Source organism: Columba livia, chromosome 1 (genome assembly GCF_036013475.1).
Source record: "Columba livia isolate bColLiv1 breed racing homer chromosome 1, bColLiv1.pat.W.v2, whole genome shotgun sequence".
Taxonomy (NCBI): domain Eukaryota; kingdom Metazoa; phylum Chordata; class Aves; order Columbiformes; family Columbidae; genus Columba; species Columba livia.
This window is the reverse complement of record NC_088602.1, coordinates 7,579,039-7,723,217: the sequence shown is the minus strand read 5'-3', so window position 1 is coordinate 7,723,217 and position 144,179 is coordinate 7,579,039. Positions and strand designations below refer to the sequence as shown.

The 144,179-nt window shown below is 42.8% G+C and overlaps 3 protein-coding genes and 1 long non-coding RNA gene across 18 annotated transcripts in view; 1 reads left to right on the top strand and 3 right to left on the bottom strand.

The window, feature by feature from the left end:
- PICALM (phosphatidylinositol binding clathrin assembly protein) overlaps positions 1–32,378 on the bottom strand; it is a 72,843-nt gene extending 40,465 nt beyond the window's left edge. For 4 of the 12 annotated variants that reach the window (XM_065049791.1, XM_065049792.1, XM_065049795.1 and 1 more), the window contains exons 1-2: positions 32,040–32,377; positions 1,294–1,436 (exon numbers count right to left, since the gene is read on the bottom strand). In XM_065049791.1, the coding sequence (XP_064905863.1) occupies positions 1,294–1,436; positions 32,040–32,169 (273 nt within the window). In that variant the 5' untranslated portion in view covers positions 32,170–32,377. Of the gene's footprint in view, positions 1–1,293; positions 1,437–32,039 lie in introns of all 12 variants that reach the window. The other 8 variants (XM_065049799.1, XM_065049793.1, XM_065049794.1 and 5 more) reach the window with 4 other exon arrangements.
- Positions 32,379–58,055: 25,677 nt separating this feature from the next.
- LOC135575510 (uncharacterized) lies at positions 58,056–85,362 on the bottom strand. 2 transcript variants are annotated; one of them, XR_010466382.1, is made up of 4 exons: positions 85,046–85,362; positions 79,229–79,351; positions 69,745–69,797; positions 58,056–59,233 (listed from the first exon to the last, which is right to left on the bottom strand). It is a non-coding gene; the product is annotated as an uncharacterized LOC135575510 (long non-coding RNA). The 2 variants fall into 2 exon arrangements; XR_010466387.1 differs by lacking the exon at positions 58,056–59,233 and adding an exon at positions 62,234–62,432.
- EED (embryonic ectoderm development) lies at positions 85,308–103,587 on the top strand. Its single transcript, XM_065031174.1, has 12 exons — positions 85,308–85,576; positions 89,436–89,588; positions 95,651–95,743; positions 96,590–96,655; positions 97,411–97,536; positions 97,656–97,737; positions 99,311–99,402; positions 100,341–100,474; positions 101,598–101,703; positions 101,914–102,072; positions 102,490–102,563; positions 103,258–103,587. Exons 1-12 carry the CDS (start codon positions 85,448–85,450, stop codon positions 103,382–103,384), a joined length of 1,341 nt encoding a protein of 446 aa, XP_064887246.1. The 5' UTR covers positions 85,308–85,447; the 3' UTR covers positions 103,385–103,587.
- Positions 103,588–109,441: 5,854 nt separating this feature from the next.
- On the bottom strand, positions 109,442–122,306 carry HIKESHI (heat shock protein nuclear import factor hikeshi). Of its 3 annotated transcripts, none has more exons than XM_021298793.2 (6): positions 122,148–122,296; positions 121,650–121,760; positions 121,156–121,336; positions 113,771–113,922; positions 111,148–111,266; positions 109,442–109,671 (listed from the first exon to the last, which is right to left on the bottom strand). In XM_021298793.2, the coding sequence occupies exons 1-6, from the start codon at positions 122,175–122,177 to the stop codon at positions 109,617–109,619; spliced, it is 648 nt and encodes a 215-aa protein (XP_021154468.1). In that variant the 5' UTR covers positions 122,178–122,296; the 3' UTR covers positions 109,442–109,616. The 3 variants fall into 3 exon arrangements, with proteins under 3 accessions (XP_021154468.1, XP_005510813.1, XP_005510812.1); XM_005510756.4 differs by having other exon boundaries at positions 121,156–121,393; positions 121,652–121,760; positions 122,148–122,166; XM_005510755.3 differs by lacking the exon at positions 121,650–121,760 and having other exon boundaries at positions 121,156–121,393; positions 122,148–122,306.
- Between the last annotated feature and the right edge of the window lie 21,873 nt (positions 122,307–144,179).

Sequence of the window (144,179 nt, the reverse complement as noted above, 5' to 3'; positions counted from 1 at the left end):
GAAAAGCTGGAGGACCAAATGCTTTTTGGTTTTCTTACAAAGGGATTCACAGATTCTCTGTAAAATTCTACACATTTTAATAATGACTCAATCTCCATGTTCGTTGCTCAAGTACTATTTCTAGCTGCAAAAACTTTCAAGCAGCGATCTTACCCTCAGTATTTCTGTAACACATTTGGTAAGCCAAATTTGGGTTTTTTCCTTAAAATGTAAAGCTTTTCAGACAGTGGTCTCATTAAATACCTGTAATTACTACAATGGGTGTTGGTATCAGTTTAAAACTTATATGACTCGAAGGACAAGCACAGCAAAACTGTATAGACTCTATTTTGGAAAGTGTCAATTACACCAGGGATAATGCTTTAAGTCAACATGAGAAGTTTGCCCTCTTGTGGCTTACTTAGCTTCAAAGTACAGATTTTCACCAAAACCAGGTGACTTCCGAGTGAAACCTCTATATATACATGTGTATATATATATTTTTTTAATTTAAAAACCTTTACAACACAGCCAGTCAGAGGAAGCAGCAACATGACCTGTAAGATCTCTGAATGCAAACTCAAAAGTTTTAGTCCTCTACACAAGATCATCCTTATAATTTTCAAACGCTATCCCTCTTAATTCCAGAATCATATAGCTTACATTATACTGACTGTTTGCAATAAAAAGGAATGTTTACAAACACTTCGAAGTATATTTTCATGGGGTTTTTAAATGCAGAAAATTCAAGCTGCTGCTATGCTTGGCATCTCAAAAAATAAGGCCCCATAGGAATCCAAGTTGTGGAACAAAACAAGCTTATTGCTTTTTGTTTAAATTGGGGGTTTAACTGTTCTACAGTATTTGGTGTTATTCAGATGCTCATACTCAAAGCCAGCTCATTGGCTTCACTGCAGAAGGTGGAAATGTGTTCAGAATCAAGTTATCTGGGAGAAAAAAACATCTGGATTAGCTAGAGCATCAACCTAAAATGCTTCCATTTGCAGCTTTCAGAATGCCATTCGAGATAACTTCTGTTGGTTTTGTTTGCTTGGTTTTCTATTATGAGAAAAACATCACAGAAAAAGGTACCTCCAGCATTCAGGGCTCTTACTTTTGATTCTAGAATTATAAACTTTAAATTCGAAACAAACCAAGTAGACAAACGTAAAATGAGACATGTTCATGCAGAGTTAAGACACAGAAAGGCAAAAATAAAGATCTTCTTCAAGATAATTAGTGGAAACATTAAGCTGACATTTATAGGAATGAAGTGCGGGAACTGTTCTCACACATGTGGGTTTTTTGTATTACCTCATTTCCATACACCATTAGATGATGGGTTGTGATGAGAGATTTGAAGACCACTACCCAGCTACTGTTGGTAGTTCTTTCAAATAAACTGTCTGCCAGCTGTGGGATGTTCACATTCATCTCATTTGTGCACTGGATTAAATCTGCAATACAGAAATCATTATGAGTTCTGTGAAGGAAGATCAATAACATATGAAAAAAAAACAGTACACACATTTTATATAGTAATATTTTCTATGAAAACTGAGGGGCTTTCCAGTAAAATTAATTTATTGAAAAGCACCATGACACTGGTTCACCATAAGTTCATAACACAAACCCCACTCTGCTCACTGCCAAGATTTCTGGTCCTCAACTGCTTTTGCAGTCGCTTTAGAAGGTCCCGGAACAGAAGTACCGTAATGACATACACCATCTCTGACTAACAGTTCCCAGCTTTCAAACATCTAAAGCACTAACAGCAAAACAATTCTCACATGCTACCATTTAATCAAGTTTTACTGGAAGATGATGACTAGAATTAATTATAAACCTCAGATTTCTGGCCTCTTAATGGACCAGTAAACCCTTCTAGACATTGGTTAAGTGTGAGTAATAAATGATTCAAACACTGCTTAGTCTTGATACAATGCAATCAACACCTTTGGAGGGGCAGAGGAAATGTTAAGTAAAAAAAATGACCCTCTAGCTGCAATGCCTGAAGCTGACAGATTAATTTAGTTACAACAAAGCGGGTTGTTAACTGAAAAGATGGTGAGGAGCACAGCGAAACCCGAGGCTGGCTCACTAAAACAAAGCTACCCAATTTGTGCTCAACATGGACCTCCAGCAGATAAGATCTAGTGATTCATCAAACAGTTATTAAAAAAGAGTTACCCTAACAGAAGCAACTATATTAACAACCAAATGTGATACAGCATAGCTTGCTAGCATTTAGTATGAAGCTTAAGCTTAATGCAACATAGTTCTGATGAAATTTTACTACTATCACCAACCTTTAAAATAAAAAAGTAACTTTCACTCAACCTACCAGCCCTGCCAAAGGTCAAAGCTCAGTAAGACCAGAGTAAGCCCTGTGCTGTCTGTGGGCTACTAGGACTAACTGGAAACATCTGCTTAATCTGAAGGGAAACATTTGACCTTTGAGGACAGTTTATACCCTGCTATGAACAATCCTTCATCAGGGAGGGACTCCTGAAAGACAGGACTCTCCTTCAGCCAGAGGCACATCAGCGTGGCTGCCACAAACTCAGAACTAGGAGGGTCAGAACTGAAAAAGCTGCGATTTCCAAGTTTAAGTATTAAAGGAAGCAAGCAGGAAATGATTTCCACATTCAAAACGTCATGAGATGGAGAGATAAGCCATTCCCTTATCTACAAGTAAAACTGCGATGACTACAGGCATTCATGACCTCATCTTTAAGTCACAGTTACCTATTATTGGATAATGATTTGGGGCTGTTAAGACAATGCTAGGATATTACTCAGCAAGAGACGTGCTCTGAACTAGATCATTAAAACCAAGCCCTGCAGCTTCTTGATCTTCAGGTCTTCCCACCTAAGTAATAACACAAGCTATCTGGCAGGAATGCACATTAAATACAGAGGTATATGCACCACAGGATGTCAAGGCACACATTTTGGCATAAGAGGTGCAAATGCCCATTAGAAAGTGAGAACTTCTATTCTTAAATGCAACATTTGCCATCTAGTCAAGAGTAACAAAGACAGAGACGCCGCTTGAAAATCCACCATCTGAAATCACTGAAAAGATTACGTCCACTCTAGATGTTTTGTGCGTGAAGAAATTTTTTTCTAACATGCCGTTGGACTTTCAAATCATGTTTTGGTATCTGTTGCAGTGTGTAAAAGAAAACAGGCTCTGTAACCCAGCAGAAAACCATCCCCTCATAGAACTGATGAGTGTTTATGTGAAAAGCATATAAATGCACTTGGTGGGGGGAGAGAGGGCTGGCACATTAGGAAGGAGAACTAGTAGCTGACTGGGAGAGAGCATACTATTCCAAACTATTCCAAACTATTCCAAACTATTCCAAACTATTCCAAACTATTCCAAACTATTCCAAACTATTCCAAACTATTCCAGATAACATCTTGTTTGGAAAAGAAAATAAAAAGGAAAACAGATACAAGTAAAGGCATAGCAAGAGGGTGAGAAAGCTAAGAACTCAATCTTAGGGGAACAACAAAAACAAAAAGGTAGTGATGGCAATGTTAGACATTTCTGGCTATTTACTTTTCCAAGCTACAACAGACAATAAGGTTCTGTCCTACCTGTGGCCATTAAGACTATCACCTCCAGAATGATGATCCCAAGGAGGCTCACGATTCAGGGTTAATTTACCATTTGCCCATGTTTTGTAAGCATGCTCTTAGTGAACATGAAGTAAAATCTGGCAGCTAAAAAAAATAATGTCAATGAAGAGACACACTCTATGATCACAGAATCATAAGCAATAACAGAGGTACACGAGCAAGTCCAGCGTTGAATGGAAAGAACTAAATTTCCACATGTGAACAAGGAAGTCACTGTGATACCAATTACTACAAACTAGTTTAGCAAAACATGAAGTTTCTTTCTGTACAAAATGCTGGTTGAACAAGAAAGATGCTTAATAATCTGGTATGTCCTGACACCCCCAAGTGCCTACAACAAATACATTTCAGGCAAGTTAGATCTACTTCAAAGCTCCTTTGAATGTATTCGCATGAGCAATGTTAATTAGGAAAAGAAATATTTGTGCAGTTAAATCCAAATTAGATCAGCAACTTTTGTGCTAACCATAGCAGAATGAGCACAGCACAGAAGACAGTTCCTGCATCCCCCACCGCTGCACTGCCTGCTTGGGAACACTGTCACATGCAGTGTTCTGGCTTATTTATCCTATTCCCACAGACACCGTTCATTAAGGGAGAGGAACAAATATATAATTACTTTAACATCCTACACTTTACACAATTCATCTCACACCCACCTATGAAAATACTCGCGATGGAATCTAAAACCTAAGTGCCCAAAGCAACATATGTCAAGACTGCTGGTTACTGGGTATGGTACAAACGGTGCGACAGGCAAGTATGTAACCAAAGGCAAAGGCGCTAAGGGGAACAGCTTTAAACAAAACCAAAAAGTAACAAACAAAACATCAAGCAAACAAAAAAGGATACTCCTTGGTGAAAGTGTGATGCCTGTTTCATCTTTGAACTTCTTGGCACAGCAGAGAAGGGGGAGGATTGAATAACTACCCCCATCAATACTACAGAAAGGAAAGTCTCTGTTGTTGGTGAAAGGTTTGGAGGGGAAGCTGTATGAGGAGCGGCTAAAGTCACTTGGTTTGTTCAGCCTGGAGAAGAGGAGACTGAGGGGAGAGCTCATGGTGGCTACAGCTTCTTCACAAGGGGAGGAGGAGGAGCAGGGCTGAACTCTTCTCTCTGGTGACCAGTGACAGAACCCGAGGGAATGGCAGGAAGACGTGCCAGGGGAGGTTCAGGTTGCACATGAGGAAAAGGTTCTTCCCCCAGAGGGTGCTGGACACTGAACAGGCTCCCCAGGGAGGTGTCACAGCCCCAAGCCTGACAGTGTTCAAGAAGAGACTGGACAACGTCCTCAGACACACGGTGTGAACTGTGGGGTTGTCCTGTGCAGGGACAGGAGTTGGACTCAATGATCCTTGTGGGTCCCTTCCAACTCAGGACCTTTCATGATTCTATGACATGGTTCTATTGACTTTCTGCATTAATGCCCACAACACTTCAAGCTGAAAAAGAAACTCTCCTGGGAAGTACAAACCACCTTCCAACTCTAAAAGCTGCTACAACTTCCACAGCATAAGGCATACAGGGGAAATATAAACACTATCTTCACAGGCAGATGTTTCTCAGAAGTTCACAGCCAAAGGATGAGAGGCAGCAGAAATGCTCCAACAAGGGAAATTCTGATCTTACGAAGAAATTACGAATCTCATTATGAAAGTGGTCAAGTACTAGAGCCTGTAAGCAACCAGATGTTTTAAAACAACCAGATGTTTTAAGTAGGGGGTTGATTAGAGGACCTTCTGAGGTCCATTCCAACCCAAAGAAATCTACAATTTTATGTAATGTCTGTGGAAAGAGACTGAGAAACAACTAAGTTAGTCCAAAAGAGTAGTCCATCAGCAGTATATTTCTAAAGATCTCAAAACCAGAGACCTATTTGAGTGATTCACAGGACTTATGTTTTGTAGAACTCCATTTACCTACCAACACTAAATCATCCACCAAATTTCAGAGATTAGATTTTCCTAAAAAAAAAAGCAATTCTAATTTGTTGTCTAAATAGAATAAACTGAACCATGTTTTTGTTATATCAGTTAAAACTTCTGCTAAATGACTTTTACATCACTCAGTTCTCTTTGGTTTTATGGCTTTTTTTTTCCTACAAAGCAAAGATTTTGCAATGAATTACGACAAAGGTCTAGTCTACAGACTTTTTAGTAACATTGAAGATATGCAGTTGCACCTGTACCAATCCACTACATTGCCTAACCCTGCTGAAGTTAACTAGAACAAAACGTTCAGTAAAATACTGTAGAATACTCTGGATCAGAAGAATAATTCATTTGTACGTCAGATAAGACATCTACAGTCTTTGCAATTGTTCAGGCTTCATTACAGAAAAGAACTAAATGATCTGTTGCTTTACAGAACAGATATCTATTAGGTCAGAGAAGTAGAAAGGTGAAAAGTACAGTAAAATTACAGTAAGACTGCAGATTCGTACTCAAGAAACAAGAAGCAATCATGTACACAAAGCAGCTACTACAAGGCTAAGACACTGGAGTACAGCATCTCCTCCACACTAGGCACATAGATGTGGATTAACCAACCCATGGTAAGCGGTCATATGATTCCTGACCCACGGCAAACACGAGGCAGTCAGGCTGGAGAGCAACACAGCAAAGGCATCTCCCACAAACTAGCCTAGAAAACAAACATGTGCTTGCAGCATGTGCCTGTGACCTCACTCCTCGTGCAGGACCCCGTTCTGCACTAAGAAGCCTCCTCTGACAAAGCTCTGAAAAATTAGTTCATTTACTTCCAAACAAACAGAATCATCGGGTAAGACGAACATGTTTAGTTTTGTTTGTTTGTTTTTCTTTCCAAAATCTTACCCATATTAATTGCAGTAAGATTATAGAAACTTGGCTTGAAAATAGACTTAGCTAACTCAGACTCTATCATTTACAATAACTTGAATAGCAAACCACACATAAGTCAGAATTACGTTCTCCGTGTATCGATTATTTCCAATACTTCAGCTATACCTCTCATTTTAAACATTCCTATTCATAAGCATCAACCTGAAAATATTTACAATAAACAGCTCATCCAGGGCAGAAACTGTGCCCAAAACCTCCAGTTACTCCAAAATAGGTCAAGCAAGTGTGACAGATTCCTATCTTGGTAACTATGGCTTTTTCATCTTCTATACCAAAGATGCCATCTGGAGTGGTTATATGCTCCAAGATGCTGACAGATCTTGTTTGTTTGTTTTTTTAATAGAGTGAGAGCAGGTAACTGAAATATTGATCAGCATGCACACACATTGCCAACAGTTCAATTACATTCTTCAGTTAAGAAAAAAAAAGTAACAAAAAAAACAAAAACACAACAAAAGCCACACCAACCCCACAAAACCATTAAGGGAGAACAAGGTAAATGACATCCCACTTAGTTCATTTTATATCTATCTATCTATCTACATATATATATATATATATATATCTCCTCAGATACAAATAAAATGCTTTCAACCCCTCACATTTTAAGTTTTGGCCGAAGAACAAAAAGTTTGAAAATGCTAAACTGCTTAGTCTAGTAGTCACCTGTCCATTTCCTGCATCTCATTGAACCTGAACTCAGGTTTGCTAACAAGCCTAAGAACATTGTATGAGGTTCAGTGAGTCCAAGTGCCAGGTCCTGCAACCCCAGGCAGCACTACAGGCTCGGGGAAGAGTGGCTAGAAAGCTGTCTGGGGAAAAGGACCTGAGGGTGTTGGTTGACAGTGGCTGAATATGAGCCAGCAGTGTGCCCAAGTGGCCAAAAAAGCCAACAGCATCCCGGTTTGTTTCAGGAAGAGTGTGGCCAGCAGGACCAGGGCAGTGACCATCCCCTGCACTGGGCACTGCTGAGGCCAAACCTGGAATCCTGGGGTCAGTTTTAGGCCCCTCACTACAGGAAAGACCTTGAGGTGCTGGAGCGAGTTCAGAGAAGGGAACGGAGCTGGTGAGGGGTCTGGAGCACAAGTGTGATGGGAGCGGCTGAGGGACCTGGGGCTGTTCAGCCTGGAGAAAAAGAGGCTGAGGGGAGACCTTATCACTGTCTACAACTACCTGAAAGGAGGTTGTAGCATGGAGGGTATTGGTCTCTTCGCCCAAGTAGCAAGTGATAGGACGAGACACAAAGATGAAGGGAGTGGAGCATCTTCCTTGTAAGGAAAGGCTGAGGGAGCTGGGTCTCTTTAGCTTGGAAAAGAGGAGACTGAGGGGCAACCTCATTAATGTTTATAAATATATAACGGTGTCACAAGGACAGAACCAGGCTCTTCTCAGTGACAACCAATTATGAGACAAAGGGCAAAGGGTATAAACTGGAACACAGGACCTTTCATTTAAATTTGAGAAGAAAACTTCTTCACTGTGAGGGTGATGGAGCACTGGAACAGGTTGCCCATGGGGGTTGTGGAGTCTCCTACTCTGGAGACATTCAAAACCCACCTGGACACCTTCCTGTGTAACCTCATCCGGGTGTTCCTGCTCCGGCAGGGGGATTGGACTGGATGAGCTTTCGAGGTCCCTTCCAATCCCTGACATTCTGTGACTCTGTGAAAATGGCCTCAAGTTGCACCAGGGGAGGTTTAGATTGGATATTTGGAAAAAATTCTTCATGGAAAGGGCTGTCAGGCATTGGAAGGGGCTGCCCAGGGAAGTGGTGGAGTCACCATCCCTGGAGGGATTTAGAAGATGCAGAGATGTGGTGCTTCAGGATATGGTTTAGTGGTGGATTTGACAGTGCCAGGTGAATGGTTGGACCTGATGATTTTAAAGGTCTTTTCCAACCTAAACAATTATACGGTTGTATAAGTCTACAATCTAGGCTGCCTTTATTCCAGCAAATGCATAAGATGATAGATGAGGTTCCAAAATACCTTTGTGGGGGCCCAAGGTACCTTGGTTTAGTGGTCAACTCAGCAGTGCCAGGTTTACTGTTTGACTCAATCCTAAAGGTCTTTTCCAGCCTAAATGACTATGATTCTTTAAGATGAGTCTGGTGCAAGACTCAACAGTTGAGCTTTTTCAGCACAAACTGCTGCAAAATAATGGGGTTTTTTAAACACTTAAGTGGAAATTACTTAGGAATAGAAATTATTAAAGACTACATGCTGCCTTCAGAAGTTGGGAAGCTACAGTAGAATGAGTGATCTACAGGAATAGTAACTCCAAGGAACAGTTGCAATGAAGGAGCTTATTACATTAGTATGGATGAAAAAAAAATAATGTGAAAATACAGTAGTAATACAGCTAATTTTGGTCTAGAACAGGACCAAAAAAATCTTCAGAATAAGAGCACTTTGCTCCTCATTCACATATGTATGTGGATACTGCAGTTCTATGAAGCTGACTGGAATATGATTAGGAAACAAGTACTACCATCCTGTGAATTGGGACATACAATATCCAGCCTAACTACAACTAGAAAAGAAACTAAGTCACAGATCCTGCCAGAAACTCAAGAAGTTTGTATTGTAAGAACTAGCCCAATTTATTTACTTTTAAAAATATATTAAAGAAAAAAAATAACAGCTCAAAAAGAACTGCTCCACAAGACAAGCACATCAGTTTACTACTGCTCCTGTTTAAATGACCCAATTTTCACACTGTGGCTTATCCAGTAGGTGTGGGGCTTTGCTCGGCATATTTTCTTTTGGTCTCTGCTAAAGATACCACAGTTCTAAAAATCTCAGTGTCCCCCAAACCAGTTTCTTACAGGAGTGCAGCCCATGGTTGCCATCCACCCACACTCACAGAAACTGGTGTCACAAATGCAGCATTGCAACTTAGTACAAGATTCAATAGGAAATGGCCATCTGAATGATAAGAACAACAAAACTGGCCTTAATGCATATTTTAACTTCAGAAACCAACACACACTAGTGTATAAGGCATGATTAAAGAGACACATGTATGGCTGCACCACATAAATACTTGAGTTCTCCCAAGCCAACATAAAATCAACATACAAAAGACGCTATGGATTATTAATATATAAACCACATGTTAACAGCCTGAGCTTATATATTCAGAATACGCACATGCTCAGCTTCAGGTCCAATAGGAGTCTCCAATTTATTCTGTGATCATTTACAAATACACCTTTACACAGCTCCGTCCAATAACAAGTCCTACATATGAACAGTTATTGATTTTTAAAATATTAAGTATCACCCGATTAAATTAAGCAAATAGTTAATTTCTTTGTATCATTACCTGTGGGCAGACGTGCATGTTACAAATCTCTGCCCTAACACAAGGTATTGTCAAAGCTTAAAGGTCACTCTGAATAGACTACACACTTTTCGGATAGCATATGCTGCTTTATTTCAGACAAACTCAAAACCCAGACAAGGAAAACACTATGAAAAAGGGATAAATATATAATAACACACAAAGTTTTCACAAGAAATTCTTAATACCTTACTCTTCTAGAATAGAATCAAAATACTCTAAAATCCAGAACACGCGAAGTTCCACATGCCAGGGCCAACAGTGACGTTGCCCAACAAATTCTATGAAGTTGTTGGGAAATCTTCATTTGCTGTAACACTTCATCTCTTCTTAACAGGATGAAAGCCAAAAATTACTATTAGAATTTTAAATATGTACTGATGGATTCAAAGTGTAAGCCAAGAATCCATCAGATCAGATTCACCTAACTGATAAATTTATAACTGAAGCTACAACACATATACCTGGTAAATTCATAACTGAAGCTAAAACACATATTGAAGTAATTTCTTTTTAAAATATAAAAGGAAATTAAAAAATTTCTTGAATGACTTGAGTAATTACTCTTGGGAAATTATGTCCACATAGAGTTCAATAGAACACAGTCTATTTAGCATATAGATTAGTTTTCAAACTGACAAGATAACATGCTAGTGACTGACATTCCACTTGCACAAGGAACACTTGTGGCTAATCATTAATGGTGGAATACGGGACCATGTCTATACTTAAAATAATCCTACCAGGACCGAGTATTTGCTGATGACCAATCTTTTCCCCTCTTACCTAAGGCCATACAAAAGGATTGTATTAAAAAGCTATTGACGTAGGATTTTTTTTTCCTGCCCTATAGGGGAAAAGCTTTTCCACAAGACAGAACATTTGAAACACTTTCATTTTATTCACTATTGAAAATCATGTACAGTGTTCCCTCATTTGGTAAGAAATCTGAACTGAGATGCAAATGCTGAATACAAATACCTGTTCCAGTTCCATGGCTCAGGCATTACTGAGGGTTGGATGAGAACATCAGCACAGACACAACGGTTTCCCACGTAATGACACAGTGAAGCCGAGGCTGATGCTGCCAACTCTCTTTAGAAATTTGCTGAAAAAATTCAAAAATCAGATGCCAAATTTGCACCAAATTGGTTAATAATCGAGAGTGACGGGGTTTATGCCAATAGGAAGTTTGCCGCTAGACAAAAACTTCCCTCCTTTGATTCTGTGTTAGGAATACAGTTACAGCAAGCACTAGTGGTGGTATGAAGCTTAATTTACTGTTTCTGAAGAAATTTTATGGGTTTGGGATTAATTTATCTCCATCCCCCATAGAGCTAACACGATCTATGTATACAGGTTCTGGCAGGTTTCCAGCAGGTCACAGAAAACTGTTATGCTATAGGGAAAATAGGTGTTATTGAGCAAAGAACAAACAGACACTCCCATTAACTGAATGGAACATTTGACAGCAAGTCTCAAGTGAAGCAGAAACTGAATTGAGGCACATGTTGCAGCAGCTGCAAAGTTATCCATGGTCAGTTTTCATCCTGTCATTTGCTGCACTAAAAAAATCCTTTTTAGCCTGGGTGGTTTGTGTGAAGTTTAACATGAAATATAAGAATTACCTAATATCTCTATACTAGATTTTTTTTCTAGTTGCATTGTTTTCTTTGAACTTCTATAACAGATCATCCTCCTGCCTCGAACCGAAGGCAAGTCAAGACAGCCCCTTGTTTTCACATGTCTAATATCAAGTATCGAGAAGAGTTTTTCAACTAGCTGCTGATAAGTATTTTGGATTGTGGTGCTTATTTTTCCATTCACCTTGAAAAGCTGCTTATGAAGGCTACGATATTTATTCTAATTTTATCCATTTTCAAAAAATTATTTTTCAAAATATCCCAAACTTGAAATCACAAATACACACCAATTTTATTTTGATTTTTATTTTATTAAGTTTATGAACTCTAGCAAAACCCCCTGAAAACATTTACAGAACATTCAACATGTATTCTTCCTCAATATTTAAACACTAGAGGACTTAGCTGTGACATGAACGCACTTTGGACACTTCTTAAAAACATAAACCAGAAGTACTAACATAAGAAAATACAAAGGTTGGCTGTAAAATCTATTATTAAAATGTACTACAACAGATTAACAGTTCTATGACTGTGAACCCTGACACATTCAAATCTGATTCAACACATTCCAACAGACATTTTAAACCCAGAGAAATTAATGTGTGCATATGGTGAATTTCTAAGTAATTTCCCACCTCTTCAATAGGTAACGTCCTTACTTAAATACGGAAAATAACATTAGAAAGCTCCTGGACATAAGTATGTAGTTTTCATTAGAGAACCAAACCATATGCTTAAAACAATAATCAAATTAGTTTTGTACATGAGTTCAAGCATGTAAAATCGATAATTTTTTAAAACTGATTTCTTCCTCAAAAGAAATACATTGGGGAGCTGCAAATGAAGCCTGTGCTAAAACAAAGCAAGCCCAAATGGCATACTAAAGTGATCAAGCTAGAAAGGGAGTGATGTTAAATTTCAGTCTGAGCCAGTAAATGACATTTAATCTGATGGAAGAACATTATATAACCAGCATGTATTTGAAAACTGAGTGAAAGTTAAATGTTTTCACAATCACCAGAAAATATCTGCATTTGCAGTTTAAAACAAAATATGCCATGAATAATATGGTTTCATTTCTCTTCTAAATAAACCCATTTGTAGCAAACCGCTTTAGTAGAAAGAGTTGCCTCCAGCAAACTTCTCAGTGGCTTCACCCCAGTCACCTCAAGAAGGGGACAAAGAAGTCTGGACCACACATTTCTTACAATTAACAATAAAAATGCCCAACTGAAGATTCTTCCTCTGCATAAAACATTATTCTAAGAGCTACATACACTGACTCAGGAAATCAATTATGGAAGAATTAAAGAAAACTGAGAAGACCCACTCTCTTCTGGACTTTCCATGTTTAAAAAGGAATGTGATTTAATCTTATTTACGTTAGATAAGCAGGATAAAAAAAGGCAGAAGGAAGGTTTAATATAATGCAGACTAACTTGTTCTACAGCCAACATCTTATATTTTCATTTCATCAAGTTGCATCTTGTCTTTTTCCTCCAATTCAAATAAGTCTATCATGTTCCCTCTCCTACCTAAAACTGCAATTTCTAATTGCAGTTCTTAGAAGCTACTTTAAATCTCTATCAGTAACCCTGTGAACTCGGCATCATTGCCTCAGGTATCTCTGTCTAGATTTACAACAACTCTTTGACTAACCTTTACTTCTTGTGCTTGAGCACTGGAAAAAAAAAAATGATTAAGGTACTTTCTGTTAAAAACAAGAGTAAAAACTGGTGCAGCTGGATAACTGCTTCAAAGATTTATCTGAGTAACACCATGATTGTCTACCAAAACTCATCAGCAAATAAAGCATCGATAAATGAAACAGTACGAGAAATTAAAAATAAGGAAAGCACAACTCAAAACCAAATAGGTAAGTTGCACTGACAAACTTTTTTTTCCTTTAATTTTTTCATCTTATTCTCACATACATGTAGGTGCCAAATTACCATTTGGATAATCATTATGAATGATGTATCAAAATCTATTCTTCAAGACATATCAGAACTTTGCTTCCTAAATAATACCTTACATTTAAACTGAGTGCCCTCATCATACATTAAAGGCTAACATGAAAATACTACTGCTAAATTTTGTCTCAACAGCTCCAGCCACATATTGTAAATACAATACTCTAATTTCAACTGCATTTGTATCATTAATCCAGAAACAGTTACAGGCACAATTACGCAAGCATAAGCATACCATGATAAACAAGTCAGAGCAGTTTAGAAATTGAATATACCAACACCATGATCCTTATCTGCTCATCTAATCAGACACATTTCTCCTTGGAAAAAATGACCATTTCAAGGTGTTCCATTCACCCTGCAAGCGTCACCATGTTACGCTTTCAGGCAAGAGAAGTTGCTGGTATTCTGTCAAGCTCAATTTAAGAAAGTAACCTGAATTTCCAGATCACCACAGCAGAACAAAGTTATACAGACTTAGGATCACTGAGTTATAAAATAATTCATGTTGGGCAGCACCTCCAGAGGTCATCTACTCCAATCTGACATCTGAAATGCGTCTATTTAGACCAACTTGGTTTGCTAAGCTCCACTCAGCTACTGCAGAGTCTTGACTAAACTTATGGGTTGTTGGAGCCTGGATCCCTCAGAGGAACAAGTTCTCAAAACATCCAGTTGTGGAACCAACATCAGTGACCACTAGTTTTGGTCAGTTTTATCACTCTTCCTCTCTATTAAGCTCACAACTGAACAGACTTGGAGCTAATGGCTCTGGCTTATGTGGCTAGTGCTACAAGCCAACTCAATCCTTCATTCCCCCCAATGTTTCTACTCTTCAATACAAACCACAGCTTAATTCACCTAGATCTTGATGCAAGTTTAACGCATCACATAAATTCATTTTTTAGACCAACACAAATTCATACAAACAGGTCAGGACAGTTATACAAACAGTCCAGGAGAAGCATCAATGGGGAAGAAAGAGTGAGCCTTAAATTACACTTTCCTTCAGACTCTCTCAACCAACTACCCTTTATATTATTTCAAACCCTAACTTTGGTGTTGGGTGGGATGACGGGGACAACACATGGTGGGGACACAGCCCCACATTGTCTTTCCACTGTCATACAAGATAATGGTTCACAGAAGACCAAAACTGGCAAAAGCCACTACAGAACAGGAGATGATGACACAGAGAAGTAAGAATAATAAAAGGAAAAAGGGAAGTGGACAAGTCCTCCCACTTTCAGCAATAAGCTGTTATAAAACTCGGCTATTGTACAATAGTCACCTGCTGTTCTCCAAAGATGTCTGCCTTGGCTTTCAGTGGTTACTCCACATCTCCACAATTCCAAGTTTCCTTGGACCTATCCTATACCCCAAAAGCCCAATGTTCTGGTGCAGATTAAAAAAAGAACTTCCTCTTGTCAGTGGAGACAAAAATAACCCACCCTGTGCACGTAAAAGGCATCAACACAATAGAAAAACACTAATCTCTTATATTTCTTACTATTTTTCTTTCAGTGTTTCCTAACTTTGCAGTCTTAATTCAGCTGATCTCTAGATTTTCTAAAGTTTCAGTAATTTTTTTTTTTAAATATAGTGCCCCAAGCTGGGTACTGAAGCTCCCCAGTTCCGAATATAATGGAAAATAACTGTCTCGTAATACCTTTTTCTATAGACACACAGAAGGATGCCCATCTTTCCTGCAGCCTTCCATTGGTGGATTATGAAAATGAAATGAGCCAAAGCCTCTTGTAGTGCTCCAGCACTTTCAGATAATCCTTTTCTACTCAACTTTGACACCTTCTTTACCCATTCAGGAAGTACTACTCCAAATTATCAGCGTAACTTTGTCTTCTAATCTTGGTCTGAAGAGCAGCTGCAAACATTCCCTGCACTATGCTGTTCTGTTAACACATGATGTATTCCAACACACTGGTTATTAATGAAAAGCATCATTAGAACCAGATATGGACATCATCTCCACTTTAAATATCCTCCAGTTCATGTGATATAAGCAGCCCGTATTGAAGCAGTTCTCCCATGCACTACTTGGAATCATGCAGAAAGAAAACACATCAAAAAAATGCTTGTTACCTGCACCCATCAAGATCAATTGCTGTAACAGGAGACGACTATCTTTGTTAAAATCTTGAAGTATTAATCACTACAACAGTATCTAAAATATATTAGCTATCTTCCTAAAGATTAATTTTCCCGGTCATCTCCCTTCAATTCCTTTTTGTCTGCTGTTCTTCAATATTCACATTTTCATAGAGACAACAGTCAAAACGCAAGAGATTATTTAAGCTAGAATCACAAATTTCATTTCAGAACATGTTTGCCAGGTCCTGCCAATCTGAGTTCAACTAATGCAAACAAATAATCCTTAGTGAAGTTTCTTGAAAAAAAAACAAAAAGTGCATTTCTTTCCCCTTGTAAAGAATAACTGTATTAAATATCTGGCCACAATTATCTTTTTTATAAAGCTTAAAGAAAAAAAGGCTTGTTAATGTTTCAGACAGTATCATTTACTCCCTTTTTAGACAGGCATGCTTTTAAGTTCATTATTATGAAAGTAAAGGTTATAGATCTCTGGAGTGAATGTAACATACTGGCAAAATATTCTTTAGATGAATAACCATCAGTGATTCCACATCTTTCCACAAAAGAAAGGTTTTGACACAATGAACTACACCTCCACTAGGAATTTCTGCTGGTACTGTATGTGTGTTTATTTTTTGCTTTTGTTTTTTGTTTGCTTGTGGGGTTTTTTTTTGTGGGTTTTGTTTTGTTTTCACCTCAATCACAGCTTTCTTAGTAGGCCATTTTAAACAGTGAGTTATAAGCTCGTTTCTGGCTAAAAATACCCATTTTAATCACAAATCCAACACGCAGAGACAGTTTTTAAGCACACACACACACACACACTGATGTTGTTTATTGATAGTGAAGTCATATGCAATGAATACAAGTTAAATAGTGCAAAGAAGAGGAGTCCAGAGCTCTACTGGGCACATAATGTGAACGATTCCCAGCGAACGTTCATACCAGTGGAGGTTTCTGTCAGCTCAGCCTACACCAAGCAACCCATGACTCCCTAGAGCTGTCTTGGCCGAGGACACAAAGGCCTGACTTTGAATCCTCTCATCTCCTCCATACAAAAGTAGCAGTTTGAAAGACATCTCAAAAATTAGAGTCTCCCACATGCAACACTTTAATATATATTCCAAGTTTAACAGATTTAAACTAGGAGGTGACCCATCAGCATGAATTATTGAAGTCTGCGGCCTTCTAACTGCCTGTATTTCATATAAAGAAGAGATGGATGCATAAGATTAGCTGCACAGGTAAAATTTTCTCTCCCTCTAATATATGTAACACTTAAGAGAGCTTTTCAGATATCCAAGTGTTTTTCTCCTGCTGCTAAAGCATTATCCTGGCAAAGTTCCAAATTTTATCAATATTGCATTACTCTTAAGAAAAGACCTTAAGTTCTTCCTCTAAACAAGACGGCAAATCAACTACTGCCTCAGCACCCTAAGGCTGAGAAGTATGCAAGACAGGCTAAAACTACTGAACACTTTTGCTCTACATTCAGTTCCATTATTTTATCATGAAATCTAGCCCAAAGTATTAGCTCCCACACATGCACTAGCATATTGTTCCCACCAAAAAGTATCTGTAAACTTAAAGCCTTGATCCTATCTTAACAAACATGCTTAACAATGAGCCTATGAATCATATGCTAAAGGTGATTCTTGATTACGAGATGAAAAATGCCTGTATTGGCCAACTAACATGACAATTCTTGCATAAGTGGTAGGCTCAGAGTATTTAACTCATTGGCCTATTTAAACCAGGGAGAAACAAATATTCTTTTGCACTGATCACGTGCTGGTTTCAGTGCATTCAAGAATAAAACTATGAACAGTTATTTGTTCAACATTAAGTCAGTGTTTTCAGAGCACATAGCTGTGAACACTTGATGATGCGGCCACTTCTTTAGTTTCTGACGAGCTAGAAAGGAGGTACATGGGTTCTGTATGAGCAGCACTGGTTGAGAATCCATTAAGACAGGTGGCTGGCCAGGCTTTGATTTTGAATGGCAGCCATCTGGTTCAATATTGAAATAAGTATTTAAGTTTCATATATTAGAGTATAATATTAAATCGCTATATTAAATATTATAATAAATATTTAACTCTCCAATATAACATTTATAGTGTGGATAGTCACACACAGTGGATGGATGGAAGCACAATGAATTGCATTAGGTGGAACACCTCTATTTTGATGAAGACTAATTACTTTGAAAATTATTTAGCTTTAACACCACCTTTATCTCCTACTTCAAACATGAAGCTATCTCAAGCAAACAGTCTGCATACACATGAGTTTATCCTATGATTTTACATTAAGGCACAAAAAGGCACATAACACGGTTTATAGAGAGCTGAGAGTGATCAGTACGTGATGCCAAAGATATTAATCTTTGGGTCTCTCCATCATCATTGTACACATTGAATATGTTATCATGCTGTTCTCTTTCTCTCTGACAAAAATACTGTCCACACCACCTGCCTTTGCAGAATGTAAAATTTTGGTTATAGCATGCACTTATCGCCCTTCCCTTCTGCTCCAAAGGGTCTCATTCTGTAAATATTTCATAGCTTCATACCCCCACACAATAGAAATAAGCTGTGACAATGGATGTGTGTTAAAAACATGACTTGGGAAACACATGTACAAGCCACTGTTGTACAGTAGCATGCTACCAATCCAGTGTTTCGGAACACCTCCTAGACTCACGTGAAGTACTAACAAATGCCCTTACCTGCTGCTTGCTAGCAGTAGTACAGTAACATTATTGTAGCTCAGCCTACTGGAACAGACTATTTATCAACAGCAGACACTGCAGAACAAAAAGAAAAATCCTCAATGGGCCCAATTCTACAGTTGTTTAGCAGCAAGATGACTTATTTTTTCAAGAAGGTGGACCTTTAACATAATATAACTTCAGTATCTAACACTCCTCAATGCTGCAAAGAACTCCCCATCTCAACTTGTGAGAGTAGGTCCCCATAGCTGTTGATGCCACCATCTGATAAAGCTAAATGGCGAATGTTCAAAGCTTCCAGTCCCAGAGCTGGTCCATATGGGATTCAGATCAAACCTGTTAATACGTATACGCAGAGGCAGCCAAAGTACCCGTGTCACCTTCCAGCATCTGTGACTTCTGTAATCCTGCATTACAGTAAAACAGAGAAAACAAGCCAGACTTCACGCGCAGAACATTTCATCAGTGAACACCTGTAGCACAGTTTCTAAATCTAAATATGCACGTATCCTCTAAATATACAAAGTATTCACACAGGTGCCATTTAGGTGTGTCCTGGATGTTTAACTCCCACATCACTTCACTCTAAAGCCCTCACTCTACAGCATGGTGAAACTGAAACCACCGTGGAGCATTAACAAAGTCCTGACCTCCCATCCCCACATCTCACTGAACAGATCACAGAATTATACAATGTCCTGAGTTGGAAGGGACCCACAGGGATCATTGAGTCCAACTCCGATTTTCCAGCCAAAAAATTATCTTTATTTTTGTTATTTTAGAAATGATCACGCACATGTAATTCACATTTTCCCTTTGAACAGCAGTGCTGCATCTTCAATTTAATACACAAAACTAAAGATAAGAAATAACCAAAGCCATCTGATCTGTGGCATTTCTACTTCAACACTTGTCTCATTTCACTAGCTCCAAAGTCTCACTCTAGCAAAGTTGTTTGTAATATCTGTTATTCTCTTCCATTTTAAAAATAAGGCTTTGGAAATTAGATTTCCTTCCAAATAGAATCTAATTCAGAGCAAGAATAGCACATTTTTCCTGAAAACCTTTGGGAGCTGTCAGGAAACATGTATTTGAGTTAAAGGAGTTACGCCTCTGTCTGTGCTTACCTCCAGTGCTGCAACTGCAGATGAAGATCTGTATATCCACCTCCGTACAGCAAAGTTTGCTGGTCAGACCATGACCTTCTCTAACATCCAAGGTTTTCCAGTTTCTGGAAAGCACTCATACCAAAACACATCATCTACTATGAAGCCTCTCAGACTGTGTAATGCCTGTGGCACACTAAGTGTACCGGTGTCCTCAGAAAACCAGAATGCATACAGGATGATAAATTCAATGCAACTGTAAATATCTTTAAATGCATGCTAGGATATATTTCTCGGTAGATACCATCCCCTGTAGCTTCACCTACAGTAAAGGGCTGTCTGGTTAACTACTGGCAAAAAAAATACTCAGACATATCATTTTGTGGAAATAGGCCTTCTTTTGTCATGAGCTCATGCTAGTTTGTTGTACAAAGTAAGCTGCTCTGTCAAGAGATTCTAATGGTGCAACAGCTCCTATTATAAATCCTTGTGCCCCTGCAGCATATTGGCTAAAAACCAACACTCAATATTTAACTGCTTTTTGTATACTTACAGAGCAGCAGAATTGGGATTTTAACCTGATAAAGTGAAAATCTGGGAAACTTTTGCACCTAACACCAAACAAGTTTAAGCCGTATTCCAAAATAATACGATTATTAAATCATGCTCTTCCAACATCAAAGATGCAAAAATGATTAATGAATTTGGGTTCATTTTAATACAGGAAGTACCAAAAGCCCAGAATATAAACTACTGAACGTGGTGCATTTTCTGGCGTATAAGAAACTGAAGCAAAACCAAACTATTTAGAATTTAATTAGTACTATTTATTGCATGACAGTGCTACATTCTTTTCCTTATAAATAGCACGATGCCCACCTGTTGGAGCAAAACTCCTCAGATCGTAGCCTTTAGCACAGATTCTCACTATGAAGCAGCTTTACACCCATCATGCTACAATCCAGACATGCAATGTTTCCTATTTTGTGTGGAAAATCTGTATATCTTTCTTCTCTTTTCATCTCCCAGAGCCTTGTCAGATGATCACTTGCTTTGAGCTGACTAAACAGAGCTTAACCAGTCTTAATGAAAACTAGCTCTGGTTTAAGAGCTTATAAACCACGACATAAGTAGCAGCCTAAAAGTGCACAATGGGCAAAAGTGGGGAAAATAAGACAAAGTCAAGAAAAACCACGCTGCTAATAAGCAACAACACAAAACTAAACACACACTTAATGAAGGAGTTTTGCAGATAAATCTTTTATTTTATTTCTCTGTAGTTTCCATAAAAGAAGCTGGTCAACCCTAAACTAGTAACCCTCAAGATTTTACCAAAAAAAGAAGAGTTCTTTCTCCACTGAGAATGCAGGGGCAACAAAACCACTTGTTCAAATCTTGCTGCAAAGCTTTTCTTCGAAAATCTCAGTTAATGGATCAAAGAGGAAAGTAATTAAAGTTATTTGCCTATTATACCATGCAATGAGTTTTGTTAAAGAAAAAACAAATCCTGACAAATTATCTGTATGTGCAAAGCAGCAAGTCCTCAAACTTCAAATATAATTTGATGAAAATCAAGCACCAGCCTTCTACAAAGTGACTGGAAGAAACTTACACAAGACAGCACAGGTTTACACAGTTGGGTACTTAGTCTGGTGTCTCAGAGATCAAACAGGGTAAGTCTTGTACTCCTGGATATTATACAAAGCAGTCTGAATACCTAGTTTTGCACAATGTGTCCAAGATTTATCTTTATACCAAAAAACTGAAAGTAAAATAATCAGCTTCGTAACAAAGCATGAGGACTGAGATGACAGCATAAAGTGCAAAATGAATTCTAGACATGAAATTGTCTTGAAATTGTGTTGCTTTCCTTCTATTCCTTGCTCTTTCCTCTAAATCTCAACAGTGATTTCATTGTGTGAAATGCCATCAACATACCAGCCATCTCTAGATGACTTTTGTCTACTGCTAAATGAGACTGAACAATTTTCCCAGCAGGAACAGGAGAAAGCAGCATAACAAAACCCATGAAGCTATTCCTTCCATGATAACATATTTGATGACATGCAAAATTCTAGTAATTTTGGTTACAAAAGTGTCACTACTAAATTATCTAATATTTTTAAACTACTAAAATTCAAGATACCTGGGTCTAGAGTACTTCTTGCAGCCATTGTAATGCAAGCTCCCCCAATTCCATACCATATATTTCACATTTTGCACTTAAACTAGGTGAACTCATTGAAGGAGATGTAGCACTGACAGCCACTTTCATACCTTTTCTTTTGGCCAATACAGGATCAGATTTTGAGATGAACTGTTAGAATCAGAGCTCAAAGGAACAAAAAAAAGTCACCTCTCTCCCCCATCAAAACACAAGTATCTTCAAAAAAATGTTTCAACTGACCCTCATGTACTGTACATGTGCAGCTCTCCTGTGAAGGGAGGCAGTCAAGTAAAGGAACAGCTAAAATCCACCATGCTATTAATAGAAATGTTGGAAATGCCTGCCTCATTTAGCTTGTACTTCTTCAATTTAGACTAACATCTCCCATGAGATATTCAAAGCTCCCTGAGCAAACAAAACTCATCCTGGCTCATCCCAAGTATAACTTCAATGCACATTTGAACAGCACCCTGTGACACGGGCACAAGTGCTAAAGGATCAAAAACATCCTTCACAGCATATGTCAAAGCTGCTCAGAGTAAAAGTTTTAAAATATACCGTGATACAGGTTATGGTGGAGCAGGAATGGCCTTCACTGAATACGGGGAGTGAAAAATCAAGTCGTATTTTCCAGCACCTATACACAAAGCTTTACTGATTCTTGGTAGAACATCATTTTGGTCAGAAGAGACCCTCAGGATCATCGAGTCCAACCATAACCTAACTCTGGCACTAAACCACGTCCCTAAAAACCTCGTCTAAACACATTTTAAACCCCTCCAGGGATAGTGACTCCTCCACAGCCCTGGGCAGCCTGTTCCAGTGTCTGACAACACTTTCCGTGAAGAATTTTTTCCTAATATCCAAGATAAAGCAAAGAACATTACAAAGCAGAACCGAACCTCTCCCAACAATGCTGTTTTGAGTTTCATAAATCCAGATCAGCTCTTCCCCTTATCCCCCAATTTTAGAGATAGTGAGCATTTTGTTAGTGACTATCTGCTTATCAAGTTTCACAAATTTCTAGAGCAAATATGGAGCTTCAAACCCTTAAGTTTGAAACTGGACCAGTACAAGAGGTTGTACACAGGAAGAACTCCTCCATAACCCACAGCTTTCAGACGGGAATTTCTCTATTTACCGTGCACAAGGTCATGTCCCAATCACAAACAGCCTCTAAGATAAACTAAAGCCAAGAGCAGAAGTAAATAACATCTGCCTTTTAGTCCTCAGTAAAAGGAAAGATGACTTCAGCCAGATTCTAGCTTTAAAATATTTGTTTTCTTAAAGGAAAGCTCTAACAATGCAAAATATCGTTATTCCATTCACTTCAAAGTAACATTTGTTGACTAGTTAAAACCTCAGAGAGCTAAAGAGAATATGGAGCTATAGTAAAACTAGGTGTTCTAACTTCTTGTGTCAGCCCTGCTACATACCAAGAGGCTGAGCACATTCCTGTCTACAAAGGCTCCTCGTTAACAGTTTAAAACAGGGACAAAAGTATTTCCTCTAATGCACTTTACTTACTTACAGATTATTAAATCTGAAGAAATTATCTTCACAAAGTAGCTGTGTGTAAACAAAATAAAGAAAAAATTCCACAAAACAGAAAATCAACCTCTGAAAACGTAACAGTTTCAAATTCATAACAATGCAACTCCAAACATCAGAGGTTGAACTGTGCTTTATTTGAGAAACAACACGAAAAAGTCTCTGGTTTTCCAGCCACTTACAGGCCAAATTCAGCACTGAAACAAACTTCACATATTCCATATTTTTAACGCAAAGTAGTTTGCCAGGAAATTTACCTGATTTATGTTTTAGAATTACTTTTGATAGGCATAATGATGCTAGTGTTGTGGCAAAGTGTTCTAACTGAACCAATCTAGAAGACAGTTTGAGCCAGCTCTCTGTTAAATCCAGACCGCCGTTTCCCCCCTCCAAAGCACAACATAGTGTGCTAGTCCCTGTGTTTCAAAGAGTTCACAGCTAGGAGTTGTGCATCTTGAGCTTCTCCATCAGACAGCTAATCAAATGTAGCAATTTCTTATGCATTTCATATCCTTATTATAAATCGCTACAGCCCAGGAATGCAAAGGTGCTCATGTCTGGTTTTGACTTTTCTTTCATTCCTACAATTAAAATCCATTTCATTTATATTTTTGATACTCTTAATTTTATGCTGCAGTGCTATACTGTGACACTCATGACTGAAATGCAAGTGCTCTGAGGAGAAACAACTGAGTTTAAGACAGGTTATTAATATATTACAGAAAAAAATATGAAAAGGGTAGTAAGTCCAAATTCAGTAATTTGAACAAAAACCAGCTAATTACAGCATGTCTATATCAATGAAAGCAAAGTGACATTGACTGTCACCGTGAGAATTAATTCAAGATTAAAAGCTACCTACGGATTACAATGTATTTCTAAACAGTAAACAAAGTTGGTTTGTCAAGAAGAAAAAAGAACACGAGGATATTGTTCAGAAAGGCGTTTTTTCTTGCTTAACTGCAGCTTTGATTTAATAGCTGTAGCTCATGGTGAATAAAAAGTGATTGCAAATAACACACCTGAATTCCCTCCCTAAAACTTACAGACTGATATAATCACTTATGTAAATACGAAACTTAAGAATATGGACCTGTAGTAAGACTGATTTCTGGTAGATAGAAAAAGGGAGAGACAATTAAATCAAGTTACACCACCGTTCTCAGTATGGTGCCTTAACCATCACAACAGTTAACATTTCACATTAAAAAATTATGTCAGAACACGAATACACAGTGTTGTGGATCAGAAAAAAACCCAAGAAGTTTGAAATAGATTGCAAGGATGGCTGCAACTATTATGGCAATAGGGGGCAGGGGGAGAGGGAGGAGATAAATGAAATTCAAATGTGACCCAATTTTCAATTAAATATCAACCCATTCGTCAGCAAGAGTGGAGATATCAGCCAAATAAACCAAGTGCAACTGCAAACAAATGTAGGTATAATGCTGTGACTTCTAAAGATATGTGGAGAACAGGAGAAAAGAGGGACAGAACACTACACAACAAAATTAACCCACAACAAAAAGCAGCATCTGAAAAGCAAGAGCTGTACAGGAGCGTTGCCATATCACATTACAGCTCATTATCCACCCCAGAAGAATCCAAACATTGCCAACAGCAAAGCAAGTTACAAGCAGCCCTTAAGAATGCCAAAGAACATGAAGACACCTACTTCTACCTTTTATTAGCCAAGACACTCAACCTCTTGATTTGGCAGATAAAGCAACAAATCACAGACAGAACTGCTCCAAGCGGATTTACTGCCAGATTAAAGGCATTGAAAAAAATCTAACAAATGCATTTAAAATACATTTACTTCTGGTTTTAGCTTGAGTTTAGTTTAAAACCTGGTGTACTATCCATTCTGGGTGTTTAAATCCAGTTCACTACTGTAACTCTAGGAACTTATGCTATGCAGTAGAATACCAGTGGGATGGTTTTGTTAGGGCTTTCTGGGGGTGTGGGGGAGAGAAGGTGTGTTTTGTGGAGGAATGATATGAATTTCATCGTCACCTTCTTCAACAGGATTTATAAAAAGATTTTTCAAGCTATTAATGTGGAAAAAAACTTTAACTATTTGACTACAAAACCATTATTAAGGATCCCTAATTTAAATAGTATTAAATTAACTATTAAAAATTGGCGAATGTTACAAACAATAGAGACACTTAATTGATGTCATAGCACAGGGTTGGCAACAGCAAGAGCTGAGCTACATGCTACTGCAAGTACCATATTTAGAGTAAATACGTGAAATACCAGAACGTAGTTCCAACCCGTGCAAACTTACCGCTTCCTACATAAGCTAAAGAATCGCTGCTGCTAGAAAGGCAGCATGGCTGGCGTGTATGGATGTTGTGGCTTAAGGAGCGCTTGCTTGGGAGGAAGCCATAAAGAATATTAAGTGAAGATTTCAAAAGTGTCTTTTCAAGGGAACACATGGAAACAAGGAAAAGGAGGTGTTGACACAGTAAGCTGGTCCTCAGTCAATGAACATGGGCCTGAAGGAAATTATACAGAAGAGCACAAAATGAGTATAAAATCCACTTTTTCTATTTTTTATTTTAAAGACTACGTATATGTCATGGCATGAATTAAAATAAAACCACAGGATTTCCCCTTTATGCCACCTGCATTCACTCCAGTAAATTTTCTTATGTTTCATGCTAGGAATTGAGACTCCCAAGTTAAATTTTGGTCTACATCTTGCTATTTTACACCTTCGGTTTTGAGGCAAAACTTACAAAAGCCTAATTTCCTTATGTTTGCTATTGCAAATGATCCAGATAAACATTACTTTAACAAAGCTCCTTTAGTCACAATCGGAAAATCCAGCCTACTTGTTAAGTCTATGAAACGCTTAACTTCATTAGGTTATTTTGCCGCAGTTAGGTACAGCTTAGCTCCCTAATTTCTCAAATCTCAACAGCCGATTTGTCACATATTACTCATAACTTGGATTTGCTATGAGTAGATTTGAAAGCAAAACAAGTTAGCACTGAACTAACATAATTTTGAGGTTTAGAAACTACCAGCTAATTGATAAAGCTCTGATGTATATCTAGGCATGAAATGAAGTGCATCAGCATTTCTGTTTTATTAACGATGTATCCTTTCAAATTCATAGAAAAGTTCATACCCTGCTTGTTCACAATCACATTTGACAAAGGAGAAGACTGCTAAAAGAAAAATATCAAACCAAGTGATTTTATATCTGTTTCTTTCCTTTCCACTTCTTGGCAGATTTTTGGTCAGTTATTTCTTGCTTACTTCTAATCTGGTGCAGATGTAATCAGTAATAAAATCTCTCTCCTCTACCTAAGACTTTGCAAGATAGCATTCAGCTCCAAATTACAACTACTTTAGCATTAAGACTTCAACTGGTAGGAAACCTAAATGTTTAAACTCACACACTGATGATAAAAAGAACCAAACACAAAACCCACAAACACAACAGTTCTTCCACACAAGGCAAAGTTTTTATTGCTGCAGCAGTACAGACTGCAAAAATAAACAGAAGAACACATACACGAGATTATTGCTTTAAACTTGTATTATGAATTATTTGGAAATGTTTAATAACTGTTCCACTACGGGACTTTGAAGATTTTTATGAACTAATCATTTACAATACTTAACTGATTTCTTCTAACATGCTTGCAGAACAGCTTCTGCACGTTTTCCAGAAAATGAGAGTGTGCATATACCTGACCAGTATTAGACCAGTGGGCTCTTTTTGAAGAGAAAACTTAGGTTTGACAATTAATGAGTGCAAAGATTTTAAAGATACTGAGAAACTTAAATTTAAGAAGGCTGTTAAAAAAAATGAAGCTTTCAAATACAAAATGCTTCTCTGCTTCAGAAAATATGTTGCATTTTCCAGAGAGCAAGGTATCAGTAACATCTGACAAGTGAACTTCCCAGCATTCTACCAGCATCACTTGCTACTGCAGTGTACTGACCATGTACTTTAAATAAAGCAACATACTCATTGCAAAATAAGAGAAGCTTTGAATTCCATGTTCAATAAGTCATCTCTTTTGTGTTATTACACAAGCAAGCGTTACTTTGTGAGCCAAGTCACTAGGAACAACTTAAAACTTTCACATCTACAGATCAAAAACTGATCTTAAGATTAGGAACCAAAGCCTGAAATAGATCATTAGGTCACAGGCTGAACAGCAAAAGAATGCCTCTTCCAAGCATCACTTTTAGAAGATATAAGAGATGACTGCACCATTAAAAAAAAGAAAAAAAAATCTTAAAAATCACAATTAGAGCCACAGCCCAAAGTTCCATGACACCTGAAAAGCCACAGCTGATGGTAAACAGTGTCAGTGTGAAGATTCACATTAAGCTGATTGCAGGTGTCCTACAGCTTCTCCTCCTTAGTTCCTCCCTCTTACTTCATTCAAAGTAGAATATTGCTTCAGGCTAAGTAAAATAAAACAACAGCTGCAGAACTAAATGGCTATTCTCTCTGCAAATGAGCAGCTGTGGTAGAAAATTGGCCCTCTGGCAGTCTACAGGAGTATGATAGTCCTTGTACTCTACTAAAAGGCACCAACAAATATTCCAAAGGAATTCTAGTAAAAGATTAGGAAAAGTTGGCTAAGGAAGAAATGATAAAGGAATCATGGAAGAACTCAGAGAGAAAAACAAATACTTCAAAAGAAAGTTGTAATAATACAATTATCTGTATTTGAAATAATTACAGTTACATAGAACAGTTCTAAGCAAGAAAAAACAATGGATTGCATCCAGAATTTTAACTCAACTATAAAATAGGAAGTAAAGCCATAACAAACTCCAGGTAATCTTGCCAAAACCAGGAAGAAAATATTAATTTGGTGAAGTACTACAATACCATAAGAGGAACGTGGATAATCTGTTTCTACCAGAGAACACAGTAGTATCCACAGCCACTGGGAGTTAACTTGCCACATCACTGAAATAAGCCAGTTATGCTTCAGCATGTGAAGGCAGACAAGCACTTAAAACACTGTTTTTTCCCTGCTTTACTACATATCTCTTGTGAGATACAGGGAAAAGCAATGATCCTTGTCCCTCAGTTCTACAAGATACCCTCTGCAAACCACCTCATTTGGAAACGGAAGGTGTCCCCAGCACAGACACAAAGTAAATCTTTAGCTGGACTTTTATTTGTACCAGTAGTAGCCTCCAGACAAAACCAAATGAGCTGACACTAGAGACCTGGGAAATAAGCTCCAAACCAAGCTCAATTAAGTTTACTTTCACTTCAATAGACTCTCTCACAAACATCTACACAACACAGAGCAGGGTGCTGGTTTAGCATCTTCTTTAAAAATACAGATTTTTCTTCACAATAAGAAGTCAAGGAAGTTACACTCTGGCATAACTATAGAGAGATTTCCTGTTGAGAGTGGATAATTACAGCATTGCAACTTCCTTCCAAGCCATCCATCCACATTCTCCTCTAAAGAGAACTGCCCCATTAGCTAACAGAGAGGGTTACTATGCCATGCTCATTCAAGAACCCAACCCTAAATGTGTTTCACATCAAAGCTGGTTTAGCTACAACTCCACAACACATCCACAAAGTTTTACATGGTCGAGATATCACTCCTACCACAGTTTCAATGAACTGACCTAGTGAAACTTTCTACTTAGCATTAACTATGTATCTTTTGGTTCTCTTAATATGAATTATCTACCACATCTTCCTTCCATCAGAATCACGTAAAAAAAGAGTGAAACCTGGCAATAAGATTTCCAGCACCATTTACATTCAAACAACCTAAAGCACTTGATCTTAGCATCACTACACAGCACTGAACACAGCAACCAAAAGCTGAGGGAAAAAGAAAGTGCTGCATAACTCACAATGTACTAGTTAAAGCCACAAACCAATTTTGAGCTACCACTGCTCAGGTGTGAAAACTAGGACAAAGTCCCAGTGAAAGTAGGTTTTTTGTAAGAGAAATTTCATGAACTATGCTTGGAGGGTTTCAAGACTATTAAACCTCTCTGATTACTGTAGAACAAGTAATCCATCATTACAAAAGTAGCACCTAGATAACAAAATGGAGAATACTTACCCCAGCTATAAAACTGTACCTCCAAAACAGGAGAAAAAGCATATTCTGAGTTCAAGTATATTACCATAAGATGACTATTGCTACCTACCATCGGCCAAATCCACGTGTAAGTTAGAATTCTAATTCTTTCTCCCTCAAACTAAGCAAGTAACTAAGCTTTGTAATGGGAGCAAAAGAAAGTTATTTGGGGTAGATTATATTTTTATCATTATGGGCTAAGAATGTCTTGGATTATTAAGATAGCAGTCACTGAGGGAAATACAGAAGCGATATGCAAACTTAGGACAGGGAACACTTCAGTTTTGGAACTCCATAGACAGTCAAGAGCATGACAAATAAGGACAGGAATAAAGTGCACAGGTACCTATGTTGGACTCATTTGTATAAGTTTATGTGAGGCAGAGCTACTTAAATGTGTCCAAGCTTAATAAAGACAGGATGTCGGAAAAAGGACAGCCAGAGATTGAGATCTGTACAAGCAATAAAAACATCCCATTAACAAGAATATACGTCATGGTCACAGAAAAATGCTACAAAACTAAATCTTCATTCCAGGACAGTATTAGAAAACTCAGCTTATCAACTCATCCAGGACACAACCTTTATTAAAGTCAGTTTTAACTGTCATTATCACAATAAACACTAATTAGAAAAATATTTAAGAAGCATGCTACCTATGAAGACTGGTATATTAATTGTCATTCACGGTAAGGTGCCAGTTGATAGGAGTTACCTAGTAGTTAAAATGTTTGTTGTAAAAGGAAGATACGTGCAAATAATGCAGAAGTGGGGCTTGAGTCACGGCTTGTGCAAAAAGCACTCATTTTTAAACACACAGCCATAAATAGTATGAACAAAGAAAATTTTCAAAATACAAAACCGTGTGTCATTTCCTGATGTCAGGAACAGAGACTCCCAAAAAACTTATTAAAGACAGTATACAAAACTTATCTAGCAATGCTCTCATTTAATCACTTAAAAAGTGACTAGGAGTACAACTAATAAACAAACAACTTTTCTTCGCTATGATAAAAGAATTCTCTAAGAGGCAGGAACTGGGACCTTTGACAGTCTAGAGTAGACAAGGGAAATACAGAAACTGGCTTCTCATCCAGCAAATACCAGATAGCTTTATAATAAAGTTCAAGCACACTTCTACAGCAACATCTCAGTTCAGATGACCCTAGCAACGGCATTCAGAATACCACCCTTGTACACACACCCTCGTGTACACATCAGTCTGAAGAGCGGTTCTCTGGTCAGCTTGATGTTTTTCATATTGCTTTTATCAGGAAATAATTCAGCTGCTAAATGACATATTACCGAAACTGTACTTTTAGTGCTATTCCAGGCTAAACCTGACAAAGTTTTTCCTTCTGTTCTGTGAAATCCAGTGACACCACAACTTCATACCTAAGCTATATGACAAGGTGCTTTCCCTATATGAGACTAAGTTACTTAAAGCCCAAAGATTTCCTCAGCCTCCTGACACGCTGGGCTGACAAAAATGACAAAGCCATTCAGTTGCTATTCAGTGTTCAGAGGCAAGAGACGAAATGGAAGAGGAAATACCAGAAAGAAACTGAGGCAGCTGTTGGGGGGCTACCCTAAAAAAAAATGGATCACATCCATCCTAGGTACTCACAGAACAAGAATTTCTTAAAGCTTTAAGTCAGACATATTTTGGTGGAAAAAAGGAATAGCTACAGTACAATTAATCCTAGTACTATCATCTGGTCTTCTCATTTAAATACAGAGCGACTCAGAAGGCACAAATTCAAGACACATGAAGGCCCAACCTTCTCCTCACAGATGTGGGTGGGAGGAAAGGAGAAAGCACGCATACAGAAGGCATGGCCACAGATCCCTCTCCAGTGTCTTCTGTTCCATAGCAAGGGAAGCGAAGGGGAAGCAGAGGGGAGAGACAGGTCATCAAAAGGCCCAGAATAAATAGATGCAACATAATCAGGTATTCAAGCCAAGAACATCTTCAGTCCGGTGACCTTACAGCTTAGTGGAAGACACACTAATATGAACTTTAGTGCTCATCATTCTCTTCAGAGTCACCTGGATGGAACAGAGTTGATAGAAAACCTTTTAAGCCTTCCCACCTGGGATCTATGCTGAAAAACTGACAGTTGCTGTATGGTATGTTAAGTTCAAGCACTGAAGGTCTAAAAAAGTCCTCTTAGACCCATCTTCCCAAGTGAAGGAGACAGACTAGAAAGGATAAGACTAAGAACAACACCCTCACTAAGAGAGATTAGCCCCTCAATCACTTATTTCATATTCTTCTACACGAAAGAGTAACAAGAACGACAGAAAAGCTTTTTCTTTTTTTTTTTTTTTTTGGTAGACTATGTGGGAAAGAATTAAACCATCAGCTTGAAATTCCTGCACCTCCTGTACAGAATGGGGGAGCACGGCCCTAGCAAAACACAAATGCAATCAATTCGTAAGGAAATTACAGCCCATTCCTCTGCTTGGCCCCTGTGGTTCCCGGTCTCCAAGGAAAGGGGCTTCAGCAGCTCCCATTCCCCAGGGCCCTGTGCATCAGGAAGGACTAATGAGGCCCCTTCTGAAGAGCAGATCGCAGAATGTTAGGGATTGGAAGGGACCTCAAAAGATCCACCCAACAGCCTCTCCCAAGCTCCCATCGCCACGTCCCCGATCCTACCAACCCCCCAGCGCTCCCCCGCCTGACCCGGCTCCGCGTCCCCGGCCGGCCAAGGCGGCAGCCCCGCAGCGGGAACTCGGCTCACCAGGACCCAGGCAGAGCCGGGAGAAGCGCGGGGAGAGCCCTCGGTACTCACAGTCCAGGTGCTTCTTCTTGGGCCCCATGACCTCGTGGGTCGTGGCCTTGCAGACGGTTTTGGAGACCGCCGAGCCGGTCATGCTGTGCTGCGCCGCCGTGATGCGGTCGGTGAGGCTTTGGCCGGACATGGCGGGGGCTGCTGGCGGCGCTGGGACGGTGAGCGGCTCCGCTCCCTCCTCAGGGGGCCGGGACGGGAGGACTAAGCCGGGGGATGGTGCCGCACAGACTCCTCACCCCGCCGTGCCGCAGGCGGCCCCCGCTCCGCCCTCAGGGACGGACCTGTCACCCGAGCAGGGACCCCTCCTCCTCCTCCCACCCCCCTCCCCCAGCCGCCGTCCCCTCCCCCTGCGCGCCTTCCGCTGGGCCGGGGACAGGGGGACACACACTGGGCGCCGCAGGAAAATGGCGCCGGCGGAGCTCCTCCTCGGACCTTGCCGGGCCGCCGCGTCACGTGACGCCCGCGGCGCCACGCCCACGTGACACGCACCGCCCCTCAGTGCAACAAAGGGGGCGGTGGGGGGGGGAGTCACGTGGGGCGGGTGTGGCGGTTGCGCGGCGACCGTTGGGGCGGGGGGTGGTGACGGGTCCGTCCCCTCAGCGCCCCAGGGCGGGGGGGACAGGGGCAGCCCCCCAAAGCTGGGCCGTGCCTGAGGGGTGCGTCCCCTCCCCTCGGACAGGAGCGTTGGTGGCCCCCGGTTTGGTGCGGCAGGGCGGGGTTAAAGTTCTGTGTGAAAATCTCGTGGGGGTGTCCCCGCCCTTTTAGGTATTTCTGAGCTTGGAAAGTTTTTTGTGGAAATTCCTTCAAGTGTCACCTCACTAAAAGTGTAAAGGGAAAAATCTGTTCACGGGCGATGAGGAGTTTGGAGCTGTGTGGCTGCCGCGATCGTGCTTCTCCTCGGAGTTATTTTTGTTAGAAATCTTGCCAAAAATGTCTCGAACGTACGTTGCGGCGAGCATAAAATATCGGTGGTTTTCAGGTCTTTCATGATCAGCCCCCCCCCGTTTTCCTACCCAGCTAACTCTGCTTCTCAGGGCTCTCGGACTTAGTGGCTTTGCCCTTGGCTTTTTGGGATTTTGTACAAAGTTACTTCATATTTCTGTTTGTAGAAGTTCCCTTCTGCAAACCTGATACCTGTATGACCCAGGCGCAGTGGAACAATGAGAAACAGCTATTGGAGTGGCCACCCCTCACTGTGCGTTGCCAAAGTGCAGCCGCAGCCTCCCAGCTCTGAAACTTTCATCACTTGTTCCAACGGGGCTCTTCTCCTCCTTCCCAAACACACAGCAGCGAATAATACAGCGAAACCGCAGGATTCCGGCAGACAAACGTTCTTCCTCTCCCAGAAGTGCCTCCTGACGAGTTGTCTTGGAACTGTCCCTCACCCGTGAAGCCACTGAAATATTTATTAGGCAACTTAAACAGAAGCAGTATACAAATGATACTCAGCTCTGTCTGCTTGACAGGATGTATAAGTAGGATTATCTGTTTATAATGCGTAAGGAAAATCGGTGTCAGAAGAAGGACATCTGGTGAAAGCTGAACCCAAATAATGCAATTGCTGCGTGTGTGGATGGAGCGCTCGCACATGTAGAACTTGCTCCCTTCACGATGCCGGGCGCTTTGAAGATGCTGTCGTGTTTGTATTTCTTGGCTCTTTCAGAACTGCTTCTGGAGTCCCAGGTATCCATGCTGGAGAAATAAATCATTGATGTGTACAGCGGCAGATTCTGAGATAAGACAGCTTTAGCATAAAGCTTCGCACATGAAAACACTGAGACTGCTATAGGCTATTGATACAGCAATGCATATCACTGCGCATACATCATCTTTTTGTATTGTTTCCAAATTATACTGTAAATCAGAGATATAAATAATTTTGACACTGCTGGTTATTTTTTGTGCTAACTTCAGCTAGGACCAGGATTTCAACACCCCATTTCACGTTGCTATTTGGAGAACTTCCATGGAACTGGCCTAAGTAATTTAGGCTCCATTAGTTCCTCTCTGATTATGCCTGTTGATTTCTCCAGGAACAGTGAAGCTATCCAAACAGAGGAAGCTTGTGACTCTAGGAGTTTCTGAGGCCACATTTGGACAAAATATCTCATTCCTTAGGGGACAAAAAGTGACCTCGGTCTTAGAGGTCCAAAACCAAAAATAAATTTAGCCTTTTTACAGCTCTTCACACGCACAGAAACCTCACAGTTTTACCCTACTCAGTTAAAAATTCTGCTTGTTATTTTTGTTCAGAAGCAGAAATGGGAAAGAGGAGTGATGCAAAAATGTATTTTTGTAATTGTTTGTTGGTTTTTAATTGCTTGGGAGCCAGTTGATACCATTACAGTGAGGAGCTTGAAGCACTGTGACAGATAATATCTAAGCACCTCCCAAAGATTTGGAAATTGAAATCAAAATGTTATCTCATTTCCTTTCTGACCTGAAGAAAACAAGCTTGATTAGTTTATTCCTCATTTGTTTTTTGTTTGTGTGCCTGGGTGTGCTTGAGAATGAAAGGAGAAAGGAGTACGTATCTGAAGAGAAACTAATGTGAAGATAGTAGTCCTATATTTAGTGAAGTGGCAAACCTAAACAACATTCTTTTCTCTTGTGAAAAGTCCTTCCAGAGTCAGGATCCAGCTCCTGTGAAAACGTTCTGTCTTGCATTCACAAGCTCCCCAAATTGTCAGTCTTTCCCTGGCATCCAGCTACCCTGGAAGGACAGATGAGCTAACAGCGCTGTTTCTCCCCCTGTGTATTGTATGGTGGTGAAAACTTTGCCTCAGCATGACCTCCGTAATTTATTATGTGTATCACTTTCTTGCAACAGTGTCATTTCCCACTGGGTGATTTGGTGTTTGAGGTGCTGCTGGGATCCCTGCCTTCTTCCACTCCCCATGCTATTGCAAACAGTTAAGGAAGCTGGGAGTTGGGGACCACTACTACTCGGACGTATCTTCAAATTTAAAACAGGTGTTTTGGCTGGATTTCAGGTCTATTAGAAATCAGCCCTTCTGGAGCACAAAACCAGCAAGGCACAAAGCTGAGCTCAGGCTAATAAACTGTAGCAGGCTCATTACCAAGGATTTGAGGGCATATCTGGAAACTGCAACAAAAACCCCAGCAACCATGAGCTGGGAAGTGAAGGGAGCTGATGAAGAAAAGTTGCAGACAAGCAAAAAAATTGAATTAGGGCTGGGTCAATGGAACAGAGATGGAACTGCTGAAGGGAATGGTAAGAAGGACAGCGATGGGCAAGGAGGCAAAGGGAAGGAAAGACAGAGGTGGTGAAGCCACCTGAGTACAGTTGGGAAACACTCTTTCAGTGTTGTATAAATGATTTAGAAACATGCTACAAACCAGATGTTTTCCATGACCCATTTAAAGGATCCCCATAGTTTCATTTGCTGTTAAGGCTTGTAGCATTTTCCCCAACCTTAACTTTTCTTAAAGGTGAATTTGATGTCAGCCCCAGGAATTTAGCATCTGTTTGAGTTAGAGACATAAGATACAGAAAATAATACACTGCAGGAAACAGGAAACGTTGGCTTCCCAATGCCAAACATGTGCCCATGTCCATGAAATCTTAGGACTACGTGGTTCATTTCACCTGCACCTCTGGCAATGTAGAACTCCAACTGCACAGCTACAATCACTCACTGACTGTATACAGCAATCTAAGGTTGTTGATGCACTTCTGAGTAGCCTCATTTTGCCCAGCCTAGTAGAACTCTGCCCATTTGACTACAGCATAATAATTTGAAAACCACTTTGAAAGAGCTTGGCAAAGATTTACTCAATGTTGCTTGTCTATGAAAGATATTTAGAGTCACATTCCAGCTTTACAATAACAAGAATTCAATGTAATTTATGTCACCAGAACAATTTCATGAAATAATTTTATGGACAATAATTCATTTGTTCCTGTAGTACCTCTAAGAAGATAAACAGAAAGAAACTGGGACAGGAAGTGACACTTGTTAGTGGCACAGTGAGATGAAGTGGCCCAGGCACACGGTTCTCGTTGCCCACTTGTGCTGCCAACATAGCCAGGCAGCCAGCAGAGGTGCAAAGGGCCAGAGTACGCGTAGGGGGAGGAGGAGGCACGACCATGTGGAATACGGCAAAATAGCCACAGCACACAATGGAGCTCTGCAATTTTGTTAATTGATGTCCCATTCTACTACCCCAGATGTGCTCGTTCACACCTCCAGCATTCCCCTTGCCCACACGTAATATGGTGATCCACCAGCTTTTGGTTTTGCTTGTCTTGTATCCAGTTCATATTAAACTGTGTTTCCGAGCCCTCAAACTTTTAGTGCTTGGCTCCTTCATTTCCTAATGATCATTATTCCCTGTTCAGTTCATTCCTGCTTCAAATACATCACCCTCTTCCCTCTAAATACCCACCTTGAGCCTACCTGGAAGGTTCCTGCTGAAATCACCTATCGCTCCACAGCCCTCTTACAGCACCTGCTTTTCTTCTAGCTTGGGGGTATCAGACTCATTTTCACTGGGGGCCACATCAGCCTCACCGCTGCCTTCAAAGGGCCGAATGTAATTTGAGGACTGTATAAATGTAACTACTCCTACAGTTATACAGTCCTCAAATTACGTTCGGCCCTTTGAAGGCAGCGGTGAGGCTGATGTGGCCCCGGTGAAAATGAATTGGACACCCCTGCTCTAGCCCCTTACTGTCATCACACCCAGCCCAAACCTTGCAGACAAAGCCAAATTCCTCAAGTCCATTTTGAATCAGATATCTCTTCTTTAATACTCTTCCCACTTTCTGGAAATGGTGACAGCTTTAATGTTTCTTTTGTTCCTCTCACATTTCCTCTTTTCTGCTTTCTCTGTGTAAGACCAATATGCACCATTCTTCCTCATACGTAGTATTGTGAGCTCTGCAACTTGTGTCACCTTCTCATGCAGCTCCAGTTGACTAGTAGTCGATGTCCCTTGCTGTTCTGTTCCCCAAAACGAAGCTGATTTTGTTAAGGAAGAAAGTAGCTGTCTAAGAGCTAACATAATTGTTACATGAGAAAAACTGGTAGGAAGGGAGATCACTGAGTCAGTACCATTTCATAGGAGGGGAGCAATCAGAACTAATTTTACTGCAGTAACTTAGTAGCAGGATATCTGGTTAGGAGCTTCCATGACACATGAGAAGATCTAAGTGGAGGTGGAAAACAAACACGATGTTTCTGAGTTCTGTTGTGGATTATAACACCTTCCTCTCCTTGCCCTGACATGAAACTTGCACATTGCAAAATTGATCGTGTCATTAATGCTATAAGCAAATGCCTTCAAAACAGGATTGCTACCTGGCAGACAAATGCGTGTAACAAATGCCTTTTCAAGTGTGAGATAGAAAGGAAACAAGCTCCCCTACATTTTGTTCACACTTTCCAGTGGATGTGTCAAACACTGACACCTCTGAAGATCGAGGGGTTTGCTGTCCCCTGTGCCTGCCGTGCATTGCCCAGCACTCCTAACATGCTCCTGCTGCTGTTTCCCAAGGACTGCGTTTCTTTTCACACATCCTTTCTCAGCAATGGGCACTCACAGCAACTCTGTCAGATGCTCCAAGGAGAAAAAACTTGTAACACAGCCTTACCAGCATGAGAAGTGCACCGCAACGTTTCTGGAGACCACCTTTCAGACAGAAAAAAAAACAAGTGGCCCTGTCCCAGCTAGTGACACTGTCTCCATCCCTTCCCCCTAGTTTCATCTGGAAATCCAAGGGCCTTGCTGCCAAATACATCTCCCCATCATTCCAAGCTGGCAGTGTTCATGAGACTTGGCAGGAGACAGCATTTGATAAGAATCCTTCTCTGAGCACTTCAGAGAGGGCACTGTCATTCATTTCCACTCCCCTGCCAGTTCACAAGCACCGAGCCAGCGGGGTGAGCGCAGGAGGAACTGCGCTCCTTTCGGGCTCCTATAACTCAGAGGCAGCTCCTATCATTTTCTTCTGTCACCTTTGAGCCACAAGGAAGCACAACACACTTCAGCCCCAAAGGAATATTTTTAAAGAAAGTTAAAAGAAGTTAAAATGCAGGGTATGAATGGAAGAGCCACTTCAGCCTGCTGCCAAGCTATAATTGGTACTTACGCTCACACTCTTGCACACACATACGTGCAGCAGAGCTTAATAGATTCCCTCATTAATGTTGAGGCTCATGTGCTCATGCCCGACGTCTGGGAAAGCTTTACACCCACATGAATTTTGATGTGGAGCTGAAACAAAAATGTTGATGCTGGCAATGCCAACTTAGACAGTAAATAGCTGCGTCCAGTCCTGCCAATACTGACTTGAATGGGGCTTCTCACCCAGAAGAAAACCAATGTGTGAAAAGTATTCTCACAATCAGGTCTGTGCAGCAAAAGTAAATCCTGGTTCCCTTCCTCAAATGAATAAATCCATTAATGCCAATGAGTTGGTTTCAAGCCTCGTCTAGGTAGGTCCCACTCCCTGGTCTTTATGTGAGATCTGAATGTTGCCTGCTGGAGCGAGTCAGGCTATCGGAGCTGGGCTCAGTGCTTCAGGGGTCACTGACTGCATTTACACGCAGGCAGACTTCATGCTGATTGTATCAAACTGCTGCACTGCAAAGGACATTAACTAAATGCCTCTCAACATTCTGATGGTATATAAGCTATTCCGAATCTTGAAATCAATAGAGGATTTATCCTAATTCATTCCAGTACACACAAGTACATAAATGAAAGTGCTTTCCATCCAGTGAAATGGAGGAAATGCATAAAAAAAGAATTGAGCTGGATATTTAAAATTGCTTTGTTTTTCAGGATCTGAGAAGCAAAGAATCACAGGTAATATTGGAGTGACTACTCTCACCTTCTCTGTCATCTTGTGTTTCCTAGTTGTATATCTTAGAACTCAAAAAGCAATATTTTCTGAGTAGCAGTGGTTCAGGCTCGTCTTGATAATGTGCTTCAGCCATGACCCCTGTCTAGAAGTGATCAGATTATATGTTGTGCTTGTTTCCTCCACTGAGGCCAGGACAGATGCAGGCCAGATGTGAATGGCAGGGACACAGCGCTTCCTTCACAACCATGTGTCAGGCACCTGCCTTTCCACCAGCCCTTCAGCCTGGGGAGGTCCCACAGTGGAGGGCCATATATAGGAGAATACGTCTTCACAGTTCTGCCTCAGGTCGTGCCTTGTCTCTGGCTCGCCACTGCTTGCAGATGGAGTTGAGGTACCAGAGAGAGGATGAGGTGATACACTGGGAACAAGGGAATTGCCAGCACTACAGCAGAAGAGTGGGAGAGAAGCTGCAATAAGGCTAAAATTCCCTTGGTAGCCTCCTGGTAAATCCATATGGGTTTAAAGCTGCAAGTGAATCTGGCAACAACTTTCTGTGACTTCAGATCAGAAGGTGCCTACTGTGTTGGAAGTTGTGCCATGTGGACCTTTCCACTGGCAACTGGCTGCACACCAACAAATTCACTTTCCATGGGTCACAAAATCACTGGAATTTTTACTCGTCGTTTTGATCCGAATGCAGGAACAAAGGTTGGCAGAAGATCTGTATCTCATTTCTAATGTGTGCACCTATCCAGTTCTTCTCTTTGGACCACTTCTTCTGTGTGCTTTCACTAATCAGCTAAGCCCTCCCTTGCCTTTTCATACAGCGTCCCTTTCATTGGAAAGCCAGACATGTTGGCAGTGCTTGCTACCGGAGGAATAAAGAAGGAATAATGATCCAAAGGAAAGGATTATAGTCTCTCAAATTGCACTGGGATATTCTCAAGTCAAACACTAACACCGCATGTGTTGGTATTCACTTTTAACGTTCTCTAAGAGCCTGTTCATTGCTAAAGACTTTGTGCATTGCAACAGCAGCTGAAACTTAGGAAGAACTGCAAAAGCAAGATGCTGATGAACATTCTCTGCACCTGTGTTTTTTAGCCCTCACAACCCAAAAAACAGTGAACGATAAAGAGCAAAAATGAATATCATATGCATTGAACTGAGTCGGATTACATAACCCAGTTGGAGGAAATAGGAGACGATAAGTAGTTTGTGCAACAGCTTGTTGACCTGAAAGATCAGATGCCTGAAAGAACATTTAACTAGGAACAGCTGTAAAGAAAACAGTAGGGTAGGCAGGTAAAACCACAGATCAAATACTTTGCAAGTCCATATTTCATCACACGCAGTATGCTTTCAGATGCCAAATTCTGTTCCTATTGAATCCATGGCAAAATGCCCACCGACTTCAAACAGAATAGGGTTTGCCCCTGTAAGCTAAGAGTACGGCCAGCAATACCAATGGAGTATAGAAATAAACTGTGTAGGTGAAGAAGAGGGAGCTGGTACTGCAAATTTAGTGCCTGCCTGATCTTAATGCATTTATTTTCAAGTTAACAAAACCCTTTTACACTTGGGACATTATATCAATCGCTTTTTTAGATCCACAATATTTTTAAGTGTGTTGGCTGGGGTGTGTAATGCTAATAAACATTATGTAGTAAATATTTTTAAATGGTTAAACAAAGTTTTCAGAAACATTAGAATAATTCTCTCCAAAACAGAACTTCTTGATATCATGGCAAGCTTTGATCAGTAACAGTCTTTAAACCTTGGTATTGCTATTCTCTTTCTTTTACATTCTCTTCTGTTCCACGGCTTCCTGTTTACTGAAGTTTACCCAAATCTATGTTCTTAAGCCTTGTCCCAAAAACTGGCATCTCTTAGAATTATGGTATGTCTGTGCATGGGTCTGTGCATGGATGCGAAAATGAATAGCAGAAAACAAACTACTGAATTTTTGTGCAATTAACTAATTTTGCATCAAAATAAGTAAAGATGCCAGCAGTGTATCTGTAGTATTTCCAAATCAGATAAAAATAGGATTGCTGTATTCTTTAATTAGCATAGCTGAAAGTTAGCCAAATCAGCTTCGGACACTGCAGGAGACGTACAGTTTGTCCTGATTTTCTGGGGAATGAAAAAATGTAAGACTTGGCACATGAACAAACTATGCTAACTGAAAATGTTATTAAAACATATTCAACTAAATCAAATATGGTGGTTTACCAGAGGTTAGTCCACATATTTGAAGAGAACAGAAAAGCTCAGTTTTAAAGTTGTGGCCTAGTGAAAGGAACAAAATCTAGAGGAAGTGATTATCAGTGACAGGGAAATTTTGAGGAAAACTACTTACATGTTGAAATCCGTAAGCTCCTTTTGCCAAACCCTGCCATTCTTATTGACACGGAGGAATATCATCCCCTACCAATAGCTTTGTTGATTTGGAAATCCAGCCTTTTATCACCAATGAAATTACGAGGTGTTTCAACTTGAGTGAACATTTTCAAATGTTAAGATGCTAAAAGCCACCACTTTTTAATTTCTATGTGCCTGGTTGCATAAGATGGGCTTCTATGAGGTTAGAGGTATAATACTAATATGGTATAAATTGTTTATTAAACAGGAACAAACATCAACTGAGTAAACATCTTACTGGTGCTTAAAACATCGAGCCTATATACAATCCCTGCCTATGCCTGGTGGAACTGCAGTGGCTTACTAAGCAGATACTTTCTTGTGCAAATTGAAGGGCAGAATTCTGTCTTTCTCAAACACACACCCTTACGCAAAGATGCTCAAGACTCATGGAAAACTTGTGAAAAGCCCAATATGAAAGCCACTGATGAAATCCAATGCAGGCTTCAAATCAGTCCTGTTACAAAAAGGTAAAAGTGATTCTTTGTGAAGCAGTGAGGACTGAATCCTGAGAAAATCCTTGAGGAGGAGCATCCATACCCTCCCTGCAAAGTGTTACTGCTTTAAATTGCAATTGGAATTCCTGCCAGTAAGGTTATGAAGAATAGTCAATAAATTAGTGCATGTGGCAGCTGCTCTCATCGTTCACTTCTCCGTAGACAGCCCAACTCATTTGGGGAGCAACACTGTCTCCTATACTAAAGGGCTATGTGCAGACAACTAACAAATGTACATTAACTGGCATTTTCTGTCTCTAGAAATGCTTATTTATTTTTTTTTTCAGTAACTTATTTATGAAGATCGCCTGATTTCCAGATGTAACATTTCACAGCTTTAGAAGACAGAGTTACCTGAAGAACTTTTAAAAATCACAGCGTAGAACATACCCTTTGGTGTTTCTCTAATCCACATCGTTATGTTTCCTAGAAGGGATGGCTCATTGTTTCATAGGTCTGACTTTCCTCTGCACGGATGGTTTGCCTGTTAAAACACTATCCTTCAGAAACCACAGTAGAACATGAGCACTCTCAGGCAATAGTTCCCAAATTTGGGTTTCTGACCTTTCATGAGGTTGTAGCAGTCCTGAGGGAGTTTGCCAAAATTAAACAATTTCGATAGCTCTGGGGCTCTGAGCCAGACTGAAGGGGAACTTGCAGTCAGAAGAATTACTCAAAAGCCAACTGGACCACATCTTACTCTTGTACAATCTTCCATCTTTTGAGACTGTGATGATTACACACTTCAGACTATCATATGTATCTGATAGTCACAATGGGTGAAGATTATTATAGCCCATTCATTTTAAAGAGAATAAACACCAAGACAGGAGGCACAAAGACAAGAAAGGCCTCAAAGACTAGAGGGTGAGGAAAAATCTTGTCTTCCCTCAAGTCAGAGCCACTGGTTCACTTTGCAGCACACGCCACAGAGCTGTGACCTCTTCAGGTGAGACACATTTGTTGAGCATCCTTCCCCAAAGATCCTCAGATCTCTTTTCTATCCCAACCCCACATCCCATCAGTGTGGGGGAAACAGGATGGCTCCGTCACCCCATAGGCTACCCATTGCCTCTCCCCGATACGTGGTCTCAAGGAGAGCAGGATGCATCCAGGTTCATTGGTAAACAAAGGGATGTGTGGGAGCATTTGTCCCCTCAGAGACTTGCTAAACATCTCATGCGTAGATGGAGCGTAGCTGAAAACAAAGACCTAATTCCAGTGCTCTTGCACAAAGTTCTGGCCAGCACTGTCTCCTAGAAAAACAGACTGCAGGAATGTAAACATGTGTTTGGCCAGTAAAGGACTTGTTATATAAATGTTAATTATGAAGAGGATTTCCCATGAGTAGAGAGCTTTTGACATGACTTTGATCCCATACAGGACACACATCTCAGGAGTCACATGCTTTGCCTTAGAACTGTGCTGACACTGCTCCCAGCCCTAAGAAGCTGCAAGGACATTTGCTGTAGCACAGGAACAGAAGCAGCTTTGATGATCGAAACTGAAGCTTGCACAGCATCGTGCTGAAGCAACCCTCTGTTTAATTAAAACATTCTATTGGTCAGAACATGTGAGTGTCTAGCTATGATCCCTGGGTGGCCCATGCACGACAGGAAAAAGATTTTCTAATGAGCCTCCCAAACTCTCTCTTGTTCCCCATAACCTGAAACCAGCCATAAAATCCACGTATCTCATTTGCTCAGCCAGCTCTTCTCTTCCCCCCAGGTTTAAATGGCTTTAGTCTGCCCTCACCTCCTACATCTTCCCAGAGCTCTATATTTTTCTTTGCAAGGCCAATACAATTCAGGCTACACCTACAGAGTGCACTGTGGCAGCCTACTGAGCAGGTAGGTGTAGTAATGAGATGGATTGCTGAGCTAGAATACCTACAGTGTGCACTGCACCCCGGCTAGTTCGTTCATTGTATGGAGTAAAAGTACCCTTAGGTCTTCTCTGTCTCCTTCTGGACAGTTCTTCCATCTTGTCCTTGCTTCCTATACCCTCCTCTTCCTTCCCTCTCCCCACTTACCTTCCTCCCAAAACTGATTTTTGCCCCTTGGTCTTCTTCTGCCCCTAATCCTGATCTATGCTCTGCTGCTCACATCTTTGGATGCACTTTTTAAAAGCAGGATGCATTGAAAGCTGCTTTTCCCTTAATGAACAGCAAACAAAATAACTAATAAAAGACATACATGTGGTGTAGCACGGGCTATGGAGTTGTTACACTTTTGCTGCTATGGGTATGAGATTCTTCTCATCACTTTCAGGTTTTTGAGCTGTTAGGATCTGACTTTCATGCCTTTTCCCTCCACAGCTAGGAAGGATCCAAGCCAAACTGACCTTTCTGAGATTCTCGCAAGGGTAACATGACTCCAAGCCCCCACAAAAATCACAAGAACTGGGGACAACCTTAGGCTTTCTTTGCCGTGAATGGTGCCATTTAGTGAAGGGAATGACTGATCATGTCCAAAGTGAAGCCGATCCTCAGACTGTGGGGGTGAAGCCACCAGAGAACTAGTTACATTATCAGCCTGTTGGCATTGCTGGTGGCTGAAGAAGACAGTGTGACACTCCTCTCCTCCTCCTTCCTCTTGGGCTGCCCTTGTGCATGAAGCATTTGTGCTGCTGGGCGACAAATCCGACAGGGGAACTTAATCTGACCAAAAAATAATGCTGGCCCTTTTTTGCTGGGTTGGTTTTTCAATCGGATCAGAGTTCCCTGATCCAATTTCTGATGTGGCTCCAAAACGCGTCAGCACAGAGTAAAGGTGACGAGAGGTGGGAACGTGCAGGCAAGAGTGGGAGTTTAGGGATATGAAAATTGTGTAAGCGGTCTTGGCAGTCCAGTCAGTGAATATCGAAATATGCTTTGGGACCAAAACCTTCCCTCTACCTTGCCTGTTAAACTCTTATTGCATGTGATGCCCTATAAATAATGTCTTTTGAAGCGATTGTGAGGCTATTTTAAAACAGAAATAGAGTTACTGAATTTCCACTGTGATTTGTCTTCCAGCCCTTGTCCCTTCCCACTCCCCTGCGGCTGATCATCTCATTTATGTATTTAACAAATGTGAAACACAATACTCCACTGCTTTTCTTCCCTTTTTTTTAAAAAAAGAGTGAAAATTCAGCCTTTCAGAATGGCTCAGCCAGGCAACAGGACTTCTGCCCAGGAAGAAAGACAGAGATCTTCAGTTGAGGCCTTAGAGGTTTTCAGATAGCAAGAAAGATTTGAAGCATTTAAAAACCAGAATTCTTAAATGACCTTTTAATTGAAGGAGCGTTTTATATATCAGGATTTCTGCCTGTATTCAAGAGGCTGTAAAGGAGTTCTGTATTGGCATCAGAGAGAGTTTGTAGTCCTTAGGTAAATGTACACTTTGACTTAGTTAAGATATTAATGTCAAAACCAGCATTTTTATCCCAAACAATAAAATGTGAGTTACGGTTCCGAAGATGACAGAATTTGCAGCATATTTATTTGCAGTTGAAATCTATCCCCAAAGGAGGAAATAATGGTTTGTTGAGAATATCGATCCTGAAATAAAGGAGCTCAGCAGTGTCAGTGGGCCAGCTTTTTCACAAAGACCATTCAGTGAGTGCCAGCGGTACCCACAGAGCAGGTGAGCAGTTATGCATCCTTGATCTATGGCTTCTAGCCACGTTAGCTGTTCCTCTAGTGATGTAACAACAAGCTCCAAAAAGGAATCAAAGCCTCAGCTGTATTTAACATCGACTCACAAGGTTTTGTCACAGGCGAGCATGATTTCCTGATGTCTTTGACACCCAGGAAACAAGAATCACTGAGAGACCTATGAATCTCAAAGTCCTGTTTTAGAAAGAACAGAGGGAAGGAGAGAAAATTATGACAACGTAGCATTTACATGGTCAAAGTACTACAGTTGTAATAACAGCCCCATTACCCTTGTAAAGCTAAGGAGTAAACACTATTATCTTCATCCAGAAGCTTGCCAAAGGTGATATGCCCTGGAATTTATTTTAAGTAAGACTGAACTCTTCAGTTCCTCTCTAGAAATTAATACAGAATTGCAAAGCAAGCCTGTAGCAGTAGTAAGAATAGATTCTGGGACTTGCTGGGTTTCAAGCCACCTCACAACCATCAACATTTCCTGTACAGAGGTAGTTGGAAGCTATATCAGAAGCGAGATTTATTGTGTTTTTGCTGAAGAGTGGACCAATTGTCTGGAATTTGCCTCCTGTCCTTCATTTGGCCTGTCCCTGAAAAGAAGCAATCCATGTTTCCCCTTCTGATGATAAACCACAAGTTAAAACAGGCAGGTTTTTTTCTTGAATGCCAACCAGCTATTATTAAACAATTTGTTATCAGATCAAAGCAAACATGACCTTAGCCCTCAGATGGTGCATCATAGTACCATACCTTTCACGTGGAAAGGTGGAGGAAGGGGGAGGAGAACACATATCCTGGTTTGCTCTCCAGATGTGACTGCAGGTATTTTAAAACATAGATATGGAGCTGGCTGTGCTTTTTGGCTTTCAGACTGATCGGGTGTCTCACCTCCTCAGCGTCTCTCTGGGTGCTTTACAGCTGTTCTTGTAGCAGGAAGCAATGAAGCCACAGCCTTGCTGACTAATCGCTCAAAAATGTGAGGACAGAGGGAAGCCATACCTATTTCTGAAGTCACTTGCTCAGCAAATCAGTACAAATCTACGCGGCCTTTATACCTTAGCAATAGTCCTTGCTGTGCAGAAGTGATTTCACACATGAGGGATCATGTTGTGATAAGTGTCCTTCCCTCAACTTGCCCTTTTCTGTGTGTTCAAGAAGCCCATCAGAGCCCAAACTTGCCACCTGTAGGAAGCCTTTTCAAGAACAGAGAATATTTCACCAAGCTGTTAGCTTTGCTGCCGACATTTACAATTCTTTGCATCTTACATTAAAGCTCAGCTTCTGGAATTGAGTGGTTATGTGAGAACTTTTGTCTGTTTCTTTGGAACCTTCTAGTGTTTGGGTTTGCAAAGAAAGGATTTATTAATTCAGGGCTCAGAAGTTAGAAGAAAGGGGAACCCTACTCCACAGCTGGCACCTATAGGAAATGCAGAGATTTTTAAGCAAATTTCATGGTAATGAAATCTGAGTCATGACATTCTAAGATCTGGGCTGCTGATAGCACCTCTTTTAATGTCCTTTGCATAGTCCCAAAGACTCGTTCACATCTGCTCACAGATCAAGTGCACAGTTTGTGCTGTGTAATAGCAGCACAACAGGTTTCCTGATACCTGCTTAGGCCTCAGAAGTCATTTCAGGAAGGTGCTGCTTGCACCTACACAACTAGTTATTTTCCTTCTGAGCCAAGGAAGAGCTTTAGGCCAATGTGGATGGCAATTCCCACAGGTGGTGGCTTTTCCCCACTTTCCTCAATATGATGTTTTCATCTGCATTAGGAGTGAGCTCAGTATACACTGCTGTTCTTAAACTGGCTTTTTGTTTAAGGCTTCAGCTCAGCATCACTCAGGCTCTGACGGTGATCCCTTTTTCACATGCTGCTCACGCTTTTCATTACAACATTTTGAGCAATTACAGAACGCTTTACAGGCATTAACTAACTTATCCTTCACAACACCCCTCAGAGGTGAACAAATGTGTTTTATTATCCTTCTTTTACTGGTGGGGAAAGCAAGACATGGAGATTAAAGGTGATATTATCTCCTTTGTTTCCATTCTTGGAAAATTTATTAGTTTATTAAATTCTGGCTGAATTAGGGGAAGGAAAGTCAGGATGTGGGGCAGCTCTAGGGCAAACTTCTACCATTCCTTGGAGCCTGTTAAAAGCAGCTCTCACAGCCTTTGGAGGTCAGGGGTCTGTGACATCATGGAGGTGACAAAAAGAGGTAAGAAGGAGTTTTGTGGTGATATACATTTTCCATCAGTCTCAGTTGACAGTCACAGTTTGTCACTGCAGAGACGAGAGGCAGCCATTAAGTCACACAGAGTTTATAAGGAGCCTGTATTTTCAGTGAGGTGACCGTAAGAAGTGATGGGGTATCTTGCAGAATTCATTGAATTGAAATGGACCTTAAGAGGTGGAGCTGCTGGTAAAGGAGCGGGGAACAAACACAGTGAGCAGCAGGATGGTGGAAGATTTGCTGTGACACCGGTGAGCCCTCCCTGCTCTCACTGCAGCTGAAGCATTCCTGGCTCAGAGAGGGAAAGGCCAATCCATTAGGAGAGAGAAAATCACGTTGATTAAATCAAGCAGAATTTGGAATGCATTTGCAAAGGCTGTAACTCCCAGTAAACAAGATACGTAATGTGAGTACGGGGCGGCCAAATCAGGGCCTCCAACTTAATAGGAAGACTGGGTCCTAGCGGGTGAATGTCATAGTAATAGATAGGTATCTTCCCCTGACCCCTAGGACAAGGCATTCCTCATGGAAGCTGGAGAGAATTCCCTGAGAGAATTATCCAAATGAGGCTCTGAAATAGCTAGGACCAGGCAAAAAATCTGTATTCTTGCACTAAAATTTATGCCACAAACAGGTCTTCCTCCATCCAGCTGTCTATCTCAGTAGTGACTCCAGTTTCCAGAAAGGGAAGGAGATGCCTCTATCCATCATCTGTTTAAGATTCAGTTCACCTACAACTGTCATTCCAGAGGAGCAGAGAGAAATATGTGGCTCCTCTGAACTCCAGGACATTCTGTAATTTCCTTTGGAGTTTAGAAAACAAGGTGATAGATGTCTTCTAAATGTAATTGATAAGACAGATAGCTGTTCCTTCCTTAACCCACCATTTTCTTTTAAAGTCTCCCTGTCTGTTTACTGTCTCTTCTTGTTTCTTATACTCATTATGTACTTGAGAGGTAATGCCTGCTGACGTGTACAGCACTGACAGCCCTGTGGCCGGGATCCCTGACCTCGGCACCACCAAAACTGTACTGGTAACAGTGCTAAGCTCTGCTGGAAATACATGCTAAGAAAATCCAGTCATCACTCTTGTATCCGTGCCTTCATTTCCTATACCCAGGGGAATCATTAGCCGAGATGTTCTGTCCTGAGAGTGAGTTTTCTTCTTCTTTTCCTGTTTTCTTGTTCACTGACCTTAGTTAGCCTGGTATCCAGTCTTCCAGTTTATATTCTGATCTAAGCGCTCTGATCACTATAGACATAAAATGGAAAATTCCCACTCAACAAGCGAAATTTCTTACAATAAGGGTGGTGAGGCACTGGAACAGGCTGCCCAAAGAGGCTGTGGATGCCCCATCCCTGGGAGTGTTCAAGGTCAGGCTGGACGGGGCTTTGAGCAACCTGGTCTAGTGGAAGGTGTCCCTGCCTGTGACCGCAGGTGGATTAGAGGTTCTTTAAAGGCCTCTTCAAACTCAAACTATTCTATGATTCTGTGGTTCTACGACACAAATATGTTCATAGAGCAGCTCAAGATGTTTCTTGACTCATGCCTTTTTTGCAAGGTGAGGCCCAGCACACATTTAGATCAAGTTTCCCAGGCTGCGTTCCCTCTTCCTGCTCCCTCAGAAGCTCTCCCTGAGGCTGCACTTTTTTCTTCACATTTTTATTTACACTTGTCCCACCTAAGGCCCCACCACACTGTGGGACCTCCTCACCTACCTCCTTCTGGCCTTGGCCAAGCCAGCCAGTTGTATTAACAGGAGAATTAAGCTTGACTGACCCCCAAGTCTGTGAGGCTTGTTTCCATTATCTTTCAGAAAAGCAGTTTACTAGGGTGGTGGTGCTTTTGGGAGTCCTTTGCTCTTTGTTTCCCTCCAGTTCCTTTTAGATTTTTAAACTTTTCCTGCCACCTCTTCCCTTCTTTTCAGTCACTGTTCTCTGTAGTCATTTGGCTCCTCCTTTTCTCTGCCTTCTCTCTTTCTTCAGCCCTTCTTAGTTTCTGAGGGAGGGGCTTTGAAGTTGTTTCAGAGTTGGGCTAATCCCTGTCCCTAAAACACAGCAGCAAAAGGGACAGTGGCCAAACCGCTGAATGAAGAGCCATCTCCTTTTGTTTGTTCCACACCTGGCCTCTCCTGTCTTCACCTGATGGCCCCATGCTCACCATCCCTGGAGATGTTTAAAAAATCTGTAGATGAGGCTCTTAGGGACATGCATTAGTATTGGATTTAGGTTATGGTTGGACTTGATGATCTTAAGGACCTCTTCCAACCAAAATGATTCTATGCTTCTATGCTCTCTCTTTCACTGGCAGAGACAGTGGAGAGTGGTCTAAAGGTCTGTTCATGATCACCTAGGAACTGTAGGAAGGATTTGAGGAGCTCTCAGCCCTTGTGTGATTTAGACTGGATATTCCATGTAGAGCATTTCTCTTGCTGAGAGCACAACAATATGAAGTCTTTGTGTGATGTGGGAAGGGAGATAAAGACAACACTCAAATAAAAGCCAGAGGCCGGAGTGGCATGAAGACATTTTCTTCATCTCTGAGCGCCATTCTCAGCTTCTTCTTCTTTCCTTCACCCAAGTAGTAAGTGATAGGACAAGAGGAAATGGCCTCAATTTGTGCCAGGGGAGATTCAGATTGGATATTAGGAAAAAAGTCTTTGTAGAAAGGGTTGTGAAGCAGTGGAACAGGCTGCCCAGGGCAGTGGTTGAGTCACCATCCCTGAAGGCATTTAAAAGACGTATGGAGGACGTTCTTAGGGACATGGTTTAGGTTATGGTTGGACTCCATCTTAAGGGTCTCTTCCAACCAAAATGATTCTATGTTTCTATCACACTAGGCATCCCATTAGATTTGTGGCTGCTGAACATCACTGGAAAAGGGCAGCAAACACGCACTGGAGCACCCTTGCAGCTGAGAGAAACAGAATTTTCTTTTCCAGGTTTACCTTATTGCATTATTGTATATGTAGTTCTCCATATGTAATAGCAACATATTTGTAATGGGTCAGTCTTATGCCATTTAAACAGGTGTTTAAACAAATGCCCCCAACCTAAAACCCACTTCATTCTGGCTGCTATTACATTTGATATCCACCCGCAGTCACTGTTGGAAACCTATTGCTTTGACAGTGACTGCCGATGACTGATGAGGTGCCCAAGATGAGCTATTCCCCAGCTCATATAACCCACACACTGCTACTGATCTTGTTAACATAAGATGTTGGCGAGTGCAGCTGAATATGCTGCCTTGAGATCTCCAAGACGTGCCTTTTAACAGATGCTAATCCTGAGCTACCAAAAAACCCACAGGTACAGGAAAGGCAGATCATGTTCTGCAAATCGTACACTGGGATCTTGCCAAGTACAAAAGAAACTAAACAAAAGCCACAGCCAGGCCTTTGAAAGTAAAACTCTGTGAAATATTTGCTTCTGTTAAAAATACTCCAACTACTTCTTTGTGTCAATCTTCCTGCAAAATCATTTGCCAAAACGGCCCTTTTTTCCCCCTCAGCTTTGGACACAAAATGCACACTCTGGATGGCAGCCAAAATGGTGAAGTAGCTGCTCTCAGGTCCCTTAAAGAGGACATCTGAGCATTATTGGTTGGATTTTGTTGCACAGTGAGAGGAATATATTATAATATATATAATAAGATTTTCCTGCTTCCCTTAATGGCACAGCCTCTTGTGATCTTTCAAGCAAACTGTGTTTTCATTGCTTTTCTCAGAAGGGGTTGCATTGTGAATCACAGAAGAGAATCACAGAATCATCTCGGTTGGAAGAGACCCTCAGGATCATCGAGTCCAGCCAGAACCTAATGTAACTCCAGCACTAAACCATGTCCCTAAGAACCGCATCTAAACACCTTTCAAACCCCTCCAGGGATGGTGACTCCAGCACTGCCCTGGGCAGCCTGTTCCAATGCCTGACAACCTTTTCTGTGAACTACCCAGAAAAGTAAAGTCAAGCTGGTTATCTCACACAGCTTGCAACATTACTAAGAAGATGGTTCCCTTGTGCCTAAGATTTTCGGAAGATAGTGATGATTTGAATGCATTGATATCTTTAATACCCAAGTGGCCTCCTTTAAATATCTCAGAAAGCCTGTTCTTGGAAAAATTGTGCTCCTCACTTATGAATTTGAGCCCTTTTCAGTTGTCACAATGTAAATGGGTAGTACCCAAAATCACAGACACTTCTGAAAATCTTGGCAATATTTGTCCTTATAGTTGCTATGTATATATATATTTCTTTTTCTTTTAAAGACCTTGCAAACTTGTTTGTATTATTAAAATCCCCCTGCATTAATCCTGTGCCCTCCTCAGACCTGTCTGATTTAGATATGAATTTAAACAAGCAAATCCATTTAATATAGAATATATATAGTCCATTTAATATAGAATGTGAGAGTACTTCAGCAGAATTATCAGTGCTGGCTTCAGCCTATTTTCCGAGGTAGACATAAGTAGTATCTTCCCTCTCCCATTAACTTCCTAGCTCCTCAGTAAAACACTACAGAGACTTAGATTCTTGTCTTTGCCAATTTGAACAGGAAACATTTAGTGCTGGTGAGTAATAAGTATTTCCCATATGCAAATTTGCTTATTTGCTGCTCCTAACTTCTTGTTAGGGGAAGGGGTCATTTATTTTGCTTAAAGCTTTCCCTGGGAGCTATCCAAATTAACAAGATGTTGAGTGCTTTACTGAGGAGGGTCTTTAATTTCCTCAGCTGGTACAGCTAGAAAATCCACATTTATTTATTCCATGCTCAGAAACTGCTGGGACACAGACATATATTTGCAATGTAAAATATATTGTTCGTTTCTCAGCGTGTATCATCATGCTGGGTCAGAGTTAAGAAGGTTAATGAAATGTTTAAAGTGAATATTCACCTAGCGTTTTTTTTAGTATTGTAATGGATAAACCACAAAGCCAAGAGCATGTTTATGTAGGGTATCTAATCGGTTGTTTTCATCCCATATAATGCATAGAGGCTATTATGGAGATGTTTTTATATCACTTGGACAAAATTATGCTCTTTATAAATACTGTTTTAAAGGCAAATTTGAAATTTGCTTGTGAGGTTGTATTGCTGGAGGAATGAGTAGTAGAGCTGATGTCTCTCTGAGTTTGTTGTCTTTTATACTAGAGGCCAGACTAGCTGTAGTCGCTCTTGGTGTTGGGATTTTTAGAGGACACACACCTGTGTCATCTCTGTTGGTCCAAAAATCAATGGAGCTCAAAGAGTCTGAGTCCATCATGTATAATCAAGATGGTATTTCTGGCTAGATTCCCTGATCCAAGATATACAGACCAAGGCGTTACGTAATGGTGACTTTTGCCTCCATGTATTTCTTCACAGAACATCTTGAGCAATGGAATTTCTCTAATGTCATCAAAAGAAGTCAAACCCAGATATGGATTGTTCCTGCTTGAGATAAAGGAGTGAAACCAGCTTTCTGTAGCTTCTCATGCTGCAGCAAGAGAAGGATTAAAAACTAAGTTATTTGAACACCATGAAATTACCCCCAAATGGAGCAGTGGTTATGTTCACAAGGACTTTTTGCAAATAGACAAATAAAAATGTCACCACTTTCACATAACCAGGATTGAAAGGAACGTGCCAAGATCAAATAGCAGCTGTACCCGCTGGAGCTGGAACTGAAACAATCTGATCCGCTTCATTTGCTACTTAACAAACAAGAAGCTTGATTGATAAAAATGCTCTTAAACCTTTCTAGCTCTGTGGTAGATACAAGATTGCTCCTAAGTGGCTTTACAGGAGCAGGCTCTATTGGCGGATCATGGAGACGGTTTGAGTTTTTCTAAGCAGTGGATTTGGCATCTGCTGAATAGATCACAGAATCATGGCATGGCTTGGGTTGGAAGAGAACCTAAAGCTCATCCAGTGCCACCCCTGCCGTGAGCAGGGACATCTTCACCCAGATCAGGTTGCTCAGAGCCCCGTCCAGCCTGGCCTGGGATGTCTCCAGGGATGGTTCATCCACCACCTCTCTGGCCAACCTGGGACAGGGTTTCACCACCCTCAGTGTAAAAAATGTCCAGCCTTAATCTCTTCTTTAGTTTAAAACCATCACTCCTTGTCCTATTGCAACAGACCCTGCTAAAAGGTCTGTCCCCATCTTTCTTATAGGCCAGTTTTAAGTACTGAAAGGCCACAACCTGTTCCAGTGCCTCACCACACTCATGGTGCAGAATTTCTTCCTTAGATCTAATCTAACTCTCCCCTCTTTCAGTTTAAAGCCATGACCCCTTGTTCTATCACCACATGTCCCTGTAAAAAGTCCCTCTCCAGTTCTCTTGTAGGTACTGCAAAGCTGCTTAAGGTCTCCTCAGAGCCTTCTCTTCTCCAGGCTGAACACCCAACTCTCTCAGCCTGTCCTCCCAGCAGAGCTGTTCCAGCTTCTGATCACTCCTGTGCCTCCTCGGGCCCCTCTCCAACAGGTCCATGTGTGTCCTGTGCTGAGGACTCCAGAGCTGGACCAGCACTGCAGATGGATTTTCACCAGAGCAGAGTACAGACATGAGGACCAGCACTGCCAACCAGACACGTAGTCCAAAAATACCGTAGGAGGTTAAGTATCTTTTATTTCCATCCTGCATGTAGAGACAGAAGCTGCCATCTTCAGTGAACTTGTCATTAGCATGGATGAGAATGATACAGGGCAAGTCTCTGACCCCATTTCTGCTACTGCAAAGCTGAAGTAATTCTGACTGTAAGGATGCTTTTCTGTGGGTGAGAAGTTTTAGGAATTAAACTGTTTATTTAGTCCCTTCAGTAGGATCATTGATGTCAACATCAGCCAAGCATGGCCTCAGTTGGCCAGTTATTCGATAAAGAAGAGAATATTGCACTTTCAGGGGAATTTGACACACACAGAACCACTGATCTTCTCAGTGGTGCAGTGCAGAAAGATAAACTGCCCTGGTTTTAGCAATATAAGAATCAGGCATCTGAAACAGAGAAGGTTTCACTTGTGTATTTTAGAGGAATCACAATCTATTTGTTTGGGAATTTGTTTGATTGCTGTTTATCTTCTAAAAATCTGGAAATCAGCTTTCTCCTTTGTTTCAGCAGGGAATTTTTCAGCAGTTTCAGCTAAATAAATACAAGGCATGGGATCCTGAACAGGTACAGTTTTCCTCAGAGTTTGTGCCAAAAATTTGAGTTACTGGGTAGCAACAACAAAAATAAACGAAAATTTTATGCTTTTGACAGTGGACAAAATACTTTGTCCTCTTCGGACTAATTTTTGGTTACTTTATGTGAGACTTTTGCAAGTTCTCCAATATCTTTCCCATGATAAACGCAAACCATACAGACACAAACTCTTTTTATACCTTCTGCAGTCATCATAAAGAAACTAAGAATGACATCAGCCTTAAAAATACCCAGGTGCCCCAGATTATCAGCTCAGGAACTTGCTGCTAGGACCAAAAGCTTGGCCAGCAAATTTGAAAATTCTGATAATTCATAATTGCAAATAACCCAGCCACAGCGGTCGGAGCACTCAATATCCTTTACCACTATAACTGGACATGCACAACAAGTCAGTGTGGGCCTCACCAAAACTGGGCGACGGGAATCCACCAGTTTAAAAAGAGGATTGCATTGCGCACAGAAGGGAAAACCTGTTCAAGTGAACTGTTTCATGTATATCTCACAGCAAATTAGATTCCTCCCAAATCTCCTCAAGGGAGTGTGGCATCACGAAGCCTTTCATCGGGGGCCCCAGACTGGGCTCTGCTTCAAACTCCTTCAGAAGAACAGAACAAACATCCTCCTTCCACTGAGTCGGATGTTTTCTGAAGGTGGAACAAGGTATCCACTGTAACTCAAAGGGAGGAAGGATCACATAACACTAGGCGTAAATGTGGAGTTACTAGTTTTCACAGATTTTTTTATTATTATTATTTTTTTAAACCAGGAAGCTGTTCCACATCCCCGTTAGAGCTATGAAGTTCTTTGGGTTTCCTCTGCTTTGGATCTCCTGACATTCAAATCCCAGGCTCTCAAACACAGCCATTATGTGCTGGGCATCTTAGCAGAGACAGGGGCTGGTAGAACATTTCACTCTCCTAACAGCCCTATGACAAGTACAGAAATGGTGTACATGGAAAAATATTTATCAGGAAGCATTTGATGTATTTTTAGGTTCTCCTTTAAAGCACTTTAGTGGCTGGAAAGCAAGGAAGAAGAGAGCAAATTACTTGTGTGCTGCCAGTAACTTCTCTGTAGACTTTGGCTTTGGAACCTGGTTCTGACCAGCTACACCTAGACTTTTTGAGAGCTGTCAGCAGTTCAGATGAGGGTTGAAGCATCTTCCTATGGTACCATGAAAGCAGTGGTTCCTTTTGTTTTCTTCCCTTAACTCAATGTCCTACTCTTAGGCAATAGTGTAAAAGTTGTTTCTATAAGCCTCTTCCAACTTTTGATTGCTCTCCAGGATTAATCAGGTTTGTATTCCTGTCGTAGAGTTCTCCAGGATGATGGAACAAACCATGGAAAGGGTCTTTTTTCTCTAGCAAACCGCACAAGTTTCAAGAAGGAGCCTTGGTGACATTCAGTCTCTTTAAAATAGCTCACATTCCTCTAGACTTTTCTGTCATTGCTCTAATGGTTTTGCATGTTTTGCCTGCATATGCAAAAATACTTAGATGGAGATGCTGTTTTAAGCATTCTGGAAAATTAGGTTTTCTTCTTCATGCCCAAGAGAGGAAAGGGCCTGATCAGCTCAAGGGATTAGTAAGAAGGGATTGGAAGTTTTTCCCCTCCTAGTGACTCACTCCCGAGTTGCAATGGTTTCAAGACTGGCCAGCAGCACACTGAAAAATGTTTCGTGCTTGCAGTCCGTTTCTCTCCATGGGCATGTCTGTCACAAACTCCATACTGCCCAGCACTTTCTATGCGCTTGTGAGCGTTTCCAAGCTAACAGACTGAAAAATGGATGGCGGGGACATGACCCAGCTCTTTACCTGTAGAGAGTACGTCTCAAGGACAGAAGGAAGTAAATCTATAGTCTTTTGTGATGGATTTATTATATTGGTAATTAAAGTTGTTTTCTCTTTTACACCACCAGGTTGCCTCTCCGATAAACTCACGTCGGCAGAATAATGTGTCTGTTTGGATTTTATTAAAAAACAAGAACTGCATAAACAGCAGCAATGGAAGCTTTAACATCTCTCCCATCCACGTGTTCCAGTCTTTATGTGGAGGAACAACCTTTCAGAAAGAGAAGATAATTTCATTAATGCACTAGTTGAATATTGGCTTCTCTGTTGAGATGCTCATGTGTCCTGGAATGTCACCTGTCTGCTAGGAATGAGACACAATTCTCTTTGCAGAAGCTGAAAAAGATAATTCTATTTTTAATTAAGTGCCTACTTAGCACAGTGAATTGCATTCGCAGAGGTAAGCACTTATCTCTTAAGCTATGATGAGTATCATAACTTGAAAATGTCTTTCTAGACTTAGACGATAACCCAGAGGCACTGAAGTCAATCTGAATCTCTCCATTGCCTTTGGTGGGCGTTAAACTAGAATGAAACTGTGAAATTCAGCACTTTGACTTTGGAAAAGTAACCAGGTGGAGCAGTAGGTGGGTGAAAGAAAAGATGGGTGGAAAAATAATCAATAAGTGAGATTACTGGCAGTTGGTTAAGGGCTTGAGTCATTTTTTCAGATGATCATCAAGGTGCCCATACGTGCACAAGACACAGGCTGCAGCAATAAAATGAAGCTACAGAAAAATCACAAGTGATGTCCTGAACCAAGTTAGAGCAGTTTCCCAAGCAGTCCCGGTCATTAGCTTGAAGCGCTGTGTGGAACTGGTATGAAAAGGGGAGAACAGACCAAGAGGCACTGATAGAGAACAGACTCCTGGCTCAGCCGGCTTCAGAAGATAATCACAAGCTTTCTGGAAGCCAATTTAAGTGCCATGCCAGAGCACAGTCTAATTTCTCTGTTAAGCCCTTTGCCAGGAAATAAACTATTTCATTCAAGAGGTTATTGCATTAAGCAGAAATGACTAAGGCTGAGATTCTGAGATCCAGCTCAACGCTGAATATCACCTCACTTGACAAGCAGACCTTAAATAACAAGAAAGGCATTCAAAAAGTGAGCTTTTAATTCAGTTATATTTTTAGCTGGGCCTCCTGCTTACCTCTAGTTATCTTTTTTTCTTATCAGAATGAGCTAAAGCTTCATGGAGCATAAGATGGAGAAAAGTTGAGCTGACTTTATTTACTGAGTAGGATCAAATGAGTGAGAAATAGGATTCCCTTCTCTGCACAGAGCAAAGCCCAAGTGTGGTAGTAAGAAGAATCTATTGAAAAATACAAAATACCAAGTGTATTCACAAATACTTTAATGAGTTTGTTTCATTCTGCCTTCTGCAATCAGAATTATTTGCAAATACTTGGAATGCAACCAGATTTTTTTTTTTTTTTCAGAAGAATGCCATTTCATTGTTCTGCTTTCAAAATTTCCGTCATTCAATTAGGGAGCTGAAACAATGTCTTGGACAAAAATGACATGTTCGCTGCAGAGCAAACAAAAAACAAACACAAGCCCAGTGGTTTTTTCCATTAAAATAGCTGTCTTTCTCCAGCTGGCTGTCCAAGTATAAATCCTAATGGAAGCAAGGCACAGTGGTTTCTATCCCTGTAACTCAAAGAAAAATGCAGCCGGGGGGGAGCAAAGCTGATCTGGCCCAGGTACCTCCAAGTGAATCACAGAATCACAGAACGTTAGGGATTGGAAGGGAGCTCAAGAGAAGAACAGAGCCCTTTTGCAGTGAAGACAAAGCCTCAAGCAATCGGCCACACGATATGAGTAACGGATAGTAAAGTATGCAAACAAATGATTCACAAACGAGACATAGGCTGAGAATTATTAATTGATCTACTCACTGCGTTCTGACACATTTTTAAAGATTTCCTAACCAAAAGAGGTATTTGCTGCACATTTTACCCAGAGCTTTAGTGTGCCTAGAAAGAACTGCATTGCTCTGGATTTTGATTATTTTTTTTTAATGGAAACTGAATTGAAAAACTTTCCTTTGAATGAAACTTGAGGCCTTGACCACTTTTTATCATTACGACTATGGCACTTTTCACAGAAGTAGGGTGTTAACCTCTTGAGAAGTGGCTATGTTCCAACTCAGACGTTTTTCTTTCTCCCTGAATTTTCTCTGTAGTTTCAGTGGGATGACGTGTTCCTCACTTCCCTTCCTTTGTGTAATCCTGGTGCCACAGAATGGCAAAGGCTCCTGTGTTTCCCACCACAGAGATTGCCAGCTGCTGAAACGCAACTAGAGAGGGATATCTGCACAAAGAGAACCACGTTCATACTCTTCAATGTATTTAAGGGAAGCTGCATATCTAACAGACAGACTTTGCCCACAGTTTATTAAACACGTTGGTATCCTCCTCAGATGACAGCAGTGCAGAAAGGAGGAGCGGTGTTATCCTGAAGGTGGTGAGGTGTCTGTTTTTCATCTGGAAAACAAGGGTTCTTTCTGTCACGCCTAGAAAATGGTAGAGAAGACGATAATTAGCTGATGGGCTACTAAACTCCAAATTTAAAAAAAATTAGAGGCAATTCCACAGTAGAATAATGGACAAAAATCCAGAGGAACAAATGACTTGTAGATGGCCCATTTTTATGATACATAAAAGTAACCTTGGAAAATTAAAAAGGAGGCCACTCTGGTGTCCACTCCTCTCTTTTACACTAAACCTGCTTATGTCTAAGTATGAAAACGTTAAACACCTTTCTCGGCCATGATGTCTTGTCAGTAAGCGGTGCCTTCTGCAAGCAAAGGCATATTGCTCACATATTCCAGCAGTACTGTTCTAAGGTGGAAGACGACCTCTATTTTATAGGTGAGAATCTGTGGCGTGGGCAAGTTAAAGGCCTTTCCAAAAGGTCTCTGAAAGGTCCGGGCTGGCATTTTTCCACTGTATCACAATCTCCCTCCTAACACAGGGTCTGGAACGAGCTTGGTTGATACTTCAGCAGCCCTCAACTTCGAAATAAAGGATGAAGAAGCTCTCAAGACTCTTTTCAGAGCCTAAGAAACCATTCAATAAAACCAGGGCGAATTCAGTCTTGATATTGCTAATATTTAATAGAAAATCCACCTCATCCCAAGATTTTATTTTTATAACCTTTCAGAATTTCTTTGTATACCATAAAGAGAGACACAGCTGTAATTCCTTGAGGATAAGTTCTAAATCTGCTTCAAAGACTTACTGGAGCAATACCGCAGGATGTAAACGCTTTGAACTTTTGAACAGCCCGGATCTGACATTTGCAGCTTAGGCCCATCTCTGCTCTGAAGGTTAGAAAGCCATTCCCATTCCACCGGTGTGATTTTCATTTTAAAAGCAGTTCTCCTGGCAGGCTGCTCTGCCCTCAGCCGATTACGTAAACTATTGACATATGCAGACCAGTTGAGGCCATTTTCTCCGTTGAATTCAAACCTTGTTTTAAAAGTGCAGTTTTAACATGTTGTTCTTTCTGAAATATTCCACAATATGTGCTTTCACGTTTGGTTGTATAACATTACATTCTTTTACAATAATAAAGCCGAGTGTATTTTGGAATTGTTCACAGACTGAAGCAGTTTAGCAAATGGGACACATCCAGATGTGAAAACGCTCTGCGGCTTGGCTAGACACATTACTAAACTTTTGACTCAGACGCCCAAATGATGCTCAGGATGAATTTAGATTTCCTTTCTGAAAGGGACCTAGTGCTTCCCTAGTATGCACAGAGGGAACCAGGGTTTCCTATTTCTGCAGCCAGGGTTCTGCAGTTTAATACAATTTAGCATGAACCCAACCAAATGTTAATTCATTAAGACCTTAAAACCGTTCATGAGCTTCATTTAAGTACTTACATAGTCTGCTAATGGCCTCAATACTGGAAAATACATCATTAAATAATAATGTTGTATAGATCTCAGTGTCTTCAAGCTTCAGACTGGGGGCAGAGATGACTGGTAAGAACATGAGAAGCAAACTCTGCTTGGCAGGTTTTCATGTATGGGCAAATTGTTACGACTTCCAAATTCACGGGTGGGTAATAAAACATAAGCAACAAGGGAATCTGCTATTCTAGGTGGAAAAATAAAATCATTTGTAAGTCCACGTGGTTCTTCTGCTTCAGTAAGCTCGTGAAGGGTCGTGGTGTAGGCAGGACTAGTGCTATACAGCACCCTTTTGGGTGGAGATGGGCAGCTGCCATCTCCAGATACCATCCATCGTCCCCTGCTGCACTGTCATAGGTTGTCATCCCTGGTGAAGATACATCACCTGCATGTTCAGTTGCTATAGTGTGCTGCTTCACCCTGGCCCTGTGCTGTCACCTGCGCAAATTTAGGATTATGACCGTACAGGGTATATCCCACAGGACATATATATATATATATTGGTCTGGTTTTGTGTCAGCACAAGGAGAAATTTGATGGACTTCAGGATGTTTGTTACAGCTTCTGAGTGTTGCTCATTGCTCTGGTCATCCACTGTATTATCTACATGACACTTGATTTATCTGCAGCCTGGGGAAGTCAGAGGACTAAAAGGTCCAATAGGATCAAATAATCTGCTTCAGTTGGTTTATTCCAATCTCAGATTCTGGTCTGAATCAGTCAGGACCTGTCTCATTAACAGCGTTTCTGCTGGTGTGAAACAATGGGTCTGTGTCAACAGCGTGTGGGTCTGGCTTTACATCACACTGAAATCAAAGCAGTCATCATGTCATCAGCCTGTAGAAACACAGTGGTGAGTTCAAGAGTTATGTTAAATCTGCCTTTTATTTTTTTCCCTGAGCTGACTTTGATGGAAAACTCTGGGCTGACTGCCTTTGAGTTTGCTGGTTTATGTTGTTTGTTGTTCTGCTTCCTGGTTATTATTGATATCCCATCATTATCCAAATACTTTCTAACCACAGGAATTAGTGCAGCTACAATTTTTTTTTATTATTATTATTTTTTATTTCTCCCCTTTGCTCGTAACTTACAAATCTTTATTTATTTGTAGAGGCCAAAAGTCACAACGTGTTTTTATCCTTTCCCTGCATATAAGCACAATACAGTGATTTACCACGCAACCAAAGACTTTACATTTATTACCTCGCAGCACTGATTGTTTTATTTATCCACACAATTCTTATTTACCCATTCCAGTGATTCATCCTGGCACAATTCAGTTTATTGCAGTGGTGAGATCCTAATTCAAATGTTGAGCTTTGGCTTTCTTTATCAAAGTTACTATTTTAAAAACATGCTTATCTCCAAATACCCTTCATTCACAGCTGCGAGATATCTGGGTGGGAAATGCAAGACAACTTAAAACTGCGTGCCAGCTCTGCTTTATTTACAGATGTGCCACGTACACAGAGCAACCACCTGTCCTTGCCAGCCGTAAAAAAGACGTATTTTAATGTCTGCACTCAGCTTTGCAACGACGAAAGCCTTCTTTTCAAGGAAAAACACTTTGGACATTTCATGCACTTATATGGTATTTTTGTAGCCCTACTACTTGAGAGCCAAAGGAAACGTCCATGTCCAAGAGAGTTTGCTGGATCCACAGGCAGTATTCTTGGAACTGGGCTTAACTGTAATCATCAGGGAAATCACTTTGTTGCTTTCCTTATGCTAGCACAGCCAATGTGCAATGCAGCGTGAGCCTCCATCCAGAGCAGGAACTTTTCCATTCTTTCTGGAAGCAACAATTCATACATGATAGATGGATGAGAAACACACACACAAAAAAACATACAGACTTTTGCTCTCTTTGCACTTTATCTCTGGGAAGGCTCACACTCTCATGTATATTAATCTATCAGTCACACTCTCATGTATATTAATCTATCAGGTCAATTCTGGAGGCTTCCAGTTCTGCTCCAGATCTGCCTCAAGGGTTGAGAGTCACCTCACCTAACGTTAGGCATCTCTAACATAGATGTCAACAGCTAAACCAGGCATCTGAATTGCCTCTGGTAGTCAGTGCAGAGAAACAGGGATTTTCAGGGACCAAGGTTAGGGACCTTTTTATCTGGAACTGATCTGTGTTAGATATTTAGCCTAGATGAAACAGATTTGGCCCTAAATTCCACTTAATAGATTTTCACACGCTGTAAAGGCAGCTTGGGTGACTAGCCCAGATTTATACATATTTGTTATAGTGATGTCTGACCCCTTCTGTTCAACATAAAATCTTATCTTGATTTCATATAATCATAGAATCATTTTGGTTGGAAGAGACCCTCAGGATCACTGAGTCCAACCATAACCTAAATCGAGCACTAAACCACGTCCCTAAGAACCTCGTCTAAATGCATTTTAAACCCCTCCAGGAATGGCGACTCCACCACTTCCCTGGGCAGCCTGTTCCAATGCCTGACAACCCTTTCCAGGAAGAATTTTTCCCTAATATCCAATCTGAACCTCCGCTGGTGCAACCTGAGGCCATTTCCCATTTCCTCTTGTCCTATCACTTTCTACTTGGGAGAAGAGACCAACACTCCCCATGCTCCAACCTCCTTTCAGGAGAGCAAGGAGGTCTCCCCTCAGCCTCCTTCTTACTTCATCAAACTAAGGGAGACATTTTCATCATTCACCACCAAAACCTGTTTATAATTTTCTCAGTCACCATGTACTGTACCATGATCTCCCTTGTCAGTCAGACCCATATGCTGGGTATCAGTTTTGATGACTTTGACCTGGTTCGAATTGATTTGAACACAGTCTGTCTCGATTGTTTAGGTTCGTCTAGGATAAAGCCTTTCCTATGCATCTCATGGGCAAAAATTCTGTGCGAGCCTTAGGTCTTTTTCATGAGCAAGCTGGAGAAATATTCTACAAACAAACTGCTTAAGTGTATGAAACTCATTGATAACTTCACTCAGAATATACATAACTCTAACTCTAACTCTGATGTTATTATGTACAATCCATAGACACATTTATACTCTTTTCCTGGCTTCCCCTTCTGTGCTCATCAAACCTCATCTGTATCTCTTCACTTTCCCTGAGGTCCACAGCTTTTCCTTCCTATCTTTTCCTATCATCCATATTGAGAGAGCGGCTCCTGCTTTGGTCTCATATTTGCCACGTTTTCCGAATAAAAAAACTATTCTCATTAAATATCTATCAGGCCCGTTCATTGTTCTCCTTCAGATTCTTCCTTGTAGCTCTCCTTGGCCTTGATGCCTAGAAAATACTTGGCAATACATGCTGTCTTGCTGACTAATGCAGTTGTATCGTTTCCTCGCTCTCTAAATAGGTCTGTTGTCTTTTGTCTTGTATTTAGACTGTAAAGCTGTTTGCCCATCTATATGCAGGGCTCAGCTCAACTTCTGAGCCATCATAGTAAAACAAATTAAAAATAACAATCAGATAAACATATTTGGAAAAATCAGGGGTAAATCACTTTTAACAAAAACTTCCTGGTGGAGATTTCCACTGTCCTCTTTCATGAACATCCACACTATGCTCCTTTTGTTGCAAATTGTTCATCCTTCTGGTTTTGATTCCTTCGTGCTCTTAGTTGAAAAGCTTCAGCTACGTCCTGAAGCCAACACACTGTTGCAAGCATGCATTCTTTGGTAAAATGATTTTATTTTGTTTGCTTCTGTAAATTTTCACATTTTAGGTAAAAAAAAAAAAAAGATCGCTACCTTTTTGAATGTGCCCAAGAGAGGCAGAAAACTTCCAGGCTGCGGCAGGTTTCTACCATCTGTTGCTCAGACAGAAAGGGTTACACTTTAATGGGGTATTGGTGCGGCAAGGTTTATTGCTAATATTTTTTATTAGACCAGCTGCTTGGAAAATTAGACAACTTTCCAAAACATAAGCCTTTCCTATGTCCCAGATATGTCCAAAATATAATGTATATAAAATGTTCTAACGTATCTCAAGCCATAGAGGTTAAGAAACACATAAAACACACCAGGAAAGGTGTAATATACAGCCAAGCCTTGAGATACCACTACATTTGGTCTAGAAAGAACACAGTCAATGCTACATTAATAATCTAAGGAATATTTTTACTAAAAGGTGCTATTCTACTGAAGTAACTGGAGTTTTCAAAATAAGTTTATAAGGAATTGCTTCAGAACCGAAATAAAACCTCCACTGATTTGATGAGGGGCTAACAAGTGCCATCCTAGCCTGGAACACAGAGCAGTTATGGCTGTGATTACAGCCTTATAAGATAAATAACCTACTTTGAAAAGTCCTTCTAGACCTCCTATTCTACCCTCCAACAACCCTCGTGTTTGAAACTAGGGAGTCATTTACAGAGATGCGGTTTCTTTGGGTCTTTTATTTTCTGTAGTGTCTCATTTCTGGCTCATCTCCAGTGCAATCTAGATGAGGAGATAATAGGTGGATGAATTAAACTACTACACAGCGGTAATTAATAATGCAAATATCTTTGAGAGGTGAGAATTATGCGTGCACTGAACTTATTTTTCCCAAATGTATGAAAACTGAGCACTGTTAGGAGGGAAAAACTGTTGATCAGGGAACTATCTCAGGTGCCCGTCACCACGAAACATCGATCTGTGCCTGCTCCAGGGTTAAAGCGTCAGTCAACGCAGACAGTGTCTGAACGGGGCTGCTCAGAAATGGAAATCAATGATTATATCAATGCCAGCAGTCAGCATTCCCCCTCAACTCCGCCAAGGTTTTTGTAGGCACCTCAACAGCTTTGCCTTTTCTTGTGCGCCCTGTTCCTCTGAATAACTGTTTTCTGCTCCCTGCAAAACGTCCCTTATGTTTTGGGACATGCTGTTGATCTGGCATGATGCCCAAATGCTTTTGCAGATGGGCAAAAATGTTTTATTCTGATAAAGAAAGGGCTTCAGATGCAAAAACATCAATTCTCAAGAAAAAGGGAGGAGAATACCTGGTGGAATGGAAATAATCCTCCTTTTCTCAAGGACAAGAGATGTGCTTAATAATTTTTCTAACTCTATTTTGTGGTTGGCAGCAGCAACTTGTGCTCTACCCATTATTTTGTCTGTGGAGGAGGACCTAATCTTCAGCTTGGTGCTTTATCATCCACACAAGTAACTCTTGGGAAAGGCAAGGAAGTTATCTGGTGTCGGTCATTTGACTGCAATGATTCCTGCTGCAAACTCTGTTGATCCTGACATTCTGGTAACATCCGCAAACGGCTTTCTCTATTACACTTCCAGGTACTGTTGCTTCGCTTCTCGTCATCAGCGTCTTGATCTGATGCAGTGTCTGTGCAGCACCGTGAAATTAGTCACCTTTATGTAACACAGCACTGCTCCAAAAAGCAAAGATTTTTCAACTTATGCTTGAAAATTTCAGATCTTATTTAATAAGATCCACTCAACAGGGACCTATTCACATCAGGTATGAATGTGGTCTGGGAGGAACTATAGACTGTGATATTAAGCCCTGAGATAACCTATTATTTTTTTTCTTTTTCAACTGTAAGAATAGTAGTCTTGGATTGTATTGCATCCCTTTACTACACTCTTAGTAAGACTCATAGGACAGAAATTGTCCCATTCAACACCAAATGCCTAAACCGGTATATATGAACGGTGCTGCCTCCTGCACTGATTGCACATGGACCCCAAGGGATTACCTGAGACAAAGTCACCTCTGCTATGGACACCGGGGGAATGCATCCCATCTAAATTGCCTGAAAACCCTTGAAAATACTTAAGTAACTGTGTTCCAGCACAGAGTATGCGTGCTGACAGTCGCTAGGGGACAGTTATCTCTTTGTACTGCCAATGAATATAGTTTGTCCCTATAGCTCAAGCAGTCTGAGCAGCCAAGCAGATGGGTTAAAATTCGTGCTGGTTATACATGTGTAATATTTATTTATTCCTTTATCCCTGAAAACCTAAGGAGTAAGAGTACTACTTGTTCAGCTATAGCATGTATGTTAGAATTACATCTTTATTTACATAATCACATGCTATTTTGACTCACAGAACAGAGTACAGAATGATTTCACAAGGGGAAGGAACTAGGACAGCCTTCCATCTGGCATCTGCTTAGATTTCCAACCTATATGCATGATGTTTTGCATAGGATGTATAGGAAATGTAATAGTTAAGTTGCCTGTGAATCCTGTTCATGGTGTAGCCAGAGAATGAGGGAAACACTAAAGGATGAGAAGACAGTGCAGAGAAATAAGGTTGTTTCTTAGCATCAGTTTTCTTCACAAAGCAGACAATGGGAGAAAAAAATGAGGTTATTGGCAAAGACTAAGGAAGGAAGTTACAGTGTAGAATGAATGGTAACATGACTCAAAAACTGTGGATACTCATTGCAGAGCTTTGAAAGAGTTTAAAATTCAGTGAGATGCCGATAAAACCATACACCATGCTTCTGAATGCTCACCAGTGATATAGTGCTGAGAAGACAGGGTCATTCATGCTTATTTTGTGTCTCGAAACTACCATATTGGTCTCTGAAAAGGAGCATCAGCAATGTGTGATTCATTTAACCTTTCACTGCTTTCTTAAGTGTGAAATAGAGGCACTGTCAGCACCATGGTTGCTCTAGTAGAATGTTCTGGCTAGACTTAGGTCAACCTCATCCAGCACAGTGTAGAGCATCCTCTAGTAAGTGCTGGTCCATACTTGCAAATCCATATAGCGGAGATGTTCCTGATCTTATCCGCTGTTGTGTTTCTGGAGAAGATGCCCTGCAGCAAGCAGAAGTAGGAAAATGCATCTCATATGAAAGTCACAATAGTAGACCAGCTACAAGGTTTAAATCTGAAGTGTGATGTTTTGTGTCCTTTCCAATAACCTATTTTTGCCTTGCCATTGTTAAGTCTGGATAGCCCTGGAATGCAAGTATATGTCTAATTTTTCATGGAATCATCTTTGAGTATTGCGAAAGTTATATATTGTACCTATGAGCATTCTATCCAGCAATGTGCAAAGTTAGAAAACATTCTTCACGGAAAGGGTTGTCAGGCATTGGAACAGGCTGCCCAGGGCAATGGTGAAGTCACCATCTCTGGAGGCGTTTCAAAAGCGTTTAGATGAGGTTCTTAGGGACATGGTTTAGTGCTAGATCTAGGTTAGGTTATGGTTGGATTCAGTGATCCTGAGGGTCTCTTCCAACCACAATGATTCTATGATTCTATTATGATAATTAATTTATTTTGCCTAGTTGTGAATGTTCCCCAGGGCTACCTCCTCCCAGCTGAGAACTGCCAGTCCCTGTCCTAATCAGTAAGGTAATACGAATTCTAAATCATTCCTCTGTATGAACGAAAGGAAAAGCTCTTCAAAGGGCTAAAAGTCTCTGAAACGTTTCCATTACAGAGCCCGCCAAGTGCCAACCATATCCAATGGCCTCCTTTACGTGGCAGCTAACTTCCCTCTCCTTGTATATGTTCCAGGATAAGTATCTGGCAGGTACATATGGGACACTGCCCTTGAGTCCTGTAAGTCTACATTTAACTCTCCACACTGGGGTCTCCTGGGGTTTCTTCTCTCTGCCCCAGCCACATACCTACTGTCTTAGGCTCCACAGGCCAACAGCCCATCAGCCAGACAGAGTCTATAAACAGATGTTCTCTTCCAGAGCCAGCTGCTGGTGGAAGAAGTGACCACTTCTGCCCATGTCATTGAGTCTCCCCACTGAGGCTGCCGGTCTTTCTGCCATTTTAAAAATATCAACTCCCTACGTCTCTTCTGGTGAAGCAATGGGAAGGCTTCCTAACCCATTTGAGTGAAAACCAGCCAACTGCTTAGAGAGTTTAAATAATTTGTTTCCACAATCTAGTTCACTTTGCCAGAGATGGGCTCAGACGTGTTTACATGAACAACTCAGCTGACAGATATGAGGGGTCAGGAATCCACGGAAGAGAATCAGCAAAGGTGATTTGGGAGTGATAATTTCTGTCAGTGTCACAGCTGGGTCTAGAGGAAGGTATCGGGTCACAGACTGAAACTGCTGACTGTTTAGGAAGAACGTGGGCAGCTGATGCACACAGCTAGTAACAAAGCCATGCTTTGGTGTCTGGGATACTGGTTGGGCTACAATTCAAAATAGAATGATAAACTAGAAAGACGATCAAAATATGACAGAATCTCACACATCTTCTAAAAAGAAGAATCAAGTGATAGGGTTGGACTTGAATGAGTCTTCGAATAAGTTCTCTACAAGGAATAACTAAGCTGTCTGAGAGAAGTAAAATACCCTCACAGGCCAGAGACCAGAGAAAACAGTCTGTACTCCACCCACCTTCATCACAGCCAAGAGTTAACGTTGAGTAGCAAGAAGTTCGCAGTAGAAGCCGCAGTGCTCAGCACAGCCTTGACGCACCACCGAACGGCAGGAGACACCATGGTCCTCACAGTTTGGCGTCTTTCTGCTGTACTTGTACTTTTGCTGTAATAACTTGTTGTACAGACCTAGGAGTGACAGTGGGGACAGTGTCGCCTACTCTGTCATCACTGCCAGAGGCAATTCTGTCCCAAGAGCTGTTCTGGTGAGAAGGACTAAATAAAAAGAAATGCTCTTTCTACTTGCCTGACTCTTCCAAAGGAAGAGCATCATAAACCAGACATCAACAAAGAATTTTCTACCCAAACTAAACTCTTGATCATGTCATAAGAGAAACAACTTGTGTTATTATCTGCAAAATTGCCATCTGGGGGCTACTCACTTATACTTCTTGTTTGGAGTGGTGTCCATGGATTTATTTACAAATGTTCATTACTAAGCAGGAAAAGAGGTGAGAAGCAGGGAGGCAAAACTGGCAGACTAGTCAGTATTATTTAAGTAAGGAGAGACCTGGACACTGTGCAAAGAATTTCTGAAGGGATATTCTGGGATAATGTGCTCAGCTTGGCCACTGGGTCTAATAAAGAATATAGCTGAAATAAAAAGGTTGAGAGATGGGCAGTAAAAATCATGTAAGAATGGAAAATCATGGGCATTAAAGGAAAAATGCTGAAACTTAATTTTAGAAACGGGACCATGAAGGGAGACTATGATGAAGTGAAATGAATACTTACATGTGGCACACTGAGATTCTTCCATTCATGTGCTTTTCACAAGAAGCCATTGACTGAAACAGAACAGAAGTGAGTGTGAAAGGAAGGAGGGGAATACTGTTTCAAACACCATATAGCCCCCAGTGACTTATAAGGTATTAGGGTGAGAGATTAGCTGGCCTGAAGGAGTATTTTCTGAACTTTTCATGAATATTTTCTAAGTATTTTCATGAAAAAATGCAAACGTCCCCACTGAAAGGAATAGAGATCAAGCCGTGGTATGGGAGAGGTAGGAAGAAACTCTAAAATTCCACAGCATGAATGTAGCCAAACTGTGATACCGTTAGGGAGAAACCGCTAACCACAACTATTCATGCACCTGGTTTTATAGGATCTGGCCGTCACCAAGGATAGGAAACTTAACTAAATGGATCACAAGCAGATGCAATATGATAATTACTATGCAAGCACCAACACTTTGGAGGACATCCTGATTAAGGATGATGTCAGAAAAAATTAGACATCCTTATTGCATCACCTTGCTTGGCTTTGAGTTTCAACAGCATTAGCTAGTGGGATCTACTTAATCTTGATACGGTAAGGTGCTCCAGCCCTCTGATCATCTTCATGACCCTCCTTTTGACTTGCTCCAATAGGTCCATGTCCTTATGTTGGAGATCCCAGAGCTGAAGGCACTACTACAGGTGGGATCTCATGAGAGCAGAACAGAGGGGGAGAACCACCTCCCTTGACCTGCTGGATACGTTCTTTTTGATGCAGCCCAAGATACAGGAGATATGCCAATAGAGCTGCCCTGTTCAGTCACAGTGAGCCAAGAGACTTACCGTTAAAGGAATTAAGCGAACCAAACTGTTTGAGACTGGAGTGGGCTGGGAGACAGATCTGCTGGCAGATGGGACAGTGACCTTCGGAGGAACACGGCAAGAGGTCTGCCGGGCTGGGTACAGAGGGTGCTCACAGCAGGTACTCCTGTGGTCACAGCTGTTTACAACATGCGTGCTGGTTTCTGCCCTTAAAGAGCCTGCATGTTTTATCTTTAAAAAATAATTATTTTTTTAAAAAACAGAGACAGACTAGTAGGTGGCTTGATAACAATTTATTCTTGCAGGGAAGAACTACCATGTCTATTTTAGCAGAGAGAAACACGGCGAGGAGAGATGGTAAGAGCTGGAGCCAGGCAGATTTCGCATGAGAAATAAGGTACAATTGTTCCATTGTGAGAGTGATTAACCAGTGGAACAGACTACCACGGGAAGCAGTAGATTTTCCATTTCTTCAAGTTTTCAGCTCAGGACTGGATGCCTCTGTGGAAAATACTTTTAATAAACATAAGATTTTTGGGCACAACGCTAACTCAGTTTTGCTTTTTAAACAGGAGATCCGGCTGGACGATATAATACCCCTTCTACTCTTAAAAATCCATGAAGTGTAAATGAAAGGGCTGTTGAGCTCCAGTCTGGAACCAGTTTGGGTATGTATTCATGTTTTGGCTGGAATATTGCAGCTCCTGATGAGCTGGTGTCCAGGACAGCATCTTACTCCTGCTGAACCCTCCTCTGAGCTCAGTCCACCTCTGCCTGAAGCCCCTTTGCTGTGATTACCTCCCAGTGAACATCCCTTACGTCTAATTCAGATTGTGTTACATAAAAGCAGAACTACAAGTTCTGGGGAAAAGAAGGATGGTTTTGTACCAAGTGAAATGTAGTAGAAAGAATTAAATTTAGTTAGGTACAACAGATGATACATGCAATGAAGGCAGAGTAACAAGCTTTTCATGCAGTCTTAAATCTGCAATTTTCTCAGTAAGACATCTCAAATGTTCTCAGCATCCTTAAAAAAACTGTTGTTGTTTGGGTTTCGGTGGTTTTGTTTGTTTGTTTATTTATTTGTTTGGGTTTTTTTTTCTGAAGCAGCTCTTAAAAGAGCACGTCCCCTCAATAGGGTCCAAGATCCATTAGTGACAAATTCACCATTATTATTTTCTTCGGTTTTACACATGTAAATGAAAAAAAGGCGAGTTGTCCATAGCTAGTCCAAAACCAGTGAGAGTGATCCTGCTATATTTCAAATAAGTATCTGACAAGATTACAAGTATATAAATACCTTTACTTGATTATAAGAAATCCCATTTTTTTTCTTAAAAGGGTTTTCTGTGGCTGTCGTTTGATGATAACCCTGAAGGAAGTGGGCTAAGGGATTGTCTTGCTCATAGTTGGATCTGGCTCTTATGACTTCCGCCAAATACAATCAAACATCAGACAACATATAGTTAAAAGCTGTAAACATTCCTGGTACCCTCTGGAGTGTCATTTCCGTCCATTTAACAGCTCCTTTGGATGTAGTTCAGATGTTAAGAGTTGATCCATAGCCAGGAATGTGGGTGCTGAGCAGCCCAGTGACAAATGAAAGATGCCAGGTGGGAGAGGAGCAGGTACGGAGTACCTGATACTCAGCCTAAAATTCCATGTGTAGCTGTGCAGCTGCTTTGATGCCCAAAGCTGGAGGCCTGCTGGCCATCTGAGTATTTACATGAAACTGTGATTAGAATGGTTACATGTGCACACTTGAACTGTCTGTGCACTTGCCTACACAATTTAAAATCAGGCCTGCAGTTTGAGGCTGAACTAAAAAAATAAGGTGGCTATTCCTATCACTGTTCTACACTATTACAACACAGTTTGCATCCACAAAAGAGCCACAGCAAACAGCCAAGCACAGGCCATGTGCACAGAAACGGTCTGAAAGTTCTGCAGATTTTATGGTCAATTTTTATCTACCAGGCAACTTTATAAACTGCTACCTAGCAACAACCCAGCATACTCGCTGTGGAAATAAATATTAACTCAAGGATTATCAGAAATAAGTAGCTACCCTGAACTCAAATCTTACTTGGTCCTTAAGTTAAAAGAAATGGGACAATGAGGTACAGGTGATGGATGGACCTGCTGGAAAGCAGCGTTGCAGCGAAGGACTTGGGAGTTCTGGTTGACAACAGGCTGACCATGAGTCATCAATGTGCCCTGTGGCCAAGAGGCCAATGGGACCTGGGGTGTGTGAGGAAGACTGTGGGCAGCAGGTCAGGGAGGTTGTTCCTCCCACTCTATTCCGCCCTGGTGAGGCCACATCTGAAGTACCGGATCCAGTTCTGGGCTCCCCAGTTTAAGAAGGACAAGAAATTACTGGAGGGAGTCCAGCAGGGGGCTACGAAGATGATGAGGGGTCTGCAGCATCTTTCTTATAAGGAGAAACTGAGAGAGCTGGGTCTGTTCAACCTGGAGAAGAGCAGCTGAGAGGGGATCTCATAAATGTTTATAAATATCTCAAGGGTGGGTGTCAAGAGGATGGACCAGACTCCTTTCAGTGGTGCCCAGCAATAGGATGAGGGGCAAAAGGCACAGACTGAAGCACAGGAGATTCCATCTGAATATGAGGAGAAACTTCTTCACTTCGAGGTGCCAGAGCCCTGGACGAGGCTGCCCAGAGAGGCTGTGGAGTCTCCTTCTCTGGAGACATTCAAACCCGCCTGGACACATTCCTGTGTGATCTGCTCTGGTGAACCTGCTTTAGCAGGTGGGTTGGACTGGATGATCTTCAGAGGTCCCTTCAAACCTCAACCATCCTGTGATTCTGGATTATGTAATGAGACTTTCCCCTGATTTGGCTGTGTAATCTGTTAGACTATTTTATTCTCTACTAATCCCTGTTAATTCTGTGCTTCCTTCTTTTCTGCCCTGCACCTGGAACACACCTGTATAGAAGGGAACTCAAGAGGCCATTGGCCTCACTGGCCTCATATACGATCAGTTATGCCTAATGCATTCCTGACTGACATTTCTCTAACCTTAAAACCTTCATATAACATCCTCCACAGCAATCTGTTCCTATTCATTATCTATACTTACAGTTTCCTATATGTAAACTGAACCATCTTTACTGTAATTAAAACCCATTGTTTCTTGTACTATAGAAAACAAATGATTTCTTCTTTTCAATGGCCTTTCGTATCTGTTATCTCTCTTCTCAGATCTCTGTTGCTTAGGACAAGAAGTTCCAGTTTGTTCCATTTTTCTGTTGCAGGCCAGGGTTTCAACCCTCTCACCATCCTCTGCACATCCTCCAGCTGAGTCATATTGTTCTTGAAGTGCAGTGCCTGGAACTGGATAACCAGGCCCTAGATGTAGTAGCTGACATTAGTCAACTTTTTATCTGTTATAATCCCCTCAAACTCCTTTCTGAAACACGGTCCTTACTTGTGTGTTCTCTGTCCCATGCTTGTGCAGTTTAACATTTCTGCCTAAGTGTAATGTCTTTAATTTATCCCCATTAAAAAGCTATTTTCAGGCCCTTTTAGAAATATGTGAAGAGCTTCTGGAATTCTGATCGTATACCCCAGTGTATTTTCAGTCCCCTCCCACCTCTTCGTCATTTCCATGTGGAATGTGCCCATTTTCCATTCCAATGGCTAAAATATTAGTGAATAGATTGAAAAAGATTTAACAAGGGTGAGTCTCACTCGATAATGCTGCTATACTAACAAAGGATGGAAGTACCCAATACCGATATAGACCAAGTCTGTCATCTCCAAACCTTTTAAGGTCTTCAAGTGGAAAAGTGGCACAAAGTCATGTTGGGCTGTGGTTTAACCTGTCATTTTTAAAGGCAGCATCAGCTTATGTATTTTGTTCCCTACCTTCCCTTTGGCACTTGCACCTGCACAGCCTCTTCTGTCAGGCCAACACAACAATCTGTGTAGCCAAGTGGTAAACAAGGAAAACTAAAAGAGCACAAAGATAAGAAGTGCAGCTCATGGGTAGATGTGTGCCCTGAACCAGGGCACTGTGAAGCTGCTGCCCACACAAGGAAGACGACAGGAAAGTGTGGCTGGAAGCATTTTAAGAAAAACTCAGCCCTTGGTGCTGCTCAGAGGAATGGCCCCACACACCCCTCTGCTCTTGTCTTCTCTCTGACGCTGCGTGTAGTACTTGAAACTACTCTGTTCTTTTTGGCTTGCTTGGTTTCCAATCTGATCGGATCCCTGACCTGGCTGACCGCATATCTAAACAGTTTGGCTCAAGACAGGTGGTGGACATAGGAGAGGGGTCCCTAAAAAAGTAGTTTTATGGTTTTATTGACTGACTTTCATCTAGCTAAAAAGATGTTTTGGCCCAGAAAAGTGTCTTGTTTTCCACCTCAGTGTGTGGCTGTGTGATTGATAAAAAGGACACAGCAAGTACCAGCAGCGTGTCCTGGGGCTGTCGCCTTGTGTTGCTAAGGCTTTTCCATCACAGCTCCATGCCTGCTTTCCACCCCCAGCTCTGTGTCCTCTCCCCCCAGCTGCCTTGGCAGTGTTTCCCAGAGCCTCTGGGGCAGCATCTCTGCCTTGTTTTTCTCGTGCTGTTGTTCTCATGACCTTGCACCTGCAAACCCTCGATAGTGTTCTCAGCAGGTTCTCATGGGAAGCGATTGCCACCAGCGTGAGAATCACCCCTTCTTCCCCCCTTTTCCTACCCTTTGGTGGTTGCTTTTGGTTTACATTACAGGGGGCACAAAGCTTAATAACCATTCAGTGTACAGCACCTACAGCGTAAGTGGTTACAACCAATAACATGAGTGTGTCCCAATAAACATTATATTGTTATCATGGGAAAAGCACCACAGGGGGACCCGGGAGAGGAGTCCAGTAGTGGATGTTTTCTGGGGACCTTCCCAGCACTTTTTTCTCAGCTTAGAAAAATTCTCCTTTTCCTTTCTTTTTCTCAATCTCTCCCTCTTTAGTTTATTTTCACTACTAGATTCAATGTATGCCCTCAGCTATGAACCACACTAATAAATCTTTGCACATGTGGGCTTGCCCTTACACCCTACACGCACCAGGGAAAGGGTGTAGAAGGCAGGAATCCCCCCAGAAGACCTCTTGTTTTAGCAACAAAGTCTTAGACTCACTTTGCAGCATGTCACAAATAAGAGTGCAGTTCCACGCAGTTCAAATTAATCTAAATTGGGTTTACTATCATGTTTAATGGAGGGGAGGGAACACACGACTGAGGCAGGAGGGAGAGTGACAGTAGAGTGGGAACGTGGTTTTAGGGGCAGCCTGCAGATACATTGGACCAGAACAGTGCGAAACCACATTCTAAGTGGGAGGAAAAGCCATTAATACCCAAGACTTTCTGCTTTTTTATAAAGTTAACAGGTTTACATGACCAGAGGAACAGATCAGGAATAGGAAGCTGCCCATCAGTACAGAGACAGGTAGATCCTGGGTGCAGGGCTCTGGGGAGAAGAAAAAGCAACAGAAAAGCCATGAGGAGATCAGACACAGGAGCTGCTCCAGTCACTGTTGTCCCCTTAGCACCGCGGACAAATCTGTGCCCAAACTCTGTTGTGAGGTTTCACAGTTACCGTGGAAGCTTTCCAGTACAACTACTGAAAAATTAAACTAAAATTCGAGCTGAGAGAATAACCCATTTATTTATAGATTAACCTTAGGTGTCAGACCATTTTTCCCAGCAAACAATTCCCGCACCATGCAGCTAAAGAATTAGAAAGAATATGTATGTCTCTAAGGCATTTCCAAATCATCAGATTTTGTTTCAGCTAACCATTGGACTGATATTTTAGCACTGTGAGGAGCTTCTGAAGATGATGCCAACACAGTCATCATGGCTGTGTGTGTTTCAGTGGAAAATATTTTGGGCTAAGTGTTGTATGTGGCTATTTCAGTAGAAAAATATTTAAGGGAAAGTGTATTGTCATGGTAAATTGCAATGAAAAACTAGGGTGGGGCGTGGGAAAAAAGGCACAAAAAGAAAAAGGCAAAAGACACATTTTGCCAAATTTTATTCAATTATCCCTATATATTTTTTGCATTAGCTGTTTCTTTGCTGAGTGATGCTTACACAGAGCAGTGTGGCAGAAGGCCTGAGTCTGTACTAACTACCCCATGCACTGTCTGTGTAAACAGGGTTGTTTATCTGAGAGGATTCCCTGATGGAAAGAGCAGCCTGCCCAAGAGGCACCATGTGGTGATGGAAGCACCATGGGGCTTCCCTGGATAGCCCTGACCCCAAGTTGAATCCAAATCTTGGTGGGGATCATCCTTGTAGTGGCTTTTGGGAGGACGTGGAGAAAATTCTAGGGAAGTAGCTGCACACAGGTCTGCTCACTGTACAGACAGGGCAAGAGGAATACAGATTATCTGAACATTAGTTTCTTATACTGGCCTTTCAGATTCTCTGATGCTATGGTCATGGATTTAGTACTTTACCATTCACACTTCCAGGAACAAGTTCTAGGTTGGACATCAGCCCGTAGCATTTAGGACATGTTTTATTGCTGTTCATACAGGCATACCATGCTAAACCAGCAGCTGGATCCCTGCTGACGGACGTTGTGCTGCTACAGGACTGTCACAGAGCCAGTGTGGGGCTGCAGATCCTCCACATTTCTTCCATGAACTGGGCTCTGAAGTTCCTTTGTAAATATGCTTCATACACTGTACATGCACCTCAGTGGCTCAGTGAAAGCTCCTTCACACACAGGACAAGCTATTCTGGAAGAAAGGTCACTTTAAACTGGACTAATGGCTCTGTTCACATGAGCTGTGAGTCCATGAGGATTTATTTGGTGACGACACTGGCTGAAGTAATTCTGGCTTTTTTCCTCCCACCTCCCTCTCTTCCCACCAATTGTTCATGTACCACTCCCCGCGCTGCGTCAGCAGAACTGTTTGCGTAGCCACTTTGTGAACAAATAAGGGAACTGATCTAAAACAACAAGGCAAAATAGAGAAATGCTGTTTGTTTTCTTCTTTTGACCTGTGTGATTCACTGCACAGCTATTATATATAAATCACTCCCTGGCAAAGAACAGGAGGGCAGGTGGAAACAGAAGTTGGATGGGCAGGAATGGGACTGTGTGAGCAGCACCGCTGCTGACCGTGAAGCCACAAACTGAGTGTAGGCTTTACTGATGCTGATTGCACGTTGCTGCACCGCTGTCATCTTTACATCAGAGTTGTTATAGTATAGACAGTCCTACACCTTGGGTAAAATCCCTTCACCCTTGAAGACAAACCAGGAGCTAAAGTGGGACACGGGGAGATTTCAGGAGTCTGCTGAGCTGTAGCCCACCACTGTCATCAGGATGAGATTTTGTTTCTCAGCCACCATTCACTCCTGGTTGTAGCTTCCAGCCTTCCCATGCACCAGTTCTGGTGGTCATCAGAGAGTTTGCAGAATCTGCTCTTGTTCATTAACTAAAGAGAGAAGATGAAGCTACTTTGTGCTTGATCAGTTAGTGAGATGAACTGGCTCTTTGAAAGCCTTGTGAAAAGCAGAGCCTATGGAAAACCAGCTCTAGGAACATGGAGAAGGTTTGTAAAGGCAGAGGGGTAAGACATCCTTCAGTAGTATTGAGCTGCTAGATCAACTCAGCTGTCTCATTTTCTGATTCAGATACACCTTCCATTTTTATGTTAGCTCTAGCAGATGTAGAAAATATATGACTTTTATCCACATCATCCTGAATTTCTGCAGCAAAATTTAAATGTGGGAGCTGTTCCTTGCTTTCAGAGCATGAGTCAGCTAAAGGTTTGACCCATTAATCTTTCAAAAGTGAGAGGTGAAAAAAGACTGCAGCCTTTTCTGGCTGTTGCATTCCTATTATACAAAAGAGATGCAATGGGCTCCTGTGTTAATGCTTTTCCATTGGTTTCTAAATTTGCTGTTTTCATAAGGCAAAAACTACAATGTCAGCTGTCAGGCTTACAAACTCTACTGGTGTTCTGAAAATCCAGCTGTGTTTTCAGATTCTTAATAAAAATACCAGTAAAAGAGCCTCTGTAATTGGAGATTAACTGAAAGGGTTCTTGACAATACATGGGGCAGAACACAATCCACCCCAGTTGCCATGGCTATGTTTTCCCATTGAGCTAACAGAATTTTAAAAAATATTTTTTCCAGCTAATTCAGCAATTCTGACCTATACACACATAGAAAACAGTTAATATCAATAAGAAGGAACACTTTTTATACAGCAGATGCCGGTATCAGGTAACTGAGATGCAGGGCTATCTCTGTACATAGGTGAAGTGTTACCTAAAGCAGTGTGATGTCAGGGGCAGCACAAATGGCCAGGGCCCAACTCTAAATGTCGGAGCTCTAAAACGTCAGACTCAGCTGCTGCACCACTGAGTAATGGCAGAGGTTTGAGAGCAACAGGGAAGAATATCCCTCCAGCCTCTTCCACGCTCGTATGGCATTGGGAACAACAAGCTTAGTTTTCCTGGCCTCTGCTCCTTGATTTTTCTGCCCATTAGCTATTTCAAGTATCCTCCTTTCTAGCACAGCACAGCCTTTTCATCTTTAGGACGGCAAAATTCAGTTTTACCTACACAGCCAAGAAGCCCTGAGCTAACTCTCACTCTCTTTAAACCAACACATTTCTTATTGTCTATTCTTGGAAAAAAAAATTACTGGGCTACCTGGACCAGCTGATTGCCAAAAGCACCACCAGAAGAAAGCAGGAGGGTGGAGGTCCTTCTGTCCTCAGTGCTACCTGAAGCATATCAAGGAAGAAAGATGTCTGGGGAGATGTCTTGCTGGACCTGTTATGAACAAGAAAGAATTGGTGAAGGATGTGAAGGTGCAGTCTTGGCTGCAGCAAATACAAGATTGTAGAGATGAAAACCTTGAGAGAAATGAGCAAGGCAAGTATACAATCATAGAATCATTTTGGTTGGAAGAGACCCTCAGGACCATCAAGTCCAACCATAACCTAACCTACCTCTAGCACTAAACAATGTGCCTAAGAACCTAATCTAAATGCCTTTTAAGTACCTCCACGGATGGTGACTCCAGCACTGCCCTGGGCAGCCTGTTCCAATGTCTGACAGACCTATCCATGAAGAATTATTTCCTAATATCCACTTTAAACCTCCCCTGGCACAACTTGAGGCCATTTCCTCTTGTCTTATCACTTGTTACTTGGGAGAAGAGACCAACACCCTCCATTCTACAACCTCCTTGCAGGCAGTTGCAGACAGTGATAAGGTCTCTCCTCAGCCTCCTTTTCTCCAGGCTGAACAGCCCCAGTTCCCTCAGTCACTTCTCATCAGACTTGTTCTCCAGACCCCTCACCAGCTTCGTTGCCTCCTCTGCACTCTCTCTAGTACCTCAAAGTCCTTCTTATGATGAGGGCCCCAAAACTGAACACAGGATTCAAGGTGGGGCCTCAACAGTGTTGAGTACAGTGGCACAATCACTTCCCCAGATCCCTCTCTGTCAGGCAGCTTTCCAGCCACTCTTCCCTGAGCCTATAGCAGTAGAGTCACAGCCCTGGAAAAGCAGATTTTGGTTTATTCCAGGATATTCTTGGCAGGATCCAATGGGAGTCTGCCCTAGAGGGCATGAGGCCCAGGGCAGCTGACTGATTTTCAAGATGAATCTTCTCTAAGAAAAAGAGCAGTCTGTTCTGATGTGCAGAAAATCAAGCAAGTGTGGCAGAAGGCCAGCATGGATGTACAAGGGACTCCCAGCAGAGCTCCAACACAACGATGAGTACAGAAAGTGTAAGCACAGATGGGCTGCCCAGGAGGAATACAGAAACTTTGCTTGAGCATGCAGGACTGGTGTCAGGAAAGCCAAAGCTCAGCTGGAGTTGAAACCAGACACGGAGGTGAAGGTTAATAAGAAAGGCTTTTATAGGTACACTGGCAGCAAGAGAAAGGCTGAGGAAAATACAGGTCCACTGCTCTGTGAAGCAGGGGACACAGAGACAAAGGACATGCAAAAAGTTGAGGGACTCACTCCTGGTTTTGCCATGGTTTTCACTGATATCATCTACCCTTAGGCTTCTTGGTTCCCCAAGCCTAGCAGCAGCACCCAGCACAGAATTTAGGGAGCACTGAAGCCAACTGGGCGTGCACAAGTCCACAGACCAGATGGGATGCAACAAAGGCTGTTGGAGGAGCTGGCCAATGTCATTGAGAGGCCACTGTATATCATCTTTGAAAGGTTATGGTGAACTGGGAGGCTCCTGATGACTGGACATGGGTAGAAGTCACACTTGTCTTCAAGGAGAGCAAGAGGAAAGATCTAGGGAATGCCAGACCAGTCTACCTGTCCTAAGTCCCTGGGAAGGTGATGGAGCAAATCCTCCTGGAAGCCATGTCCAAGCACATGAAGGACCAGTAGGCGATTGTGAACAGCCAGCATGTATTTACCAGGCCAAATTGATTGCTTTCTACAATGAGGTGACTGTCTGTGAGGACAAAAGGGCAGCTGTGGATGTTGTAAACTTTTTGCAAACCTTTTGACATGCTTTCCTAGAGAATCCTCACAGTCAAACTAGCGAAATATGGCTGGGTAAGTGGACTACAAGGTGGGTGGAAAGTTGCCTTGGCCATTGGCTTAAAGAGTCATCAGTGCTACAGTCCTACTAGTTGCAGGTTACTAGTGGCATCCCTCAGGGATAGATATTGAGGACACTACTGCTTAATGTTTTTTATTGATGTTGTGGATGATGTGATAGGGGTAGTGAGAGCAAATCTGCAGACAATACTAAACTGGGGATGGATGATTGATAAGCTGGAGGTCAGTGCCTCTATGCAGTGTGTCCTAGATGGGGTGGAGGAATGGACTCACAGGAACTTCATGCAGTTCAACACAGGCAAATGTAATGTCATGCACTGGGCGAGAAACTGCTTTATGCAACAGTAGAGGTTAGGGGTTGGCAAAGGAGCCTTGCAGAATAAGATTTGGAGACCCTGGTGTATAGCAAGTGGAACATGAGTCCATAGCATGTCCTTGCGGCAAAGGTTAATGACATACTGGGCCATCATTAGCAAGAGTGTAACCATTAGGTTAAGGGAAGTGGTTCTTCCCCTCTATTTGGCACTTCTGAGGCCACATCTTACAAGTGTCCAGGTTTGAGCTCCCCAGTACAAGAAACACATTGATACACTGTACTGAGTGCAGGCTGGTCAGGGAACTGGAGCTTGGGATGTATGAAGAGAACCTGAAAGAACGGGGTCCGTTCAGCCTTAAGAGAAAGCGAAGGAGAGAGCTCATCGCTGTCTACAGCTGCCTGATGGGAGGATGTAGAGAAGAGGGATGCACAGGGGAAGGATGAGGGGCAAGGACACAAACTGAAGCATGGGAATTCCTTACGCATTACAAGGTAAAAAAAAATATTACCATGAGGGTCGTTAAACACTGAGAACAGGGGACCACAGTGGCTACAAAATCTCTTATGCTGAAGGTATTAAAACCTGGACTCAACAAGGCCTAGAGAAACTGGCTGTATCTGACCTACTTTGAGCAAGGGTTAGACATGATGAGCTTTGGAAGTCCCTTTCAGTCTCTGTAATCCCATGATTCTTTTTGGGTTTTTTTTGACATTTACTACTGCAATCCTATGAGAACTCACATTTGGCAAAATCCTCTCGTATACATGAAATCCAGCCCTCCCAAGTACTCATCATGTGCTTTTAAAATGCCACTAAATCATCTTCACTTGAATCTGACTGCAGATTTTCGAAAATATGTTATTGTGCCCCCATTTTCCGCCATATGCTATTTCAAAGGCCCTGTTACTTCTTAGTTAATCTATGCATGGCATTTATATGCAGTATCATGCTAATTAAACAAATAATAAATTATAATATACATATATTTTCATAATACCCCTCCAGATGTAAGAAATGCTTCTCCCATAGTACAGTCGAGAAATTGAGGTACAGAAAAGCACAAGGGCTTTCCAAAGAGAATCTTGGCAGAGCACGAATTGAAGCAAAATCCCTGAACTTTCAACCTTGTGTTTAGCCACACAACTAATTCTTTAAATAGAAGTTGAGGAAATGCCCTATGAGTTATAGGAACTCGGCTCCCTGGTGTACCAGGCCCCTCATGTTGCCCGAGGAAGCAATAAAAAGGCAAGTGGTTTAGAGTAAGAACAGTCTGGGGAGTCCAGCAGGATTGTTACCTGGTGAAGGAGAATCATAGAATGTCCTGAGTTGGAAGGGATCCTCAAGGGTCACCGACTCCAACTCCTGTCCCTGCACAGGACAACCCCACAGTTCACATCACGTGTCTAAGGATGTTGTCCAGTCTCTTCTTGAAGACTGTCAGGCTCGGGGCCGTGACACCTCTCTGGGGAGCCTGTTCCAGTGCCCAGCACCCTCTGAGTGAAGAACCTTTTCTAACCTAAACCTCCCCTGGCACATCTTCCTGCCATTCCCTCGGGTTTTGCCATTGGTTGCTAAAGAGAAGAGTTTGGCACCTGCCCCTCCTCCTCCCCTTGTGAAGAAGCTGTAGCCACCATGAGCTCTCCCCTCAGTCTCCTCTTCTCCAGGCTGAACAAACCAAGTGACTTTAGCCACTCCTCATACGGCTTCCTCTCCAAACCCTTAGCCAACTTCATAGCCCTCTTCTGGACACTCTCCAGTAGCTTTATGTCCTTTTTATCCTGTGGCACCCAGCCCTGCACACAGTGCTCCAGGTGAGGCCGCTCCAGTGCAGAGCAGAGCGGAACAATCACCTCCCTGCCCGGCTGGCCATGCTGTGCTGGATGCACCCAGGACACAGGTCCCTCTTGGCTGCCAGGGACACTGTTGGCTCATGTTCAACTTGCTGTCAACCAGAACCCCCAGATCCCTCCCTGCAGAGCTGTTCTCCAACATCTCATCCCCCACTCCATATGTACAGCTGGGGTTGATGTGTCCCAGGTGCCAAACCCAGCACTCACCCTTGTTGAACTTCATGCGGTTGGTGATTGGCCAGTTCTCCAGATCTCTCTAAAGGGCCTCTCTGTCCTCAAGAGTGTTAACAGCTTCTCCCAGTTCTGTGTCATCAGCAAACTAACTAAGCAATCCCTCAAGTCCTGAGTCTAAATCACAGAATCACAGAATGGTTGGGACTGGAAAGGACCTCTGGAGATCATCCAATCCAACCCACCTGCTAAAGCAGGTTCACCAGAGCAGATCACACAGGAATGTGTCCAGGTGGGTTTGAATGTCTCCAGAGAAGGAGACTCCACAGCCTCTCTGGGCAGCCTGTTCCAGGGCTCTGGCACCTCAGAGTAAAGAAGTTTCTCCTCATATTCAGATGGAACCTCCTGTGTTTCAGTCTGTGCCCGTTGCCCCTCATCCTACTGATGGGCACCACTGAAAGGAATCTGGTCCCATCCTCTTGACACCCACCGTTGAAATATTTATAAACACTGATGAGATCCCCTCTCTGCTTCTCTTCTCCAGGCCGAACAGACCCAGCTCTCTCAGTCTCTCATTTATAAAGACACTGAAGAGTGAAGCTCTAGCATCTGGAAGACAGAAGGGACAGACCATGGGCCCAGTAAACTGATGATGGAGACTGGACTGCTTGATTCTGGGTGTGGAACCTTGCTGTGTGCAGACCAAGAGGCACAGGTGGAGGTTTTCACTTTCCTTGCACTTTAGATGAGCCAGTGAAACGCGGTGGAGTCAGCTGTGTGTCTGTCTGTCCGGAGGATGTCAGCTGACAGCTGTCAAATGAAGGGGAGCCGTCTTCTCGCCAGCAGCTCAAGGGCACCCGTGGGGAGAAGTTAAAAAACCTCAACCGCTGAAAACTTTGTGCCTGCCCTTCTTTCAATGGGTTTGCAACACAGATTTGGTCTTGATTAAGATGCCAGCCTAAAAACATCCTGTCATATTTTAAAAGCAAGCCTGTACATTTTCCCACAAACACTTTTATCACAACCTTGATCTTACAGCACAGACCTGGGGCAGAGGTTTTATTAATTGTAAACGACAACCTTTTGCTGTATATTATGTAATGATTCACTGGAGCTCACAGTTCTGCAGAAGAGAGACTGTTTACTGCTAAACCACTACAGTACATGCACCATTTTAAGCTTATCTCTTCATCTTCACCTCCAAAAAAAAAAACAACATACAGGGCACAGCTAAGCCTGTCCCTGACCCCAATGTCATTGCTTTTTGAGACTGGAATGTTCCCCCCAGGGAGGAAAGACTTTGTTTCTGCCCCTAGAGAAGCAGATAAGACGCCGTGCCTGTGGGCAGATCGCTTCTCCCACTTGGTGGAAGTTGTTTTTTTTTACTGTTCACAATTATTATGACTCTGAGACCTGTGGTTTCTCAAAACAAATAAATAAAAAAATCTGGCAACTGTGTTTATTTCATTTATAGCCGTAGCAGGAACTTGCCAGGGAGAACAGGCAGCACAGCAGAGCCTGTTTTCCTTCTCAGGCAACACCACTTTCAGGCTAGACTTTTGTAGATCAAGAGAACAAAAAAAAAACATACCCGTTTTAGACACAAGAACGGCGGGAAGGTGGAAGAGAGGGGCAGTTCGCACCTGTGGCGACATGGGCTGCTTGTTTCTACCTCACACGCTTCCCCTGCCGGCCTTGAGCAGCGATATAAAGTACAACTGGCTGCTAAATGACGGGTTAATTTAACACCTAGCGGCATTGGGCTGTTAAAGACAGGCTAATTTAACATAGGAGCCGAGACCCCCCTCTTCCCCTCAGCCAGGGGCCCCTGAGGCGCCGCGCGCCGCTGGGCGCGGGAAAGGTGCTTTTTCAGCAGTGTGGCAGCTCCGAGCTCCCCAGCCGGGGAACGGGGCGCGGGGCTGCTTTACGGCAGGAGTTTCGACCTCCCCGTCCGCGCTTTGCGGCTGCGTGGCGGGGTTGGGGGGCGGGGAAGATGTCTGAGCGGGGAGAAGCCCCGGCGGCAGCAGCATCGGCGGGAGCGGGGGGTGAGATGCCGGCGAAGAAGCAGAAGCTGAGCAGCGACGAGAACAGTAACCCCGGGGATCTGTCCGGCGACGAGAACGTGAGAGCGGGCGGGGGAGAAGCGGGTGGAGGGGGGGGGGTGGGGGGAGGGGCGGTGAGGCGGGAGCGCGGGGCCTCGCGCCGGGGGCGGGCGGGAGCGGGGGGGGCCCCTCCCGGACCGGCCCCGCTCGGGTGTCCGCGGGTTCGAGCCCGCCGGGGCGCATCCCGGGCGGGATGGGGGTGAGGAGGGGGAGGAGGGTGTCAGCCCGCCCGCCTCGGGCCGTTAGAGAGAGGCCCCCGGTGGGAGAGCCCGGCGTGAGTCCGGGGGACAGACACTCGCTTTTCTTTCACGTGGGTGAGGGAGGATTCGAGGCCCAAATTCTGAGCGGGTCTCTGTTTCAAAGTCAGCTTCGAAATGTCACACTCTTTTTTTGCTGCAAAACAGCAAAATTTTTCCATCTTTCTCACAGTTCGTGTCGTAGGATCATTTTCAGTTGAAAGAGGCCCTCAGGATCATTGAGTCCAACCCTAACCTAATTCTAGCACTAAACCATGTCCTTAAGAACATCGTCTAAACACCTTTTAAACCCCTCCAGGGATGGTGACTCTACCACAGCCCTGGGCAGCCTGTTCCAATCTTCATCACTAACATGCAGTGTAAATTTACCCGCGCAGCCCCGTGGCGGGTGAGGAGCAGGAACGGAGCTCCGGGGCTCCTGTCAGCGGCGGGAGGCACAGGGACTCAGGGCTGGGATCACAAAGTTGGGCAAAGTTTTGGGGAAAAAATTAATGAAATATAACAAGGGTAAGTGTAGAGTCTTGCATCTGGGTAGGAACAACCCCAGGTTCCAGTATAAGTTGGGGAATGACCTATTAGAGAGCAGTGTAGGGGAAAGGGACGTGGGGGTCCTGGTGGACAGCAGGATGAGCATGAGCCAGCACTGTGCCCTTGTGGCCTTGAAGGCCAATGGTACCTGGGGTGTATTAGGAGGGGGGTGGTCAGTAGGTCAGAGAGGTTCTCCTGCCCCTCTGCTCTGCCCTGGTGAGACCACATCTGGAATATTGTGTCCAGTTCTGGGTCCCTCAGTTCCAGAAGGACAGGGAACTGCTGGAGAGAGTCCAGCGCAGGACAACAAAGATGATGAAGGGAGTGGAGCATCTCCCGTGTGAGGAAAGGCTGAGGGAGCTGGGGCTCTGGAGCTTGGAGGAGACTGAGAGGTGACCTCATTAATGTTTGCAGATATATAAAGGGTGAGTGTCACGAGGATGGAGCCAGGCTCTTCTCGGTGACAACCAATGATAGGATAAGGGGCAATGGGTACAAACTGGAACACGGAGGTTCCAGTTAAATATGAGAAGAAGCGTCTTTGTAGTGAGGGTAACAGAGCCTGGAACAGGCTGCCCAGGGAGGTTGTGGAGTCTCCTTCTCTGGAGACATTCAAACCCGCCTGGACACATTCCTGTGTAACCTCATCTGGCAGGGGGACTGGACTAGATGATCTTTCGACATCCCTTCCAATCCATGACGTTCTGTGATTCTGTAAAAACCAAGTGCTTGGAACAAAGGTGATGTGATTGATCGAGCATGGCTTTACACTTGAAAGATAAACTTCATCTAAGGTATCTAGCAGCCATTTTACATAGTTACTGAGTGGGGACTGCGGCACTTGTGGACGCAGGTGTAATTCGGTGATGAAGACGTTCAGGGTTGGTTCGGTGTCTGTTGTAGGGTATCGGTGACCGTGGCTGTCTGGTTTCTGAAAACATGACCTGTCACAGAGGTGGAAGATGAGGATTCTGTTTAAAAGTTGGCATAATAGTGTTCATTTGGAGAAAGGGTATATTTTGTTTCACAGGTTATCCTGGATGCAAGTTTGTTGGTTATGTCGTAGTTACTCAGTGTAGTTGCATCATACCAGGTACCTGGTGTTCTTATATTGACAATATTTGACCAGTCCAGAGAAGACTTCAGTTATGTGAAGTATTATAGCAAGTGCGCTTGGGAGATGAGAATTTGGCAAGCTCTGGAATTCTGTAGAGTAAAGGAGAAGAAACTAGGAAGTGTAAGAATTGTTGAACTTGGTTATATGTATTTGGGGAGGTTGGCTCTTGTAGGGGTGCAGCGTGAAGGGAATGACTCCAGGTTTGGGCAGTGTTGTCTTTCTACCTTTTTTTCCTCTTGATGTCCTGATTTTCAGAGTCGTTGGGCAACCAAAGACCAGTACAGTTTTACTGGCATCTGATGAAACAGGTATGAAACTGGGACAAAGAATAAACGTTTGGTGGGAATTGGTGTATTAATGTTTGTAGTTGACCTTATTCTGTATTCCTTGTGGAGTTCCTGATGCAGTTTCATGTTACACTTAATCTTCTTCAGTGACAGGCTGTTGTCTGCCTCTGTCTTTTTCAGTTCAGGTCTGGAAATCACGTGGCATTGAGATGAGTTGTTTCCCCCACTAATCTGATGAAAAGTGAAGAAACTGCCTTGCCAAAAAAAAAAAAGTTGATTTTTAGCAAGTTGAAGTCACTTCTCTGGAAGCACAGGGTTGCCAGTTACAGCGCAGGTGAAGTTGTGGTGTACCATGATGGGTGGTGCAGAGAATAGAAATGTCATTTTAAGTAGTGTCCTGCAGCCAGACTGGATATGAAATTGTAGTTGCTCTTTGTTGTCCAAAGCTGATCTAAAACTGCTCAGCAAGTGGGTGGGTTGTTTTCTGCACCCCTTTTTTTCAGTTCTCCCCATCCTTACCATAGCTCTGGCAGCTGATGGTTGGAGGGCCAGCTATTTTTTTTTTCCCTGGCTTTTAGTTGAATTAAGTATCTGTAGAAAGGAGCAGGAGGGAGGGGTGAAAGTTCATCTTCTAATGCAGAGCTGTGCTGCACCCGATGCTGGTGGCGGTGTCCAAAAGTCTCTCAGAACAATTAGATTCTTGGTATGGCAAAGCATAATGTTCTAAGCAAGCAACCTCTTCCTTCAGCACTTCAATAGTGCTCGTTTCACAGAATCACAGAGTCGACTGGGTTGGAAAAGACCTCAGAGATCATCGAGTCCAACCCTTGGTCCAACTCTAGTCCGTTTACTAGATCATGGCACTAAGTGCCACGTCCAATCTCAGTTTAAAAACCTCTAGGGACGGCGAGTCCACTACCTCCCTGGGCAGCCATTCCAATGCCTGACCACTCTCTCTGTAAAGAATTTCTTTCTAATGTCCAGCCTAAATTTCCCCTGGCAGAGTTTAAGCCCATGCCCCCTTGTCCTATTGCTGACTGCCTGGGAGAAGAGACCAATCCCCACCTGGCTAGAACTTCCCTTCAGGTAGTTATAGAGAGTGATGAGGTCACCTCTAAGCCTCCTCTTCTCCAGACTAAACAACCCCAGCTCCCTCAGCCTCTCCTCTTAGGTCTTATGTTCAAGTCCCTTCACCAGTCGTGTTGCTCTTCTCTGGACCCGCTCCAGCACTTCAATGTCTTTCCTGAACTGAGGGGCCCAGAACTGAACACAATACTCCAGGTGTGGCCTCACCAATGCAGAGTACAGGGGAAGGATCACTGCCCTTGTCCTGCTGACCACGCTGTTTCTGATACAGGACAGGATCATCTATGTCAAAGTCACTTTCTAGTGAAAAGAAACTGCTTTAGATGTTTTCTTAAGAGAAAAGCTACTAGTATTCTGAAGAAACTTCACTAGATCACAGTTCATGTCTGTCCCTCTTGGATTAGTCCTCGCGTGACTGATGTTCTGTTCCTAGGGAGGAATGCTGTTATGTTAGTAATAGATTTAAACCAACACCAAGTTCTAGGAGATCTGTGCTTATGGAGGACAAGAAAAAGCGAAAAGGCTAAGTGCTCCAAAATGAGTTGAATTTATACAGCAGTTAATGATATCTTTATTACATTCTATATAATTTGTCTGTTTTCAGGATGATGCCGTTAGCATTGAAAGTGGTACTAACACCGAACGCCCTGATACGCCAACAAACACTCCTAATGCGCCGGGAAGGAAAAGCTGGGGGAAAGGCAAATGGAAGTCCAAGAAGTGCAAATATTCCTTCAAATGTGTAAATAGCCTAAAGGTAGGTATGTGTAAACTCAATATGAGAATGCTGGGTACCACTTGCTGTCTGTAATGTTGGTGTTGACTGGGAGACAGTGTCAAGATTAGTATTTTTAAGTATCTGTATACGTATACAGTTATGTATATATGTATGTTATGAAGAAAGTACCTTTTTATTTGGAATAGCTAAAGTTTTGAAGAAAAAGTATACTGAGAAATAGGAAACAGTAGGTAGAGCCGCGATTATATGTGTGATATGTTATAATTACGTATTTAATTGAAGCTGTAGTTGCTTGACATAAAGATAAGAAACTGGATAAACAAATTCCAAAGGAAACAAAACCTGTGACAACTTGATGCAAAGCACAGAACCTGTACAGATTTTGCTACCTGATGAAATTTATTTAAAACAACAAAAAATTAAAACACCAAAACCAAGTAACAAATCAAATGGAAAAAAACCCCAACAAAACAAAAAACCCAAAACAAAACAAAACAAAAAAACAACAAAAAACCCCAAACACCAAAAAACAAAGGCAAAACACCAACCCAAAAATCTTGATGTATTTTTTTCCTCACACTTACCAGATCAGCTATTTTCTGTTCTCTGGCAGTTGTCATAAATACTGTATAGCTCAATTGGGTTAATTTATTGTGAGCGTTGTGATTACATGTTTGCACCTGATATAGGTCATATTTATCTTCCCACTTAATACCTGATGGTGGGATGTGGATTTGTGGTCTTTTCTCCCTGTTACTGTGTTTTAGGGTATTGTTGTTTTCTTCTGCACTGGTAGCAGACTACGGTGGACTGAATGAATTTTCTTTTTGATTCTTTTACACTGTCAGGATGTTGTTTTTTCATTCCCCTGCCTTGTGTGGGATATTTATGTGACAAAAGCTGTAAACATGCCATCTGATCTGATTTTAATAAGATTTCTAAATAAAGAAAAGATTACATCGGGAACAAGATGGGAGTTTTGTTAAACTTCATATTTCGCTAACAAGAGGATGTGTGCAGCTCCGTAGTGATATTTTCTGCAGAATTGCTTTAGGAGTTTTTTGTCGTTCTCCCACACTAAACTGTTGAGCTGTGCTGATGTGCCTGTTTCCAAACTTCGGCTCCAGACTCCCTGGCTGAAATGCTGGGGTAGCTGAGAGGTTCGCAGCACGGAAAACTCCTAAGTGAGCGTTGCCACTGGAGAAACTGCGATGTGAAGTTACGCTGACAAAACTATCTGGGAAACAAGTTTATCTTAATGTGTTTTTTTTTTTTTCTTTTAAGTATAAAAATTATCTCCAGTCGTTTCAGGGTGTAGGAGGAAGGGAAGTTCATTTTCACTCAGGTAGGCAGCTGTTCCTGTGATTCGCATGTCTCGCCCCCACAGATGGTGCTTTTTGTGGCTTCGAGTCATACCTGAAACACAGGCATGAGCCTGTCTGCACCCAAATGTTTAACAAGTTCTGAGTTTTGCTAAGCGTATTTGTTTTCTGTCCGCAGACCAGATATTCCAAAGGGGTTAGTGCTTTTCAAGTGTATTCTGGGAAAACAGAACATTTCCCTCGCCCCAATTTCATGCCAGGGCCCACTATAGGGTGACTCAAAAGACCACCCTATAAAGTTAATTAATCCCTGAATTCTGCGGATTTGGATTAGGGCCTGGGACCAGATTCCCATGCAAGTGGAATCAAGCTGTGAAGGAGTAAGTGTAGCATTTCAGCTAAGTGGAATATTTTTATTATATTTTTTTCCCCATTTATCTTTGAACTGCAATTAATGGTAATATTAGTAAACGTGCATGACAATACAAAGACTAGGTAGCAGCCAAATTTGGTAACTTGTTTTTACTTCATGTTTGAGGAAGCCTCTCTTTTTCCTGTTCACAGTATCACTACTGTTCTTCCATACCAATTTTGCAGATCCTGTGGGGATAAACTCTTTAACGATTCAATGTTGTATATGGGTTCAGAAAAACACTTGTGACTCTTCGGATATCACATCATATATCCCATATTTTATATGTCTTTGAACTATGCTGCCAGGTGCAGGTACTGAAATTAATGAAGAGTCAATACGTAAAGACATGGAAATAGATTCTAATATTTTTTAGGGATGTAGAGATCATGTGCTTTTCCACTTTCCTACTCTTGTTTTTCCTTCTTATTTTGCTTTTCACTTTTCCTTGGGGAAACAAATATATGGCTGTTACTGTCTGCTTTAATGGTAAATGATTATGATTCAGCCTGAAAAACTCAGTGCTTGCTAAATATGCCTTTTAAACACTACTGTCGAAGTTATTTTGGTTGAAATTTAAGCATGAGGAAAACAAAAATATAACTTGGAAGATGACAGGAAATAAAACGCTGCCTTTTTTTTTTTGCTTTTTGCGGTACTAGATTACTGCAAGGTGTACTGAAAAACTCTTTGCTCTCTGTGGGCTGAATGGAAATGTAGTTTATAAATGAGCATATACGGCTAACAGACGCACATCCTCACATACACCGATATACATTTTGCTTATAGATCTTCCAACAAAGAACGGCGTGTGTTCTGCTTTCATGTGCTCCCTTTAAAACAAAGCTGTTATTTGCTGTGCCCTTTGCTCTTGCTGAGGGTGTGACTCAGTGGTGGGCAGCAATCCTGTGTTGTTTCTCAGCTTCTACTTGCTCTCCCCTGAGCTGGGGATCGATAACCAGCCACATGCAATGTTCTAGCTTGTTGATGTGTGAAGGATAGGTAACTAAAATCCCTGCCTAAAACCACTTGCGTCCACTTCTGGGAACTGGAAATGCGCAAGTGGTCAGCTGGTTCCCCGCTGGCAGTGTGGGTGGGAGCGTATTAAAATGTGTTCATGTAGTTGCAGGTGATTACTTTTTGTGTTGGCGTAGTATTTACTTCACTGCCTTCAGTCTAAAAACAGGTCTGGTCTTACTGTCTGACTGAACCCGAGTTGGTGTTTAGTAAAGGCAGAACTTTAAGAGTTGGACTCGTTGATCCTTGTGGGTCCCTTCCAACTCGGGGCATTCTATGATAACCGACCATTGATTATTTATTTGCTTTTGTAACAATTGTAGACCTGTTTTCTCCTCTGCCGCCTTCCTCTGGTGCAGGAAGAACGTGAGTACTTTGGGTTTTGTGCCCTTTATTTGTACCAGGGTCAAGATGGCATTTCACAATTCTACTTTTGGACCAGCATCGGGGTCATTCTTCTGTTTGTACAAACAGTGGTCAGCTTTGTGTGACATACTTGGCATCTCAGGATAACTGTAATGTGCAGCACCTAAAAGCGTAACGTTTTTAAAAACATGCTTCATTGTTTAGCACTCGAGACAAAAATTAGAGCAGAGAGGTGTTATTAAAATAGCTATGGGCTGTCTCTAACCAGTGAGGATGATGGTAGCTTAAATGAAGTGAGCAGAACTTCTTCAGATCCTGAGTTCCTGCAAGAGCCTCTATCTCACTACTTCATTCTTAAACACCAGAAAAGCTGCAATATGTACAGTCAGGCTCTTGGGGGTTGTAGCACTTGATGTGAGGAATGTATTGACATAAGTAGTCTAAAGAAGTTTGTCTCACAGAGTAATTTTTCCAGCGAAATAGGTTGTCTTTGAAAAGTTTACTAAATACTTTAGGTAAGTACTCAAATGCAGAAACAGTATAGCCCTCTCTTGGATCTCTCTGCATCACCCTAGTCTGGGTCCTACCTAGAAAATCACAAACTTATCACAACTTACACTGGAAAAATATCCTATTTTGAGGGGAGAGAAACATCTTCCTCTTCACTTTTCCCATTTCACTAAATTTATCAGAAGCAGTGTACATGACAACAAGATTATTCCAGAGAAACAAGTGCAAAAGCTGCTAATCCCCTCTACTCTGCCCTGGTGAGACCACATCTGGAATATTGTGTCCAGTTCTGGGCCCCTCAGTTCCAGAAGGACAGGGAACTGCTGGAGAGAGTCCAGCATAAGGCAACAAAGATGATGAAGGGAGTGGAGCATCTCCCTTATGAAGAAAGGCTGATGGAGCTGGGGCTCTTTAGTTTGGAGAAGAGGAGACTAAGGGGGGACCTCATTAATGTTTATAAATATATAAAGGGTGAGTGTCATGAGGATGGAGCCAGGCTCTTCTCGGTGGCAAACAATGATAGGACAAGGGGTAATGGGATCAAGCTGGAACACAAGAGGTTCCGCTTAAATTTGAGAAGAAACTTCTTCTCAGTGAGGGTGACAGACACTGGAACAGGCTGCCCAGGGAGGTTGTGGAGTCTCCTTCTCTGCAGACATTCAAAACCCACCTGGACATGTTCCTGTGTGACCTCACCTAGGCGTTCCTGCTCCAGCAGGGGGATTGGACTAGATGATCTTTTGAGGTCCCTTCCAATCCCAAACATACTGTGATACTATGTGATAATACATCTCTGTAATAAAGCTGTAAGAATTGCTGTGTTTTACCTGTGTTAATGCAGTATGTGGAAAGTCCTCAATATTCAACATAATGAACTCTTTCACACAGAAATTCAAAACCAACTAATTAGTGAATTTCTTTTTTTTTTTTTAAAGTATTCTGTAATTGACCTCTCAGCCATTCTCTTCAAGAGTTAAATACACTCCAAAAATAAGCTTAGAAAGTAAAATTTGTAGCTTTGTTGAGCACTAAAAATCATGGCCTTGTGTGTGCAATTTTATGGCATACAGTTTTCCTCATTCTTCCTCTCTAATTAAAATATAATGCTTTACAGATGCTGAATACCTGCTTCTTCCCTCTGTCATGGGGTCGCTAATAACCTTGCTACTTTTCCCTTTGCTAATATCCCATATCCCTCACCACATAAAGCCACTGCTCTGTTCTTTCATGTTACGACAGGTAATACTTCAAGTTAAACTTTGAACAATTCTTTTAAATCTGTATTCAGCTTTGAAAACTATTAGCTCTTTTTAACAGGTGCAGGAGGGCTTTAATCTCTGAAGGATTTTCTCCCTTCTCTTTCTAGCTCTCCTAGCTATGTCTGTTAGTAACACAATTTGCCTTTCCCAGTAAATAATGCTATTTTAAATTCTTCCAGACTTCCTTAATTTTATTTTTTCTGAGCAGTGTTGGACTCCCCACCCACACCCCCTCCTCACATTTATTCTTTGGTTCTTGGACAGGCCAAGGCTGATATTTCTGGGCTGGTGTCTGAAGCGGTGCCATTTGAAGGCTGCTGAGCAGCCGTCATGAGACGTTTCCTTCCTGCCCACGCTGTCCCAGACAGTCCCCCGTGGGGAGGCACTTTCATGAACATTATTCTTGCTGAAAACATCCTGTCAGGACAGGCCAAAATACTGTTATCAATTATTAACAAGCACCACCATATTCATCACAATTCATAAACATATCTGCTTTTTTTATTATTTTTTTTCCTTTCTGATGTAAGCTGTATAAAAATAATACTCGGCATTTCTGTGGTAACTGTTTGTGAAGGCGATCTGAAGACACTTTGTAGACATGAACTTTGCTACAGCATTGTGACATGCTGGAGAGAGTTCGTTGTGTCCGTGGCAGAGTTGCAAGACCTAACTGTGATGTAATAGCTAAACTTGGCCCTTCTCCACCCTTATGCCAGTGTAATTCTTCTCTGTCTTAATAATTCACCTCTGTGAAGCTGTAAATCCTTGTGTGGAAGTAATTACAACAATAGAAAATGCATATAGATGTGGCCTTAGATGCAGAGGTTGACTTGCTGAAAATTGCAAAACGAAGTAGTGGGACTGCAAATATAACTGAGGAGTTCTGCCAGCTTCTGGCCACCACAATGAGACAACAGTTCTTCCCCTTGACTCCTTAAAAGCAGAGGGGTGGGAAGCACAGAATATTCCTTTAACCTCCCTTAAGACAGCCAAGTTAAAATGTGATGTTATAAAACTGTTCTTTTTAACTGTTCACCATGTGAAATTATACTGGATGTGAACTCAGTAGTTTGAGGAGGAAAACATATGAGTTAAACTGATTACCACCACAGCTGAATTTCACAGAAATAATATGTCTGTGGTTTTTGTGTATGTTTGTTCTTTGTCTCTAATCTTACTTTACATCTACAGGAGGACCATGGTCAGCCTCTGTTTGGAGTCCAGTTTAACTGGCACAGTAAAGAAGGTGATCCCCTTGTATTTGCCACTGTAGGCAGCAATAGAGTGAGTAATCTGTTTTTAACCGTCAGCCTTTCCGTGCGGTTCTGCTAGCATTCTTTTTTTTTTGTTTCATCCAGAAAGCTTTATTTCCGATGCATGTAGCATCTGTTATCTGGGAGAGTTGCATCCTCTGGATTGTTTTATGAAGTCCTGTGTTAGCTATTGGGGAATTAGCCTATAAAGAAGAAAATCCTTCAGTAATATAAACATGGGATGAGTAAGAGAGGTGAAGAAATGTAACTTTGCACTAAAATTACTCTTCAGAGATGTTATTGTTTCCAAAAGGTAGTATGGTCTAAAATAGGATAAATGTCTGCAATGATGCCAGGCAGCTCAGTAGCTAAATTAATGGCCTGTGTGGAGTGAATTTATAGGCTTTTTCTGAAGAAGGATGTGTGTCATGAAAATAACTCCTCAAATGTGTTCTGTGCCAGAGCTGTGAATAAACAACAAGCTTTAATTTCCAGGTTTGTTCCACCTGACAGTTACCAAAAGTGCTAAACTAAGATTAAACAAGGTATCAGAAGCTCATTAAAAGACCAACTCATGTTAGAGATGGTTGGAGTAACTAATTCCAAATAGACTTTAACCTTACTGAGACAATTCAAATAATAGATTTTGATATCTGGGAAGTACTGCTGACAGGTCCTGGAGTGATGCTTTAGTGCAACTGCTGTGAGCATCCTTTTATCAAACCATTTCCACCTGGTGGGAACAGATGATGGATGCGATCTAAACCATAAAGACATGCAACTGTTCCCCATCAAGAAATCAGTCCACAGGTGCATGTGATTGCTTTTTGAAATATCACAAAGAAGCAGCAGCTTTTTCCTTTTTTTTTTCTTCCAGGTTACTTTATATGAATGTCATTCCCAAGGAGAAATCCGGCTGTTGCAATCCTATGTGGATGCTGACGTATCCTTTAAGTTAAAATGCCACTCGTTTCCTTCCTCTTTACCAAAAATTAAGAGTCTTTGTAGGGAAAAGCATACAAAGGTTTTGTCTGTGATTTAATACTTTGCTTGTGTAGCACATTCCTTATGTTAGGTTCAAGTCTTACCTCTTTCCCACATCCTAGAGTCCCTCCTATTGAAAAAATATTAAAAACGCAGACTCATGGAACATGCCGTATTAAAATACTTGAAAGCTGATTCTCCATCAGTTTAATCTTCCCAACACTAATATTTGTGTAAAGTTTCACATTTGCTGTTTTACAGTGGTCTGAGCTTCCCTGTGAATTGAAACCGGGTTTAAAGCCTAAGAATTCAGATTCATGCTCTGAAGTCTAGTAACTTGCGTTGATCATTTGCAGTATACGAGTGAATAAGTTGTGAACTCAAGTCTTGATTTATCCTCATTTAGTCCCAGTTTTTGGATGTTTTGGCAAAAAAGGTTGAAAACCGATGCCAAGGGAGGGATGGTGTTCCATTTTATGGTATGAAACAGATGTCAGGGAATTGGCCTCTATAGAAAAGGTGATGTTTCTTATAGTTGCAGATGTATAATCAAATATGAATCTTTTTCCTGTTCGGTCCAGTAGAGACTCTTGGGCACTTGTGTAAATCGGCAACGAGTTTACTTAATAAACCCCTCAGTGTTTAAAAAAGCAAACAAAACGAAAAAACCCAAGTCCTGTTTCTTTCTGTGTTCCTTAATGTAAGATGTTTTAGGCAGATGAAAATTTCTATACCTGTGCGTGGACATATGACAGCAACACCAGCCATCCTCTTCTGGCCGTGGCAGGGTCCAGGGGTATTATTAGGATAATTAATCCTATTACAATGCAGTGCATAAAGGTAGAGCGCTCAGAACTCTGAGATACAGCTTGTGTTTCAATAAGGCGTGAAACCTATGTCTTCTAAATACATCTAAATGTGATGGGAAATGATAACTTGGTCTCTGAATTCTATCCCAGCACTACGTGGGCCATGGAAATGCAATCAATGAACTGAAATTCCATCCGAGAGATCCGAATCTCCTTTTATCTGTAAGCAAAGGTGAGGAAAAAAACCTCTTTTGTTTTTGTGTATATCAGGATACTTTGGATTGGATTTTGGTCTTGAAAATGGCCAAAACCTCCATGAATTTTTTTAATGAGTGGCACTGAACAAGTTTACCTTGAAAGTCGAGAGTAAATCTTCCTCTTTTGTGGCGATATATCTTGTACATAGTTAAATCCATGGCCTACAATAAACATAACTCCTGTGGTGCAAAGGGATTGTGAACAGTGCTGCTTTTAGGAAAGAAGAAACATGAGCATTGGGGTCTCTCTCTCCTTTCTAACAGCTGAGTTACATTTTTTTCAGTTGTTGAATCTTGTTGCCATCTAGTGGGAATATCTTGGCGTCACAGACAACACTCACTGCCTTGTTCATGGGGGAAAATTTGATTCTCAGTCGCTCAGGAGCAGCTCTGGCTTTAATCAGGCTTTGTGTAAAAAGTGTATTAGTGAAGGGAGAAGCGAGTTTTTGGTGTGGTGTCTTATGGGCTTGTTCAGAACGTCTCAACAGTCACAGCTTCCTAATTGTGACTGTTTTGTTAGGGAAGAGGATACTTGATCTGCCATAAGAGCAAACCTTCCGGACCACTGGGGTTGGGAACGTTCACATAAGGGCACTTTTGACTTCAGTATATTTGGTCTCACTGATGAAACTCCACGAGAATAGGAGTTGGGAGCCTCTCTGATTGTTGAACTGTCAAACTTGTGCTGTGAAGTCCTTGTGTTCTGCATATTTTTGGGGTTCTCTTTTTAATAACATTTTGCCATCAGCCATAGTACTGCAAGTTTCAATGTGCAATCTCTGGACCTGGTACTATCTCCAAGAGGGCACGAGGCAGGAGAATATTGGAGTTTCAGAACTGCTTGGCCGAGAGATGAATAATAAAATAGGAGGATATTTGGGACTGTGTGGCCTTCCAGTTGGTGTTGCTGTATTTCAGTGCAGTGTACTTGTGGAATCCAAAAGGGGAACACACTAGAAATTCCCATTTCCAAATAGGGAAAACACTAGAAGTTCTTCATTGGAAATTGTTAAAACGTTCTTTAAACAATTGGATTAGTCCCATTGAATTTGGAGTACATATCGTTCATAGAAATAGTTTCTCCCATCACTGCAGTCTGTGGTTCGTGAAGAATAATATTTTAAAGATTAAGAAAATGGAAAATCAAAGCTTCTCTGAATGCTGGTGTAAGAATGGCTGAAAGGAATTCTAGTGGGTTTTTTTGATATATACAATTATTTTTGAGATACGACTGAATAAAAACATACTTGTCTAAGATCAGACTCTTTGCTTTTTGGATGATCTAAAGATCCAAGTTTATTTTTTCTAGAAGCTGGCTCTAGGGGAGGGGGGTGGGCAAACTTTCTCAATTACAGAATTACTCTAACAGTAGTTTAGTTGTAATGGCAATTGTAGTTAATGCAGTCCCGTTATTTCTAACGAGTGAAGAAGAATTAAGTGCCTTTTTGATGTTTACATGAACACCTGTTGTTGAAAGTGGTTAAGCTGAAATATATTATTCATATGTACATATAAAAAGCAGCATGTAATTTTATTTGTTCTTTATAGATCATGCATTGAGACTGTGGAACATCCAGACAGACACGCTGGTTGCAATATTTGGAGGAGTAGAAGGGCACAGGGATGAGGTGTTAAGTGCAGTAAGTGGAAGACTGTGGGGCAGTGATTTAGATTTACAGAGGGTAGTAAGCTTACAATATACAACTTTTTATCCTCTTGTGCACTGTTTTGATATTATATCTACTTTTAAAAAGTTCCCTGAAGTGCATAAATACTGTTTGAAGGGGATAGACAAGTTTAAAACTACGGTAGTTTGATTGAACTGACCACCTCTTGATATACAGGACAGGTGTTCGCTTTCTGTATGTTTCAGTAGCTGGTTTTCTCACAGTGCAGCCTAGAAGTAAACAAAATAGAGCTCAGTGGGGCTAGAAAGAGTAAAACGTTTTCACGATGGTCCCACATTTGAAGTTCTTGAGGTCTTATCAAGCCAAAGCGGCAAGAGCAAATAAACCTTCAGAGACATGGTAGTGAAGGAAATAAGTTATTTCAGGTGAGTTACGCTGCTCTTCAGTGGCTGTCAACAGACACTGGTACCCAGCAAATCCCAGCTAGAACAGTTGACTTTTAATACGCTGCTCTTAAGAACTATTTCCATTCCTGGTGTGTGACCTGGAAGGTGAGGGGTGGATCTATATGATACCCAACACTGTCTTACTCTCTTGTGGTTGTAAACAGTCATCACCCTTGTCACAGCCCTGGAATCCTGCCAAAGTTGCTCCATAAAATGAGAATTAGGGAATTTACTGAGGAGGAAGCACTAGCAGTAGATTCATTGTCTGTCAACGCTGTTGAGTATACCTCTCTTTCTTGAGAAAGAGTAAATATAATTATTAAGATACTGTGCTTCTTTGCAGTGAGCAGGATTTAGGTTGTCAGCATTTTTCTCTTTGAAATATGCAGCTTTACTGCATTCTCTGCACAGAAAATGCTGTTTTGATGGAAATGATGGAATGAAATCTGAGTAGTTGTGATGCAGCTTAGGCTGGGGGTCCTCAAAATTATTTCATATATGTAGGATTATGACCTTCTTGGTGAAAAAATCATGTCCTGTGGGATGGATCACTCTCTCAAACTCTGGAGAATTAATTCCAAGAGAATGATAAACGCCATCAAAGAGTCTTATGAGTACAACCCAAATAAAACCAACAGGTATGTCGTCTTCATCTTCTTGGCTGTCTTTGCAAAACATTAATATCCTCATCAATGGCCCAGATAATTTGCATCCAAATTGGGAGTTCTTGAGGATAGTGAGTGACCTGGCGATTGTGCTGGACACCAAATCTGTCTTATTGATGTTGGCTTCAGTAGATGTTTACTGAATTCAGATTCAAATTCCTGACACTTTTGAGTATCTTAATTTCTTATCTGCATGTCTAGAAAATACTCAGAATTATTATCTTTAGCCTTAATTAAAGCTTGTATTTCACTGTGTTTTGAGATGTCAGTGGCTTTTCTTTCTCTTACCTCAACATTTCTAGGAAGGAATCAAACCTGTAATTAAATATCACAGATAGTTTTATATTGGGTATTTATTACTAATTATTGTATCTGCTATTGGACTTTGGGGTGGGGACAAAACTGTTTATGTAATACGATCTTTAATATTAATCATTCTCTGATCTGGCCTCAGATATGAATAAATTGTCAAGTAAACATAGCAATTAGATACATGATAGAGAAATCCTCCTTTATGAAGTTCATCAACTTTTTAATCTTAACTTCCAGTTTAACCATTGAGTGAATTGAAGAGTCTAAAACACACTGAACATGCTCAGCAATGAGACTAGCTGTGAAAATACTCTCGCTTTTTTTGGTAATGTTACCAAATGTTAAATGATGCTTCTTTTTAGCGTGCTTTTTAAATAATCGTGGGGTTTTTTTAGTGTGCTGTTCTGTTTAACTGTTCAGATGTTGCAGAAGCAGCATCAGGAAAACCGAGCTTTAATTAGGTCTTGAAGTATTTGGCAATGGAAGCTGCATTCAGCAGCTGAAGGAGTGGTTTTGTTTAGCACTGTCTCTGCACAGTCTGGTACAGTGGGAAACGTTATTTCATTAGGAATGAGGATGAAAACAGGGACTGTTCCCATTATTTATAAAAACAAACAAGCCCAAAGAAGCAACAAAACAACATACAAAATCAACTTTGTTAGGAAACTGTTAAAACAACAAAAAAAAGCCAGGCTTGTCCTTTTAACATCTTAAAACCAGCCGTTGAAACTTAGGCTCGTGCTTCTGTATTTCTTTGGAGCTCACTTGGCAATTTTCTCCGTAGGCCTTTTATTTCGCAGAAAATTCACTTTCCTGACTTCTCTACGAGAGACATACACAGAAACTATGTTGACTGTGTACGATGGTTGGGAGATCTAATTCTTTCCAAGGTAATGTCGCAGCATTTTCAGCTACGTTACTCTTATTTGCTCATTTCGAGGATTTTAAACAGTAAGGACGGAGATTTTCTGTTGTGCTTTTTGTAATGTCATTGCAGAAGCTGTGAGGTGAAATGTTTGCTTATAATTATAGTTAGACCCAATGTGCAGTATAAATCGTAAATAAAAGTAATTACTTTTTCATTGTTTCCCCCCCCCAAGTCTTGTGAAAATGCCATTGTGTGCTGGAAACCTGGCAAGATGGAAGATGACATAGATAAAATCAAGCCCAGTGAGTCCAACGTGACCATACTTGGGAGGTTTGATTACAGCCAGTGTGACATATGGTACATGCGGTTTTCCATGGATTTCTGGCAAAAGGTACGTGTGAGCTTGGACTTGACTGTGTTTGAAGGTGCGTAACTTGTAATTGATTCCGTTTGTGGGCACAGGAAGTCTTGGTTCATGTGATTTTCAAGGAGCGGAATGATTTGCTGCAAGGGGCTTTATATATAACTGTAGGAGCTCTAGATATTTTGTTCTGGGCTCTGCCTGGTGGAAGAAGTTCCACCAAATAAATACATGTTTTTTGTTATGGGTATGTTTACTGATATCTTCCTCCCAAATCTGCAGAGATGGAGAATAAAGTGGAAGAAAAGAGATGAGTTTTATAGTATTTCTAGCTCCTCCAACAAAGTAATGAAGTGATTCATGTTATACATTTACACACAATTTATCTGACTTCCTTTTTTTGAGATAGTGTTTTAAAACTTCTATATCCTCTACTTTCTTTTAAAGATGCTTGCTCTGGGCAATCAGGTCGGCAAACTTTATGTCTGGGATTTAGAAATAGAGGATCCTCATAAAGCCAAGTGAGTACTTTTGAAAAATCATATTTTTGCCAAGACAGAGTTGGGATAATTTCCTTTTTTCCTTTACTGATAACTATAGTAATTCTCTAACAGTAGTAGTTACTTTCCATTTTAACTACTAGGTAAATAAACATTCTGATGCCCTGAAGGTTAACATTTATTATTTTTTACTGATTTATTCTTTAATAAATCAGGCCCCGGTCAGATTGTGCTGGGTACCATATGTAGATGTAGGAAAAGACAATTTGTTCCCCAAAGAGCTTACAAACGAATTAGGTGGAAAATTTACAGAGCAATTAAGAGAAGATGTTCTAGGTGGGTGTAATACATGACGAAGAAGAAATAGGTGAAAGGACTTGAGTAATGAGACTGTAAAGATTTGGCTTTCTAGTTCCTCACTGGTGTGGCAAGGCGGCTTGACACCATGTATTATATATCTATTTGTATGTTTATACATATATATATATAAAAATAAATGAAATTGAGAGGATGAGAAATGGCAGTGGGCAAACAGGAAATTACAGCTTTCCCAATTCCACGTTTGGAATACAAACCACACCACAAAGCGCATAATCCTGTCGCCCTTCAGCTCCTCCGAGGTCACATAAGTAAGAGGTTGGTGAAGCAGCGCTCCATGGTGCAGTGGCCAGTGCACATTTAACCTTGCAGCTGAATAATTTTCTTTTATTTATAGGTGTACGACTCTTACTCATCCTAAATGCGTTGCTGCCATTCGACAAACCAGTTTTAGCAGGGACAGCAGTATCCTTATAGCTGTGTGCGATGATGCCAGTATCTGGCGCTGGGACAGACTACGATAAATCACTTTTTTCTTAATTCAAAGTAGAAAATATATTTTCAAATTATAATATAGTCTGTTAAGTCGCTAGTACGGTAGATGCATTTAGTGTAGACTTCCTCGAAGGTTCGGCAGGCTGGAGCTGAACTTAGTGATGTTTACATTCTGTGTATTGTTCTGCTTGAAATTGCTGCTTTTAATAAAAAGAAGTATTTTTGTAAAGTTTTCTGAATTGTCCATTTTAATTATTTCCCCACAAAGAGTTTTCACATAGGGCCTATGAAATCATTTTGTATAGAGCTGGCACATAAACGTACGGTAACTTGCTAGAAATTTGGTATGTGCGTGTGGTTCTGACTGAAAACCTCATGGTGCTATTGAGAATTATCCAGGATGCGATTTGAGGATGCGGTGCTAGCGAGGCCCTTCAGTCTGGAAAAACCATGATGTTGTTGCCGTCACAGAAACATGGTGGGGGGACTTGAACCTACCAGATGTCTGCTGGTGATACAACGCAGCAGAGAGGAAACAATCCAGGAGGCTCCTGCAGAGCTTGGAAGACACTTCCTGACACAGCTGGGGAAGGAGCCCCGCTGGATCTGTTGGTTGTGAGTAGAGAAGGGCTCGTGGGCAACGTGTCAGTTGGAGGTCGTGTTGGGCATAGTGATCATGAAATGACTGAGTCTTCTGTTCTTGGAGAAGTAAGGAGGGTGGTCAGCAGAACTGCTCCTTTGGACTTGAGAAGGGCAGGCATTGGTCTGTTTAGGATGCTGGTTGGCAGAGTTGGAAAAGACCTTTAAAATCATCGAGTCCAACCATTAACCTGACGCTGTTGTCAAACCATGTCTCTAAGAACCTCATCTACACATCTTCCTAACACCTCCAGGGACGGTGACTCCACCACTTCCCTGTGCAGCCTGTTCCAATGCCTGACAACCCTGACACGAAGAATTTTCTTCCTAATATCCAATCTAAACCTCCCCTAGTGCAACTTGAGGCTGTTTCTTCTCGTCCTGTTGCTTGTTACTTGGGAGAAGAGACCAACCCCCTCCATGCTACAACCTCCTTTCAGGCAGTTGCAGACAGCGATAAGGTCTCCCCTCAGCCTCCTGTTCTCCAGGCTGAACCCCCCAGGTCCCTCAGCCGCTCCCATCACACTTGTGCTCCAGAACCCTCACCAGCTCCGTTCCCTTCTCTGAACTCGCTCCAGCACCTCAAGGTCTTTCCTGTGGTGAGGGGCCCAAAACTGAACACAGGATTTGAGGTTTGGCCTCAGCAGTGCCCAGCACAGCGGGACGGTCGCTGCCCTGGTCCTGCTGGCCACCCATGTTCTGATACAACTATTTATTATGCAACAGTGATGACCCAAATACCTCATCATGAATTCTGTGGAAAGTCTCTGGGTTTAGCAGAGTCTGAAATGCCGCGAGGTGGGGATGTGGTGGGGAGGGAACTCCAAAAGGCCGTGGGAGTGCTCAGGCGTCCTCCAGCCTTCCAGGAAACTGCTTCCATCAGCCAAACTGAACCGCACTGACTACGCTGGTGCCGGAGGCTGCTGCTGTTCAGGCTGTGCAAGCGTGTGCTGTTGGACACAGTTTTCTGGGTTTTCCCCAGTCCAGGGTTGACACTGAAGTGGGATACAAAGCAGTAGGGATTTTTTTGGCCACTTTTTTTTGGACAAAGTGCTATGTTCTGACAAATGAGCTGAAAGGAAGGGTGGTGCCTCACCGGAGAGGGGCCTAACACAGGGTCAGCTTTAACTTTTGCACTGATTTACGAATGTGCTGAAGACTGTTCTCTTAAAATACAGACAAATGTTCTACAGGTTTGCCCTGAGAAATCTGGATAGAGCTGAATTCAAGATTCAAGGTGTTAATGAAGGGAAGAACGAGAGCAGGGCTATCCAACTCATTTTCACTGGGGGGCACATCAGCCTCGCTGTTGCCTTCAAAGGGCCGAGTGTAATTTGAGGACTGTATAACTGTAGGAGCAGTTACATTTATACAGTCCTCAAATTACACTCGGCCCTTTGAAGGCAACAGTGAAGCTGATGTGCCCCCCCATGCAAATGAGTCTGACACCCCGAACTAGAGAATATGAACTTGCACAAGTAGAGCTGGATCAAGCCCCGGGGAAGAAAAAGTCTCCTTTACAACAGTCAGCACCATCTGCTTTTAAGACTGATAATATCTTGAATATACACCACAAAGAGAAAAAAACCACCTCCTTTTCAACATTCAGATGCCTAAAGCTCAGGTGAACATAAAAGTCGTGTATTAATTTCATTGGGGTGTTTTCTTCCTAGAGCTGACTAGATCTAGACTGAAAAAAAAGAGGACAAATCAAGTTCTTTTTACTGTGCATCTTCTGGAGTTTTACTCCATCTGGTGGTGACCGAATTAAAAGAAAATGTTACCACAATGTGATTTTTAAATCTGATTCTTCTTGAGGTTTCTGGTTTTAAACTGGAGAATTTCATGCAAATGGAGATAGAATTTGCCCTCGTATACGCGGGAGTGTCACCTTTGGTGTGTTTTCATGTTTCTTTTTCATAATTTTGACTGCTTTTCATGGATTTGCGTCTGTTTTGGCATAAACTAGTAGCAGTGTATGCATTTGTTGCTTTCTGTAGTTTTAAATTCGCCTCTGGGTGCGGTGTGGGCAGACCCAGAAACCGATCAGGCTCCCGAATAGAAACCTGCCCAACTCCGGAAGAAAAATGGTTGGGAAAATGTCCCGAAATGGAAGGAAATAAGTCAATCGCTGTCCTGGTCAGCAATGGTGGGGCATGTTCAACCTCAAAGGCGAATGATCACAGAATCACAGAATGTCAGGGATTGGAAGGGACCTCAAAAGCTCATCCACTCCAATCCCCCCATGGAGCAGGAACACCCAGATGAGGTTACACAGGAACATGTCCAGGTGGGTTTGAATGTCTGCAGAAAAGCAGACTCCACAACCCCCCTGGGCAGCCTGTTCCAGTGTCTGTCACCCTCACTGTGAAGAAGTTCCTTCTCAAATTTAAGTGGAACCTCTTGTGCTCCAGTTTGTACCCCTTACCCCTTGTCCTATCATTGGTTGTCATTGGTAGAGGCTCTTTTGTTGTTTTAAGACTTAACCTCTTAGTAGCAAGAAAGTGTTAACAGCACAAAGGAAAAATACACATAGGAGGTCCTTTACAAAGTAATTTACGTTACATACGGGTTATTATTATTATTATTATTATTATTACAGGTTTTACATCTTGAAGTAACTGGGGGAAGAATTGTTTTTTATTGTGTGTGAGGAAGAAAAAACAACAGCAACCCAAAACAATATGTATGTAAGAGGCGGGATAGATTGATGTATGCATTTTATCTTTGTGTTTCTCTTCAGGCTTATTCCTGGACTACTTCTATATAATCCTATTATCTCATTTTAAACCAGCCTGTTGAGGGATGTTGCTAGGAGATACATATCTATATAGACAGATGTGCTGAGCAAGCGTTTGGCTGCTCATGAAAACACAGGACAAAGTCCGATCAGCTTCCCAGTGACCTCCCTTTTATCTGAAACACGCAGAGAAAAGATACTAAACGCTTATTCATCCTGAAACAAGAAAGGCCGGTAAGAGGTTTATTCCGTTCCTCAACAAGGAAATACTTCTCTGTTCTAGCAAGCAAATCAAAAATGTGCAAACCTCACTTTTGACATGCAGATGGTGCAAAAGGTGGATTGAATAGCTCAGATTTAGGCTTCTACTTTGAACATGAGTCATCCAGCTTTTGTTTTCCTTCTCATCACAAAGAAATAGGAAAGACGGTTTTGGTGTCTCTCAGGGCAAACCCATGTGGAACAAAAGTTGGGTGAGGTGGAAAGAAAAAGCTCTTGTGTTTGAGAAGCGCAGCTTGGAAATTCAAATAAACCGCTCATAGAAATAAATGAGCTGTTTCATAGTGGTTTCGAAAGGCACCTCTCTGATATAATTTGAAGGGGTGTGGATTTTTCCTTCTGTAGGTTTCTGATCCACAAGCTCAGCCACAGCAGGTTGAGGAGGAAAATAACTTACAGAGATGGTCTCAAGTGTGTGCCACGATCACCAAGCTCAGAGACACCTGCTGAACCCACGGTGGCTGCAGCACTGGGAGAAGTTCTCAATGCACATTGCTGAATTCCTTACAACGCGTGCAATTATATATATTCATTTATAACCTCGACATCTGGAGCCAGAGCAGCCACAGGGCTCACGCTGATCCCACCCACATGGCCCAGTCTGGCTTCCCAAAGCCCAGACACCACCAGTCCCACCAGCATCATGGAGCCACAAGGATGCAGCTGTGACCAGGGCAGAACACAAGAGGTTGATGCTCCAGGAGAGAGGACAGAGCAGCAGTGACTGGTGGGAACTCTGCCCAGATGGGGCCCTGATGGACTTCAGAGACCTTTAGGTTATATGACTTACCCTCCACCAAACTGTGTCAGATAAAGCAGGACTGTAGAAAATTGCAACAAAGAGCAGTAACACAGATTATTTCATGTAGGGATGCTCCAGTCAGATAAGCTTTAGTACCTCTTCTTTACAAATAATTCACTCCATTGTTACTTAAATCCTGCTGCCCTGGCGAGGCTGTCAGGTCATACTGACATGTCTCAAACCTCACAAAGGCCTCTGAAATGTTAATTATTTTACTTCCACACCAGGCAGATGCTTCCTCACAAGCATGAGAACCTCAGCAATGACCACCAGCAGCCGTGTCACAAGGATGCTTTAACTGTGGCTTCCATTTGGCCCTGCTGTGTTCTGACACCGCTTGTGCCATCGTCAGCTCCGTGAGGCATCTGCCACTTGTGTAACCAGAGCTCCCAGATCCTGCTGCAGGATTTGACAGGTCACACAATAATCCTAATGACCCTTCCCAATTAAGGGAGTTGAGTCTGCGCCTCCGCTAACCACCCTCATTGCTGCTTCTCCATGAACAGGTGGCTTAGAAACGTTTCCTTCAGAAAATTAAGCCCTTGGTTGAGCACAAGACCAGTTATTTCAGGGTTTAACCTTCCGTGAAACAACTCTGAGCTTTGACCACAAGTTACCTGGGAGGGAATTAGTTTTGCTTTCCAAAAGCCACCTGGAGCATTAAGCAGTAGAGACTAGAGAAGATACTTTGTCCTACCAAAGTGAAGAGATGGCAGATTCTTCCAACCCTTCCAGAGGAATTTAGAGCATGTTCTCTGTTTTGGGGAGACTATGGATATGTTTGGTTCTAAGTTCAAAGTGGAATCACAGGATAGCAAGAGAAGCTCACAGGACAGTCAAAACAAGCTCCAGTTCTCTGTGTAGCAATAAGTTTCTCAACACAGAATATATTATTATTATTATATCTTCCTCGCAAACAGTGGAAACGATACCCCACGTATCCTTGACATAACCTCAGTGTTTTGACGTAACCCATTTTCCTCCCAGAAAAACTCTTTCAGGTTTCCCTTCGGCCTTCATACCATAATTAAAGCTGAAGAGAAAGACAAATTAATCAAATACCTCCACTGGCAATAATTTAGCAGCTCTCGTGTCACTGAACAGTCCAGGGCTGTAAAGTTCAAACCCACAACTCTGAATTGCCCTGTAACAGCCATTTCAAAGCTGTTTGACTTGCAGCAGGCAAGTCCTCAAAATTTCTCTTCATTACACTTTTATACAGGAAAACTTTCAGACAGGTACCCTGAGATCAAGCTCCACAGTGTCCTTCATGCCAAAAAGAAGAAAATACCATTGTACCATTTACAGGAGCTGCGGACAGGAATATTTGTTGTCAACAAACTGAAAGAACTTACAGCGTAAGTACCAGCAGGAAAACCATCAGCATATTCTCAGTTGCCTGATGACCCTTCAGAATGAAGTAAAGGAGGAAAAACTACATTTATTTGGTTTACAACTAAATAGCCCAGAACATTACACAACTATGAGACACTGCTGCCAGTTTTCCACCCTGTTATTTCTTCCACTTTAAATGCAGTTTCAAAAGAATATTTCTAAGTGTGTATATGCAACACTGATTTCTTGTTGCAGCCAAGTACTTCAATTTAAAAACAACGCATAGGCGAGTAGTTTTCACGGATTTTAATTTTAAATAATTTTCATGCGTAATACAAAAGTTACAAGTTTGTCTCTTCAGACTAATCGTTGGTTGTTTTTTTTCCTCAAAATTCTTCATGGAGTTACTTGCTGCATCTTTCCAATAGCGCTCAACAGAAAGCTCTTCCAATGCCACAACTGAAGTTTATGTCTTCCAGAAGAGAGGGTTCTGTGTCAGGCGTCTCTGGAAGTTCTCATACCTAGAGAAACAAAACCAAACCACAGAAGCTGTTACAAATAAAATGAGGCAAATAATATAGTCTATGCAGAGAACATGATAAATTACATATATTTCACACCAGGGATTAAATCCAAAATACTTTTTGATACTGTATCAAGAATATTAACAGTGAGACTTGTGTATTTCAGCAACAACACATATTAAGAATCATAGATTTGTTTTGGTTGGAAAAGACCTTTAAGTTCGAGTCCAACCATTAACCTAACAGTGCCAAGTCTAAAAAACTATTCTCTAACAAATAATGGAATCCCATACGCACACACGCTGTCCTAATTTTACTTTCTGTACTCACGGAAACAAACCACAAACTGAACATCAGAATTCGTCACTGAGCTACCATGGAGAAATGGGGAGGAAAGACAATTCTTGTGACTTTCTCAAAAAATAACGGTCTACAAGCTTTAGGCTACAAAAGCCTAAAAATCCTTTCAATCCCCACAAACCCAAGCTGTAAGGTACCAAAAGGTACTGCCCGTGAAACAAAGTTCTCCTCCATCTCATAGTTCATTCCCCAATTTAAATGAGACTCTAGAGGGTTTTAAAGCCACTCAAATTAGAGAAAGGCTTATGAATGAATCTCTAAGCTGAACTATTGAACTTCACTGCAGGCAGCCCATTGCAGAGACCTAAGATATTCTACGTATCACAAGCTATACTTAAACACATTATAATGACTCAAGAACACAGGAACAGAGCTAAAAAAAATTGTTGGTTTTAACAGATTTCTATACACAAAGGCGTTCAGTTTAATTCTTAGAGCTATGCCTCACTTCATGAGGCTGTTTTGAAAAACCAAAAGCAAATTGAGCATCATCCAGGCCATGACCAGTCATTTCCATGCTCTGTCAGCCCATCTTCAGTTTTTCTGAGACCTCCCCCATGTACGTTCATGGAGTGTGTGGAGTTACCTTCTGAACACATCTGTATCAAGTTACACCCCCGGATAATATATATTGCTTATGTTAACTGCTTGTATATTCACGAGATCTGTACTAATGATACAATTGTATTCAGAGAGCCCAAAATTCTGTGTTAAACAGGGTTTAGGTGAATACTATGGAGGCTAAAGAGGGTTAAACTCAAACTGTAGGGCTGCTGGTAGTTCACAATCTCCAGACTACGTGGCCCATCCCCATAAACATTTCTTAAACCTGTCCCTGGAAAACAACCCCCAGAGAGACTTTTCTGTTTGTGCTCAAAGGTCGTGGTGACAGAACCACGTCAACTGGGAACGTGAGCAATATAACAATGCTGGAATTACATCTAGGAAGAGACCAAGCGCAATGAACAAACAAATTGACAACTCTCACAAATTCTTTGAAATCATTTTTGCATCGTCTCACTGAATAGCATGAAAGCAGTTCAATACTTAAGAAATCAGCTGGTATAATGCCAAGGAAAAAACCTGCTTGTTACAAGAGATCATTGCCATTACCATTTCAGAACTACATTTGCAGGAATGAAAGCTTCAGAAGGATTCGGGGTCATCTGTGCCTGAGTTACAGCAAAGGAGGAAGCAAAGTTATAGAAGTTATCCAACATCTTCTGAGTGAACTGAAATTAAAAAAAAGGAGAGTTTTAAGTAAGTTCTTTTTTCAGTTTGAATCTTTGCGCAAAAGTTGAACAAATCAAAAACTCCTAGATGAAGTAAAATTAGCATTGACATCTAAAACACCGTGGGAAAGTGGATATAGCAGGTCCAGGCATGTCCATTTTAAAGTGATCAAAACATCTTAACTTGCCCTCAGATGCATCCATCATCCAAGAATCATTTCCAGGATCTTCACTCGCCCACTCCCTGCCCTATTTCATCCAACTGCATAAACAGCTTTGGGAAGAACATTTTCATCTGAGGGCAGAGAAGTGATGCAGTGACCAGAGCTGTTCCTCTCATGCAAATCAAACATCAGCACATCTGCACACCCGGTCAAAGCTGCTGTTCCAGCTCATGGCAAAACCTGAGTTGCTACACCAGCTGCAAAGTCTGATCGGCCTCGTTACAACTCGTCAGAGTCCAGAGACAGGGAAACTTCCTTTTGCTTCCACCCCAGAAAGGTTGTTATCCTGGCATCTTCTGTCACAAGAGCTTGCTGGGGAAACCACAAAAAAGATGAACAGGAAACTCCTAAACTGTAGGAATGAGGAATTAAAAGAGTGAAAGAGAGGCCAAGAAGCAGTGAGCCCTGTGTGCAGAGGATGAGGCTGCAGGACACTCCCAGCCAGGCTACAGATACATAAGCCTACGGTACCTCCATCTTATCCCTATTCTCTTTATTTAAACAAACAAACAATTTTCATAGACAGTGAAATCAAGAAGGAAAAAGCACAGGAGTTGGACTCGATGATCCTTGTGGGTCCCTCCCAACTCAGGACATTCTGTGATTCTCTGATCTATGCGCACCCTTGTGCTTCCCTCCACCTGCTCTGACAAAAGGAATGGAAGAATTCAGAAGATCCCAGAAGCCTCAGTCTCACCCCACTCACATGCACAACTCTGGTTTTCAATACATATTTTATACAATATATGTATTAAAAATAGATATACAATCATAAAGCTTCATAACTCTTATTAAAAATATAGTGGGAGAGCAACCCCTTAAATTAGACACAGCTAATTTTGCCTTTAAAAACCAAACCAAACCACTTTATTGCTATAATATAGCAGTTCCAAATGTCAAGTATTAAATCAAAGCCATTAGTCCTTCACAAACATGCTCCCAGTCATATCCCTCCCCTTCCTCTGCTATCTACTCCCTCAAAGGTTTTTTGTCAATTATGACTTTATACATTGTCTTTATATGAGTAATTACTGCTTCAACCTTTGGTTCAACTGCATTCCCCAGAAAGCAATATACAATTTCAGCTAGGATGATACTATTTTTTTTAATAGAAAAATCCACCTAACTGGAAACAACATTTGTAAAGAAGTTATGCAATCATGAGGTGGTTCTTCTTTAAATATCATCGCCAGAAAAATCCACCAGCCACCTTGCAAATGACCTTATGCGACACATTAACTCATGACTTAACTATTATAAAAACTGGTGGAATCAGAAGTGCTATTTAGATGTCATTTGCTCCTAACATCTCCAGAAAAGCTCCATTAACAGCACTATACAAAACCAGCTGTCAGTCAACTCCTAATCATGATAACTTTCTCCAGGAGACTTTACTTATTTGGAGCTTTATTCATATACACTGCTACAGGACATCAGTTACATCATCAGGATCACTGTTCAATTACTAATCTAGCTCAGGAAGTGTCTGTAAGCAAAGCAAGCAAGAGAAAAAGATTCAAGAAAAGCCTCACCAGCTGCCGAAATATTAAAAGATAATGCCAGAGCCGTCGGTGTTAGGGAAATCAAGACCTGGCAAGCAGATCCAGTTTGCCTTGAACTGCTGTTAGATGGCCAACAAACCACCAGCGCTGGCTGAGGATTTCCAGAGGTTCAAACTAACAGGCAGGCTGGGTAAAAGTGTTGCAGCCCAAAGCCTGGTCCATGGGGCAAGAATTGGGCAAAACAAAACAAAACAAACCTAAAATGTTTTTCTGTGGGAGAGAGGACGGTTCCGTAGTTCTGCAGAACTACATCAGAAGGATTTCTCAGGGTCAGTAAATACCTGTCTGCATCGTGCAAATATTGGCCTTGACTTCTGAGTAGTTTTTAAGCATCCCTGCAAATCTACACACCAGAGTGCCAGCACCTCCAAATCACCCAAAGATCCACAGTCTCTTATGTGTATTTAGTCAGAGCTGCTCCTATAAGGAAGCATCATAAATATTTTTACAGTAGAATGGCATTGAGATGAGTGAGTCTATTGGCCTGACTCCACTGAACATGTAAAATCCAATCCTTTATAGGAGACAGTTTTCCAGTGTAAGAAAAAGTAACTACCAAATATAACAGCATCCAGCCAAACGATTTGACAATGACTAAGTTGGTTACAACCCTATAGCCTCCCATAGCTGCTTTTTTTTTTTTTTAATTAACTTGAAGGCTCAATTCTTAAGACTTTAGTAGTACAGAGAATTTCTGAAATTAGAATGTCCACGCTACCTCCGTGAATGAATCTACTGATGACACAGCAGCACTTGCAACAGGAGTCTGTTGGGCCAGGTTCTCCAGCAGTTCCACCGAGATTCCAATCTGGGCCACTGTTGGTGTCTGAGGGAGGTTCATGGCACCGAAGGGATGTTGACTTCCCTTCCCTGAAAGCATCACAAACAGCACATGTTAGATTTGGCACCCACGTAAAGACTGTGTTACTTAAATTATTGTGTTTCTTCTGTAAAAGGTATTTTTCAAATCCCACCAGAGACGTCTCCCTATCTCAGAAATACAGAAAAATCACGCAGTCCAAGGACAGGCACAAGTACACACAGGCACAACAGATGAAACAGTGTGATAGGTACATTTGAAAGACACAGCAGATCTTAAGTTCTAAAAACAAGGAAAAACAATTTTAAAGCTTCTTATTAAGTACGTTTATTCAACAGAAAATACGACCTGTGAGTAAACAACAGCAGAACCTCTCAATAGGAACTAACCCTTTAATTCACATTGTAACAATTGCAGATAAGCAGGAAACACGCAGCCCTGCTGCACAGTTCTTCGATTCCCTCATTCAAACCAGGTGCTCGTGAACCTGGTTGCGCACTGAGATCCAGAGCAGCCGTCCTTGTGCAGGGCTGGGCAGCCCCAGGACCCGGCTGAACTGCCCAAAACCACCAACAGCAGCAAAGGCCAACAGAGCAGCCACAGAACAGAAAGGCCTCTGACTTTGCCAGAGCCACAAACAAAACAATTAATCGGGAAGAAAATCACTCCTACTTCCACGCTGCTCATATGGGCATCATCCCAACCCTCTGCCATCATTTCCGACCTTTCTCAACTGAGTGTTAACCAGCACTTTCAGTCCCAGCTTCAGCCAGGGGCTCTGCAAACAGCAACACGCACCCACAGTCACCTAAATCACGTACTTCTCTTTGCCAGTATCAACAAAGGAAAACACGGGAGAAACGTCTGGGGGCCACAATGCTGCCAGAAAACAAATACTCGTGCTCCACCTAGGTTTGAGCAAACACAATAGACAAGTGTGCTCTTAACACAGAAGTGACCTTGAGCTGCGAGGGAGGCCAACTGAAATTTAAAGCACCATCTGACTTAGTTCCATGGTCAAAAACTCAGCCGGCAAAACCAGCACAACTTTGTGGAGTCAAACTGAGACTCAGAGACTGAAGATCTCAAACTTACCTGTTTTTTCTGCAGAGACATGAGGCACTACCACAAAGAAGCCAACATCCAGCCCATCCAGAACACACATTCAAAAATCCAACACCCTTTTCAGCTGAAGCAGTGTCACCCCTCACTCCAGACTCTACAACTGCAATATAGCGCTACATTCAAGAGTAAAGCACTTGCTATTAAAATGTTAGTTTAACACAGAGCCAATAATACAGTTCATCTGCTGAAGTGCTATTTGGAAGCGTTTTGAGAAATGCCATTGCTATATGATGTTAACCTTTAGTGTGGATAGATGCTTGCTTGATAAAGGTACAATTTATTAAAGTATTAAAAAGGACAGAGAAAAGGTACTGCAAACCAAATATCACACAAGTCCATGATTAAAAATCCCAATAACAATAGAGCTGGTAGAAGTTTTACATCTTGTAACATCCTTACCTGAGAAGCTGACATTTACAATGAACATGTAACATCCTCAAGCAACAGGCTCCATCAGCATGTATCACTACTTTAGAAAGCCACCCATGATCTAAATAACAAAATACATCCATTCTGTCACTTTGCACACGCTCCCATGGAACCACTCCCTTGCAAACACGTCAGCCTAAGAGGTTGACAGAAAAACATCCCCTACCATCCTTACACCATCTGAAATACACTCCGCATTTTCAATGCTTGGCTATTGCGATTAACTTTCCAAACACAGAGAACGCAGTATGTTAATGAAATATTCGGTAATGAAATACAAACTCGGGTTTTTGCACTCAGACTCTACGCTTTCCAACATACTATGTCATCACAGAGCAACTGCCATCAGGAAAGGATCTTTTTCCATCTCTTTCATTCCCTTCATTAAACCCTTGATTCAAGATAGCGAGCCCCCATCACCATCACCATGTCAAAAACCTCACCCACGTGCAGGCCTCAAATGCAGACGTTATATTAGAGGGTATATTTGCAAGTGGAAAACAGCATCACGCACACCATTGCATGCTGCACAGCAGAAAAGGTCTGCAATGGGAAAGGTTAACCTGTAACTTTTATCCCATTTGTCAATATACTTCCAGTAAGGGTGCAAAATCCCAGGCCAAGGTTTGCTTTCTATTCCTACACCACTTTCAGGCACAAATGAAAAATTAATTAAAACACCCCCAATTCTAAGGTGAGGAGCATTTCTGAGCCACTTCTTTATGCACAATCACATGAAATTCATCTACTCTCAATCAGTAAAACAACACACAGTCAGAGAATATATAATTGCATGGACTAAATTATTACCGGCATTAATCGTCTCCAGATCTAAAAGTACAGACAAGCCAGTAAGAGCGACAACTGCCCGCAACAGCATTCTTCTAAACCTCAGTTCTCTAGGCCAAAACTGCTTCCCTGCAGCATAAACTCCTGCTTTGAAAAGGGTGGTCAGCAAAACATTATATTCACAACACTTTCCAAAGCAACATCAACATTCCACCTGTGGCAAAAGACCCCAGCAGAACCCATGTCTTGCCTTCCAAGAGCCATCACGCTCTGCAAGAGCATCAGTAGCCCAAGTGAAAAAACGTGAACTCTTCAGTTGTGCCATGAGAAGTGACAACAATTCCTTGTGTTGAGTGATAGAAATCACAGTGACTTGATTAGGAATGTCAGTGACCTTCACGAATGAACAGAGTTAGCACTACTAGTGCAGCTCCAACAGGCACCAAGGGATCTTACTACGACGTTTATTACAGCTGCAGTTTGTTACACAAGAAATTGCACTATTTCACAAAGGTATATTGCACTCTTCCACAAAGGTATATTGCTATGTTATTCCTCTTGGCACCAAAGAAGCCACTCAGCTTTGGTAAAGCCAGAAATACTCTGTTCTGCCTTGACTACAGGCTGTTAAACATTTCACCTATAATGAAAAACCCAGAAGTGGGAAGACTTAGAGCCTGAAAAAATACACATTGGCTGTCACCCCACTGGGGGGTGGGGAAATGACCAGAAAACCCCCAAACCTCACAAACACGCATTATTCAGCTTTTAGCATGAATTGACAGAAGAATCAAAATGAAAGTGTTCCAAAATCCCAGCAGGAGCATCATCACTCACAAACTTACTAAGAGTCAATCAGCTCTACGTACAGCAGAGAGGATCATTTCTGTTCACCTTTAGAAATACGACTGCTGGAACACAAGTTGTCTCTGCTCCACTTCCTAACTAAAACCAAATACAAGCAACACTGCCAGTCCTATAGAAACATCAAAATATCTCAAAGACAACCCAACTGAGAAGATAATTAATTTAACTAAATAATCACAGTCTACATATATGCCATGTGCCAGAATCTCACTCTTATGGTGTACTTTGACACACTTTCTTACCCTGGAGGGTGGTATCACAACCAGCACCACCATTCTGTCGCCTCTAATACAAAACACTTGCCATAGCCCATAATGATTCTTGCCACTTCCATAATGTATTTGATAATTAAATTCAGGCTTTTCGAATTCTAACTACTGATTTTGATGGAGGAGGGAAGAGGAGTTAATTTAACACATTTATTTCCAGCAGACATGGAGATTGCATCTGAAGAGAAGAAAAATAATTCAGATTTAATGCATATTGCAAAGCCAGTCACCATTTTACATGACAGTCGATCCTCAAAAAAACAACACAGCATCACAGAACAATTTCAGTTGGAAGAGACCCTCAGGATCATGGAGGTCAACCATAACCTAACTCTAGCACTGAACCACGTCCCTAAGAACGTCATCTAAACACCTTTTAAACCCCTCCAGGGATGGTGACTCCACCACTGCCCTGGGCAGCCTGTTCCAATGCCTGACAGCCCTTTCTGTGAAGAATTTTGTCCTAATATCCAATCTAAACCTCCACTGGTGCAACGTGAGCTCTTTTCCTCTTGTTCTATCACATGTATTGTTAACCCTGGACACTTTGGGCCTTTATCTACTAGACTTATAATAAATATCAGCAGATGCAAGACTTTACTTAGTAAATCAAGGGGTTAAAACAACAAAGAAACCAAACAAAAAAAACCCCACAAACCACACACACTTATATTTCTAGCCTCACAGCATAGCTTTTGAATGGTTAAAAGTTAGCAGGAAGAGAAAACAACATTCAGAACAACATTCAGTTTGTAGTGAAAATACTAAGAAATACAGTTCAACAAAGTTTTCCTGATTATAGAAGATCTCTCAAGGAATCTTTCAGAGGGTACTATGACATTTCTGCAAGACACCTTCAAAACACCATCTGGAAATTTTTATTCAAAGAAGGTTAACAGTTTAAATGGCACTTGTAGTCAACATAAGTGTCCAGGTTCATAATTTAATCTCTACTCCACAAATCACTTTCACATTGAAGAGTTTATTCCACAAAAGTGATTTCCCCTTCAGGTCATCTATTGAGATGATCTATTGAGATCTATTGAGAACCTTCTGGGATTCCACTTGGAAACACTGCAATGTTCACGTGCATTGCCTTTCCTTAGAAAGCACAGGACAGGAAAGAGAGAAGCAAACAAAAAAACCTGGAGCAACATCATTTCACTTGACCCTCACAGCCTAGAAGCCTAATTCCACATCCCCAGATGCTATATTTAACAGCTCAATCAGTTCTTACAACAATGTGCAACGTGGGTGGGTCGCACACATCACAAAACCTGTGCAGCTCCAGGTTTCAGACACTACACATAATGTAAGAGTTACAAATTATACCTTTAACCTTTCCCAAAGTCTGTGTAATGAAACACTACACCCCTGCAGCTGGCCACTCATGTCCACGTAAGAAACACGCTGGCCCTTTTCATCACAGAAGAAACTCTGCTGTAACTACTGTTTCACAGGGAGCTGACAAACAGGGACACAAATTTGTTCCTCTCAAAAAGGGATTAAGCTCAAGCAAATACAGCACTCCACAATGTTTTCACTTTGCAGCACAGCTATTAATACAACTACATAACATCCCCAGCAAGGAAGTTGATGTCACAGATACATTGAATCCATGACACAAAATTCACATGTTTTCGCATCATTCTTAATGCACGTATTCCTAACATAACTTAACAAAAAGCTGACATAAGCTAGACACTTCTAAAAATTCTCCACGCTGTTCCAGCTCACATTAGCTTTTGCAAAGCCCACATCAACTTCATTCTGTTCTTAATTCTCCAAATTAGCCTTCAGCCACCTCACATTAGCCTGCACTTACCAGGTTAGAAATAGAATCGTAGAACATCCTGAGTTGGAATGGACCCATAGGGATCATCGAGTCCAACTCCTGTCCCTGCGTATGACAACCCCACAGTTCACACCATGTGTCTGAGGACGTTGTCCCGTCTTTTCTTGAACACTGCCAGGCAACCTCTGTGTTTCTCAGAAGCCTCAATCACGGGTTGGCTTGACACCCCTCATGCCCTCAGAAAAAGTGACAATGTTGAAAACACCTCGACACGGCAGCCACTGCTGTTTGACATGAACTGAACCTCAATAGCCAAGATATAAACATAATCACCTAACATTTCTTAAGCAGGGGATATAACTCTGGTTCAATGTCTTTATTTGGCCTCTTAATGGAACAGCACTGCTCCTTATTATGAATCAGGGGGCACCTGAGAACCCCAACGTTTGTTGCAGAACATGCCACTGACACTTGTCCTCCTCCTTATCTATTTCACAGATGCATATGGTCCCATCAACAGCCTGCTTAAAAACTTAGCATGAGTTAGTCAAACCCCAAAACACAGATTTCAACAGCTGGTAAAGTCTCTCAGTGATCCCAGCTCTCTCTAACCCCTCTCTGGTCTCCCCTTTCTGCAGCCTCATAGTCTTCTCTGCCATACAACTGTTTCTTGTCGTGGAAACTAAGGCTGTGTAGCTTATACTGACTCCACAGTTGGAAAGAAGCCGTAGACAACACGTGAAGGGCTGAGGTTTCTCTTGCCTGGATCACTTGGCGTTGCAAGTGCATTCACCTGTGTCAGAGTTCTTCCTCAAAGCAGCCCTTACTGGGAAATTACGGCTAATCATGCAAAAAGCATCTGAAAGCCTGTTTTCCTGTGGAGCTCTCTGAAAGCATCTAAAATAGAGTAAGCCTTTCAAGCATGAGAAACATACCACAAAAACTGGCGAAAGAACAGGTGATCCACTTCACTGTTTCACTAACAACATCACTTCATGATATACCAAAAACACACCCCCCAAACCTTCCTGTGGCTGTTCTATCTCCTGTAGAAAGCCCAAATTTTTGAAGAACATGTATGATCAGAATCCATTTTGCTCTGGACCTTGAGAGCTCTCATCTCACATCACACTGCCATCCAGGACCGACTCAAAAGCAAGCATGCTACGTTATGAATTAACACACTTTATCACAGCAACCTCAATTACCTGAACAGAGATTCAAGTTAAGGCTGTAGAATACACTGAAGCCTTCCAAAATGTGTGTTACTTTATCATCATAACACTTGAAGCTGCTTGACTGACATATCCCTTCCTTTAATAGGACAAAGGTGTTGTTATTGGGACGCTTCATCATTTTTATAATATGCATGGCCAACCCCCCATATATTTAGGAAAAACTTCAGTGACCAGCATTCTCTGACTCCACGTAAGGCAGAATTCTCTGACCCAGGTCTATATAAAAATACTAGAACATTTGCAAAGCTGCTTTCCAATGATGACACCCTCTCCTGGACAATTTTATAGCGCAACCGCTCCTGAAAGGGAGCTGTCTGAAGGCTGCCTGAAATCACTGCGTCAGACTCCATTAATTACAAAAACTGTCTCTGTGCTACAAAGAATACAACTCCTTAACAGCGAAAGCTGAAAGAAACATTGCAGGCATGTCTACACAAACACCTGAAGAACATGCTATGGAAGTCAGAAAGTCATCCTTCCTCAGGTTCTCCATGCAGAAGCACTGGAACACATGCCAGGCATGCTGAAAGGAATTTCCACATCAACACCATATATAAGAAAAGGTGAGGGAGAAAGTTCGCCAGGAACACAGAGACAGACTTCCACAAAGCCGACAAGCAGGTTCGGGTACCACATCTGCCTGGGACTACACGAAAACACACAGTGGTCTGCCTTTTCAAGAGGCTTCTTGTTCAAAACCACCTTCAAACATTTAACCGCTTGTGCATGCAGGAACACAACTGTTTCACTGCTACGTCCTACCAGTCTTACCCGATTTCAGACCAGAAATCTTGAAGATGGCACTTGGCTTCTCATTAGTGACAAACCCCAGCAGCTGCCACACTGCCATCCCATTCTGGTCTGGGTAACAAAAATAGACAGATCCTCCCATTCCTTCTGGAAATGGTATTGTTCCCAGCATGAAGACCACTACATGGTTGATGTTTTCATAGTCCGGTAAATCAAATACAAATTTGTCTTCAGCCACTTGTTGGGGAGCTGCTTGTACCTAAAGAGAACAAAACTTTTATCAGTATTACTATGTGTTTCATCTTTGACCGTAACTGTGAATTTCCTTTTACAGAAATACACCTGAAGTGGAACATAACAGAAAGTGAGGAACGTGCTAACCTAAACAGCAAAAGCCAGATAAAAAAATCAAACACAGCAGAAGAACAACTGCAAAAAATATTACTGAAAAGGCACAACACTCTTGTTCTACCTGCACTGCACATATATCCCACCCGGGACTACAGGATCAGAATACCTTCGCTCCCCATGTGCGTAGGAGGAAAATAGGGTGCAGAAGAGGTTGCCAAGTCTATAAGCAGTGGCTGTTGACCACCTGGCTGGCACAACCCCAGGAGCACGGAAACCTGTTCACATAGGAAATACAATAGACCTTGAGACAGGCAATTAGAAGGATGCCAGAGCAAAAGATACCCTCCTCTTTACCCGAGATGCCACATCCTTGCAGCCAAGGCACAATCTAGCCTTAAAAAGCTTCCTTTAAGCTGGCAGCTTGTCTCTGAGGAGCCCAAACCCCTCTATTAAGAGAGAGGACGGCAACCTCCCGGCAAGGAGGCCGTACAACGCAGCTGCCTCTGGGATACGGGCGGCAGCAGCCGGGCGGGTGAGACAAGGCCGGCGGGCTCCCCTCCGCCTGGGACCTGCCCCGGGGGGGGAAGGTGGCGGCCCCTGCGGCAGCTCCCGTCCGCCCCGAGCGGGTTGAGGGCCCCGCCCGCGGCCCGGGCAGCGCTCACCAGCCTGCCCGCCACCAGGCAGCCGAACATGGCGACGGCCGCCGAACCCCCTCAGACGCTTCGCTGCTCTGGGGCCTCCATGAGCGTCGTCTCCCGGAAATCAACACGCCCCCGGTCCCCCCGAGTCACTTCCGGAGCGCAGCACCCGGGGCGGGGAAGTGCGAGCGGACTACAACTCCCGTGGTGCAACGCGCGGCTGCGCAGGAGCGGGACCGCGGCTGCGGCGCGGGGGCTGATGGGAGATGTAGTTCGCGCTTAGATCCCGTCAAAACCGGCCAAAGCGGTCAGGAGCAAAAAAAATCTGCGTTAAAAATTAAAACGGAGAGAAAAAGGAAAAGTTAATGAAAAAATTACCTGTTTAGACACGCTGACGTGCACCAAGAGTATAGAGAGACAAGTGCTATAGCCATATACGACTCCAAACTACCGAGACGCTGCCATGCATGTTATAAAAAATGATGAATTAGGGATACAACTCAGGCACTGGATGTTCACACTGAAGAAATGCAAACGTAATGTTCATTTGCTGTGGAAATGGATGTTCAGCACCATTTCAGAGTACCTACCCTTACAGTGCACTTGGTGCTAAGAGCACAAACCTGGACTACAGCAGTAGCTTCTACAAGTGAGATTTCCAAGGCTACATCAGACCCTGCCCAGACGCCTGCAAAACAATCCAATGGCTGGATTAACATCACCTGGGACTGCAGAGGCACAAACAAGCCAGTTTTCCAAGGGCAAACGCACAGACAGTCTTTGCTGCGCCACCATCCTTTCCTTCCAGCCCATGCCTCTCAATGTCTTCCAACTTCTGCAAAAACAGGGAAAGATCATGGCAGTAATAGAAGAATTTAAACTTCGATGACATGTGGCAGTGGAAGGGGACTAGGAACCTATGGTTATGTTTCACGGATCTTTAGAATCCTAGAATCATTTTGGTTGGAAGACACCCTCAAGTCCATCGAGTCCAACCATAACCTAACTCTAACACTGAACCATGTCCCTAAGAACCTCGTCTACACGTCTTTTAAACACCTCCAGGAATGGTGACTCAACCACTCCCCTGGGCAGCCTGATCCAATGCCTGACAATCCTTTCCAGGAAGAAATTTTTCCTAATATTCAATCTGAACCTGCCCCTGGTGCAACTTGAGGCCATTTCCTCTTGTCCTATCACTTGATACTTGGGAGAAGAGACCAACACCCTCCATGCTCCAACCTCCTTTCAGGTAGCTGTAGAGAGCAAGAAGGTCTCCCCTCAGCCTCCTTTTCTCCGGGCTGAACAGCCCCAGTTCCCCCAAATGCTCCTCATCACACTTGTGCTCCAGACCCCTCACCAGCTTCGTCGCCTCCTCTGCACTCTCTCTAGTACTTCAATGTCCTTCTTATGATGAGGAGACTAAAACTGAACACAAGTACAGTGGCACAATCACTTGTCTAGTCCTGCTGGCCACTCTAGTGCTGATACAAGCTTTTGTGTTTGAAGCACAGTGGGTGGCACCAGAGCACCTTGGTGAGGTTGTAACCAGGATAAAGCTGCGTGGTTTCAGCGTGGGTTAAGGCGAGGCCTAGGGCAGTGCCAGTGGTTTTACCTCACTTCTCACAGCTGTTTGGTAAGAAGGAAAAGGCTGATGAGAAAGGGGCAGGAGAAAAAAAAATCACATATTGATACTGCATTCAGTTTTGGGCCCCTCCCTACAGGAAAGACATTGGGGTGCTGTAGCGAGTTCAGAGAAGGTCAGTGGAGATGGTGAAGAGTCTGGAGCACAAGTGTGATGAGGAGTGGCTGAGGGAACTGGGACTGTTCAGCCTGGAGAAAAGGAGACTGAGGGGAGACCTTCTCGCTCTCTACAACTACCTGAAAGGAGGTTGGAGCATGTAGGGTGTTGGTCTCTTCTCCCAGGTATTGAGTGATAGGATGAGAAGAATTGGCCTCAAGTTGCGCCAGGGCAGGTTCAGATTGAATATTAGGAAAAAATTCTTCATGGAAAGGGTTGTCAGACATTGGAACAGGCTGCCCAGGGAAGTGGTGGAGTCACCATCCCTGGAAGTGTTTAAAAGACATGTAGATGAGGCTCTTAGGGACATGGTTTAGTTCTAGATTTAGGTTATGGTTGGACTCGACAATCTTGAGGGTCTCTTGCAACCAAAATGATTCTATGATATACACCTTTCTTTTTAATTCCTTATCAGTCTGGAAGAGATCCGTGTAAAAGACAGGTGCAAAGAGGTATTACAAGTTTCATAAATCAAACATGAACAAAACTGAAGTGAAGAATATGATATGAGATGCTAGATAGACCTCTAGAACCTGTACATCACCTCCTACATTTTCCCTTGCAAGGAATTAGTTAATTTTTAAAATTTGTGATGCTGTTATAATATGATCAGTGGTATGCCTTATTGGTAGTTATCACTGTTGACTGACAATGGGATTTTTGTACAGGCATATACTTTGTAGTATTTGCATGATAATTGTATTTAAATAAATCAGATTTCAAGTTTTGGATTGATATTCACATTTTCTTGACAAATCAACTATTGAGTAAGCACGGTGTAAGTTTTGAGGCGTGAGGAAGAACAGCTCAGGACATAGGGATGGAGTTTCAATCTCTGTTAATGGGGCACATCTCGGGTCCCAAGTTAGTGCAATAACTATTAAAACTGCAACCAGATTCTTCTGGTCCAGGGAAGCTCCTGTGCGTCATAACTCATCCTCTCCTGGGTATCAGAGCACAGGCTGTCTGTGCTAGATGGAAACAAATAATTCATCAATTTGACTGGGAACATTGTTCTGCAATGTTCCTATAGAAGCGATTCTTCTAAAACATGTTCAGCTATTTCTTCTGGTGTTTACACATTCATGCTTCGATCTTAGAATCATAGAATCACCTTGGTTGGAAGAGACCCTTAAGATAATTGAGTCAAACCATAACCTAAATCCAGCACTAAACCATGTCCTTAAGAGCATCATCTATACATCTTGTAAACTTAATCATACCTGGTTTAGTATTTCTGTTACAAATCTCTATAAAACTTTCCCTTTTTACTGTGCCAGATGGCCGCTCTGGGCTCAGAAATCTGTGGTGAGACCCATTCCTGTAGGAAATGTTGGTGTGTTTCCTGCAGCCCAGGTCAGCTTTGGTGGAGGGTCCTGGTGTTGGGCAGGTCCTCAGCCATCCCCCCACAGCCTCGCCAAACACAGGTCTCACAGTAGAGACTTATCCCTGGGGAAGATCCCGGGGCTGCTTTTGTTGCCCGCTTCACAGTAGTAGAGTGGTTAGCAAAGCGTGACACTACCTTTCCAAATGCTAAAAATGTAAAAAACCCTACAAAATAAGGACGCTGGTGCCTGCTACCAGATGGAGTAACCAACCTCTGCCTTGCAATATGTTTATGTGTGGCAATTACGAGAGCAAAATCTATTAAAAATCTTGGTGCTAGCCCACTGTTATTTGCATGAGCATAATGGACTAAGTATTTCTGTCTGATTCACCTCTTGGATTTAGCAGGAAGCCCAGGTGTGGGAAGAGTTGAGGCACTAGTGCAGAACTGCCTGAGTCCCAGGCCTCATTTTGGATGTGAACCTTGACAAGTGAGTTCTCCACTTGGCAGGTGCTTTTCCAGCTGGTCCTGATGAACTGGGATGAAAGAAAACGTTCAAAGCTTGAGATGTTGCAAATTAGCGGAGGGTGGCCAAGCTCTGCACTGTGGTCACTGAGGCACAACGAGAAATCTGCTAATTAGGCAAGAGCTCATCTCACATTGCCAATTTGCTACAGGCCTCTGAGACTACACTGTGTCTAAAAGGCACAGGGCAATGCCATCTTTTCAGGTCTGAGCTCAGCAGGGCTCTCATGCCCTCTTGCTGAGGCATGAGTTTGTTTATTTTTTTAAACCAAATTTTTAGCATTTGCCTAAGAGTTGTTGAGCTTTCAATGCAAGGAGATCAGCACGCGTGTTGCTGCTCCCCCTGCCAAAAGGTAATCTCATCCTAACCATGCTGTTGCCCTAGAATGTACTTGTGAGACTTTGATGGCACTTGAGCCTCTTGCTAAGATCTGTGGCTTGCTGTCATTTAGGTAAAAGAAGGTCATATGGAGCGGGCATGTTCCCTGCGTGCAATGAATGAAAGTATTTCCTATTCAGTGTTAACAGGGGCACAACACAGGAATCATTGAGTCATAGAACAGTTTGGGTTGGAAGGGACCTTCAGATCTCATCCAGTGCCACCCCTGCCATGAGCAGGGACATCTTCACCCAGATCAGGTTGCTCAGAGCCCCGTCCAGCCTGGTCTGGGATGTCTCCAGGGATGGGGCATCCACCACCTCTCTGGACAACCTGGGACAGTGTTTCACCACCCTCGTTGTAAAAAAAGGGTTAAACAGTTACATGTAGAAAATCTCTAAGAGGTGGATGTTCCTGGGTGAGGCAAAGGCAGGAATAAGAGGAAGAAAACCCTGGACAAGTTGAGTCCAGGCTGATACAAAACTTCACCCATACAGAGATGGGTGGTGTGCCAGAATATGAACTGGGATCCCACCTGAACACAGACCACCAGCATCTACAGATATCTAACTGTGGTTGCAGTGAAATGTGGACGCTGGATGAGCAAGAACTGTGAACAGTAACTTTTTTTTCCCGAATAAAGAGCAATTTTTTTGCACTGTGAGCCTGGTCTATTCAAATCAGTCACAATTGCAAATGCAACTGTAGCTGACGAAGCTGATGAAGGGCCTGGAGCACAAGTGTGATGAGGAGCAGCTGAGGGACCTGGGGCTGTTCAGCCTGGAGAGGAGGAGTCTGAGGGGAGACCATATCACTGTCTGCAACTGCCTGCAAGGAGGTTGTAGCATGGAGGGTGTTGGTCTCTTCTCTCAAGTAGCAACTGATAGGACAAGAGGAAATGGCCTCAAGTTGTACCAGGGGAGGTTTAGATTGGATATTATGAAAAATTTCTTCATGGAAAGGATTGTCAGGCATTGGAACGGGCTGCCCAGGAAGGTGGTGGAGTCACCATCCCTGGTGGGTTTTAAAAGGCATGTAGATGTGGTTCTTAGGGACATGTTTTAGTGTTAGAATTAGTTTAGGTTATGGTTGGACCCAATGATCCTGGGGGGTCTCTTCCAACTGAAATGATTCTATGATTCTAAGCTTGTAAAAGACTGGTGTGGTAGAGCTATTTGTAGTTCTCTTTTCTTCCTTCCCTGAATACCTTTTTCTATTGTTTTGCTGGTGTACTTTTCTGCTGCCTGTCTAGTCTCCAGGCCATTAATGAGTTTGTGAGCCTATGTCACATCCCTCTTCACTTGCATCTTTTCCAGCCTGGGGAGTCCTGGCCTATGTAGGCATTGACTGTGCAGACGTTGTTCCATCTTTTTAATTTTTCTTGTAATTTCTTGGTCACAAGGAAGTTGAGAGCTTGGATGGGGCTGCGTAGAAACACTCGGGTACCAGAAGGTAATAGGGCTAAGGACATTTGTGGTAACTGAAATATGTGGTAGGAAGGACACGGTTATGTTATGGTGAAGAAGGAGCTGCATCATGGGCTAGAGGAGGAAGAAGGTTAAATGGAGCACGCAGGACCCCAGTGTTGAGTGGTTTGGGGTCAGTGGCTTTAAGGTCATTTCAGAAAGAGATTTTAATCATCTTTCTGCTGTGCAGTGGCCTGTGTTTGTTGCATTGCTGCTTTCCTCAGTGCTGCTGACCAAGTGGCATTAATCTTCCCCTTTTAGGAGCCAGTGTACATTTTGTTTACGGAAACAGTGATCAGGAAAAATTACCAGGTAAATCTGCAGAGGTTGAATATTTACTTGGAGACTGAAATAAAAGAGCCAAAGTGCCCAACCTAACTGCAGACTAGCTCTGTTCTTTTGGGTCTGTTTGAATAACTGTGTAAAACAATCAAAATCCAGAGACGGTGAGCACAGGTGCAATAGGTGGCACTGTTTCATCTTAAGAGATTTTAACTTGAATTATAATTTGTCATTGTCATAACCTTTCCTTGGCTGCTTCTCAACTTTTCCCAACTTTAACTGTTAGGACTAGAGTTCTTTTCACTAAATTCCTGTCTTATGTTATTTATATATATATGTGTGAAAGTTTCAGACAGAATATTTCAGTTTTATCTAAGACATAGGTCAAAAAAACATTGTTTTGCTCAAGCTAAAGAAAAAAAAAGACAACAACTGGTTGACCCTTTCTTTTAGAAGCCCAAAGTCCCTAATGTTGTAAAGAGGGATTCGCAATTAGGTGGCACATAGCCTCGAGTCAGAAATTATGCCATGAAAATAAGCTCACTTGTATCTCTGTATAAAATATGTGAAGGCTCCCAGTTTGTACATGATCATGAGAAATAAGATAGCACCACAGATTCCCCCCATGCTGAACAGGTCTCACTGGGGGCTGCAGAAGTTCTTCTCTAGCTGCCTCTAGGTTGAGCATCAAGCCAAGAAGGGAGTATCAAGGTCTTCTCTCTTCGCTTAGCAACCTGACGGAACTACCTAAATTAAAACCACAGTTTCCTTCTGTTCTTTCTAGATAGTGCTTCCTCTAATACAAAAATTGTCCTCTGGAGGAGCATGTTTGTTGCCAGTAACTACAAAAGACGTCTTGGTGGTACAGCCTTCTAACTGAGGAGCCCCAGTTACACTGGAAATTAATTGGGATGAATCCAGTAATTTCTGCTGATGTTTAGGTGTCACAGGAGGTATGAGAGAGGAAAGAAGGAATACTGAGTGTCGAGGGTTAAGATTGCGGGGTGACAATAAAACCCTGGCAGATGTATTGTTAACCCCCTCTCCCCCTCCCAGACTTCCCCCTCCCTCTCCCCCCTTTTCACTAAGGAGAGGCGATTGGGAGGAAAAGAAGCACATAGTGAAGAGAGTTGGAAAAAATTAAAGATGTTTTACTAATGCTACTAATAAGAATAAAGAAAATAATACAAAATATACAAAACCAATCTTGAAAGTCTCAGCAACTGCAGAGCCGGCACCTGAAGTCCTGGATTAGACTCTGCAGCCAGTCGGAGCTGGATTCAGTCTCTCACTAGGCCTCAGTTCACAGGGACGACTAGCAAGGCCCTCTCCTAATGTCGGCCATAAGCAGAAGGGAAAAGGGAAAAGCCCTGAGATTCTCGTGATCTCCCACTTTTATATAAAGTATTCACGTGAATGGAATGTTATACACAGTTGGTCGGTTTCTTGCTCACTTGTTTCTCGTCGCCCCTCTCACGAGATGTCCATCTGTGCTTATCAATAAGTTTGCATTCCATTGCTAGGTTTACCAAAACATGTGTCTGGTTCTCCAGGAAAATGCAGTTAATATGAAGGCTTCAGCTGACAGGCAAATTCACTAAAAGAGAAACTTGTTTTTAGCAAAACCAGGACACTGAGACTGGGGGAAGCCTTAAGGACATTAAGTTGCAGCAAGGTGCAGGATGGAGGGAGAATATAGTTTATTTTTTAGTAGCGCTACTTTTTTGAGATTTGAGAAACAGTTTTAAGACCCCCCCGGGCAACAGAAAGAGATGATAATTGTTCTTATACTAGTGAAAAAGTACCTGGTTTACTGCCCTTGCAGAATCTTTTATTGTCCAGTGATAGAGAGGAACTTGATGTCTGTGCTGTGAATTTTATTTCACTTATCAGCAACCCTGCAGTCTTTGTCATGACAGTGATATCTGACAGCACCTGATTATGTGTCAGTGAAAGATTTAGTAATGACAGAACAGGTTAAGTGTAGGAGAGTAAAGGAAATTGTGTAATTTCTGTCTATTCTTCACAAGACTTTTTGGGACCTGAGTTCAATGGAGATCTTACTAATTCTTGATGCCTTTAAGATGTTTGAATAATTATAGAGAAATACAGATTACCTTGTCCACAAAGTCAAAATTTTAGGGCTGAGGCTGAATTTACATCTTTAAGTGAATGGCACTTTGTCTCCAGCAGATGGTGGTAAAACTCCAGGGTTTGATCTGTTAAAACCCAACTCTTTGTGTCAGAAGTTGAGACTGGCTCTGATTGCATCTGGGGGGAAAAACTGCTCTGTTCAGTTTAAACCATAATGGGGATGAAACCGTTTATAAAATAATTAACAACATGTAATTAACTGGCAACCAGTGAGCTATACATTCAGGATCAAAAGTGGTTATAGAACAGATAAACCATAGTGATAGACTCTTATGAAAAGTTGCTAAAGATCCAAACATCTTTCTAGAACTAATCCCAAGAAATGTCAGTCCCTGTTTTGACACACACATACACAAGATATGTACCTCCCCAACCCCCAGGGTCTGGGTTACAAGTAAACCAACCTTTTCTGGTTGTGCTATCCCAGTGCTTAACATCACATCTGCATTTAGAATTTAAAATCAACTTCGCAGCATTTTTTTTTTAGGATATCTCTATTTGGTTATGTGAATCCTTTAAGTTACACAACTCCACTTGAGATCTACACTATATTTCCAAGCACAGCTTTTCTTAAATGCTTCAGATGGCCAAGTCTGGCTTTCCCAAAGTTATTAACATCAGTTTAATTCTGTTTCATCTAAATTTGCTCTGCCTCCTTTCTTTATAAATGAATAAAAAGAAACTAGTGTGCATCTGCTTAGGGAAAAAGTTTTGTTCAATTTATAGTGTAAGCAAGACATTCATTCTCTAGGCTTTTTTGGTGGATGACAACTGAAGGTATTGTGCAAACACAGTTTTCTAGGTCCAGCTGTGCTATTTCCGTAGATTTGCATTTCTGCCCAACTGTAGATGTTCATCACTCCTCCTGTTAAAGATTTTTGCTTCTTCAGGTTGTCTGCTAAATGTTCCATAAGCTGTTTTGGGCAAAATAAACTGAATTAGTTTAAAGGTAAAAGGAACACAGGACAATGTGATATTGCAGTTTCAGGTGTTGTTCTCCCATCATTGTTGATCCACAGGCTCCTCACACTCAGTTCTTGTTTGCTCTGTGCTGTCATCTACAGCTCATTAAATGCAGATACTCAACTTCTGACCAACGCAAGGCCATGGTGCTCTCCCAACAGCAGTATTCACAAGAGCCAGCAGATCTTAGACACCTGAGATCCTCAGATACATCGAAGATGGGCAGCTTAGGTCTTACTCGGTGAAGAAAAATGCTTCTCTGGGAGCAGGCTCTTTCTATGTTGTGTGCTGTCGGTGTTGCTGTTGGGTAGGCAGAACAGCCATGTTTTTCTTGCTGGTATGAAAAGAGTAAATAAGAAATTCTACACCAGGATGACTGTGTTCACTGTTGGGGCTGGGAGAAGCTGTGAGGAATGCACAATTACTTGAAGGTGAGGCCTGAACTGATTTTCAGGGTTTGTTCACAGGATTTCAGATGTAGAAACAGCCAGATATCCTCACAGAAGTGGAGACTCTCAAAACCTGTGACAGGCGCTTCCCATGTGGGACTCTCCTCCCACCACCTGTCTCCAGAAGAAAACAACAGTCATGTGAGACATTGTGTGATCCAGGCTGGTTTCTCTCGCTCGCTCGCTCGCTCTCTCTTCTATAAAAAATGTTATATTAAAGATGTGGTACTTTCCTGACATTTGGACTCCATTGTTCCTTAATTCCAACCTTAGAAATCACCTTTAATCACGGTCCTCCAGATCATGATATTTTAATTGCTGTCACAGACAAGATCGCTTAGAGTTGGAAGTGTCCGGAAAGTCATCAACTTTCAAATATTGCTGTTAAAGAAGAGCACTCCCATTGTTTAAAAAGATAGAAAACCATACTAAGATACTGCTTTGTTTCTTGGACGAGCAGAACTCCAAGCTCTCACCACCGGGCTTGGACTGGACTCAGAAAAACTGGTAGAAGCGACAAGAACCTGTTGACCCAATTCCTGTCTTGCGGCCCAAGGCTCAGGGGCAAAAGGGCAAAGGAAAATCTATGGTGCGTGCAGTGTTAGGTGCAGCCTTGATAGCTGCCTCAGAAGACAAGGAACAACAATGTTACACTGAAAGCCAGTCTATCGCATCCCTACGAGATATAGTTAAAACGCTGCAGCTGCGATTAAAAGAAAGAAGGGCGAATACCTGCTTACCTAGGGAGGAGCTGTTTGAAAGACGAGTGCGAGCAGAGGATGACCAGTCCCACTACAGCCATTGATTTAGACCGAATACTCATATGAGGAACCAGGGGACGAGGTACCCCAAATAACAACAAAAGAGGTCCAGTTTGAGGCCACAAAATGGCCCAAATTAAAGAAAGAGCATGGTCAGAGTCCCAAGGAGTCCAAGGCTTAGTATGTCTGGAGAGTCTCTCTCATTGAAGGTGACCACATTTTATTGTCTGCAAAGGAAGCTGAAGGGTACTGGGGAACTGATGTGTTTTTGGTGAGAGGAAACATGAATACCATGGATTTATCGTTTTTAAACATTTCCAGCTCCACATCCTTGAAAACCTGGAGTTAGTCAGACAGCTGCTCACTCAAGAAGACGGCAATGCAGCTGCTCTGGCTATTGTAGCTGGCAAAGCCAAACTCCTCTCCAGTTTTCCATGAGAGAGCCAACAACACTTCTACCTGGACATTTGTAACATAGTGATGGTCTTTATGCCTCCAGCATTCAGTTGATAGACATTGGGTTCAGTGGAGAGCCACAGCCTGCAGTGCTGTGCCCAGCTGCGGGTTGCCCAGGATGAGAGAGACGTGGGCATCCTGGGGAGACCCCCAGTGCCCCTCCCCCACCACGGCGGTTAGAACGCCATGCTGTGTTGACCCGGCGCTGGCCCGGCAACGGTTCTGTGCCAACAGGGAGCGGCACGGGGCAGAGCCCAGCTCTTCCCCAGCAGCACTCCTCGGCACTTGGGCGCCCTTTGGGAGCCTTTCTGCTGCCTACGGGGCAGGATTTCGAAGGCCACCAGTGTGTCTGCGACAGTTTTACTGTCCTCGTCGGGATGGGCCAGGTGAACTGCTGCCGCGGGCCCAGGTAAGATCCCCCACGTCTTGGGGACACCCCAGCACAGGCAGACCCCGCAGCAGCCGCTTTTCTCATGCCCAACACCGTCTGCTCTGCTCTGCAGGGACGACCCTGAGCCCGTGCAGCAGTGCGTGCCTGTCCCGCCATCTGGCCAGCCACTGCTCCGGCAGAGCCGGGCAAAGGTGAGGATCGCTCGGGATGCAATCTGGGCCATCAGATCTCTCACACATGGCCGGGTCATGATGCAGAATGCCGGGGCACCTTTCTGCTGCAGGGCTGTTCAGTGAGCACAGCACATTTCTTGCAGGCTGGTGCAGAGAAGCAGCCACCACCTCTGGTCTCCTCCAGCAGCGAAGGCGGAGTTGGCCCCTCGGCTGGTGAGTTTGGGGAGGACGGGGGCAGGATGGCCCTTGTCTCCTCCCCTCCCAGACGAACACTCGTGCTGCACTGGGGCTGCTGCTGCCCCTCCCGCAGGGCACATCTGTACCACGGCTCTGCGGCAGGAAAGACCTGAGCCCCCGGGGTCCCTTGCTCCCAAATTATGCTTTCCCCTCGCTCACGGTGGTGGGAGAAGACCACTGAGGTTGTCAAGGAGAGCGTGCCTGGCATTTCTTCACCACAGCTCTTTTTTCTCTTCTCCTTGGCACCAGGTGGGACCAACAGGAGGAGGAGGTGGCTGCCCTGGTCCTTCGTACGGCGAAGGACCTCGGATGCTGCAGAGGCTGCCAAGCCATCAGGCTCTGGCCACACGGGGGTTCTGTTTGGCCGGCCCCTGGCAGCTCTCTGCAGCCAGGACGGCTCGCTGCCCCAGCTCATCCAGGTAAGCAGCCCCAGGCAGGCGATCCACATCCCGCTGGCTCCTCTGGAGAGGAGGTGTTCCAGTCCAGGGTAACGGAGATGGATCTTGGGGACAAAGCTGCCTCTTCCCCACATCACTCACCTCCAGCCAATCCCTGTCCTGCCCCAATGAGACCTGCAGAGCCTCCCACAGTCACTCCTGACCCTGAGGAGGTTGTCCTGTCCCAGGGCGTGTCTCCAGCCCAGCAATGTCCTCCTCTGTCCCCGCAGGACCTGTTGGCTCTCCTGCAGGAGCACGGACCATCCACCGAGGGGATCTTCCGGCTGGCGGCCGGCGAGCGCGCCACCCGCGAGCTGCGGGAGGCCCTGGACAGCGGCGCCCAGGTGCAGCTGGAAAGCCAGCCGGTGCACCTCCTGGCCGCCATCCTGAAGGTGAACCCTGCTGACATGGAGCCCAGCAGCTCCCGGCTCTGGCCGTGCTGACGGGCACCTGCCAGAGCAGGAGCCCAAACCCAGGAGCTCCTGCTCAGCCCGAGCACTGGGCTGGGGATGCTGCCTGTGCTGCTGGCGGCAGTGGGCACAGCCTGACCCGCAGCCCTTGCCATTGCAGGAGTTCCTGCGCAAGATCCCCTCCAAGCTCCTGCAGGCAGAGCTGTACCAGGACTGGATGAGCGCCCTGCACAACACCAGCAGGCAGGAGAGGCTGGCGGGGCTGAAGGAGTAAGTGTGGCCCGCAGCCTGGCTGCTGTGCAGTCAGTGCCAGAGTCACAGAAGCGTTTTTCTGCTTGGGGCAATGCCCGCAGACATTGCGGGTGGCTCCACCAAGGCACTCTTGCCAGCAGGGCAGGGAGGGAAGGAGGTGGCCGTATCTCATCCAAGGCAGCCCCTCTGCTGTAAAGCAGGCATGGCCAGGGAGCGTTCCCTCGGGTGGGCTTGGCTGAGATCAACCTCCTTAGATCTGTGTTGACAACGTCTCCTCGATTAACCTTGTGTTCCTGTTCCCTCAGCGTGGCCAGCAAGTTGCCCGAGCCCAACCTGCTCCTCCTCAAGCAGCTGCTCACCCTGCTGCACACCATCAGCAGCAACGCCGGCACCAGCAGGATGACAGCGGCCAGCCTGGCCATCTGCGTGGGGCCGAACCTCCTCAGCCCACCGGAGGAGGACACGCTGCCGCTGGACGTCCTGGTGCAGGTGACCGGCAAGGTACGCTGTGTTGAACGGCCGGCTACAGCCTGCCGGGCCCAGCCCAGCTTGGCTGCTCAGAGCTTCCTGGCTGCCTCCCGCCTTCAGCAAACGCTGCTGGGGGAGCTGCTGGGAAGAGCAGCCCCACAGCTGCAGCTTCTGCAGCAAAGTGAGGGTCAGGAGTGGGAAGGGCTGTCTGACCCATTTTCAGCCACCAATGGTTTGCTGCTGTGTGCAGGTGACGCAGCTGCTGGAGTTCCTCATTGACCACCACGAGGAACTCTTTGAGGAGGAGGAGGCTGGGCTTACCAGTGCATCCACAGAGGAGTTGCCAGCACCAGGGGCAGAAGCAGAAGCCTCAGAGGTATGGCAGGGCCACAAACATCTAGACAAAAAATCCTCCCCCCTTAGAGGGTGGGACTGCTGCCACAGGAACAGGCAAGGTCCTCCAGCCACCAGCCTGCAGCTCTGCAAAAGTTCAGAGCTGAGCTAGACACTGGGCAAGTAGGTCCCTGTCACATCTTCACTTGTACATTTCCCTTGCAGGTGCCTCCAGTCACTCTGGAAAGGGAACACCTGAGTAGCACCTCTGAGGAGAGCAGGTAAGATGAGCTAGCTTTGATTAAGAGCAGGACTGATTCAGGTTTCTGCTGGCGTTACCTTTCTAACCATACTGTGGAATGCAAAGGTTGCCAGGCTCTTCACGAGTGGACAGGAAGAGAAGACCATCCTGTGAAGAGCCAAATGATGGGCAACCTGAGAGGAAGAGGAGGAAGCTGGCAACGGAGCACTGAGAGACGGGCAACAGGAAATCCAAGCTGGCAAGAAGAACGAGGAGCCCAGGTGTGTAGCAGACTCTGCTGACTGTATTTCAGCTCTCTGACCACTGCTCTGAACACAGGAAATACTTGTGAGGTGCCCAGAGATGGCCCCAGACAGGCAGCATCCACCTGCCCTTGGGGGAACGTGTATGTCAGGAGAAACACATCGCTCCAGCATGTGCGGTTTTCATGCTGTCCTTCTTGAAAGTCTGTTTGTGCGAGGCTGAGCAGACACTCCAGCAAGGTCACAAGACTCACAATTTTGAGCTCGTTGATCCGCTGCCTACAGAAAGACGCAAAGCCCCGCTTTTCTGTCCCTGTCAGCTGGCAATCCCCGTGCTGGCTGGTTTCTGAATGTAAAGACACAGCAAGGATTTGTTCCAAGTGGCTGTAGACACTGAGAAAGGCATGTGTTGGTAAGGGACCAAAGCAAAACTGTAGTGGGTGACTCTTTTTCATTGGTGTTCTCAAAAAACAGGCTACTAAGTCATGACACTTCTTGCCTTCACTGTTTCATCAGTTCTTTCTGATTCTGTCCTTGTAGCTCCTTGGATTTCCTGGATGAGCTCTGACACCGGGGCTTCCAGGAGCACGATGCGGCCCCAGCACCACCTCGGCGCAGGCGAGGAGAGAGGCAGCGTGCCCTCCTGCTCTGGCCGGCACATTCCACCCGTGCAGCGCTAAGCCAGAGCAGCCCCGCGTGGCCTCCAGAGCCACCCCAGCCCTCGCAGGAGGCCTTGCTGGCTCACCCATCAGCTCCGTGAACAGGTGCCCACCAGCCAGAACATCTCTCCAAGGTGGGGAGCTGGCCTGGGAACTTCCGGACACGTCGAGTGCGTTACGCATGGTGGTGCCTGTCATCTGGGAGGGACATGGGGACATGCTGGCTGGCGTCTTCCATTCTGTAAAACTCTCCAGGTTTTCTTTCCAGCTACTCGTTCTTGGCAGAGCGATGCTGAACCAACTTGCTCCATTCAAGAAGGGAGCACCCATTGCTTCTCTTTGTTCAGGACAAGGGCGTGTGTGCAGGACACATGAAGAACTGCTGTGGGGAAAGATGGTAACACGTCAGCCAAATGCATGGACTGGTGTTGTCCAAACCCCACTGTGCTGTCCCTAGCAAGAGCAGAAACTACATTCCCAAGGCTCCTGTCAGTGCACTTTTCCTAGTACCCAGCTGCACGTGCTGCAAAAGGCATGTACCGAGCTGCAAGAATTTCCTGCAAGTAGTAGAACGGACATTGGAAGTCATCTTCTCCGGGTTGGAGAAAACTGGTAGCAAACACTGAAATGATTTCCATACCGCATTAACATACGGGCATACGGATGGGCCGTGTGTCGCTACGGCAATGCTGGTCCTTTGCGCCCCTCTGGCTGACTTAGAAAGAATGTATCTGTGGAGCTACATGCCACAGGCAAGCTGAGAGCTTTTCCAGGGTTGACCGGACAGGTATCCTGGAATGACGATACATCCATGCGTGTTCACTCTATTGCAACATCGCTCCTCAGCCTGGCAGCGCTCAAGAGAAACTTGCTTTGAGCCCTGTGAAAAGCAAACCCAAGAAAATCAGTAAAACTCATCAAAGCGGAAGTCCCGAAGAGCCGGCAAGGTCAACTTGTAAGGGTTCCAATGGAAGAACAATCCAAGTGGAGGCGGTGGATGGTCTGTGATGCAGTTCACCTGAACGTGGGGGTTACACAGAAAAGCCTTGTAGTGCAGTGGCCATTTTGGTGTATAAATGTGTATTATAGAGACATACGCTGTATTGTAAAATGAAAGCACTAAATAAAAGGGTTGGTCTTCAAATTAAACTGTGCTCTTTCAAAAGATAGTGCACAAAGTCCTGTTATGTATTTGGTGGGTTTTGGTGCTTTTTGAATTTCTGCAGTGGGAACCCAGTTCTGCACAATGATTTAGCTGCAGTCAGGCATTTTCCTCTGGGCACAACCTGTTGCTTTCAGCATCTTCATATACCGGACACAATTATTCTGTTTCCTGTTGATAACTCATTTTTCAATAGAACATCATTTGAGAAGATGTCTTGCATTATCTAAGAGTGTCATATATTACTATCAGTTCCTAAATGAAAAGTGTGTATTTGCAATTAACAAACATGAGACACATCTTTCTTTTTCAAACATCAAAATTTCTTTAAATAAGTACTTTACCTCTTATGTCTTGAACCTTGCCAAATGGAGACGGTTACAACAAGAAAGAGAAACATTACAGACAAAAAAGAAAGAAGAAAAATGGTCCTTTATCCCCAATATTTGCTCTTCACTGCACTAGCTACAAAGACCTGTCTGGGGAATGCTGCCACTAGGTCTCAGCTCTGGGGATGCAGGACACAAATCTCCTTGGCCGAAGAGGGAAGTAAAACTCAGGTGGGATTTGTCTCACTCTAACTTTGGTGTCCCTCTTTGGACTCGGTGTCCGCACCGAAGTCACAGTGAGTGCATACCAAGGGCTTGGTGCAGTAGCCTAGACCTGGGCATCATTTGGGAATGATCTGAGATTCCAAAGCTATGTCCTCCGGCCTCCAGCAGTGCCCTCAAAAGGGAAAGGCTGCCCCTGGGTCTGTGTCACATTTGCTGGGCTCTGGGTGCTTGTTTAGTGCCGGCATCTTCAATGGCATTAAATTTCCCATGTGTAGGAAATCCAATGGAGGCCTGAGCCAATGCAGTAGGTTAAGCCTAGAGGTATCCTTAAGATGTCTACTTCAGGACAGCAGGAAGAACTTTTACTCTGCTAAAAATGGGAACTGGACTATTATTTTTCACTAGGAAGAATTGCAGCCTAGCTAAGTCAGGCAGAAAATGAGACAGTATGATCTCTCGCAGCAAGGTCAGGCTTTGCAGGAAGAGTGCAGAGCTGTGGTTCACTTCCTTAGGGAGAAATCACGAAAGACCAAGCTTACCTAGGCTTCAGACTTGGGATTCCTGCTCCTTTGAGGGGAAGGATTCTGCAGGTGTGACGGCAGAAGCCCTTAGAGTCGTCTTGCAAACGTCTGGGAATATGGGTAGGTCCCTGCTGACTGGAAGCTCCGCAGTGTTCTTCCAGTTTAATCGAAGGGCGTGAGGGAAGTCTCTGGGAAGAACAGAACTCCTAGTCCAACCTTGGTTTCTGGGAAAGTGATGGCGAAGATGATCCTGGGTGCTATTGAAAACCATTTCAAGGACAATGCCATGTCTCCAGCATTCAGTCAATAGACATTGGGCTCAATGGAAACCACAGCAGTCCCTACTTCCTGATACACTGAAACAAGGACAGGAGTTGGTACCCCAGAGGTACGGGGATCTCCCGGTGACTGGGACCGCTCCGACTGCTCAGCCCATGAGCTCAGGGGCTGCACGTACCACGCGGTCCTGGTGTGGACGGTGTCCATGTGTTGTCTGCATGCTCTACACGTGCGCAGTGTAACAACGTTCATGGACGGTGCAGACGTAGCAAGAGCCAGAGATCCTCCCGGAGGTGAAGACTCTCAAAACCCATGACAGGCGCTTCCCACCTGGGACTCTCCTCCCACCACCCGTCTCCAGGAGAAGAAGATAACAGTCATGCGAGACATTGCGTGATCCACTATGGTGGCTCTCTCTTGCTCTCTCTCTGTTTCCTTCTCTTAAAAAAGGCTATTATAAAGTTTTGGTACTTTCCTGACATTTGGCGTCCATTGTGCCTTAATTCCAACCTTAGCAATCACCTTTATTCACGGTCCTCCAAACTGTGCTCTTTTAATTGCTGTCACAGACAGAAGCGCTTCATGTTGGAAGTGTCCAGAAAGTGTTAAACTTCTAAATATTCCTGTTGAGTGCAATCAGATTGGGCATCACTCTGAAGTTCAGCTCAGCAGCACCCACCCCTCAGTAATATACTGAGGGCAAGCTGGAATGCAAGGGGCTTTAGTTGCTGCCAAATTCATCCTTTGAACACAACAGCGTTCACAGAGGTCCTGTGTCCTTGGGACGGTTACTTCGGTGTGAGGGAAAAGTCAAATGCTTACCCTAAATACCCACAGGTAAGAAGTCTAACTATGCAAGACACCTCTCAGGGAGGGGATCGGGGCATTGAAGCTGACTAAAGTAAGGTACCTGTCCCTTCCAAACAGATGGGATGAGGGATGAGTTGACTCTAAAGGCGACATGCGCCCTTACTCAACAGATGAGACCAAGCATGTGTTAACTCTGGCTTAAGTGTGCGCGGTTATGCAAAGTGAACGCCCGACAATCACTCCAGGGGTCCAATTCAAGTATGAGTTGTACTATAAGCACGTGTTGGGGCACTAGTTACAGCGAATCATGGCTTGGCAAAAGTATAACAGCAAAAAGTCCTTCTACAAGCAATGTATTGGCAACCATTAGCTGCTCCAAGCAAAATTTGACAAGAATCCACCAGCAGATCTTAAGATGATGTTACTCTTCTATGTTCAAAAGGAAAGAGAGCAAGAGAGTGGTAGAGAGGGAAGTAAAACTAAGGTATAATAGAGAGAGAGAGTAATTTATCACCGCTCCTGGAAGAAGAGAGAAAGAAATAGAGATATAGAAAAAAGGAGAGAAGGAAAGAGCAGAGAGAAAGGAAAACAACAAGCCAGCCACTCTTACGGCTCCGCAGTGTGGATGACGAGACCTGTATGATGATGTACGGCCTCCGGTGTCCCGCGATGAGGATGCTGCGTTTTGTGGTTCAGGAGCGCAGCGTCCTCCGGTGTCTGGTCCAGTTCCCGCGGCGAGGCTGGTGGGCGGAGGGTCCTCAGGGTGGTGGGTTCCCTATCAGTGCTGTTTCAGGTGAGCTTTTTTATAGCCCTCCAAGTAGAGGAGAGTCTGGGGGGAAAGGGGGGATTGCAAAAGATCGACGAGTCTTGAGAAGTCTCAGGTCATATTGAAGGGTCTCAGCTTTTCTCCTTTGTTTGCCAAGCTGGGCATATCAGAAGATGGGGCTATGTGCCCTCCAGCTCATTCCCCATTTGGCATCGGCCAGCTGGCCTGGGCTGTTGCTCATTAGCTGGTTGTTGATGTGTCTATCGCAATTCACCCTATACTGAATGTGTCATCTCATGCAACTGGATAGACTGTTTTCACCACAATGTTTTGGCCATGATCCTTATCAATACACAGGAGCACCCCTCTAGAAGAGCACTCCCGTAGTCTGAAAAGATAGAAAACCATCCTAAGATACTGCTTTGTTTCTTGGACGAGCAGAACTCCAAGCTCTCACCACCGGGCTTGCACTGAACTCAGAAAAACTGGTAGAAGCGACAATAACCTGTTGACCCAATTCCTGTCTTGCGGCCCAAGGCTCAGGGGCAAAAGGGCAAAGGAAAATCTGTGGTGCGTGTAGTGTTAGGTGCAGCCTTGATAGCTGCCTCAGAAGACAAGGAACAACAATGTTACACTGAAAGCCAGTCTATCGCATCCCTACGAGATATAGTTAAAACGCTGCAGCTGCGATTAAAAGAAAGAAGGGTGAATTCCTGCTTACCTAGGGAGGAGCTGTTTGAAAGACGAGTGCGAGCAGAGGATGACCAGTCCCGCTACAGCCATTGATTTAGACCTAATACTCATATGAGGAATCAGGGGACGAGGTACCCCAAATAACAACAAAAGAGGTCCAGTTTGAGGCCACAAAATGGCCCAAATTAAAGAAAGAGCATGGTCAGAGTCCCAAGTAGTCCAAGACTTATAGAATCACAGAATCACAGAATTGAGTGGGTTGGAAAAAACCTGTCCTGGTTTTGCTGAAAACAAGTTTCTCTTTTAGTGAATTTGCCTGTCAGCTAAAGCCTTCATATTAACTGCATTTTCCTGGAGAACCAGACACATGTTTTGGTAAACATAGCAATGGAATGCAAACTTATTGATAAGCATGGATGGACATCTCGCGAGAGGGGTGACGAGAAACAAGAGACCAAGAAACTGACCAACTGTGTATAACATCCCTTTCACGTGAATACTTCATATAAAGTGGGAGATCACGAGGATCTCGTTCTCTTTCCCTTTTGTCCTTTTCCCTTCTGCTTATGGCCGACATTAGAAGAGGACCTTGCTAGTCGTCCCTGCAAACTGAGGCCTAGTGAGAGACTGAATCCAGCTCCGATTTGCTGCAGAGTCTAATCACAGTATCACAGTATGTTTGGGATTGTAAGGGACCTCAAAAGATCATCTAGTCCAATCACCCTGCTGGAGCAGGAACACCTAGGTGAGGTCGCACATGAACATGTCCAGGTGGGTTTTGAATGTCTCCAGGGAAGGAGACTCCACAACCTCCCTGGGCAGCCTGTTCCAGTGTCTGTCACCCTTACTGAGAAGAAGTTTTTTCTCAAATTTAAGCGGAACCTCTTGTGTTCCAGCTTGATCCCATTACCCCTTGTCCTATCATTGTTTGCCACCGAGAAGAGCCTGGCTCCATCCTCATGGCACTCACCCATTATATATTTATAAACATTAATGAGGTCCCCCCTTAGTCTCCTCTTCTCCAAACTAAAGAGCCCCAGCTCCCTCAGCCTTTCTTCATAAGGGAGATGCTCCACTCCCTTAATCATCTTCGTTGCCCTACGCTGGACCCTCTCCAGCAGTTCCCTGTCCTTCTGGAACTGAGGGGCCCAGAACTGGACACAATATTCCAGATGTGTTCTCACCAGGGCGGAGTAGAGGGGAAGAAGGACCTCTCTCGATATACTAGCCACCCCCCTTCTAACACACCCCAGGATGCCATTGGCCTTCCTGGCCACAAGGGCACAGTGCTGGCTCATGGTCATCCTGTTGTCCACCATGACCCCCAGGTCCCTTTCCCCTACACTGCTCTCTAATATGTAATTTCCCAACCTATACTGGAACCTGGGGTTGTTCCTGCCCAGATGCAGGACTCTACACTTTCCCTTGTTAAATTTCATTTGGTTATTCCCCGCCCAACTCTCCAGCCTATCCAGGTCCGGCTGGATGGCAGCACAGCCTTCTGGCGTGCCAGCCACCCCTCCCAGCTTAGTGTCATCAGCAAACTCGCTGATAGTACACTCTATTCCCTCGTCTAAATCGTTAATGAATATATTGAATAATATTGGCCCCAGTACTGACCCCTGAGGCACTCCACTAGATACTGGCCTCCAACTAGACTCCGCACCATTGACTACCACTCTCTGGCTTCTCTCCTTAAGCCAGTTTGCAACCCACCTCACTACTCTATTGTCTAGACCTCCTCAACTTAGCTGTGAGGATGCTGTGGGAGACTGTTCCAGGACTTCAGGTGCCGGCTCTGCAGTTGCTGAGACTTTCAAGATTGGTTTTGTATATTTTGTATTATTTTCTCTATTCTTATTAATAGCATTAGTAAAACATCTTTAATTTTTTCCAACTCTCTTCACTCTGTGCTTCTTTTCCTCCCAATCGCCTCTCCTTAGTGAAAAGGGGGGAGAGGGAGGGGGAAATGTGTGGGGGGGAGAGGGGGTTAACAATACATCTGCCAGGGTTTTATTGTCACCCCACAATCTTAACCCTCAACAAGACCTCAGAGATCATCGAGTCCAACCCTTGGTCCAAATCTAGTGCGTTTACTAGATCATGGCACGAAGTGCCATGTCCAATCTCAGTTTAAAAACCTCCAGGGACGGCAAGTCCACTACATTCCTGGGCAGGCCATTCCAATACCTGACCACTCTCTCTTAAAGAATTTCTTTCTAATATCCGGCCTAAATTTCCCCTGGCAGAGTTTAAGCCCATGCCCCCTTGTCCTATTGCTGACTGCCTGGAGAAGAGACCAATCCCCACCTGGCAAGAACTTCCCTTCAGCTAGTTCTAGAGAGTGATGAGGTCACCTCTAAGCCTCCTCTTCTCCAAACTAAACAAGCCCAGCTCCCTCAGCCTCTCCCCATAGGGCTTGTGTTCATGTCCCTTCCTCAGTCGTGTTGCTCTTCTCTGGACCCGCTCCAGCACTTCAATGTCTTTCCTGAACTGAGGGGCCCAGAACTGAACACAATACTCCAGGTGCGGCCTCCCCAATGCAGAGTACAGGGGAAGGATCACTGCCCTTGTCCTGCTGACCACACTATTTTTGATACAGGACAGGATACCGTTGGCCTTCTTGGCCACCTGGGCACACTGTTGGCTCATGTTGAGCTTCCTGTCAATTAGTACCCCCAGGTCCCTTTCTGTCTGACTGCTCTCCAGCCACTCTGTGCCCAGCCTGTAGCGCTGCAGGGGGTTGTTGTGACCAAAGTGCAGCACCCGGCACTTGGCCTTATTGAACTTCATCCCATTGGAATCAGCCCATTTTTCCAGTCTATCCAGATCCCTCTGCAGAGC

Coding starts and splice junctions, on each gene's coding strand:
- EED (XM_065031174.1), top strand. CDS start 85,448: ATGTCTGAGCGGGGAGAAGCCCCGGCGGCAGCAGCATCGGCGGGAGCG. Junction 100,475..101,597: donor AACCCAAATAAAACCAACAG/GTATGTCGTCTT, acceptor TTTTCTCCGTAG/GCCTTTTATTTCGCAGAAAA. Junction 101,704..101,913: donor GAGATCTAATTCTTTCCAAG/GTAATGTCGCAG, acceptor CCCCCCCCCAAG/TCTTGTGAAAATGCCATTGT.
- HIKESHI (XM_021298793.2), bottom strand. CDS start 122,177: ATGTTCGGCTGCCTGGTGGCGGGCAGGCTG. Junction 121,761..122,147: donor GCCTGGTGGCGGGCAGGCTG/GTGAGCGCTGCC, acceptor CTATGTGAACAG/GTTTCCGTGCTCCTGGGGTT. Junction 121,337..121,649: donor CGCACATGGGGAGCGAAGGT/ATTCTGATCCTG, acceptor GATTTACCGGAC/TATGAAAACATCAACCATGT.